This window comes from Poecilia reticulata, chromosome 14 (assembly GCF_904066995.2).
Source record: "Poecilia reticulata chromosome 14, P_reticulata-male-v2, whole genome shotgun sequence".
NCBI lineage: Eukaryota > Metazoa > Chordata > Actinopteri > Cyprinodontiformes > Poeciliidae > Poecilia > Poecilia reticulata.
The window spans coordinates 2,996,311-3,140,489 of record NC_088843.1 but is presented as its reverse complement, the minus strand read 5'-3'; the positions used below and the strand labels follow the sequence as shown (position 1 = coordinate 3,140,489).

Genomic DNA, 144,179 nt, shown 5'->3' with positions numbered 1-144,179 from the left:
GTGTTTTATTGATCCCTGCTGGGAAGTCGAACCTTTTTTCGTTGACTTCAGGAAGTTCACGGGTCAGGGTCGGCAACAGATCAGCATTTTTTCAGCTGACATGATTTAGAGTGTCAATCAGCAAAGGAAATGTTTGTCAATATGAGCACCAAGTCTCACATTTCTGTTTTTAAAATCTCTAAGCAGAATTAAAAATATTAAAATTTGGAACCCTTATCATTGGAGTCAAAAGAAAAATAAAGACAATGTAGATTGCAAAAATGTTTTTTTCATTTGAACCAACCATTCATGGTTTATATGATGAAAACTAGAATAAATTCAAGGCTTATGGAAAAATTTCTCATGTTAGTTAAAATGTGATTTAAAGAGCGCGAAATTAATCTCATTAAATGATAACTATAATATCAAGATCTCATTAAATAAACAAAGATTAAGATGTACAGCTAAAAACAAACATTTGCACTTCGGTTTCTTTTCTGAAGTTAAAGTCAGACCAAACTTCGATCAGCTAAATTAAAAAAACATATTTCTGTTTGTTAAATGACACAACAATGAGAAAGACAGATTGTATGTAAGAGATTTATTTATGAATGTCTTCAAAATCTGAAACTTACATACATTTCTGTAGCTAGCATTGCCTTTGACCTGTCAAACCTTTTGGGTTTCTTTCAATTAGCTTCTCACAATGGTTTGCTGGAGTTCTGGCTCATTCCTCCTGACAGAACTGGCACAAGTGAGTCGAGTTTGTAGGCCTTCTCCCTGACACACACCTTTTTGTTTTTGCCTACAAATTATCCACAGGATTTAGATCAGGACTTTGTGATGACACTATATAAGGAAACGTGAAGAAAATGTGGGTTAATCGCAACTGATATCATCATGATATTATGTAACAATAACATTCCACAGCTGTATTTATTTTAACAGCTGAAATGGACAGATCGCTCAGGTTATCACTGCAGAATCAGAGCTATGAAAACCCATTTCCTTTACTTTCCTTTGACATAGAAAATAATGGTTATGCAAAGCTATTAAACCCACCCAATCAGATCTAAGGATCTAATTAAAAATACTTCTAAAACCAGATTTTCTTTTACTTAACCTGCCTCTGAAGAAACTAGAAACTCTATTATAACAGCTGTTGGAGAGGTTAAATCTTTTCCTTTTGAAATTACTGACTTTTCCAAAATGTTCTGCCAAAAATATGTGGTTCTCACTAAGATATAATCACATATGTGGTGTTTTTTTTTTTTAAATCTAAATGGATTAGGAGGTAAACTGAACTGAAAAAATAACTTAGTATGGTGCTAATAACTTCCCAAGGAAAAAATGAAAGTAAGAGTTCAGATAAAGGAGATTACAGAAATCTTTTAAAACTATGAATGTCCATAAGACATTTTTCTTTTTTTTAGGAATGCAAAAAATTTGTATGTGCGACGCTGTAAACAAACAACCTGTTGTTGTAAAACTCCTCTGGGAAGTTTCATTTTATCTTTATCTTGTGACTTTTTTTCACAGGATTCTTTTTTCACTAAGTCAATTAGATCTAATGTATCCCATTATGGTGCAATAAGGGCAGGCCTAAGCTATCAAAACTCTTTATTTTGATGGATGTGGACACACAGACTCACACAGTCACACAGACGCCCCCCTTCCTCCTCCTCTCACCACACATTTCTTCTGGCTCCAAAGCACAAACACAGCGCCTGGTCAGGCAGGCAGCGAGGAAGGAAGTCTGTATTTGTAGAGTGGAGCTACCTGGCATCACTGTCAAGTTCTGCTTCTCACTATAGTCTTTTTTATGTGTAATTTTATTTGTTCATTTTGTTATCACTGGTTGTGACGTTGATAATGGATGCTGCTGATTTAGTTTTTATTATAACATATCCACTCAGCTGCATCAAAAGTGGGTCAAATACTATTTTTCCCCAATATAATGCTTTTATTAATTCATGTTATTGATTTTTTATGACTTTTGTAACTATACATCATAACGTTCAATACATCCATTATTTCAACTGACATCATGCAACTTACGTCTAACTTTTTTTTTTATTATTTCTCAAAATTTTTCCTCACATTAATTTTTGCACATCCTTCTGATCATTGCCTATATTCACACACACTCTCATTTAGCTACCACTCAGTTCAATGAACACACACCTGCTTGTTATGAATAAAATCTTCACCTTCCACTTCCTTCAGAAAACAGAAAACATCTGACAGACTCCTCACACCCTTCTTTCCGGTCACAGATGTTAAAAGATGTTAAAACCAGGCTCTTGAACAGTTTTAAAACAAGGTAAATATCACTCAAACAATGACATTTATTCAATTTAGGTTTATCTTTGTTTACAAATCTGCTGGCACTTTAACCTGATAGTGATTCTATTTTATGCTTCATTTATTTTTATGTTTACAGAATATTTTCTTTAGTCTAATTTGGAGGTAACATTAATTTTGTTTAGTTATCTTTTTGTTCACACAATATCTTGGCACGTTAAAATATATTGTCTCTTTGTAATGGAATTGTATGTGTACACGTGTCAGATTTATTTTAGATTATTTTCTTTATTTACAGCTCTGTTTTAAGGGATGTTTTTAAGCTAGTTCAATAAAAATCATAATGTATATCTGCACAATCACAATGAAAAAGAATCTTGAATTTTGCTCTACTGTACATTCTGTGTTGTTTTTCTGCCTCATAGCTTTACAGTAATGTAGGTTTGATGTTACAGCTGTGACTTGGCTTTTTCTTGAGATTTTATTTTCTCAGTAAGACAGAAAGCACACAGACACACAGACCTGCTGTGAGATGCATTTTAAAAGCTCTAAATTAAAAAGAAAAACAAGATGTGGCACTGCAAGTGTCCTACACACATGTTAATTGGTGAGAAATGTGTATTGTGAAGCATCAAGGGAGGAGGATAAATGATGGGCTTACCTGCAAAAGGAAGCTTTTGATAAGCTGTCACTGTCATTTACATTTTCACCCTGTGCTCACACATGAATAAACACACAGACTGAGCCGTTATCAGCCTTTCTCGGGTTTTTAGATGTTTGAAACAATCAAAAGAACAAAAGATGGACAAGCCCAGACACCAAAACTACTATCTAGTATCGAGTTGTTTAGAAATAGTGTGAGACATTTGTAGAATAAGCATTTTCTAAAAATCCAAGAAGAAAGAGTTCCCCTCAAAAAATATTTTTTTATATGAAAGCTTTTCTAAAGTAATTTTGTCACATTTACTTTGACGAGAGAAATGCAATTCATTGGTCAATCTGTTTCGGAGCCAGATGGGGCTGTCCATTACAATCGGAGCCTCACAGCAGTAGCCAGCAGATGTGGCTGTGGGTGAGGCTGGGAGGGAGGACTCCAGAGAGAGGGAGAGAGAGCTGGACCTTCCCTTCTGTGCGTGTCTACCCAGATGATCACACCGCTGAGAAATCTACAATCCAACCAGCACTTCATTTTGGCCGTGCCTGAGAGCCACACAGCTGCAGAAGAAAATCTGAACGTATCCACAGTACATCTTTGTGCATCTCTGCACATCTGTGTGTCAGGAAACAGAAAGAAAAATGGAGGCAGAAATGCAAAAGGATGATAGATGGGGGGCTGAAAGGGGTTGTACTATACGGCAGTTTGTTTTTATACAGTGCATCTTCTAAATATTTTTTGTTGTTGGTTGTTGAACATTTTTCTTTTAGCAGTTCAGTCTCAGATCCAGCTGTTTTCGTTTTAGTAGGCTTTCTATGGTTCACGATATCACCACAGATTATAAGCCACATTTTCATAAAGCATAAAGAAAACATGCAGAATGGCTTTTTATTTTTCCACGGTGTAATTTTTTTATGTGTGTGCTGGGAACTAGTATTACAAAGTCACATTTTATTTAACTTTTATACCGCAGCAGTACACAACAGAAAACACACAATCTAAAGGGAAGGACAACAACTTTTCCAGATGAAGTCATAAAGTTCAGAAACAAAACCCTGCAGAAGGTACAGTATTTCACACTTCTATGACAAAGTTAGATTTACAGCGTGACAACACATGACGCACAGCAAGAAACATTATTATATAATTAGGTGGTTAATAATAATCTAAATTAGAGCTATATCCTCTGCAATGCCTCAACTTGCATTCATCACAAAATGATCTCGAAGAAAAAAAGTTACCACTATCAACCTATGGTAAATACCCCACATTTTTTAAGCACAACTCATGAAAGTCTGAAACTGCTACTTTTATAGCTTCCTGTTTCAGCAAGATATGTTGGAGTGACATCAATAGGTTATGTATAAAAAGGAGCAAAAACTGACAGTCAAAATTTAGCTGTTAATTTCTATACTCCTCAAAAAGAGAGGTAGTAGTAAAATAAAAGACATTGGTCTTTTCCGCAGAAGCATCCAATTTTTTATTAACTTCTTTTACCTTTGCTTCCTGTTTGGTTTTATTTTCTTGAATTGTTTTTGAAGCTATGCAGTCATTTGTTGTGTTTTGCATCTCTAATTACATATTTTCAGTTAACTGATTCATACAAATAATTTCCTTTGGGCACATGTAACAACATTTGAAGCTGTACTAACACTATACAGTATCACAAAAAAATGTTGATAAAGATAATGATGGCTTGCACACCCAGCCACTGACAATTCATTTGAATAACCATGACATGTTATTCAAAATATTAGTCACTCCAATAACTGTAACAAAGAAAAGAAGAAACAACAGCAGGTTGTGCAGCTCATATTTACACCCTTGGAATGCGTTAGAATTACAAATGTTTTATTTAGATTTCATGAACATACCGTTCACACTATGAAACATGGCAGTGGCAGCATTGTGCTTTAAGGGTGTTTTTCTTTTCCAGGGTGGAAGAAAACCTGTTAGAGGCCAAAAGGCTTTGAGTCTTGGGTGGAGGTGTCAGTGAGCATACAGTCAGTAAGTGTGCAAAGTGAGTATAGGGACATAACACTGCAGTGAAACATTTCTACAAACTACTAGATCAGGAATAGTTTGTTTGAATGCAGCTCTTTTCAGATTTTTCTCCTGCTACTTCACATTAGTTTACAGAGGAAACTATATATATATATATATATATATATATATATATATATATATATATATATATATATATATATATATATATATATAGTCTTATGGAGTTGTGTGGAGGAGGGCTGCTCTGTCGTGTTGAAGGGGAGCTTCCACTTCACCCTCCACTTTAAAATTTACTTTCAGTTGCCATTCCATCCAGTCTGAAACTAGAATAATTTTCATTCCTTCCTTTTTTTTCTTCCCTTATCTTCACTCCGGCTTTGTTCAAAAACAATAATCCCAATTTGGCGGTGTGGTGGCTGCCATGACGATGCGTGCAAACGGATAATGGGGCAACTGTTAACCTTTGACTGGTTAAAAGCCCCAAGCTGAGTGGGAGAGGGGGGGGGGGGTTGAGAAAGGGGCTAGGGGGAAACACACACACACACAAACACACGCACACGCACACACACACAGACACACATTATGTCACAGAGAGAAAGGAAATTCACACTCATTTCCTCCGTGTGGTTTCGGTACAAATCAACAACATCCTGTCCTTTTGTGAATCCTGCCTGCCCTCATGCTGGTTTGCGTTTCACACACACAAAGACGCACACACGCACGCACACTCTCCTCACCACCGCCTGTTTTTTTTACACTACAGTGGAAGCTGTATAGTCATACCTCACATTGTTGCAGAGGAAGGAAGGACACGTCCTTGCTCGCAATAAATGGCTTTAGATAGAACAGGAACCCATGAGGGGAGCGGCTATTATTCGGGCTAATCCAGTTTAGCCATGCGGCCTCTGGCATCTTAACATCCTTGTCAATAAAATGTGTCTTAAAATTGAACAACCACCTTCAGGTGTCCTCTGTTTTTCACTTAAGAACTGACTTCCATCGATTCAGATAAATACTCGGAAAAACATATTTTTGTCCTCTCAATTTACGTCTACTTAAAATTACAATTACTCGCTGGAAGTAAATATTATTGAATTCGTCTCTATTTGACGTTTTTAAAAGCGTGATGATTAATTTGAAAGTCAAACCTATATGTAAATCAGGAATGACATTGTCCTTGTGACCAAAAAAAGCCCCCACCCCTCTTTTTTCCCCCACGCACAAACACACACGCCTCATTCGCTATTTCGTCCCATTCATAAAAATCCGGGCTTCGCGCGTGCGCAGTGCAATTCGGTGTCCTCCCCATTCATAAAAATGTAACCTCCGCATTTCAAGCCCTCCCCGACTCGTTCTTCCCTCCCATTCAGAAAAAATAAATGAAAAAACGGAGGCATCTGCACAGCGCCGTCCCCCTTTTTCCTCTCCTCTACCCTCCCATTCATAAAAACTCACTTCCCTCCCCCTCGGTGGTTGCAACATCATATCCACAGCTCTGCGTCCTCGATCGCAGTCGCCTTTTTAATGCACCAAGCCAGCGGAGAGAAAAGCGCTGAAAGAGCCGCTCGCCTTTCCTTTTGGAGTTAACGTCTTTGGAAATACTTAACGCACCACCCGCCACCGATCTCCGCTTGGACTATCGAGAGACCTGCGCGCAGACGTCGAGCGTAACGAAGAGATGAGAATTGCGTCCTGATACCCACGGTAAGTGATGTTTTCTCTGTGTTACATATTTAGAAGTCGTGATCCAGCGACAGCACAGCCTGGCTTGTTTCAGATCCATTGCTCTAACTCAGCCACCTCAGTCCGTCGGATCCTGTATAAGATACAGGAGCGACATGGCTCTCCTGAGTAACGTCCTTTTTTCCTTTTTAAGAAACTGACTCAGAGCCTGTGTTTGCATGTTTAAGTCAATATTTAACCACCGGTTTTAGGAGCAAACGCGAGATTAAGGCGAAGGAGAGAGAGGGAAGCGAATAAGGTGCAGATGTGCACTTCTGCATCTATCACGATTATGACGTCTTTTAAATCTGCTCAAATTTTCGCTCCCTGTGTTTAAAAATGAGGCTTCGTGTTCAGTCGCGTCTGTCCTTCTGGCTCTGCAGAGAGCACCACGTCGCTTAAGTCCTTTTTCAATCACCCTTTTCACCTTCGTTTCACGCTACGCGTCTGATCATACATTTGTTATTATTGGGTATTATTACATTACTTTATTAAGAATTTTGAATTGCATCGTCCGCATTTATTTGCTAGGGATATGTGCGATTGTGGAACATAGTGATCAGCTTTCTTTAAAACCTTTGTCATTTTTAAATTATTTGCAAACTAAGATTGAAAACGCCGAGTACTTATAAGCAATAAGCACGCTATTTGAGTACACGGAACGGCCGCCTCCGGTTTTATGACTCAGTCCATTCACATTTCCAAGGGAGCAACGCGCGCGCACACACACATTCACAAACACGTACGCACTTGCACACGCATAGTTCCGGCTTGGAGCTCATAATGGTCTAGATTTTTGACGATCACAAGCGCTTGCGCCTTTGCCAGCAATGTCGCAACAGGTTTCACAACAAGCCAGGCTTTTTTTTTATTTATTTTTTTCAGACCCTTTAGAGGGAGGCGAATAACATGATCTGGGGATTCAGCTACAGGAGCATAATAGTGTGAAGTAATGACACAGTTTCGGACAAAAACACCACATCAGTGTGCCAACTATATGGCTGACATAATAGCAGGCAGCAGAGATGTAGGTTAGTGCAAATCGTGCTTGCTCTTGCTCTATTTCTACTTCCATCAGTGGGGGTCTACCTGACGTAGAGCACTCATGGAGGAAATGGATGCAGCTGATTTCACTGAGCATAAATGGAGCGCACTGATTCATCGCTCTTACTGCCTGCAGCACAGCAGGTCCCATTCATAAAAACACCTGCTGGTTCATAAAATCAGCCCCATTCACAAATTCCGAGACTGATCATTTTCTCTGATTCGGATTTGTGGTTGTAAAGTGTGCTAAGGAATTACATCACCAGCTACATTATGAAAGCTGAAGCAGTTATTGATCAGCGGGTCTACACGACCTAAATTCTTGCTTTCAGTTCTGCTTCTCTGGCAAGTTTCTAATTTCTTCTCCTCCCTGCCTTGTTTTGCATCTTTGAGTCTTTTGCATGCAAGTCCTGCTCTGTGGTGCTCTCTGCTTTTTTGTAAGGGAGAGGACGAGAGTCCAACTTCTATTGTGCTAATGTCAAAGTTAGAAGACATGGGGTTCAGACTAATGGTCCTTTCTAAAAATCACCATAGGTTGCAAGCTTAACAACCAGAAAATGTTATATAACAAAACCTTAAGAATATTTCTAGCTGCAGTTGTTCTGTTTTAAGTAAACAAATTGAAACATGTATGACAAATGTCTTGTATACATGAAACCTATGGGGGGAATTAGAAGCTACTGATTCACTTTGACATAGCATCCTGATCAGACACTAACACTGAGTGTAAAGAAGTTGCACAAAGGGAAAAAAAAGAACTTGACTTCAGTACTTTAATAATTTTTTTCTACATAAAGCAATGACATATTTAATTTTCAGTACGCCTATGGGAGGTTACATTGAAGAGCATAACAGTCCAACTTTTGTCAACTGTTATCTTTGTAGATTTGAGACATTACATCACCTCTTGTATGAAATACTTAGAACCTATTCCTTATAAGTTTCAGTGTGAATAAATAGTATCATGGAAGCCCTTGTTGCTTGTTTTAACGGAATCTCTTGTATCATTTTTTGCAGTAACACTAAATGCTGCTTTAATGTGAAGACGTGCAAGGCACCAGCCGACACATGGAGTCCAGGGTTCCCCACCACATTCCCGGAGTGTCTTCTTCTCTTATCTCTCAGCCTTTGCTGGATAGTAGAGTGCCCTATGGTCGTCTTCAGCATCCTCTCACCATTTATCCCATTGACCAGATAAAGTCATCACATGTGGAGAATGACTACATTGACAGTCCAGCTGTTGTGGCTCAGCAGCCTGTGAGCCAGAAGTCTGCAAACCGAAGAATCACCTGGCTTGGTCAAAATCAGGAGGCCTTCCTTGGGGCCAACCATAATCATCACCACAATCATCAGCTCCATCAGCAGGGCCGGTGTGAGTCTCACCCTCACCCAGACACCACCACCCACCCCTGGATCTCCTTCAGTGGCAGGCCCAGTTCTATTAGCAGCAGCAGCAGTACCTCTTCCGATCAGCGGCTGTTGGACCATGCAGCACCGACGCCGACGGTGGATCACCACCCAAACTCAAACCATCACCAGGGCCCCCTCAACACCGTCACAACCCGAACTCCTGGTTGTTTCTCTTCCACTGAAACTAAAGTCCTGACCTCCTCTTCCTCTGCTTCCTCCTGCTCCTCTTCCTCAAAATCACTTGACCTCAAGTCTGCAAAGGTTCCTGCTGGAGGCGTGTGCTCCACTGGGGTTCAACAAGGACTGGCGCTTATCCCTTCCTCTCCAACCGAAAAGAAGCACCTGTTTGTCTGCGAGCATTGTGGGAAGTGTCGATGCACTGAGTGCACGCTCCCCCGAGCCTTACCCTCCTGTTGGGTCTGCAACCAGGAGTGCCTGTGCTCGGCTCAGAGCCTGGTAGACACAGCCACCTGCATGTGCCTAGTCAAAGGGATCTTCTACCACTGCACCGAGGACGAGGACGACGAGGGCTCCTGTGCCGACAAGCCCTGCTCATGTTCACAAGCCAACTGCTGTGCACGCTGGTCTTTTATGGCCGCCCTCTCTGTCGTCCTGCCATGCCTAATCTGCTACCTTCCAGCTACGGGACTGGCCAAGCTGGGACAGAAGTGTTATGACAATGTTAGCAGGCCTGGCTGTCGCTGCAAGAACTCGCAGGCTGGCATGAGCATCCCTGTCAGTAAAAATGGAGGGGTGGAAGCAAACGTTGGGACAGAAAAGCAGCAGCAGGGTTCATGATAGTGGACTCAACTAGCTGGCTGTGGCCTTGCAAGAAAATGGACAGGACCCCACTTGTTTGGTTAACACGGACTGGACAAGGCAACACCACCCCATTAAACCACCATATTTATCTGCTGGAACATGACTATTAAAACAATGGTACTTAAATGGTTTCTTGACCTATGTTTGATAGCATGAATGATTAAAATGGGCCATTTAAAAGTGGAACAGCTAACAGGTTTGGTGAGAGATTTGTTTTCATGTTCTATAAGGGTGACGACAAGAAGAGACCAGATTGTGTGGCCTTGTGTTTGGGTTTTAAAGAAAATGGCTGAAGGCACAAAGTCGTACCTCTCTGCTGCTCAATACTTTCCAGCTATTTTTTGTAATGCCAAGTAAACAGAAACTGGTTGCTGATCCTCAGATTTCAAAAGGTATTCAACCCCAGCCATCTAGAAAAGCACAGCCCAGTGTCAGTCAGGAAAGCAAGTGGTTAACTGTTGAATACTGTGGCTTTTATGATGGGCCATTACAAGAGACAACTTCCTCTCAAAAGTGATTTTTTCACCATCTTTTAATTTTGCAGTTATGCTAAACGAGGCGAGCTTGGTAACATTTATCTCTAGATTGTTCTTTGAACAGGGGGATCTGTGAAAGCAATCCTTTTTAGACCTAATATAACAGTAATTTTCCACATTTCTTTCATCTTTTTGTGTGCTACAAGTGAGAAATAATCAATTTACAGTTGTTTTTTTATTCTTTTTATGGCTGGTAAAGCTTAGACCTTCTGAAATATTTTGAATGCTGTTCACTGCTCCACCTCAGATGTAATGCATGTGACGATCTGCATGCTCTAGTCTAATGGTTAACCACCGTGCTAGAAGTGGATTTGTGGTAGAGAAACATGTAAAAAAAAAAATAAAAAAAAAAAAAAAAGATTCAAAAGAAAAAAAAAACAACCAACCTTCTCAGGGATTGTTATACAATAATCTCCTCTTGAACTTGGCCTACTGCATGTTGAATTTTAAAACTGCCTACAAGAGCCTGGTCTGCTTCCTCTTTGCACAAAAACGGCAAAGAAAACATTTAAGAGGCGAAAGAGGCAATAGTGAATAATTTAAAACACGCAAGCTAAGTGAGAGGCAAATGGGCCATAGAACTTTGTTTTTTTTTCCAAAGGAGAGAGGGATGCAGGTGAAGAGGGTCAAGCTGAAGGTAAAGGTGAAGAGGAAAAGATTAGAAAAAGTTATTGTGTTTGTATCCAGTCAGCCTTTGTCAATATCAAACCTGCCACTTGCACAACCTTGTTTTTAGGACCCCTCTTAAAGGATGTACTAAAGCACAGTATTAACCACCTACTCAATCTTGTATTACTTTGGCCTTCACTACATTTACTCCACTCACACATATACACCCATCCACCTCGACGCACATCTGTGTCTTCATGAAAGTCAAATCAGTATGCTGCATAGCTGATTGTGTGAAATAGTCTCTCTTTTACTCTTAAAGTCTATTTTTGTGAATTGCATGATGTTCTTAGGAATTTGCCAAAGGATGCTATTATACAGTAGCATGTTTTCACAGTCTAAGTGACCACAGTTGTTATGATGACATTTTGCCAAATAGATAACAGTGGCAGGTTGTTAAAGGTGAATTGCCCTTTAATACAGGTGGCTGTTTCCATTTGGCATCATGGCATATTTGCTTTGAGGCTCCATAACCCACAAGTTGGACCCTTATCTTCCACTAGGGTACCTAACTTTGCTCATACTTGTATTTGGCTTTTTGCAGAAAGCTAATATCATTCAGAAAAATAGGAGAGCAGGAAAATCCACATGTGGTCCTTGGTATTGAATGTACGAGGCAATATTTCAAAAAACCTAGCAATTCAGTCTGAGATAGGTGCCAAAACTGAGAGCGAATGTGTGCCTGGGGGAAGGTGGGGCAGCAAAAATCACAAATGTTTTGACTATATATTTAGTAATAGAGCTATGAAGGTGAAATGTTATTTGCTGTAAATAGTTTCACAACATTTGTGTTCTTTAGAAGAGACTTTTAAATGTCCTCGGAAGATTGCATGGTACATTATAACCACAATTCAGTACAAACTATATAGAGACTATATTAGATATATATTTTGAGGGTAAGAATAAGATGTTTTTGAGGAAAATGAGTGCAGTAGAAGGAGGGTTCGAGAAACAAAATTACTTTATACCACTTGCACTTGATTTAGAAAAGTGTGCCCGGCAATAATAAAGAAGTAGAAAAAAATCTCCTGCTGATTATGCTATCCATGGCTCATTAGCAGTCGAGAAGCTAAGCTAATTCCCTCTCTGAGTCCTAAAGACATTGGATTCATTGAATCCACACTGCGAACACAGTCTACCCTGATCAACCCGTTCTCTGCTCCTTTTTTCATTCATGCATTTCTTCCTTCCTTCCTTTCTTCCGTGGGAAATAGTCCAACAAACACCCCTGGCCTGCCTTGATTGACAAACACAGCTGCTGTTCATGAACTTGTCATACCACAGAGACAGAAGAGACACACACGTCTGATACTCTCTCCCCTTTTGCTTTCTTGACGTTTTTTACCCTCTTCTCACCTTTGTTTTTACCTGGAGTTGTGTTGATCTTTATCACCGGTTGGACCTCTTTCTTTTCAACAACTGCTGCCTTTCTTTGTAGATCTTTTTACTATTATGTGCTCAATGGCCTGTTCATGGTGTGAAAAAAACATCGCCAACAACTATATTGAAATTAAATCTGTTGTTTATTTTCAGTTCTACATACCAATGTCACCTGGTTTATATTTTTCACATAAAAGGAAAACTATCATACAGTTGCTACTCCATTCCTTTGTACCTTTCCAATGACATTGTTGGGGATTGAGAAATGAGATTTGTGCTTTTTTGTTGGTTTGTTTGTTTAGATATTACAAAAAGAAAAAAATTCTCATATAAAAGGTTCCCTTTATAGATATATTTATTTTGAAGTTCTATTTTATATAGTATTTATTTAGATGCCAACTTTTTGTTTGTGAAGAAAGCTTATGTTGAAATGGAATGTACATTGACAATGGAAATATATATTGTTAAATATACTTGGCTGTTGTGTTGGTTTTTTTGTACTACACAAATAAAGAATAAGTAGAAAGGTAGTACAGGATTTTCTTTAACAAAGTTTTGTTTAAAGTTTATTAGAAATTCGTACTTACTCTGCATAACATTTTTGGCATATTCATTTGTTATAAATCCAACTAATCCTAGAAGCTAAAGAAAGTTACTAAGACCAAACCTGACGTCTGCAGCTTAAACAAAATGAACTTTCGAGTACATCAAGGCAGTTTGTAGACATCCTATTTTGTGGACCTTTAAACCACTATGTCTATATTGAGTGCTCATTACAGAGAAGCAGGTCATTTTTTATGGTACCTGCAGGGAGGAGGTTTTGTTTAAAACACATATTGAGACCAGAACAGAGAAAGTGATTGCAGTCAAAAGTAAAGCAACTGTAAAGAGCAAAGAATGTTACAGTAGAAGATATTTTTTGATTTATACATTACCTTACTTTCTGGCAGTCACGCTGACCAGAAATGTTTTATATGTTTCATTTTCACCACTTGCATTCTATGCAACATCTTCTCCATATCCTTTCAAATTTTCAGCAATTTCCACTGTGACATTTGCACAATTTCCCCAGTGCAAATGTCAAATGTTAAAGGTTAATAAAATACTTATATTATTAGCTAGTTGTTAGCTTTTACTACAAGCCATAAGTATCTGAAACTAGCATTTAGCTTCTGAAAATATCCACTAGAAGATCAGACTAGCTATAAGCTACTCTGACAAACCAACGTCTTCTTGGACCAGCCATTAGTTTTGCGAATAAGCCATTAGATTGTTGAACTCGCCTACAGCTTCACAGACTACCCAGCAACTTTCCAGGGTAGCCAGAAGATTAAACAGAAGGTCTGACACAGATTCAAAATCTCTAACACACTGGAGATCCAAGGTAATAACCATGCAAATACACAATAAACAGAAACACAAATGAAATAAAAAAATTGATTAACTCAATAATGACTAGGTGTTAGTTTTAATCTAACAACCTTTCATAGATCATTCCATGAACGTGATAAGGAAATGCTGTTTTTGCAGAATGAAATGAAGAGGTGAAGAGTATCATCTATACTGAAGATATTTGCTGCTTATAAACCTTTAACATAACCTCAATCAAAAAATCCTAAGCCATCTCTTTCATTAAATCTTGTACCACCGTTTAATTTGAGAATAGGAACAGACAAAACTTTTGCCAATAAGGCTTTTCTTTCCATTAATCATTTTGCTGTAAAACCTTAAAGGACTTAAGTTCCTTTGCATTATCACACTGCCTTCCTGAGCTTGCCCTTCCTGTTGCTCAATAAGCCACCCACCATAAAACACTCACAGGGCCCTAAAGGCCAAAATAAACTGAGCGACCTTAAACAGAAAGAAAACATTACATAAGAAACAGGAGATAATCCACAGACTTCCTCCGGACTATGTAACCTGAGACTTGAGCTGCTCACCTGGCCACTTCATATCAGAGTTTAAACTCCACAGCTGCTGTTCCTGTGTGTGTGTGTGTGTGTGTGTGTGCGTGGGGGTGTGTGTGTTTGCCTTGCAGGTTAGAATAACTTCCTCAAAGTTTATAGGGGTGGTCTGTTCTAATTGGGATGTGTAACATTCCTCTCCCCCCAAAGCACCACCTTATGAAGCCAGCACACACTCAAAAACCTTCCTGTCACACACAAACACACACACTGCCGTCACCTCCTACCCCCCGCCCTTCTCAAGCCCACCTGCACTGCTGCTACCTTGGGGGCGTTTCTCCTCCTGCTCTCATCCACTCTTTCTTCCAACTCCCAATTGTTTGATTCTGTACTTTGTGTATTTTCTGGGTGTTTACCCGAATGAGCCTTGGAGAGGAGAATGGAACAAATGAACAAGAAGAAAAGAGAATAGAAGGTTGCCTTTCAGAATCGTATAAAGAACATGTTTCCGCTGCGAAAGCCCTGCAGGCGCTGCTGTGTCTGCTCCAACAGGTGAGATCAGAGACCAACCTGCCTGTTTACCTGCCGGTCTGTCAGCACCCACCTGGGCTGACACGCACACACACAACACACACACACACAACCACAAACACCTGCATTTGACTTCCTCCACACCTACATTGTCATCTCCACCCTACCAAGCATCATACATATCATCAACACAGGAAGTTTCAGCACAGGCAGGTGGAGCAGAAACCATTTATTATCAGCTGCCATTGTGGCAGACTGGATTTACAGAGGAACCAGTCCTGCCTCAGTAGGAAAGTGTGGATGCACATAATCATTTGCACTCTACTTTGGAAATCACAGAGGACAGCACAAGAACACTGAAAGCTTTAAAGTTTTTTCTTACATGTTGCTCATATTTGCTACATTTGCTGTAGCTTCTGTCACACAAACATGTTTCTGTGTAACAGAATGTGCAACGTCCAAACATTAACTTTTGACAAAACAAAGGCTGTTACACTGATTTACTTACATTTGACATCAAAATAATCATCTGCTGTTAGAAAAAAGTTTTATAATTAACAAGCCGGAGCTGAACTGTAGCTAAATGTTCTTACCAGTTTATTATCTAGTCTACTTTCATATGTACTTGCTTGCTTGATTCTTTAAATAATTACCTTTGCATGTCTATTTGTTTGCCTATTTTCTTAGTTTCTTGCTTATGATGCTTCTATTTGTTCTTTTAGTTATTTTCTTAGCTATTGTTTGATTGGCTTCTTTACCTATTTACTTACCTACTTGTTTCTTTACCTGGTTATCCATTTTTTTACCTATTCCTTTTTTTACAATGTTTTTGTCCCACTGAAAACAAAAACTGTCTTGCTATAATGCAGGACAAAGCAACATCCAGGTGAAACAATCAGACTCAACCCATCCCACAGTTGTCTACTTATCCGCTGTGTTTTACAACAGGCAGAACTTGTAAGATTAAATTTCCCCAGAACTGTGTGTGTGTCACCTGATATGGCAACTCAACTCGAATTTGCATAAAAGTAGCAAACAATAATCTACTACTGGGAGGATGTGAGGCAAGTGCTCTGCTGTAATTGATGGTTCGTCTGAGCCGGTTTCTGAACCTGTTTGAGACGATGTTTGATGTTTTGAAATGCAAACTGTAGTTTTTAACTCTCTTCCATTTACATGCTCAACTAAATCCCCTGCAGTTTGCTCCTTATAAGCTACCAGTTCACAAAAATGGCATTTTCACATCTGGTGTAGCACTTAAGCCCAACCCCTTGCACCCCTGACAAGCCCCAGATACAGATTGAAGACACACATTTTGCTGCCTCTCTTCCTGTGCTCAGTAGTTCTGTGGTCTGCAAAATATAGTCAATAAATTCCAGGCTGAAAGAGTCTGTAGCAATATTGTTTAGATTTAAGTAAATCAACAACAACCATGTAAAAATGTCACTTTTTTTACTTTAATTTTGTCCAACTTAACTGAAATGATTAGGGGTTACAGCTACAGTTAGGCTTCCTATTGTAAGCCAGTGTTTTATGTTTCCACTAAACATTAATATGTTTTATGGTTGATCCATGGAAATGTTCACATATAAAACCTTGTACCAGTCTGCAGGGATGCATGCTCACATGGCACACAAATAGCAAGTGCATTGCTGTCTGAAAATGGACCCACTGACATTTAGACTCCATAATGAGGTCGCTTCCTATCACGCACACATGAGCGCATACACATGCACACACACCCCATACAAACACCCAGTTTTCTCCTCCCGGTCCGCTGAGGAATTCAAAAGTAAAGTGAAGCAAAGTATGACAAGATGGCTTCAACACACATTTCAACACTTGAAAAGTTTCCGGTGTAGTGAGTTCATGGGACAGGATGAAACGGATGAGTCTGTCCAGGACCTTGAGAGGATCTGTCCTGAAATGCACAGAGCAAATGCTTTTCTTCATACAACTGGACATGCAGTTGGATCCAGTTAACATACAATATATAGAAAGATACATGGCCCTTTTTAATCAAAACTGAAAGTTAAATTTGATTAAACTTTCACTGTCTTATGCTTAAGATCAAAATTGTATTTCTCTTTCATAAATGCCAGAGCAATAAAGGAGGATTTTTAAAAAATTACTTTCTTCAACTTCAGATTTTAACATAAGTTATCTTAATATTTTGTAGAGTTGCAGGTTAAAATGTAAAATGCTTGGGTTTATTATTCCTAACAAGCTTCTCAAAATAGCTTGCTGGAATATTGGCCCATTCCTCTGGACTGGGCTGCTGTAAATGAGTTAGGTTTGTAAGCTGTCTTGCTTGCACACGCTCATTAAGCCCTCTTTCTGAGAGATTAAGATCAAGGTTGGCAAAAGTCACTCCAAAATATTAACTTTGTTGTCTGTAAGTCACTAATTTGATGGCATAGTCAGGGTATCTGTCAATTTGGAAGTCCCATTTATGGCCAAGCTTAAACTCCACTCAGGCAGCAAAACAACCCCCTAAAATAAAGTATTACCACGCTCATAGTTCACTATTTGGATGGTAACTATGGCCATCATTACCAAAAACTATGTGTGCGATTGGAAACTGTAAATTGGCTTTTAATCTTGCTTTTAAAGTGCTGCCTTCTGCCTGGGCCTGTTCCATTTTGGATATTGACATTCTTTCCAGCGTTAAACTTTTTGTCTTTTCCATTTCTTCTGCTTTTGATTTATCACAAAAACATGTTTATCACTGAAACCCAGTTTTCTTCCATAACATAAGTGTAGCTAGAGGTTAACATGGTGCATATGCTTCATATAGCCATTTTGAACAAATTATTTTTGTTCCTCTGCCATCTAGAAAATGTATCCAAGGATGAACTAGACCTCTGAGGGTCCAGAATTTTCTTTATGATATTTCAGACAATATTTTCTATAATTTCTTTCAATTAGAAGCATGCCTTAAACACATCACCATGTATCCCTCCATCCATCCATCCATCCATCCATTTTCTTCCGCTTATCCGGGGTCGGGTCGTGGGGGCAGCAGCTTCAGAAGGGAGGTCCAGTCTTCCCTCTCCCCAGCCACTTCTTCCAGCTCCTCCGGGGGAATCCCAAGGCGTTCCCAGGCCAGCCGAGAGACGTAATCCCTCCAGCGTGTCCTGGGTCTTCCCCGAGGCCTCCTCCTGGTGGGACGTGCCCGGAACACCTCACCAGGGAGGCGTCCAGGAGGCATCCTGACCAGATGCCCGAGCCTCAACTGGCTCCTCTCGACGTGGAGGAGCAGCGGCTCTACTCTGAGTCCCTCCCGGATGACCGAGCTTCTCACCCTACCTCTAAGGGAGAGCCCAGCCACCCTGCGGAGGAAGCCCATTCCGGCCACTTGTACCGGTGATCTCGTTCTTTCGGTCATGACCCAAAGCTCATGACCATAGATGAGGGTGGGAACGTAGATCGACCGGTAAATCGAGAGCTTCGCTTTTTGGCTCAGCTCTCTCTTCACCACGACGGACCGGTACAGCGCCCGCTTCACAGTAGACGCTGCCCCAATCCGCCTGTCGATCTCCCGCTCCCTTCTTCCCTCATTCGTGAACAAGATCCCCAGATACTTAAACTCCTCCACTTGAGGCAGGACGACCCCCCTGACCCGGAGAAGGCACTCTACATGTATCCCTCCATGTATGTAAAATAGTTTGAATAACCTTCTTTCCCAAATTGCATAAAAGATTTGTAAACTAAAGGATGTAATGAAAAGATTCAATTTCTTCTAGGTACTGTATTTAAATAACTGGTGTCAACTGTAATTTGTCTTGAATTTGACAAGTAAAGCATGGCCCAACACACTTCCCATGGACTTTGAAGACCAAGGAAGCAAAAGAAGAAGAAAGGACAGATTAGTCAGAAGTTTTAGGACCACAGTTGTTTGCCTTCCAGCAAGTCAACCAGGCAGTCAGCCTGTCCACCATGAAACCACTCAGCCAGCCAGCAAACAAGCCAACTGCTTCATTTCATTCAGTGGGGCCACTGGCACGGGACCAAGTAATGCCACCAAACAAAGAGCTACTGTCTTGCATCACTTCCCCTCGGAGAGGCCAACCAGGCCACAGCCTCTTATCACCAGGCGCTGCCAGTCTGAAACACACCAAGGCCTCCGCCACAGTGGCCTCTTTGCTGCATCCTGTTACAAGCCTTCTCCCATTATACCACAGTGATATAAACCCCATACCCACAGGGAGGGTCTTATTTCAGTTTCAAGAGTGTCAACAGAAAGGGCAGCGCAGAAATAGGAAAACAAATTTAACTCATCTGACAACATTTTCAAGTGAATTTTAGACAAACTCCAACAATAAAGCAGATTCCCATATGGTTTTAAATTCACTGAAGTATATATTTTGAAAAAAAGTTATATGTGTAAACTGAGTATTGCATTTTGGACAAAAGTGTAAAATCACAAGCTTGTTATCCATTTTTTTGTCAGTCAGTATTCATTAGCCTGGCTATTACAATGACTTTCCACTCAACTCAGCTCAATTCCCCGAGTAGAACTGAAGATTTAATGAAAAAATATGAACTAAGACAAAAGCCATGGGAGCACAGGGAGCCAGGGGAGAACAAAAACATCAGAAACCAATAAAAGCACAATGAGGATGATCAGGGAACAGGATTTAACAGGATTAAACAGGAGGAACCAGCATAGAGGAATGACATGTAAGTGAATAAATACTGGGAGTGTGAATGCTGGAACAATCAACCAGGCTAATTGACTAACAGGTAGCAGGTGTGAGGGGAGAGCAGAAAGCAGGCTGAGGAGGCGCATTTATGCTGAACTTAAATTACATCTGTAAGAATTTTGCTTAATCTTTAAATGACGCCTGAAGGCCCTAAATGTACTTTTGGTGGTTTCAGCTTAACATTGTATCCCAATAGGTTTGGGTGAGTTTATGGTTGTAAAGTCACCAAACTGTGAAAATGTTCCAGAAGTCTAAATACAATAAAGTCGGACATTTGAGGTCTGCACAGACATATTTAAATTATTTTATTCTTCTCAAGACAACTTTATTCTGCTGCATGGAATTATTTTCTTATAGCTGAAGCTAAGGAGGAAAAGTTTGGAATCTTAATGGGCAGCTTTGCCCGTCTGTCTTGATAAGTATTCAGCCAGTGTAGTTTGATACTTCCTTCCATGCCACAACCTCAGTGTGTGTGTGCGTGTGTATGTGTGTGTTTTCAACAGGCCTGGTGGCTGCCTAAAGGGGTGGGTGGAGGGGTGGACATGTGTAAAGACACTATTGCATTCCTTTCAGATCCTCCTCTAAAAGAAAAAAACACACACACACACACACTCGCATCTACAGAAATGAGCTAAGAATAACACACATATGCACTCCTTTTCTCTCCTCTTTCTGAAAAACAGCAGTAAGAGGGTCCCCCCACCCCAACACCCTCCAGCCCCCTTGAAGGCACTGGATGGGCCAAAACTGGGTTGACCAAACTTGGCTTCCGACCCCGGAGCAATGACACGCCCCCTTGGCGGTGGGCTGCATTGCATTCCTGGTGAGAGCATTGTCAAAGCCAAGCACTTCCTCTGGAGCACGGCCAGCTGCACAGCAATAACATTTCGTACATTTATCTATTGGCTTTAGCCCGTGACATTTAACCCCTCACACTGACAGAAAACAGTCACAAAAATGCACATGCACAAGGCAGAAAGTGCGTGCTGCGCATGCACGTCTGCACGTTCCCCCAGGAGAGTATTGCAAAACATTGTTTTGGTTCACATCTGTTCTCGTATCTCTGGCCTTCCTCCTTCCAGTCAAAATGTTTGTGTTCAATATTTTTATTTTTTTGTTGTTGTTTAACTGACCTCCACATGTATTGGGGCACTGCAGGTAATATGTCATCTTTACTGCTATACATACACTGACTCTGAAAAAGCCAGTAAACACAGTGAAAACTCCTACTGCTTCTTACTTAGTAAATAAATATAATTCATGGTCTGCATTTGTGACAAAATAATTTAACTTTGCCTTATTACTTGGAGCAAAAATGAAGTGACACACTAATTTCAGTATGAATACATAAATAAAAATTGTTCTCCAACACAGTTTCTTCCTTCTTGGATGAATTGTTCTTCATCTAGGAAGAAGCATCTTCCTGGACGAAAACACTGACAAAGCTGTTGCTGCCATTAACTTTGCTTAATGTATTTTTCATTCTTTTCCATAAAAAGCACAACTTTCTTGAGTACTTTTGTGTTTAGTTGAGTTTATTCCGTGGATGTTGGGTTTGACAAACAAAAGGAGAAAATAAAAACATATAAAGGATGATTGAAGAAAATATAAATTAGTATTTTTTGTCACCATGGAAAGTTAGATTCGGAGGCATAATGTTGTCAGTGACATTTTTCTTTAGAAGATTTATATGCCACTAAATATTTCTCAAAAGACAAATACACAAGCTGTAATTGCATGGTTAAAAAAATTATTATAAAAAAAGTAAATGGGATAAGTGAGTATTTCAGTCTGATTCGACTAGTTGGAATTTGTCCAATTGGCTGGACAAATTCCAACTAATTGGACATAAATAAATTAACATACTTCTACTCTTCTCCAGGTCTCAATACCCAAAAAAGGCTCGTTTTCCTTCACACAGCTTCAACTGATGCACTAACACATTAAATCTGATTCTTTTTTTTTTTGTTTGCCTGTGTTCCAGATTCTCTTTTGTCAAGATAAACAAAAACGGAGCCAAACACACAGAAAGAGGCTCTTGCATAACAGGTAGGACTTCACAGGAAGTAAGGGCTGCTGTGCTTGTTTGTTTTGTCGTTTGATGTGTGAAGATGTGTGCGCAGCAAATTATATTCAGCATTATAAAGTTCTTGAAAAACATTTTATGATTTAAACTTAATGTGCATTCTTGTGTGAGAGAGTTCAAGTCTTGCAGTTTGCATTAAGGCATTGTTGTTGTACTCAGCAGGACAGGACACATGAGGACAAATCGATCTCCAGGTTGACTTTTGGATTTCAGCTCCCTGTGTGAGCTGATGCAACTTTCCAGCATGTGTCCCACACATAAAGCTCAAAATAAAATGTTCTGCAAGATCTTCAGGGGAGATCATTCTCACTTTCATTTTTAAATGGCCTGGGCATTGTGTAATCTCACATGCTTACTTTTATGTTTTACATTAGTTTGAGTTATGACCAGTTGTTGTAATGCATACAAAAGCATTTCAGAAAATATCAATGGTCCATTTCCTAAATTTGCTAAATGCAAATAATAGGTTGCCAGATAAGAAATTAATAGTCCAAAGGCCAAATTAATTTGATCTCTTTGCTGGGAAAATATTTTTTTAGTTTAAGCTTCACAATAAAATTTTATCTCTGACAGAAAAAAAGAAAAAAGTGTTGTGATGTGGTGGTTTTTCAGTCATAACAAAATATATATATTTTGCAGACCTGTAATGGAAACACTTATTGCATCACACTAGTCATGTGATCAACTACTGGTGAAAACCACAAAGAAGAAAACAGGAAATAGTCTTCATCATTTGTAGTTTGTTTTTGTGTTTAATTGGACAATTTTCAGCTGCCTCCACCAGAGTTCTCTCAGCATCGCATAGTTCATAAAAAATTGTGTCATAGCGCTTCTGTAAAATCACCAACTACAATTTCCCCAAAACCTGCATGAGTAGCCACTCCCAAGTAGGCGGGCCTGTCACTCCACCAGCTGAATAAAACGCCGACATCTCCTCTGGGCTGAATTATGATCTTATGTTGCTATTTTCATAAGTAGCTGCTATGATTTTTAATGATTTATCACATGAACAAACTTATTCACGCATAATTTTACTAAAAAAAAAAAGTAACTTATAAACACAATTGCGAGATTATGTTTTTTGACATCAACAGAATAAAGACAAAGATTTGCGTATATTTGTAATATAAACACACCAAGTATTTCTGAACTACAGTATAGCAACCAATACAGTTTCCCCATATTAAAGTCCTCTTCCACAGCCAGCTGTTATAAATGCTTTACTCTCTAATGCTGCTTCTCCTCCCTGTTAACTTACATTTGATTACTTTACATCGAGAACAACTTCCAAAATCACCATGGCGACCTGAAACCACCCGCCAACGACTTAACATTTCTCACACTGCCGTATACACATAAGGAAGAAGATCAGGTCAGCAGATATGTGAGAGCTGTGTGCATCTGAGCCTTGTTATGTGCATGTCTAAGTGAGTGTGTGCATATAAAGGATCTCGCGGTGCGCCGTCTTGGCATGTCTCACTACAGTTCAATGTTTCCTTTTAGCTCAGTTGGTGCTCTTGTGTTCCTGTTGGCTGACCTTTTCTCTTCCTGTGAAGTTCCTGTCATGCATGCTCTGCCAAAGGTCACAGGTCTGCGAGATGAAAACTGACTCTTCAGTTCAAAACCCTTCAGGAAAAAAAATGTATCTTGAAAATACTGAACCACACAAATGCAGTAAATTGTAACAATATAAGATGTTTCTCACTACAAGCAACCATTTGTTTAACCATCATGAAATAAAGATGCCTTGACTAACAAACACAATAAATAAAATGTCAGTAGTGGGTTTTATATGCAGAATGTAATTTAAATTTCCAGTTTTTGATACAACATATACATTTAGTGTCATGCTGAGGGAAACCAAATACAGAGAGGCTGAGATGGCAAATTGATTTAAATATTTAATTAAAAAAATAAGAACAAAAACTTACAAAACAAAACCATTTGAGAACAAATGAGAAGCAAAAACTACAAAAATTCAGGAGATAAAGAACAACAGGGAAATTACAGGGAAGTAAAGAACAGCCTTAGACAGGAGGAACCAGCAAGAAGTGTGAGCAGGAGCCTGGTTTAAATACTGTGATGGTGAATGCTGGAGCAAAAGACCTGGACTGATGAGTTAACAGGCTGCAGGTGTGAGAACAGACAGCAGGCTGAGGAGAGAGAGAAAACATGGCACACGGGGCGAGGGAGAGAGCACACAAAGGACCAGGAAATGAATCTAACACTAAAGAATAACTAGACCAAAGAAACCAAGTTAAACTAGAGAAACGAGGAATAACTAGAGACAAGAAATAAACGTAACTAGACACACTAAGAAAGACTGAATTAAAGTTAAACAGAAACAAGACTGATCTAATCACAGAGGAACTCAGAAAAAATAAAAACTCAAAGGCAAATCAAAGCAACCCAGGGTATAACATTTAGTAAATGTTAGAAACACAAACTTGAATTTGGAGATTTCAGCTCATGTGAATTAAACAGTTAAGACCGTCATTATTTATTCTCCTGTCATGTTTAGATTTGAAGAAGTTTCTTTAGTTTTTCCAACACATTTCTTCTAACTTTTACATATTCATGTTTGACTTGAATCTGTGGGTGGAGCTAAGGGGAAACCTGCAAAATGTTGCCCAGCTACTATACAAAGAGTTTGATTCTTGGTGTTTCCTATAGATTATTGAGAGGTGCATACAAATTTGGCATGTCATGTTTCCCCAAGACTGATGCTGCATATATTTTTTTTTATTAGCTATTGAAGGAAGTTTCTCCCATTTCCTATCAGAAATAAACTTCTTTGCTAAGTGGTAATTTTAAATCCAAATCTCCAGGCATAAGAAGTTTCAGTAAGAGACCCAGAAAAGATAAAGCAGAGGCTGTTTTTAACAATAATTATCAGAATGCTTGGGTAGTGAGGTAGAAAGTACGGTGGTAATTATTCTGTTTTTGGAGAGACATGGAGTAGAGGGAGGTAAAATCAGCCCCCTGTACATGAGGTTGGGGGCGATTTTAAAACCTAACCTTGACTTCTCCAGACTTTCTTCCTGTTTGGATGACCTACTTGTTCAGTCGCTGACCTTGAAGCCTTTCTCCAGTTAGTATTTGACTCGTCTACCTGGGCAGTTGCAGTTTTCAGTCCATTTTAATGGGATCCATTTTGGAGCAGGAGCTTCTCTCTTGCTCAGCACCTCTCAGTTTGCAGTAACTGTAGACAATGTTGTCCCAGCAACGTCCAGCTTATAACAAAATGGAGCCTTTTAATCTTGTCCACCAAAGCTCTGAATTCAGATACCAGTCAATGTATCTTGCTGGAAAGAACTTCTAACAACATGGAGGAGAGGCACAGAATTATAATCAGTCAGGATTAGCTTCCTGACAGACGTTGTAAAAACTGATGTCTTGAATTGTTTCCAAAAGAAGGAATCTTTTGGAGCTACAAGAAGGGCTTCAGCTGACCCACATATTTACATATGTGCACGCTGCCATGCACAGACACACAAATGTAGTTAGAGATTAACCAAATTAGAAGAAATTGTGTGGTAGTAGTGTCCATGAGAAGTGATCTGGCTCTGAAGGCTGTCACTGTGGCTGCATGTGGAAGGGGGGTGAGGAGCTACGCCAAGGAAGTGGTCGGTCTTACTGAAATGCTTGAAAGCCAGATAATTCAGAAACCCTATTACTCTATCCTGCATGTGGGTGTATTACTGTGTGAATTAGAGGGAACTTGGAAAAATATGGATAAAGAGGCTATTTTACAGCTGATATATGTAAATTCTGCAAAGTTTGCAATTAATTTTTCTGATTTTCAAGTTATGTAAATAAACCCTACCTTTGCTTTCCTTCCTTTTCTAATTTTTTTATCATAATCTTGTGTGTTTACCACTCAGGTCAAACTTATAATTCACCTAAATTGGAATCCAAAGCGATACAATTCCAGCACTTTTCAAAGATTCAGCATTGAGCAAACAAACTGAATTATAATGAAACAATAAGAAATTTGAGAGCTGTTTACACATTCTTGAGCGTTTACCAGAAGTAAACACCAGCCTGAGGTTTTTAATGGGGAGTAAAGCTAAACACTGTCCATCAAAAGGAGTTTTTTAACAACAAACAAGGCTTAGCATTAACACCAAAATCCTGTTTGCTACAATTGACAGTCACCTTAAGTCAAATGCACTTATTTGTTCTCTTAAATAAATGTGTCTCAATGTTTTTTACACAAAAATAAGTTTGTGTTTTCCAATGTTAAACTTGTAGTTGTCCTGATTTTAAGCTTGTCAGCACAGATTTAAATCATGTCTTAAAACCAATAGTTTTAAGTTAAAAGACCTAACATTTATTGCAGATTTAGGTTTAAACTCATTTTTTAAATTTTAACATGCTTTTTTCTGACTGGAAGACATGCAATTTTAGGGTAGCCTCGTCATCTGAATCTGACAAAATATAGCTAGCTAGCTTTTATTGTGTAATACTGATGGAAAAATTAGATGAAAGGGAGTGAAAGAAAGAGTAGAGGAGGTAAAGGAAGGGGAAAAGAGAGACAGCGAGGGAACAGAGACAGCGCACCTGCTCTGTGACCTCGGCCCAGACAAAGACACCTCTGTCCCGCGGCACAATGACATCCGGGACACTGTAACTTCCTGTGTCTGGTGGGACAAGCAGACAGCACAGCAAGCCTGCTGTTTGTGCAGCCTGCCTCTATTGACACACATATGCGCGCACACACTTTTTCTCACACACATACATGCACACATGCACAAAGCAGTTGGCTGTAATCAAACTCAAAAGCTTTATTCAGTGGTCACTCTCACCACAGATGGGCTTGTTACCGCGTGAGTCCGGTGGATTTAAAAAGTGATCAAAACTAAATAATATCGACCACAAAATTTCATCTATTTTTCCAAATTGCTTCTGAAAAGAGTAATACATCATTCTCATCTGACTGAAGTAGAAACACATGTGCGTTAGCTGTGGTCAAATGGGATTATTATAGTAATCAGCCTGGAGTGTTTTCTTTTCTTGGAATCATATTATCTAATTTTATCACAAATGTTTTGAATTTTTGTTTTATCTGATAAGACACATAAATGTGTAAAGTGGAAAGCACTGTTCCTTTTAAGGGAGGAAATAACCATTTATTAGCCATAGTTTTTGTAAATTATGTTGTTACTAATATGAAGTAAAAATAAAACATGAAAAAGTTTTTTGGAAACTGCGATGTTGCATTAAAGCTTTCACAAATGGACCTTTTTTATTTCATTCATTTTCTCTTGACTTAGAAACCCGCCCGCAATGATTGGATGATATGTTGTCTTATATAAGAGTTTGTTTGGAATTGTATCTTTTAAACCAACAAAAAGTAGTGAATGACTGGGAAATAAATGAAAAACAATACCCCCCAAAGAAATGTGATTTATAATCAAGGACTTTGTGGATGAAAATTAAATCTGCAGAGCTGAACACACCTTCCACAAAGTAAATATTAATAGCAAAAAAAGCTCTTAGAGGCTGCAAAAGACTTGACAGTAGAATTAAGGTTAGTTTTTATTTAGAAGTTCAGCCAGAGTTACAATTAAATTATTAAGATCAAAGCAATTCATTTGTTAGGATGGCCCAGTCAAAGTTCAGACCTAAATCAAATTGAGAATCTGTGCCAAGACTTGGAAATATGATGATAGATGCTTTCTAGGAAATAGGAGCAGGTTTAAAGTATTTGGAAAATAAAAAATAATAATAAAACACTCTAAATGTGCAAAGGTGTTTTAAACATCCATCCATTTTCTTGCACCCTTGTCCCTCAGTGGGGTCGGGAGGGTTGCTGGTGCCCATCTCCAGCTGATGTTCCGTGCGAGAGGCGGGGTCACCCTGGACAGGTCGCCAGTCTGTCGCAGGGCAACACAGAGACACACAACCATGCACACACACCTAGGGGCAATTTGGAGAGGCCAATTAACCTGACAGTCATGTTTTTGGACTGTGGGAGGAAACCGGAGTACCTGGAGAAAACCCACGCATGCACAGGGAGAACATGCAAACTCCATGCAGAAAGACCGGGGCTGGGAATTGAACCCAGAGCCTTCGTGCTGCAAGGCAACCGCTCTACCAACTGCGCCACTGTGCAGCCCTGTTTTAAACATACCCAAAAAAAATATTTCAGATGGAAAGTTTATTTAGTTCTATCCCAATAAAATATATCAAAGTTTGTTGTTGTAATGTGACAAAAAATTTGATAATGTTTAGAAATGATGAATACTTTGGAAAGACTCTGTAGATCATTACCAAAATAATGTATGAGTTCATCTAATAAATCTAAAAAAAACAGTTATTCCTTCAAAATGATTAAGGTTTCTTACTTTACACTAAGTTTTTATTAAAAATAGGTACATTGTCTAAAAACAGGTTAGACTGTGCATTTCTATTTTCCAATAAAATGTCAGTCTAAACACAAACTTGATAATGATATTAAAAAAATTCCTTTAAAAAGAAACAGATGTTTGACATGTCAGGCTTTCGCTAAATCACAGTACTCATGTCTTGTGCGGATTGTGTTTTTTTTGTGTGTTTTTTTATTGCAAAGGCTGTAAACTTATTACATACATTCCACGTCAACCACACCCTGTAGTAGCAGTTCTGTGTCATGGTCATTATGGCAGGAGATATATGGGAAAAGAACAGGCTACAGAACCTCAGCGATAGTTCAGTGTGATTGAAGTTTGATCCCAGTCACCAATTATGTGGTTGTGATGTTTCCTCTGTTGCAGCCATGGTATCTTCCTTTCACACGCTCCAAAGGCTGACGATGATGGGAGAGGAATGCATGTCATAAACACTTGCAGTGAAACACTTTATATATATATTATTGATGGGGATGGAACAGAGTTTATGCAATAGTTCATGAATGGCAGGATTTTTTTTTTCTGCTCAGAGATTTTATTATGCAGATGGTGGAGATTATGATTCCAATTTAATTTAACTTTTTTTGTTTTTCATTTTTGGTTGAAATCCAGTTTCAACATTCAGTTTCTTCTCCTTGTATCATTCAATAAAGACCAATGGAGCCGAAATTATATATACATTTTTAAATTTCATTTGTCAATCGTGCTACCAAATGGCACTAGCTCCCCTACTAGCTGCAAATTTCTCAATTCACAACAAATAGATAAGATATAAATATTTTCCCCTAGTGCTCGGGTGCCCCGTCCCTTTCTAATGCCGCCCTGGGCAACTGCACTTTCAGCAAAGAAGGGCCACTGGTTGATTAATTATATTTACTGTTTGTTTGTTTGTTTGTTTGTTTGTTTGTTTGTTTGTTTGTTTGTTTGTTTGTTTGTTTGTTTGTTTGTTTGTTTGTTTGTTTGTTTGTTTGTTTGTTTGTTTGTTTGTTTGTTTCCTTCTAAAGCTGCAATTATGCAAAGATTTGGATTTTATCTATAGCTGCACATGATATCACAGAGAAAAAAATTGAAGAAGGTACATCTGAACTGATCAAAAGCCAAATCGTGGAATCGGGGAAGAATGAAATCTGGTTAGCATTTCAGGGTATTTAGGGAAGCAAAACGGTTGGTGAACAGACCTGTACATGTTGGCATTTGGTTTGAAAGTCCTTCACTTGTAGAATATTTGGCATCTTTGAACAGCTGACTTCAAATTATTTTGAGGCTTTAAACCTCCATATCTCCAGTTGTGTTTGTTTGTTTGTTTGTTTGTTTGTTTGTTTGTTCAATTGCTTTGACGAATTTCTCTGATCAAAAATAACCTTTACATAAGTGTTTGCTAAATCTGAAGAAATCTGCAAGGAGGCGACAAAACCACAAAAAATCACAACTGATTTTTATTTTTACTTATTTATTTTCATTTACAGATTTAGGTCACCGTACTGATATCACAAACCAAGTAGAAAATATTGATAATGGAAAGCAAAGTTTGTAATTTTTGGATTCAGAGATGAGAAGGCCCGGAGCATCCTCATCCTCATCCTCATCCTCATCCTCATCCTCATCCTCATCCTCATTTTCTATGGCTTCAACTCCAGAAAAACTTTGTGGATTTGCTGGTTTTCTTTCCCAGTGTCTGTCTTCCAGTTACAGAAGACGTTTACAACCTCAGCCATCGAAAATCTTGGGCCAGCAACTCTAACTTCCAATTTATGTCAGTGTCAGATTATAATACAGCTATATCAATGCTTTCCTATTTCCACTCCCATAGTGTGTGTCTGTCTGCAAATGCCACAGGGCCGGTATAGGTATATTTGTAACATGGAGTTTTGTCAACATATGTCAAGGTAAATGAATGTGTTTGTGTTCATCTGATCGCTGTGTGACGGTTACAGGAAGATTTGGAGGATTGTGAGAAGAGGAAGGGGGGGAGGAAGAGTGTGACTGTGACTGCTCAGAGTGAAGTCTCAGTGGAGCCAGAAAACCAACACATGAAAACACACAAAGCATTGCAGACAGTGACACATGTGAAACCCAGAGCGATTATTTATCTCAGCAGAGTGAGCCAGTGATTTACCGCTTTCATATGTCAGCTATTTGAATGATTTTTTTTATTTTTTTAAAACAAACTTATCACACTGGCTTGTCTCCAAGAACTTTAATTTGGTTTTCAAATCACTTGGCAGATTGAACATAGTGCGTCAGTCCCAGTTTTCTCTTTTCTTCCAGCCTTCCAAGGAGTTTCTCTGGGCTCCATGTTAGGACCCCTTCTCTTCCCTCCATTTAGATAACTTACTGTTAACTGGCTGAGGTCAAGAACAATAATATCTCAACATGAGACCAAACAACATAAATACTGTGTCAGTGAACTATTCTCTAAACAACTAAATCTTTATTCTGATTCCCTGTCAGAGGAGGAAAGCCATGTTCGGAAGTTGTGCAACTCCGGCAATTTGATTTTCTCCTATCTGTCAATGAAAATTAAATTCATTGTTGCTTTTTGGCACTGTGGCTTTTTTATTGCATAGTACAGCAAAGTATTATTTTCTTCCTCTCTTCCTGAGATATGCACACAACCAACAGATGTGTATTTAAGAAGCCTTCAGAATGACAATCCCGTTTCCACAAAATTGAACCGCTCCACGAAGCCAACACAGCTGCACAAAGAGGAAACTTCAGAACTCAGTTTTAAATGTGATTTAAAACAAAATGCAACTATTATCAAATCACATGAATGTATATTTTAAATGAAAAAAGCATCAAATTGTTAAACTCTTGATTTTTAAGAGCTGTGATGATTTTGAATCAAATGTTGGAGTGTGAAAATTCAGTTCCTGTTGCTATGACTATCTGTAAAACAATTTCTTCATAAATATTTGTTTTGCTCACTTGAAAATAATTTCTTTTTCACAGTAAGTGGTTGAAAAAGGACCTGAGGAAGGCCGCCGGTTAGGCTGACAGCTGAAAAAGTCAACAGTGAGGCTGTCACAGCGTGTTTACTTCAGCGACAAGTACCGGAATGTCTTTTTAACAAAATTTCATGTGGTATCTGAAAGGTCGGGCGCTTTCCACGCCCTTTACACCAGACATCTCCCTCTGACTTTGATATGATGGGAAAACATCATACCACAGCTTTCCTTGGCAAATTTTACCGCCAAACCAAATCTGGCCATTTCTTCCAACACAGAACATACAAGCTAAATCAGTAATGTAGTGAACTGCTACCAATTAGCTGAGGAGTTATTTGGAATGTATTTTCTTTACTGTGTAATCCTATCATTATAATATTTAGACAAAACTTTGATTGCAGTTTTAGAATAGGCTTGTCAGTGCCCTACCTAAATATACTCTATAATATTACATTTTCTGTAATCAACATTGACCTTACCTTATTACCTTATTAGAATTAATGAGACTTTTTTTGTGCTCTCAGCAAAAAATATTTATCATCGAAAACAACTGCCTGAACAGCCAGCACACAAAAACCACACATAGTATTTAGTTTTAATAAAACGTTTTGTTAGCTGTCTCTTAAAAATACCTGTATGCCATATGCAGTTTTTATACAGCTTTTTATGGCTTTTTTGTAGAATAATACTCTAAAAGCACAAATACAGACTGTGAGTTAGTCTAGCATTTCCTAAAGAAATTTAAAGTGGCATATTTGAGACAACCTTAAATGAAGCTTTTATCAGTTTATCACTGTCCTGCTCTGTACCCAAACTAATAAGGCAGAGTTGAAAAAAATACAGCTATGTAACAACAGAAGAGAGATATTTAAAAGCTTTGTATGTTATTTTTCTTTTTGTGTTTTATGACAAATAAGAGCTCGAATGCAAATGATCAGTTTTTTTTGTTTCAGCAGAAAATTGTTGGAGTTTTTTACAGCAGCACAGATCATTTCTAACACCTGGAATATTGAAAAAAACCAGAAGCTCAGGTTTGTTAAAGACTAAGGAACATAAAAACAGACATAAAGCAAAATAGAGAAATGTGAGCATTCACCCTGTTATTCTGAAAGAAGAAAAAACACACAGCTTTTTTGTCTTATATGAATGAGTCCATTTTTCTATAATGGCTTTAAAATGTAGCATTTTTTGTTATATATCACATTAGGAAATTTTAGCAACAGATAAAAACACATATCTCCATATTATAATTATTTACTTTTTTGCTCATTTCTTTTTGTAAATAAAACTTAATTCCTGTAACTAAAATGTCTTCTGGTGTTTTAAAAACTAATGAATTAAGGTCAGGAACAAATTTAACAGATGCATCGAAAATACAGTTTTTACAGAGTAAACTTAAACAGCTAAAACAATATATACTTAATATGTAAAATAAAGTTGAATGTAATTTGTGTTTGAGTCTGTTTAAACCTCTTTCAGGCAGGTTATGAATTGTCAAAATCATAAACTTCATTTCAGATAGAACATTTCTTTACTCTTTTGCATCTTTAAGTAAATCCCTTCTTGTTCTGTTTTGGCCTTCTGAGGTTTTGCTGCAGTTTCCTTAAGTAATTTGACAGTTTGACCACATCCAGTTTGGTTTCTGGCTGGTGTCTTGGCCAGGAGCGCAGCGTAGCTTTTTCTGGATACTTCTTCTTCTTCTAGCCCCCTGCTACACCTCAGATGTGCGCGGTTTAATTTCTGAGGGCCTCCTAAGCACATGGCTGTGATCCCAGAGGGAAAAAAGGAACCAAAACACAAGTTAAAGAGGGGAAGGAGTGAAACAAAGAGGACAAAGAGTCACCAGAAGTATGAGGACAGAATGAAAACATTCAAAAACAGAGAAAAAAATGACCACAGGACACACATGCTGGAAAAAGGAAAAGCCATAATTCTTCCCCTGCAGGTCATCTTCTGTCTTTCTCTTCTTGAGACAAGGACATAAACATCAGACAGGCACAGAGCCTGACCCAAAGACGAAGAAACGTTTCATTTAGTAATTTGTCCCTGTGTTCCCTGACGTCCAGAAACCCAACCTAACCCTTTATAGTGAGAGCTGGAACACAGACACACACAGCTCTTTAAAGCTGTACTAAACTGAAACGACGCTTTGTTAGCAACAGGATTTTATTGTTTGAATGTAAACAAAACAAACTGAGATATGCTCTTTGTAACTCATCAAAAGCTCTAAATTAGACTAAGCTTTCATTTACAGAACCATTCAATGCTCTGTGTTGAAACTTAAATGGAAAATGAAATGAAAAAATAAGAATTTTTTAATTATCTTTTTTTTAAATCGGTTTGAATCAGTCATTACCAATATTTCTATGATGAAAACGTAAAGCAGCAGTATAAATATATGTGTTTTACATATTTGTTAAAACTGTCACTGTGTCATGACAGAATAACATGAAACTGATAATCTGTGAAAAAATCTAATTCCCAAGGAAGCATGTTGTGAATCCTCAGATTAGTTGGCATGGCAACTGTTAATAAATGAGTTGTTTCTCCAACATTAGCACATTAAACTTTAACATGGCTCTACTTTGGCAGTCCAGCATACTTTCTGATTGATTCTGCAAATGACTATAGGCCACTTGGTACCGACTGATTATTAAAATAACAGGGTCCTAAGATGGTCAACAACTGATGCTTAAATATTGGGGGGGGAGGAAAACAAGCAAAACATCAGACAAAAAGTACATTATTTAGGCAAAAACAATGTACTTCTTTCTGTTGAATACTACACCCTTCACACATGCATTATAAAAAATTGGGACGCATGTTTCATAAATGTTTCAGGATTTGATGTTTCATAAGGTGTACTTAGTTTTCCAGCAGGCACTCATTTAATATCATACCAGCTTACATGGTAAGATGGGAAACATTGCAACAGCAGCAGCTTAACAGTGTGTTTGGTCTGAGTTTTGTTTATGCCAGCACAATAAACAGTTTTGGGCTTTTCCCCCTATTTGTCAAGTTCAGATTATTATTTTTTTAATTTAGGGGTTTAAGATGATTTCCAGAAATCAAATGAAATTGTGTATTTTTTTTACCACAACTGTAGCTGAGAAACAAAAACAGTGCTTACGTGTGCTTCAGCTAGCTACAGTCTGGATTGCAACAGGTCATTAAGTGAATCTGAAGCCTAAACAACTCAAGAACAAACACAAATTATTTATGTAAATTGTTTTAAGGAATTTTTCTGATTTCCAGAGGTAAAATTTATTGACATCTTCTTTAAATACACTCACTTTCTTTGTATAGAGGGGTTTTTTTTATTATTTCTTCCATCGCTTACTGAAGACTTAGCTTTTCCTTCCACTGACACAAAACATTTGAAACCACATTTAACAAACCCACATCAATGCTGCGTGTTTGTTCCATAAAAAGTAATTACATTAGCCCCTTTTTTCTCCCATAGCTTATAACCTTGAACCATGTTTCAACATTTAAATCGAGCTGTTCCTCCCAGTCAGTCGGGGTTTGCGTTGGGTTCTGTATTTTACAAAGGAAGATGGGAGGAACGAGCAGTGGGAGCATTAATAAACAAAGGACTAAATATTGTTTACTGGAAGTCAGACATTACAGAGGGTTTATGGCATGATGTGTACTAGAATTTGCATGATGACTTCCTGGGGTAAGTTTCACACCCCCATCTTCCTCTCTCATTTGTATCTTCCTCTTTCTTTCTCGGTTCTGGCTCACTCATCACAGCAGCAGGACAATTTTTAGCATTTTCTTCAACAGCATTTCTATAGGAGAATTGATAAAGACAAAAAAAAGGCAACAGAATGTTAAATAAAACTGAAAAATGTGTTAACTAATAAAACAGAGGAGCATTGCAGTGATTTCACAATCTCAGAAACGTTTCTGTATAAATATTTATGTTCTAATAAAGCTTCCTTAAGCTGCAATTATGTAAAGATTTGGATTTTATCTTTAGCTGCACATGATATCACAGAGAAAAAAATTGTGAAGAAGGTACATCTGAACTTATCAAAATCGTGGAATCGGGGAAGAGTGAAATCTGGTTAGCATTTCAGGGGATTTAGGGAAGCAAAACGGTTGGTGAACAGACCTGTACATGTTGGCATTTGGTTTGAAAGTCCTTCACTTGTAGAATATTTGGCATCTTTGAACGGCTGACTTCAAATTATTTTGAGGCTTTAAACCTCCATATCTCCAGTTGTGCTGTTGCATACGTCCACATTACGGCATTAACTTATTTTTGGAACAACTCTATCAAACACTGATGAATGAAAGTGACCTGGTTTACATGGAGAGAATGAAAACTTATTTCAGAAAGGAGGTAAAATATGAACACAAACTGAGACAGTAGCGGTCAGCAAGAAGCTTGATGGAGCTTTTAAGGTGCTAATAATTCCCATCAACATGTTAAACTGAACACAGCTAAACTGAGCAATTTTACCAAAATCTTCTTCTCCATCTCTACTTCATAGCCTGTTGGGTACCTCAGTGAAAACTTCACGTCTAAAAGAATCCAGCAGCTTGTTTTCAACTGTCAGGGAGGCAGGATTCCTCAATGGCATGTTGTATCCCATCTGAACTGTAACATCCTCCCTATTGGGTAAATAAAACCTCAAGGTTAGTGTGTGCCTGTGTGTGTTTGTGCATGTGTGTGTGTGTGTGTGCGCATGCGTGTGCGTGTGTGTATGTTTGGGATCAGAAAGAGATATATGATCTCTCCTCCTCAAAAGAAAGAGCCTCTGGTGATTAACATGTGCAGCACCCACAAAAAAATCAAATGAAAAGAAAACTTCATGAGCACGATCGCAAATGCAAGTGAGGGCATTTACTTACACATGTAGGCATGTGTGTGTGTGTAGGTGTGTTTGTGTGTGCGTAGGTGTGTGTGTTAGTGCATGTGTGCATGCACAGCAGATAGCCTCTGTTTATTTAGTTTGAGGTGACAGCAGGAAGGAAGGCAGGTTAACGAGCTGCCGGCTCCAGGCACCCAGGCACATGGTGATTACGCAACCCCACTCAACTCCTTTTTTCTTTACTCACACACACACAGACCCGTGCACACACACGCACACACACGCACACATGCAGATAATGCATCCACCTGGGTGAGGAAACAGACAAACTCAAGAGTTTGCAGACCCTTTCAAGGGCTCTTAAATCGGCTCAGAGGGATTTCATCTCTGCATGGTTCTTACGTAATAAAACTAAACTGATAAATGTTTATTGTGTCTGACATAAGTAGACAATTTAAAGCTTCCTTTTGCATGAATAAGATCAATGTCTTGTGGCACATGAGCTGCTGTAGAATGAGTCCCCATTTACAAAGGCTGCTGGTATTTGGTCTTACATCTGGGGTTTAATTTCCCACCTTTGGAATCTTTTCAGCAATTCCCCCGTCTTTCCTGTTTCTGTCTAATCATTGTAAAAAATAAAAAAAGCCAAAATAGTCAAATAAAATCTTAAAAATCAAGGTACATGTTGATGTGTTCAGGTGTCTTGCTGCAAAGGTTGAAGGTCATTCTGATTCTGTTTTATTCACTTTATGCAAAGTTTTAGAAATCATAAAAAAGCAGATTTTTTTTTGTTTCTGATACAAATGCAAACATTGATCTAAAATAACTTAAAATCATTACCAATTTTGAAAACAGTTCCTGTTTTAATTTAAACATTTCCACAAATCTTCTAAAGTCAGGACTTTGACTGGGCCAACTTAAATGTTAATAATATCACTTGTAGTGAAGATAAATATGTTGGTAAATTAGAAGACTGTTTTAAATGTAAATCTGCTAGGGGCTTGAATAATTTTGGGACTAACAAAAATGTTCAATATCAAGGTGCAATATATAGACACTGAGTTTCTGCAAGTTAGCTTGTTAATGAAATGTCATGTGGATGGGCTTTACTGATTTATATGGAGTTCTGAGTGCATCCCCCCCACCCACAGATACACACACAGACACATTTGTTACTGTGAGCTCTCAGTCAGCAAATATTTTTCATTCAAAACAGAAAAAAAAAACAGAAAAAAAATATTTTTTCTTTATAACAATAAAGAGAATCCCAAATATCATGAAGAGCCTTCAAAATAACAAGAAAACGCTGTTTATAAAGAGGAGTTTATCCTAAATTTTACCTGAAAAGCTTCGTTTTATACAACCAAATTTCTGACGTTACTTTACTGACTGAGTCTCCGGTGACTGAGGGAAAAAGAAACTAAAAATGTAGAGAAGAAATACATATATATATATATATATATATATATATATATATATATATATATATATATATATATATATATATATATATATATATATATATATATATATATGTATTAACTTGACTTATTTTCACAAAGTATATCAAAACAGGACAAATACGCAATAACCCTGGAGTCAGTACTTTGCAGGTGGATATTCTTCATGTATTTCTTCGAATAATATTTTTATTGGCCTTCCTGATCCATCAGACATTAGCTGAATGTGTGTTTAATGAATTTTACATTCTGTAAAAGTGAAAACTCCGACCGAATTAATTATAGAAGCCAAAGTCAATTCTGTGGCTTCACAAGTACATATTTCATTTTTGTTGCCATTTTATTAAGAACAGCCCAACATTAAAAATTAGGGATATATTTGTTAATTTTTGACTTCCTGTAGGGGATGAATGTAGCATTTAGACTGTTTTCCCCTCATATATACACACACTGAAACACACTCTAGAGATGTAAAAATAAAAAAAAGAAATGTTTTTTTTTCATGTGTGTGTATGTGTGTGTGTGTCATTCAAGCAGAAAAGACCCCTCATGTCATCTATTAACACACTCTCACCTTTGACCCCAAACCCAGCTGAATGGCTCTCTAATGGAGGTCAGACTTCCAGAGTGCGCTCATGTTTGTGTACGCTTTCACATGTGCTCAGGCTCAGTCGTGTCCATTTGTACGAGCATCAGCGTGGCAGACAGTGAGGGACAGCTTGGGAGCGAAAAAGGACCCCAGAAAGTGGAGGAAGTTTATTCAGCCGAGTTTCCAGAGCTCCGGGAGCTGCTCTATTTATAAAGACAGCAAACCATCGCTAGATATGTTTGTGTACTCCAGAATATGTTTTCATGTGCTGTTTGTGAGAGCACTTTTCAGCCGCTGTGTGTTGCCACACAGTGCATGTGTGCGTTAAAATTAATAAATATGTACAATTAAAGGCTTCCTGTTATTTAGTGGTGAGGCCAGAGGAAGTTATTTTGTGGTACACTGATAATTTTGGTCAGAACACTGGGCTATAAATACTGTCAGCGCTCTGCACTCCAGCCTGCCTTCCTCTCTTCCCTCCATTCCTCCATCCCTCCCCGAAATGAAAAAAAAAGCTTGTGTGCTGCAGGAAAACAAGAGCAAAATAAGTATGCAGGGAGTTGTTTTTAAACCCTTTACAACATCCGTCCTTCCCGTCTACCCTGGTGTCAGCTTCGTTCTGATGAACAAGCCTTTGTTTGGCGAGGCACGCACCATAAAAAAGCCTAATTGAAATACACACAAACATTGCCTCATACAATATAAGCCATTTTGGTCATTTGTGGCTTATTTTCTAGAAATAGAAATCTTGAAAGTATGAGACAAAAAGTTAAAGAGACTGAATGTTTTTTTTCAAGCAGAAAAGTCCATCTAAAATACAAAAGCAGAAGGATATGCTTATATATATATATATATGTATATAGAGAGAGATAATAGCATAGCATATGTAACTGTACTGTCTGGATCTTCTCCAATGTCTGTGGTTATAAACATGCCTTGACTAAAATACACATTTTTAATAGGTGTATGTCACTGTAGCTATTGGTTGTCAATCTATAAACATATTTTTCCCCAAAAAATCTGAAAATGTTGGTTTGGTTTGAGGATGTTTTAATAAATAAAACATCCTCTGTTTGTCGAGCAGGGTTATGAGACAATATGAAACTTTGCTGCAAGAAAAGGAACCTTCCAGAGCTCCGTGGTGTGAACACATCAAAGTTTCTGCAATAACTTTGGGAGATACATAGAGCAGTCAGCAGCCAGACCACTGAAACAACCACAGGTGTTGATTGTGGAAACCCCTTGTTTGTTTTACCCCAGGTTTACTTTTAATGCGTCCTCTTTCAGTACAAGACATCCGCTGATGTCTGCAGATTGTGTTTCCTCAACTACTGCTGTCTGTAAACGGTTCTCTGCACGTTAACTCACAATAACTAGATGCAGCTGCAACTTTTTTTTTTAACTCAGCATCTGGGTTGAATGAATGACAGAACATTTACCAGTTAATTTACCTCCACTTCTAAACTACAACAGATTTTTAGTGTCAGATGATATGTTGTGGTACACTTGCTGTACGTGAAACTCATTTTCAATGTGGACCATACTGACACCATGAAGGGTCGGTTGTGGCAAAATGTTAAACAATATTGAATGTTTTTCACATTGATGTAATTTGGAAGTGTACACATAAAAACAGATTTGATTTGATTTGATTGATAGAGGAATATTTAAGCACAATTTTCACCTTGAAAGTAACTTTGTAATCACTAGTTCCTCTTGGGTTGCCATTTTGTGATACATTAATACTTTAGCTGTATAGTAGCAGTACAGTACTGCTCTACTGCTCTACTGCTGACTCTGTGGTCTATGTTGGCTGCAGTCTTGGCTGATTCTGATCATTTTTTCCTTCTAGGCTCTTTTATGCTTTTCTCAATTTTGCGCATGAAAGAAAAAGCATCTATGTAGCCACAGCTTGGGATCGTTATTGAAAACTCCATCCTGATCCATGTAGTTAACTGGATCATGGGTCATATGGTCAAAGCAGGCTCTGTGATTTATTTTAAGTCAATCTCCAATCTTTGTGATGACATGTGAGTCACTAGTGCATAAAACACGGATTGATTTGCACCTCCAAATAGTCGCCGTCATATAGAGAGTGATGCTTAGCTGTGTCAGTGTAGCATTTGCTAAAAGAACATTTGTTGGACCCCATCAGCTGTGTGATTAGTAATCAGGTTTTCAAGAGATGTCAGCATTTTTGAAGCATCTTAAGATATGACAACAAATATACTCAGTCATAAAACCTTAATCTAGACCTAATAACAGATAAAATAGATGACTTTAGCTCCCAACCTCTAATATGTTGTGAATTTGAGAGACGAGTCACTTTTGAAAACCTATTTACAAAATTGAAAATGTCTTGATAGGTTCAAACTGGACTGTGTTTAGGTCGTTCTGTATCCTCATCTACTAGCACATTATCAGACCAAAGTATCAACTCATGTGGACAGTTGCACTAATACTCATAAATGCATGTGGTCACTTCATGGGGCATGCCAGGAAATTCTTGCAGGGGTATGTTAATATTCCAGATGCTTTTGGACATAAACAAGCTTCCAAATCGGAGAACGGAAATTCAATTTGAACACAGCTCTGCATGGCGATACAGAGATGTTTATCTCTCTCTGCCTGTCTCTGGAGCTGGACGGCTGAGTGGCCGCTGAATGTTTACCTACGATAAGGGCTTTCTGTTTGACCACCAGTTAAGTTGCACTGAAGTGAACTGAGAGGCCATAAAGGGGAAACTTTATAAATAAGGCTAAGTGTTCAGGATGTTACCTCAAAACTCAAGACTAGATCAAAAGGAAGGGAGATTAACTTTTTTGTGCAAGGTAAGTTCAGGGTTTGCACATTACTGAAAGAAGTTCAACTATTTACAGTTTCTGTAAGTAAAAATATGCAATGGTTATCAAAAACATGATTATATAAAATGTATGTCAATTTTAGAATTGGGATGATGTGCAGCCTTCTGGATCAGCTGCAGCTAATTGATTTTTTGGGCAGATCTGTGAAGACACCATTGCAGTAATTAGTGTGACTAAAGATAAACACATTGATGAGTTTGTTTTATCTTGCTGAGACATTAATCCTCTAATCCTGGAAATGTTCTTCAGGTGATAGAAGGCCAACTTTGTAACTGTCTTCATGTGTCTCTGAAGGTTCAGGTCCCAGTTCTTCTTTAGGTCCAACGGTATTGTTTCCATTCAGCTAGAGAAAGTTATGGCACATACATGCATGGATTTATTCTACATCTGCTCTGTACTGGACGCTTCATAGTCCCCTGATGAAATTGTAATGTAAATCTATCCATCATCTGTGTATTTGTGACAACCAGAAGGAACAGATATTAAACAGATGGGGGCTCAGGATGCAACCCTGGGGTTCTCCGCATATGATGCTCTGATACAAAGTCAGTTACTGAGTCAGAGAAGTGCCATAAAAAAGCAAAGCAAAGGATCGTCAGGACAATTAAAAATAAGCAACACTGCATTTAAATGAATATATGTTGAATATTTTGATTTGATAAATATTAATATATTTAGGTGTCTTCCACAAGTAATCTGGCCTAAACTCAAAATTCAGTTTTCACATGGCGCAAATTCACAACAAATATGAAAATAATTCAATTCAATCACACATACATTAATATTGATCCCAGTTATCAAACAGTGCAGCACACTTAGTTAATTATTCCAAGTAGTTTAAAAAGTTTCTATCGAAGGAAAACCAACAGATTGCATCGAGTCATTTACTTGCAAACAGGAAGAGCTTTGAGTTTACAACATGTCCAATCCAATTTGGAAACTCTTTGCTTGTGCAAAAGTTTGCCCAGATTCAACAAGAGCAAAATCACAAAAAAAGATCCATTGCATGTTTATATTTACTTTTCCTGTTTCTGCACGTCCTCACAGTCCTGGTTGGCAAAGCCAGAACAGAGCACAAAAATGTCAAAAGAAACTTAACAAATATAGAAAGCGCTGCTTTAAAAATTTTGTAAGCATAAAATTAATACTTCAATTAAACACATTTCTAAAATTAAACAAAAAGTATTATTGCAGCAAACTCTCTGATTTTATAGAAGTCGCAGAGTTTGCTTCAGTACAGCAGTGAAACTCTGTTGGTAACCAATTACTGTCTTTATATCACAAGGAGTTTAAAATGTAATATTCTGAAGTTTTACTACACAATAATGTCAAACACCAAGACCAAGAAATGAAAAATACCTACATACTCTACGTCTAATTTGTATTTACTCATTTTACACACAAAAAAAATGCCTTCTGTACTCCACAAACAATAAAGTCAGTAGATGCAGTTCTGCTCTGAACTAATTCTAGTTTGTCCCAGGACTTTATCCTCCGGCAACATCGGAACTCTGTGTTTACTCATCTCATAATAAGGCTCATTCAGCTGAGGACATCTTGATTAGGTCTGCCGAACGTCTGGTTTTCATTTAGCTTGGAGGATGGGACCAAAGGAAGGCAAGAGCAGAGGAGAGCAGAAAGAATGCTGCGTGGAAAAGAAGATCTAAAATTTATTTTAAAAATTTCACGCATCGTTCTTTCAGTTTTTGAAATGTGCACAGAATTCTGATTTGTGTTGTTGCTGGCATTTTCTTTACCCCATTTAACATGTTTTGCAATAATGTGGCAAACCTACTTACCTGAGAAGAGTTGACACATTAGTTACAGCAAACATGCAATAAATTGTAGTTTATTTGGTCCTCTAAAAGGACATTGTGAAATTTTCTTCTTATCATAAGCAAATGCAAACAAGCAAGTGAACAACCTGTCGAGTGTTTTTACACATCAGTTATATAGTAAGAATCGTTGTACTTAAAAGGCATTACTTCTTCTAAGAAATACTGTTTTCTCCAATGTCATAGGCAAACGACTTGCCAGTGCCACTTAATTTTCATCTCTCTCACTTCTGTGCATCACGTTCTGCAGAAACTGGATGTTTCAAATCCAAAATATTTGTCGCTTGGGTAAAGTAAAATGAACTTTTTATTAGCAGTTTGCTATTTACCATTTATTTGAAGCAGTTTTCACCAAAAGATTTGACAATTTAAAGTAAAAATGTTCTTGTTCAAAGGACTTCTTCTGAAAAATAGTGTTTTCTACAAAATAGCTGTAGGCCTAATGTCTTCACTGTGTTCCCGAGCTAATAAATAATAAGATTTTATATTCTGTTTCAAAATGAAACACTTTTTATTAAAACAAATGATACGATGATTCAAGATAATCTTGTTTAATAAACTTCCACTCAAACAGCATGATATGTCTTTATCAAAACAAAGTGTCTCCATTTGTCATCATCTGACAGTAACCAATGGCTAGCAGGTGTCATTTCATAATTCAGTGTAAAACTTTTTATCACAAAATACTTTAATAATTCAAGGTGAAGATAACCATCACTTGCTTATTGCACTCCCACTGAAGAAGCATTAATATCTTTTAAGCTATTTCATTTAGCATTACCTGTTATTAGCAAATTGTTAAACTTTTTTTTACAAAACATTGAAGAGAAAATGATGAGCTACTGTCGTCTCATGGGGTCCTTAGCAGACTGAAACAGTATCACATCATGGGGTTAATTAATAATGGATATCACAACCACTTGACTTCTTACCTCACACTGGTGGCAAAACACACTAAGACCATTTCCACCATTTCCATCTTGATAACACAGATAGCACTCAAAGCCAGTCTAACACATTGCTATAAAATTTTGGGATAGGTGTGAAAGCTAACAACAGCCACTGAAGCACAACACACACACATACACGCACACACACACACACACACACACACACACGCAGGGAACATGTTTATATGCAAGTGTAGAGTTCATGTAACAGATAAAGGGATGGTAAAGTCAACATTACTGCAGATAGCCTGCTGATAGAGTGTTCCCTTGCTTCCGCTGCCCTTTGTTTACCTAATGATCAAGTGGATTTTTCTGTGTGTGTGTGAGAGGGGGGGGTATTTGCGTGCGTGTGCGTGCATGTGTGTGTGTGTGTGCGTGTGTGTGTGTGCATGATCAGTTGTGGTTATGTGAGTGGCTTCCAAATCTTGTTGTGACGCAAATATGCTGAATTTTTTTGTTGATTTTATACAAAATTAGTCTGCTCCTTGGTATTTGCTGTGGGGAAAACAAGTAATGCGTCAATGTTTTTACAGTTAGTTAATGGATCCCTTAATGTAAGATTCACACCAGATGTCAGCAACGATCCAAATAATTCACACGTACAAAGACATCTAGGCAAATTAATCTACAAATGATGTTAAAAAAGTGGAATGACACAGGGTATAGTATTCAAGTATTAAACAAACTTAAGTAGACCTCCTAAATAGTTTGTGGAAAGCCTTTTTGATAGTGGCAAATAGAGAACTTATTGTTTTCATAGAAAAATATGTACCTTTAATTTCCTGGTCTTTATAAAGCTAAAATCAAGTGATCATCATCCACGTGTTAGCTTTTTGACACCTTTTCTGATTATTAATTTGAGTCCTCTATCAGAAAAATTATGAGGTGAAACAGCTTTTTGTGGTCGGGTAAAAGAAAAGACAGACTAGAAACCCTTTTAAAGGCCATTAGTTAATATTAAGCCACCTTATATTGACTTGGACTTAGCAGCAATAATGCTTTGTAAATACTGACAGATTTTAGCTGATTCCTTGGCTTTCTGTGTTTTTGGCACACCCTTCATTTTTTTAATACTTGTGCATCATGCCATTTCAGTTTTTTACCATCGCTGTTACCAACATCTGGTGTGTTTTGTTTTGTTTTTTGTCAAATGCTCCACTGGAGACATATAAAGCGGATATGAGAACAACTTTGGTTTGCTGAACAGTTGTTTCACCTGCTGTATTTTGCAGTAGTTTGTTTTTCTTGAACATGTTCCAGTACTGACCATACTATATGCAACATTTTTTTCCAAATATAAATATTTAAAAAAAACCTATGCAAATCAGTGTAAGAGGCACTTTATTCTTTTCCTGATTTAAATGTGCGTGAAATAAATGACACTCTTTGAGTCTGAAAAAGGAGGTGATAGAAAACAGGACAGCAAACTAAAAACAGACAAAATGTTGAGTGAACTCTACCAACAAGAGGAAGCGCAAACCACAAGGAGTCAGAAAGTCGGTCAAGCAGGAAGTTGTCATTATTTACCCTCTTCAGTCTTTGCTTAAACTCAAGGCAGAGGAGTTATGCATCAGCGGAGGAAATTGTGAATGTGAAACATGTCAGATTAGAGAGGAATTCTGGGAGCCTGCAGATCAGCCCGATGAACTCGACCATGGGAAAACCATGCACACAAGCACTCACCCATAGACAAAAACCTCAATGTGCAAGTACTCACACAGCAGCGAAAGCCATTCAGAGCCTGAACCACCTGCTACATTCCTCAGCCAATAAGTCAGCTACTTAAGCAGCCAGCTTTTTAATCGCCCAGTCAGTCAAAGGACCAAGCAATAAAGAAACCATCCATCTCATCAGTTAATAGGCAAGTCTGTGTTCAACACTTCCTAAAGTTGGACAAACAAGTTGTGTGAATTCTTGCGAAGTCTTTGTCTTTTACCATTCCTTAAAGACTTACATTCCACTCTTTCAAGCACAAAATACAGATCAGACAGAAACAAAATAGAAAATGACTGAAAAAGCAGGAAATAAGAAACATTTTAAGGGGGCTCCAGACAGGATGAATATATACGAGATAGGAAACCAAAGCACATTATAGAACATATTTGTTTATAACAGTAAAATATGCATACAAGGTTACATAAAACATTCAGTTTTTTAGGGTTATAGTAATGCTGCAGATGTGAGTTGAGCTGTGGTCAGTCTGTCAGGTGGCCAGCCAGCCAGCCACCCACGCATCCATCCAGCCAGCCAGCCAGGCAGGACAAGAGCATAGGAAGCAGTCATTACAGAGGAAGCTGGGGCGTCTTAACGGCATTATGTGCCCCTCAGAGAGAGAGGCGGTCAGAGGCAATACGGCTGACTGGAGCGCTTCAAAGCAGGAAGGAGCGCAGCCACCACCACCTCAACCTGCGTGCGTGTTCAAGGGGAAGCTAAGAGTTTAATGGGTTGGGGTGGGGATGTTGGGGCAGGATGAGCAACTTTTAAAATTTTATCTTCTAGCATTTTATCAGCACAGATGTAGTTTAAGCACATGAATGTCCGGCTGAGGTTTTGGGATTTCTGCCCTTGCTGGATGTTTTAATGAGGCGTAAACTTGTGGGCAAAAGTTAAAACACTGAGATTTATTTTGTTACTTCTCTAAACCAAAATCAGTGTTTTCTCAGTGAAGCCACACCAACTAAAACGGAGCAACTTGCTATTTTCCTGCTGGCACGGCCAGTACGGTTGTGTTCAGTGCCAGTCAGACTCGGGATCAGCAGGAAAATCCAGCTGTTTTGGATCTTTTAATAATGCATTTGAAAGGCTGTTTTTCTCAGGGAAAAATGCTAACACAACACAGAAGTTTAATAAATTTTAAAAAGAGGAATTGGGTAGAATATATTGTGAATTTTCTCCTATATACTGGGTTACAATCATGCATACAGACTCAAAAATAGATATGCAAGCTGACTATTGCATTCACTCTTTGTAGAGACACCATAAACATTTGGTACCATGGTACCGTCACCATGGTTCTGATTTATTTCTGGCTGATATTTGACAAATGTTCCTGGCAGAAATGGCAGAGCTCATTTAAACTGGTTGGTCTTCTTGCATCAACTTGACCTTTAGGAATGATCCACAAATTTTGAACAGCATAAGGTCTGAGCTTTGGTTAAGGTCATTCCAGAAAAATGATGTTAGTCTCCTCTGTCCAGCCTCAAATAATGTCCACGTGTGCTTAGTGATGCTAGTTGATGCTAGGTGTTTAGTATGACTTAACTCTGAATCTGTTGCTTCAGTGAAAGCAACAATATAAGGTTGTTATTTTTTTTATTTTCCACATAAATTCTTCACTTTTATATTTTAGTTTTTCTGCTGAATCTGACGAGATATTTATCACATTCAAGTTGAAAAAAATTATCTTTTCATTATCTAACTAAATAAATTATAAGAACTAATGTTTGCAGGAATCATCCAAGGTGTTCCCCTTCCTCTAATCCCACAGCAGAAATTTTCCCAACTCACTGATCCTCTGGACCTATTAACCTGCATGTCCTGCATGGTTCTCTGCTCCCACACACCTTCCTCAGATAATTGAATTATCTCATCAGACTGTCATCAAGTTCAGGAGAAGCTGAGTACTGACTCTTCAGTTTAAATGTGATGAAGCAGGAAAGAGCTTTCCAGGAACAGAACTGGAGAGAACTGCTCTAGCAATGTCAGCATACCTGTTTAAATTTAAAGCCTATTTTTTTCTACAGGAGATGTGTATGGCTCCATTCAGAGAGTCGGTGCTTTCAGCAAACGTCAAGGGTTAAGCAAAGTTCAGGGTTTTGGTGAATGTGTGATTCAGTTTTTAACACAGCAATTAAAACATTTAGTCAAATTTATTATGTTTTTTAAAGTCATTTCATTCTTTACAGAAGATCTTTGTATTTTTTCATGTTGAATTTCTCTGCTTTAAACTCTCACGGTTGCACCTTTTCTATCACATTTATTCACCGGATTTTTGAGAGGCATTTTATTGGAGAACAAGAGGTAAGAAGTAAGAATTATGCAACAAAGCCTGGCATTAAAGTGTGGACAGCTGAACTTCCTTTCTCCTTATCCAAATAACATCATGATGATATTATTGACAGGTTTCTTTGTTCATTTTTTGTTTGCTGTCTTTCTTCTTTGCTTCTTCTGCCTTCTCAGTGTCTGTTTTTCAGTGCATTTCCCTCTTTATTGCTCCCTTCCTTTTTTACCAGCCACCCTCATCTCCTCCTCCTCATCATCTATCCAGCACCTGTGGCCCTGCAGAGGGGAAGTTCCAGGGGAGAGAAAACCCCCAGGGCAACCAGGCACTTCACAGATGGTTAGCAAATTACGCCTTCATTACTTCTTCTTTCCTCCTCTTTGCTTCCTCTGGTCATTGCTTCAAAATGACTCTGTGTTCCTGTGACACTTCACATCTGTCAGCAGCTGGCTCAGCTGCTCATAAGAGCAGCAACCAGTCTGGATAAAGTAGGAAAACTTTATTTAAAGTGCTCTTATCTAACAGTTCTAATTATCTTTTTGGATCTATGACATAACATAGGAAATATACAAAGATTTAGCACATAATTGCAACATGCAAACAGATTTAGAGACAATTATTTGGGGGAATTTTTTGGTGTTCTGAATTAGTGCAAAAATGACAGGCAAGATAAGTAAGTAAGCATGAACACATGATGCCTTCAGGGTGAAATACAACCACTAAGAGACGTACCCAAGACACTGCATCTCTAAAACCATGTAATATCTATGTAATGTAATATCGTGAACTGCCTCTAAACATTTTGGAGCGTTTGATGCAATTTCCCCTCAAAGGACTTTATTATCCATAAAAAGATATGCACTTATCAAATCCAGAAATACCTATTAGCATGATCTAAACTTTAAACTGCATCTGTATATAGTTTCCTTTGCAGCTACACGTGCTTTTAAAAACATTTTTCATTCAAATTCTTGCCCTAATCAGTTTATTAATATTGCTTTAATGGCCTTTACATATATTTTCATCCCTTTTCATTTAGTTCCTTTGTTTATTGTGGTTTGTTCTTTGTACTTTGGATTTTGTTCTCTTTCATCAGTTTGTTCTTTTCCCCTTTGTTTTGTAACTTCTTTCAGTCCTAGATTAGCCTTTCTGTTTATTACTATTCACCTTATTTTAGCCTTTCCACAGCAGTTCTCAATCACCTGATTCCCCCTCTGTAATCATCGTCATTCATTACTCCCTCCTGAGTATTTAAGTACATGTATTGTCATTATTTGTCACTGTACTCTTCCACTGTACCGCCTGCATACATCGACCTGCTAACCTTTGATTTTATTAAATGCTTCCATCTCTACCACAGTTTGGGTCCATTGTCAAACATGATAATCAAGTCAAATTGTGCCTACAAGTAATTGTTGCCGTGTGAACAGATTATCCAACCTTAACAATAATTTGAGGCTCATCCAGAGTTACCGAGAAACTCTTGGCTGCTTCTCTGATTATTGTTCTTGTCGTCTGCCAGTTTAGGTGGACGGCCATGTTTTAGTAGGATTGTGTGCCAGGCTCATTTCATTTGTGGAACATTGATTGAACAATGATTTGTGAGATTTTTATGGCTTAAATACTTTTTTATCATCCAACAATGTGATGTACATTTATGTCTGTAATTTAACACATATAAAGCTGTTTATTAAAACTCCTGTCAGATCTTAGCCAGTCCCATGTACTGTACAATTTCATGTCCATTTAGTAAATGAGGAGAAATAAATCAATTTGTTTTGCAAATCCAGTTGGTTTCCTGACCTGCACCTGCAACGTCTGAATCAGAGTCCAGATTAAGAGGCAAATTGAATGCAAAATAAATAAAGATATTTTTACATGTAGGGTTGAACTGTTGCTGACCTACTGCTAAAGAGTAAAACCCACCCCACATGCACACTAACAAAATATATTACTAACAGACAAGCATTTTTAAATGTCCATTTAAAGAAAAAAATCACACCTAAAGTTTTCTAACTAATAATCAATGATTATGATTCTTAAAAATGACAGCTTTCTGTGCTCATAAAAGGGACTTCATGATGTGGCTCCACGCGGTCTGCAGTTTTAACGGCCGGTGACTGATGCACACATTCTGTATCTTGTTTCCATGCCTCCTCCAGTCCACCATGAAGGCTCAGGGCCCAGTGCACCCATTAGTCAAGCTGAGGAAGGCATGGAATAATAATGAGAAGCCCCTCTACCACCACTTCCACCATTCATGTGTTTTCAGGAGGTATTTCCATCATGCAAAATCTACCTTTAACTTCAATAGATGATTCTATGGTTGACCTTTTTTCTTATACAGAAAAATTATTAGTTTTTACGTTAGCTGTTTTCTTGCTTTGTTTTATTCGAAACAAACCAATTTGTTGTTGAAAACATGATTTATTCTTGGTGATGAGTTTCAAGTCCTTGACTTTGGAAGGCCTGCTTGCCATCACCCTAATCTTTAGCTGTCTCCACGGATTTAAGCAGAGACTCTTTCCACAATGGGAGCTTTGAGCATTGTGAGTTACATGCCAACCCCACCCACTACACCCAGCATCACAGTTTTTCTTTAAATTCTTGACATTGATAATCTGTTCATAAAAATCTGCAATTAAGCCCCAAATCTGTTTCCCACGTCTACTTTTTTACATTCAGGTGAGAACGTGCTGGAAACGTTTCAGATAATCAGAGGATTACATCCTGCATCCATCCTGAGAACGACAAGCGTCTGATAGGAATTTCAAAATCAATAGTGAACCTGACAGGCATGTGCAGAGAGAATCTAGCAGGAACCTCAGGCTCCCAGATAAAATGGGGTCAGATAAAAATGGGGTCAACAAACACATGTCAGTAGAGTCTGAAATCACAGACATTTTTAATAAAATGGGTTAAATATGCAGTGTTTCAGAAGCTATTGAGCACTGCATCTGCTGTCCAGTGGCAGAATATGAGATTTATATCATTTGAATTCCATGCTAGAAAACGCAGTCATGAAATTCTGACAGTTTGTTGTTGATGACTCAACTTTAATAATCACATTTGACTTTTTCATTTTTGTTCATGGCTTTTCTGATGAAGAGAAAGTTTAAAACAAAACTTAGACCAAGACAATGAGCTGGGAATGTACAATATGAGTTCAAACTGCAAGACCAACCGCTTTGGGTCGGGGGGATCAGGAAGCTGAAGGCTTCTTTCTACCTGCCACCCTGAGATGTGACCTAAGCAAAAGTCTTAAATCTAAACCTTATTTTAAAAAGCTGGACAGGAAGGAGGATGGTGTTAAAGGAAAGAGTAGACCAGACGTCCTCCAATGCTGCTGCAGTAAAGTGACAATGAGAGAGGAGAGAGTATGACTCATACACAAACCCCTCCCTCCATCTCTCCCCCGGCCCCCCATCTCTCCTCCTCCCCCCCGGCCAGGCCGTGGTTACGTCGATCCTGACTCATTCATTCACAGCCAAGTCTCAAGACTGCTTTTGTTATATCGATGAAATTGTTCTACTGAAGAGACCATTTCAGCTCTCATTATAGTTCAGTGACATACTTCATCATGCTGTCTAGCCAGAGCCCCATTCATAAAAATCCTCCAGCCTCTGAGCAGAGTTCATACATGCAGCTTCATTTTAGGGGAAGAAAAACTGGGAACTGGAGAAAAACAACAACAAAGCTTTCTCACTACATGAGCGTGTTGAACAGTTAGACATTTTGGATAAATCCATGTCAGTAATTCACATTTCTTATTTTTATCATATAGATCCTCTGCTGCAGCTGCTTCATCTCTGTCTGGTCATTTCCGCCCCCCCTTCCCTACATTCTACTTCCTCTATCCTCCTCTTCCTCCTCGCTGAGTGAAGAAGCATCTACCTACATGTGGTTAGCTCATCTCCTTTTCTTCCTCTCCTTCTCTCCTCTCTCTGGTTAGCTCATCTCCAGGCAGTCAGCTTTGCAGGCAGCTAATTATAGGCCTCGCTGTGAAGCACAGGGTCGGATGTGACAGCATGCTGTTCTGTATGTATATGTGTGTGTGTGTGTGTGTGTGTGTGTGTGTGTGTGTGTGTGTGTGTGTGTGTGCGTGCGTGCGTGCGTGCGTGTGTGTGTGCGTGTGTGTGTGCGTGTGTGTGTGTGTGTGTGTGTGTGTGTGTGTGTGTGTGTGTGTGTGTGTGTGTGTGTGTGCGCGCTGTATGTAAGTCTGCTTATCTGTGTTAAGTGGAGACATATCTGTTAATGTTTGTCTCCATTATGGTTATTTCGTTGCTCATTTAGATCACATTTTGTTCAAGCAATGAAAACCCTGTTTCTCTATTTTTTAGACAAGATCAGGTTGAGGTTTGATGAGATTTGGGCTCCATCACAAAGGGCCGTCACATGTATGAAGATGTAAAAGTGTGCGTGCGTGCGTGCGTGCGTGTGTGTGTGTGCGTGTGTGCCTGCGTGCGTGTGCGTGCGTGTGTGTGTGTGGGATATCCAATCCCAGCCCCTCCTACACTGTGCTGCAGCTCTGACTCATACAAGGTGGAGGCAGAGACGACCAGGGTCTGATGACTGAAAGCGAACACACACACACATTAGCACATATATGTGTGTTCATGATCATACTAATGCATACATATAGGGCAGAGTGAATAATGTGAGATAATGTGCACGTATAGCCCTTTAATTCATAGATATGATTAGGTTTTGTGTGAATTTACAAGTAAAGAAAAACTGGTTTAGTAAAATAATGGACATTCATTTAAATCACTGCTGGTTTAATAAAAAAAAAAAAAAAGCAAAATGACAATTTTTGTTTGTTTAAGCTGAAAAAAATTAAGAAACGCAACAATAAGAAACATGCTTGTAATTCAATACATAGAAATATCAGGAAAATATTCAGATTACCAGGCCAGCTGAAAAAACAACATTATTCAGCATGATTCTAACATTTTAATCCATTATCATTCTAAATTTATATTCCAGGTTGGCATCAAATAAAAAAGGTTGCATTGTCGGAGCATATATTATAAGAAAAATTACTATTTGCATTCTCAAAAAGTATGTCATTTTCCCAAATCGTACCAAATAGTAACAGTTTTATTATATTTTCTGCAGATGAGTGCAACTTTCTGTAACTTTTCAGAATCAGAAGACTAATTCTTCCTGCAGTCAATTTTTTTGGGGATGTTTTTTCACTCATTTTCCATGTAGTTACTGTTTGCCTTCAGGTTTTCACAAGAGTGGAGATTTTGAATCTCTAAACACTGACCTATGAATCAGTTTTAATAGATTGCAGACAAGCTGGTTCTAAATTGGATCATTAGTCACTTTTCTACCAGTAGCTTGTTACAGAGACACAGTTTGTTCCTCTTTCATCATTTATGAGAAGAATCTAAGATGCATAGCTTGACAAAAATAAAAACATGTTTTGTGTCAAAGACGTGTTTTGCTAATGGCAAAACCCAAAAAGGTGAGAAAAAGTCAATGAATCAGCTCAAGGATAGCACATTTATGTAAAAATTGAGAAATATTTTCATGAAATGCATTTTAAATGACTCATGTAAGCAACATGTCAAACAACATAAACACAATGATCAATTATGGGTCTTTTCCACTGTCATCTTATTGTTAGATGCTCTGTTAAATACGGAAAAGGTCATATTTAAAAGAAGCATTTACAACAAACTCTTTACTCACTGCTAATACGTTTCATTTAATTAGCTGTAATAATGCTGTAATTTCATGAGAACGTGGACGATCAGGTTTGGTGTGAGAGAAATTGGGATGTTTTAGAGCAGAGACTTACTCAACATCAGTGACTGACCACACAAATGATACTAAAACATTTCAGACTAAACATTGAACATTACTCAGGTTCACAGACAAGAAAATACTTCCAAAAATGTAGTGTAATCACTTCATCTCCCTTGCTTTGGGAAAACATCATATTTTATCTTAAGAGCAATAAAATGACTCATCACCAAAAACCTGCAGATCGCAAATGCTGCGTGCCAGCTGGAAGAATCTGACCTTATTTCCTTCTTTGCAAACTGCAGGTCATTGTCAAAGACTGGAAATGTGTCAGTGGACTTCTCAATTAATTGAATCGCATCCATTCATAAGATATGCATGAGTATGTGCACCTACACAGATGAATGCTTTGGTCTGCACGCCATGGCAACAGCTTTCTGTGTAAAGGATGGGATCTGAGCAGTCAGTGTGTATCTGTTGAGATGCTATGGGAACTCTCTCTCCTCCTCCTTCTCTTTTTTCTTTATCGCTCATTCTTTCCCCCTCTCCTCTGCCCCACAGCTTCCTGTGTAATCCCTCCTCCCCCCGCTGCAATAAAAGGAGAGAGAGGCCCGTTCATTCATGCATTCAGGCAGTCAGCTGAGCGAAGAAAGACGGAGGGAGGAGGGAGGAGAGGCAGAATGAGATGGAGGAAGAGAAGGCTTCCTCCCTCTGCTGAATAGGTCACCTGTACTACATCACTGCTGGGGGGATGGAGTACTGGAAAAAGAAAAAAAAAGTGGAAGGTAGGACAAAAAAAGACCACCATCCCCCTCTTCTCCACATCCTCTTCATCTCCGTCTCCTCCTCCCTCTGCCCTTCTCTCCTGTTAGCCCCTCCCCGTCCTGCCGGTATGAGTCACACACAGACCAGTTCCCTTGATGCACTGCGGAAACGTAATGTGACGTACAGCCTCCACCTCTCCTCGCTTCGCCACATGCATCCCTCTCTTCTCTCCCATTCATTTATTCGTCTATTCCCTCCCATTCATCCATCCTCCCGTCACAGCACAGCAAGCCCTCCATTCACAAAAAAAAAAAAAAAATCACACAGAGCCCCACGAGCCGGGGAGAGGCGGCAGGTGGATTCACAGCACTGGAACAAACACAAACCGTCACACAGAACAGAAAAATGAGTGCAGATCAAAAACATCACAAGGTGGGCTTATTTTATGAAACCTACATGCATAAATCTACCCAGAACACATCTGGGTGTAATGCTGTGCAAGATTCAGCATTCCCATGGTTACGGCGTGTGCTGTCAAACATGAAGACTTGCCGGGAGCACTAATTTGTTATAGTAATTACTCTGCTGACAGAAGGGGTGTTTGAGGTGTTTAAAAAGTAACAATTACAATCAAAACCTGTGTATCACAGGAAAAACAGGAAACATAAGCCCTCTCTACCTTAAACAGCCCAATCGGTGCAGAAAAAGAACCCTGTTCATTGGCAAGGAGAGATATATATTACAACAACCAGCAAATCTCTATGTCTAACCTCAATAATCTGCTGCCTTTTTCTGTATTTATTTCTGTTTTTAGGCAGCATCTAGAGCTGATTAACAGAATGAAGGCGAAGAAAAGAGGTGACTTAACACTGCTTTTTTTTTTCTCTGACGTCACTCCATCTCTACCCATATCTGGGTCTGATACAGCATCATGGTATTAACCCATTGCATTCACACAATGAATTTGCTTACGATGAAAGTTACAGGATACCTGCAGAGAATATAAAGTCAGCAGTCCATGGAGGTGAGCGGTAAAGTAAGAAACACGGGTCATGTTCTACCTTATATAAAATAGTGCTAAACAGCAAGTAATCATGGAGATAGACGGGATAGAATTACATACACTGAATAGGCAGTAAATTAAAAATGTATGCAAAAGCAATAAATGTAGATATGATACATTTTGACCAAACTGTTGTGGTAGGTGGGGGGTTTAATGGAAGCGTAGGATATAAAGCATTTCAAAATACCTCAAACTCTATCGGTTTGTTGGAGAGAATCTGTGAATTCACCCGTCTTGTCTTTTGCACCCTCTAACAGGTTTTATTTATACCAATTTTGCTGATCATTCAAGTGAAAAAGTTTAAGCTAGATGCATTTAAGGATCTTGTAACCTAGAAAGAACTACAGCTTGTTCTAAAAAAAAAACCCCTCAGAGATAAAAACGCTCCGGTGACGAGCGGGGCCTTCAGGTTTACGCTGCTGCTTGGTCTGAGGAGAGGAGCAGAAAAAAATCCCAACGTACAGTGTGATTCACCACAACAAAGTGTTAGGGGAGGGGGATGATGATGTCATTGGTGGGGGGCTCGGAGGGAAAGGGGGGAGTCATCGCTGATTCAGAGAGGAAAAAGGAGGAGATGGAGGTGGAGGAGGAGGACATGGAAGAGAGGTGGAGTACCTGCTGAGTGTGACCCATGGTAACAAGGCGATGCTGGCCTGTGGATGACTCACCACGGCTTTACCAGCCTCACACGTATGCACACACCGTACTCTGGGATGCTCACGCCATTCTCCACTGCGCACACACAAGCATCACGCGTGTACAAACACATGATGTGCAGCTCATTAAAACCACGTATGACACGTAGACACACTTACATGTGAGGTGGTGGGAAAGAGGGAGAGGAGGGTCAGGATGACTCACACTTCAGTGATAACACTCCTCCCCTCTGCCCCAATCAAACACCGAACACGGAGAAGGATATATCATTTGGATGCAACCCACATCCTCCCCACATCCTGGGAACCTCCCATCTGAAACTCAGTCTGACAGCATGAGGCTCCAGCTGACGGCTGTTTGTCTCAAGGTGATGGGAGCGCTCTGGCAGGAAGTGCAGTCTTAAAAAAATCTGAGCACATAGTCTGAAACTTTTTCTCAAACAGGAAGTCATAAAGGTGGCGGATTTGTTTATTAGTGATGGGAATCAATTGTAATTCTAAAGATCACAGTTCTGAGTGAACTATCATGATTATCTTTGACCATAAATCTGCTACAACAGAATCTGACATAAATATTTTCTCTTTATTTTGCGCTATGGATCACCTATCAGTTCTGTACCATCACCAAGTCTCCATGATGTTGTCTTAGTCTTTTCTATTGTTAATTGTACATAATTTATTCTAACTTTTTTTTATCCAATGAAAGAATGCAATAAAAAAAAGGAAAAAAAGCTCCTCCCCATGTTTATCAGACAGTTGCATCACTGTTTTTTACAACAACTCTCGGTATGTGTTTGACAAAGCAGTCGAAACAGTTTGAAAGCAAAAATGTTTTGCCATTCTTGCTCAACACTTGATTTCAGCTGATCAACAGTGCAATGAACATAATGTTCTTGGTGGGTGATGTTATGATGGCCTGCAGGAAGTGAAGCAGCAAATAGCCGTTTAGCTTGAAGCAATGCTGTTTGTTTCAATGTAAACATAATTTATTAACTATCTAATCATTATTTGTTCTTTTTGAATTGGTGCTTACACGGCATTTGAAGTGCTGGCCCCTTTGTCTCTTTAAAGGCCTCATCTTATCACTACGCATCTCTTTTTGACAATTGTTCAACACTGAGTTGACGGGTTTTAATAAAAATATGACAAAAAATACCACACAAAGAGAGAAATAGCAAATCACTTGCCTCTGATGACAAAGAAGAGGCAGCATAACCAGTCTACAACCTACAGGTACAAGCAGTTGCATAAAGACTTCTGAAAAGGAGGAGAATTCAATAATACAGTGGTCAGGATATATGAACGGATGCAACTGAACATCTATGAGCCCCAACAATGGAAACAAAACCTGCTTGCTGACAGCTGATCCAAACAGAGTGATTCTGAGCAATGATGGCACTGACAGAATGCTCCTAAACGCTGCATTTTATGTCTACAAATGAGACAGGAAAAGGCTGAGAGTGATTATTGTCCTTAGTCATTTATAAGCAGAGTAATAAAACTGAATGAAGTGGCTTTAAACAAGCTAATGGATAACACAGCTACTAGCCAGGACAGATTAGAGCACAGAACATATTGCCATGTTTCCAAAAAACCAAACAAGTGAGTAAGGTGGTAATTTTTGAAATCCAAACCAGAGAGTGTGGAGAAGGAGAGAGAGAGAGAGAGAGAGAGAGAGAGAGAGAGAGAGAGAGAGAGAGAGAGAGAAAGAGAGAGAGAGAGAGAGAGAAAGAAGTAAGATTTGTTTGGAAAGTGTTGCTAACACTGTTGCCACACTGTGATTTAAATAAAAACTGAGCAAGACATATGCACGTCCTTAAAACATTGTTTTATGTCTACATTAAAATAAATTAACAGAGTGATATTCCCTAATACCAGGCCAGGTTGGAGATTTCTAGCCTTCATGCAAAGCTTATCAGCTTTTTACAGTTACTGGCATTTCAATATTAAACACAAAAACCTCATATCAAATCAGAAAGACATTAGGCTAACGTTCTTTCAAATTCCCAGTCTTCCCACTGTCTCGGACGCCAGACTTTTCTTATTATGAACAAAATCTGCATTTTGCACACGCACACACACGCTCACTCACAAAATCTTTTAAACGAAAGCCAGAAAAGTATAGCACTCCCATACTCTCTGTAAATCATAAAGACTCTTCTTATCTTCTGATAGCTAAAACATGCAGACATCGCAGGCACTTGGCGAGCATCATACTCATCAATTACTCCGAGAAATAACTTCCGTCTGTGGAAATTAATGGCGGCTGACAAGACACAGACAGGTCTTGGCACAATGTAGTTATTTTACGAATGACATCTGGACAACAAGATCACCTGTACCAAGTGACCCTGCTGGAAACGATGAAGAACGGCGGTCCGCAGCGGATGCAAGGCAAGCAGAGCGGGAATTTAGTTTTTTTGTTTTTTTGTTTTTTTGCGTGCACTGCAGAGGTCGGCCTGCAGCTCTGTCAACAGTTAGACCTTCTGCACCTGGCAAAGTGAAGCTTGTTTATTCGGGGTCATCTGGTGACGTGGTGATTCATTGGACTGGTGTTGAAGGTCTTTCTGGTGACCTTTGTCTTTTTCCTCTACCCTGCAGGCCATTTGGCCCGTGATAAACTAATGAAAACATTAAACCTCCTTCAGCCAGACTTGACTTTGCTGCTGAAGAGAAATTTTAAAAAGGAAATGCAGGAAAGTTAAATATTTCATAAGACCAATAAAAAGAGTTTTTTTAATTTGGAAATATCAGCGTTTTAAGAGGCATGCATAAATATGGCTGGACGATATGGATGAAAAACGTATCATTATAAAACCATTTCAAATCAGTCAAAATGGATCATTAGGTTTTGTTTTAAATATCTGAAAACTGCCAAACTGGTGGCATGACCTTTCCTGTTTTATTCAGTTTTCACTTCACTCCGTTGTTTATTTTTAAACACACATGTAACTTACCCAGCAGGCCGTTGCTAGGTAACCAAAGAGCAAGTGAGTTGCTAGGTAACTAAAGAGTGAGTGAGTTAGTTGATGCCACCAACCTTGCTTAGCTCACAGTTGAGCAGCTAAAGCCTTTCCTCTGCCTACATCTCCCAGAATGCAGTGGGATTCTGGATCTGAGTTAAGTAACTATACTGAGTATTGAATATTCTATAAAATGTATTATCTATTGATCATGTGTCTATATTATATATATATATATATATATACAGTTAATACTTGATCTGGTTTCTTCTTGCATTAATAATTCAATAATCAATAATAATCGATGTGGCATGGAGGTGATCAGCTTACTGAGGTGTTTAGGTTGTTTTAGCAGCTGCTTTCATCTGCATTCTTAGCTCTGGTGACTCTTATCTTCCCCTTTACAAAACTTTTGTTTTTTATGTCAGTTTACTGACCAACCAAGCACAGTGGTACCACGGCCATCAAAGCAGGTATTTGGTGTTTTTAGAATTGTGGGAAGTTTCCAAGTCCTGCTGGAAAACAACTTCAGCACCGTCATGTAGCTTGTCAGCAGAGGGAAGTGTTAAATGCACTAAAATTTCATGGTACACAGCTGCTCTGACTTTGGACTTAATGAAACGCAGCAGACCAACCACCCGCAGACAACATGGCTCCTCAAATCCTGACTGATTGTAGGTATTTCAAACTTTACTTCACACCTCTCTATTTTACCATCAGACTCAGTGACTTTCTCAAATAAAACACAAAATTTACTTCTATCTGAAAAAAGGACTTGGACTCAGGAGCAACAGTTCAGTTCTTAGCCTGGATGGGGAAGTTTTTCATTATGGTTCAAGGTGACTTAACATGCGAGGATTGAAACCCACGTCCTGGAAACATCAGTGTTGAAAATCTCCTCTAAACTCCTCAATCTTAAATCGACAATCATCTGCAACTATGTTGACTGTGCAGTTTTTCCTTTCACTCAACTTTTCATTAACATTCTTGAATACAGCACTTACTAAGAACAGGTGACTTATTCAGCGGTCTTTGTTACAATTGATGGTCATAACACTGCAGAATTTTACAAACCTTCACTTTTCCCAAATTGTTCTGTTAAAACACTTGTTCCAAAATAAATTATAAAAGCATTTTGTCTCTCTTAACTCCACACACAACACCGTATAATGACTTGAGAGATTAGTGAATTTTCCACAGGGGGACTCTAATGAAGCTGTACAAAGGTCTCAATGATGATCAGTAGAAACAGGATGCACCAGAGCTGAACTTTGACCTTCATGGCAAAGGCTGTTGGAATTTATGTACATGTAATTTTTTATGGGGTGTTTTTTTATTGATATATCAGCAAAAATCTTTTCATTATGGGTGTTCGGTGTTAGTTTTGAGGGGATTTTTGTTTTATTTGATACGGCTGTAACATAAAACGTGAACTAAGTGAAGCGATGTTAATGATTCCTGAACGCAGAGAATTTACATTTTCAGAAGCAATATTCAATATGAACAAAAAAGCTTTTTAAAATACATTAGTGTGTCTAAAATCTATAAAATGTGTTTTGCCTTTTGAACTGAATTACATAAATGGACTTTGACGTCTTTCTAATTTATTGATGCACATGCAAGGCTTTTTAACAAAGGATTGACTTTTGTAATGTGCCTCCCCATTTGTTCTATATAACACAATCAGCCACTTTTACACATTTTATGTCTCGTATTCGTTTCATACTTTACACGTCAGTTTCCATCTGGGGGAAATCAGAGATGATGTGGCATGAGAAAGTGACACGAAAAGCTTCCATTTATACCAAACAATTGTTTCAACTGGTGCAACATTTCTTCCAGGTGGGGCGACCTTTGCTTCCTGTTCCATCTGCACAGAAAAACCCAGCTGACATGTGTAATTAGCAGCCACCGGCGGTAAATCATCTCCACTCTGGCAACCACATGTCTCCTGTGTTAAATTTAGCTCAAGTACATCTCACAAGAAACAGTTGGATTTAAACCTTTTCTTAAAAGTCTGATTAAGTCAAATATATTAGATAATTTTTGTGAAGAAATTTCACACTTTTCTAGAGTCTTCTTCCTAAAGTTTCTAGTCCTTTATATATAAAACACAAAAAATTCACAATCATTTTATGGCAGATATTTCTACAGTTGTCTGGTTTTATGAAAGGAAGGCAGGAAGGAAGGAAGGATTGTTCTAAGGTTAGTTGAAAGAGGACAAAAAGAGAAAGGTCAAGAGCAAAAGAAAGGATGAATACATAAAAACAAAATCCCAGATAAAAAAAAATGACAAAAGAAAGGTTGAAAGAACACAAGGATAAAGACGTGACTGAAGATGGATAAAATGGCATCAGATAGGATTAAGGATGATGAAAAGATGTAAGAAAGGGAGGATGACATGAAGGATAAAGGCTGGACAGAAGGAAGGAACATATTGTAGGAGAAATAAAGGGCATGAGGGAGGAAAAAATGACAGGTATGAAAAGCATAACACATGCACAATATAATACAGAAAATGAAAAAAAAGAACAGGAAAATACTGAAACTGAAAATACGAATCCTGTAAAGTCATCCGTGGTGATTCTGATAAAAACCCAAACAGGCCTTTGTACTATTTTTAAAAATGGTCTACCAGTAATAGACTCGACTGCTAAGATCTGAACTTTTGAATTAAGCTGTAAGAAAAAAATCACCAAAGAAAATCAAGAAAAAATGAGGTAGTTATTTCTGCCTTTAATTACTAGCAGAACTGCAGCTCCTTTAGGCAACTATATTCATCACTTTCTTTTTATAAACTTACTCAGAGAAATCTCATTGGTTGGAGTAATTTATTAGTTTGAAATGTCACATTGCACATTTAAATCCAGAGAACAGTTATACTGGTATCCAAAAAACTTTCTTTGTGATCAATATTTCAGCAGGTAATAAAAAAAAGAACACAAATACACAGACAATTTGTGAATGCATGAAAAAGACATCTTTATGGTAAAATGTGACAGCCGGCCCTCTTTGGTCCTCTTAGCAGCTGAACCAAAAAAATAATAATAATATTCCCTTTATATCTACTGCATTAGCAACAAACAGCGCTGATTGGAGAATTTAAAAGCATATTAAGCTGAAGTAAATCTTCTCTTGTTGCATAAATCAATCCGTAGCCTGCGAATCACAATCAGGGCCCTGGGTTGTTGATCAGTCGCTTCTGCACTAAAAGGGCAATAATTTGAGGGAAAATAACACATACAACAGTGCCCCCTGGTGGCAAAACAGATAACGTCTGCAACAAAACTGAGTAAGGCATTCATTTGGAAATTTCATAATTATAGAGAGCACTTCACAGTTCACCATCAAAAGCTGAAGTGCCATAGAGAGTTCTCTGTATTTACCGTTTAACGCCAAAAAAAGAAGGGGAGGGGGTGACTACAGTCAATCTGTTCAATTTGTTTCAATGAGAGAAAATACACTCCTCCTTACCCTGACTGGAAAATGTCTGACGGTTTGTGTCATGGTAGAAACAAACATGAAACATAACAAATACTGATTCTTTGCGGGCTTAGTAGATGAATAGGACTCGGGTGCGGGGCAGAGTGGAGAAAGTGTCGGCCATCTTGCGGATTCTGGCATAATTGATGAATCCGCGGAAGAAGAGCAAGAAGCCTGAAGAGAACATAAAGAAGGAACCATGAAATTAAAGAACCATCTTTCTTAAAATAATGATAGAACTCCATGACTGAAAAATGGAAACGCTTTCTAAATGTTGTTAGAATTACTATCCGGTTCCTGGCTTCACCAGTAAAGCTGTATGCAAATTTTTATTCAGCTTAACCGGCAGACATTTTGCTCAACTCTTTGAAATACCCACACATTTTATATCAAAATTCGGAGGACTCAAAGTTGTCTTTTAAAAAAGATTATGATCCAAACAAGCTGCCAAACGCAGAGACCTGTCGCTCTTTAGAGTCTTTGGTTGTTTGGCCAAAAATGATAAGAGTTAAGAAATGGTTTCAAATATAAATATAATATAAATTCCAATATTTTTGTGTTTTTTCATGCTATATCTACATCACATTTGCACAAGACATTGGCAGAACTGACACAAGGAATAATCAGTCATTTAGTTTTGTTGTTTCATTTTGTCATCAGCTGCAAACTACATATTCTTTTTTGTATTTTAAATACATTTATATAAATTGGTTTGATTGTCTTGTAAAAGTTTGGCACCTTTGTTCTAAAATAAGACATTTTTATTTCTTTAATTTAATAATGAGAACAAATACTTTACACAGTATATCAAATATAAAACTTAAGAAGATTTCATTCATTTATTCATCAAAGTGTTGTATGCAGTCCATGATTCATAGAAGTGAATCAAAACTTAATACTACAGAAATGTCAAGATTATTCATATGTTTTTAAATAACCTTGAGATTTTCAAAGTGCATAAACGACACTTTTCCCAGAATTCAGTGCCATTTACACAATATGTGACTTCAACTCTGTGATAAACCTCAGAAGGGCCAAAATGCGTCACAATCAGGAGTAAATGAATGATTCATCTAAGTGCAGAGGCTTGCTACTTACCCAACACCAGAAACACCCACCACAGCCAGTACTGTCCATCAAAGTAACCCGGGAAGTATGTGGAGAACTAAAAACCCAAGAAACAGTCACAAATAACCGGTTAGAACAAATATGGCCTGCGATGGTTTCACTCAAATTAGTTACGATCTTTAAAAGGCGAACAAAGAAAGGAGTACGGTCTTCAAGAGATCTTTGAGGAAATAGTTCAGTGCAAACAAGCTAACCACTACAGAGAAAGTATTTTAAATACCACTATGGTGTTTTGAGGTTTTTTTGATTTCTTTGTGTGTAAATAAAGCCACAGTTTATTGCATTGTGTGTGCGCAGCGAGTTGTTGGGTTTTGTTTTCCGTACCCTGACGATGAGAATCCATTTGATGAGGGAGAGTCCGAAGCCAGAGATGGCCCCGTAGCGTCCGGCCGCCGAAGTGGTCAGACAGAAAGACAAGAAGAACCCGATCCAGTTGAACAGGAAGGCCACTGAAAAGGGACAGATGGGAGATCAAAGTGGACAGATATAAGCTTGTACTCACAAATACAAATACTACTTTTAGATTATTCTGAGCAAAGCAATGAGTAACTAACTGAAGAACGTGAGCATGAAGATGCCATCATTTCCTATTCTCAGTTGATCAGCATCATCAAAATCATCTCTGGTGACAAAGTCTTCCTCCTGCAACACAATAGATCACAAAAAACTTCAAAAGCTGAAAATACGTCGCAGCAAAGCTGGACCTCAGCAGAGCTTCCCTACAGAGCCTCAAAGTGTTCACATCTCCTGAACCATTCGACATTTTGTCATCTATAAAGATGATTTTTGTGAGTTTTAATTACATTTTATGACACAGACTGACAAAGGAGTTGATAAATGTGAAGTGAAAGGAGATTTTAAAAAAAAAAACATTTTACTTTTGGATCTTTGTGCAAAATGCTGAGGAGGAAAATCAACAGTATAAATCACTAAAGCAGAGATCTGCAACCTTTATAACTAAAGAGTCATTTTACTCTCAGTACAGCCAAATAAAACTTGTCTAGAGCTGCAAATGTCACATGAATTTATATATTTTTTAAAATAAAAACACATTTTAGGCAAATGTGATTTTAAAGAACCAGCGTTTTATTAGCAATTTAAAGTAAAGATAAACATAAAAGAGGACGAATCTTTTTATAAACATAGAATCCAACTGAATTTTGCACTGAAAAGACAGCAGACCTAAAAACATATTTCTGGCACTTTTGTGGAAATTCAATGTAAATATTACATGAAAATTTTGAAAAACGATCAAAAACTTACATTTGTTACTGGATCCGTTTTTAAAATCATGAACTGGTTCTTTTTCATTTTTAGCCAAAGTTATGATATGTGGCAATAAATATGAGGTAATCCTGGAAGAAAACCTGTTGGAGGCAATGAGTAACTAAATCATTAGCAAAACATTTGAGATCAAATGTCAAAATGTTTAGAAGGTATGAATACTTTTAAAAGCTACTGCACTTTGAGTAAATTGTTTAAGTCCAGCTGAATTTGAAACATCTTCTACCTGCATGTTGTGAAAACATGGAGTAATCTAAGAAACTATTGGGAGACAAACGGAGACATCACAACACTAAACCTAAATCAACATGGTCACTATGACTACAACCTTTAACTCCACAGATCCTGTGGGTCTTCTATGAAAATAGGAATAACTAACACTTTACAAAACACACGGGAAGGAGGGTGTACTGAAAACATAACACGATGTTGGGACATTTCTGTTTTCACAACACAAACTAGGACTAAGTAAGCTTCCTTTCATCACACACTACTCCAGGTTACCTCCAGTGAACTGTGAATAATATCGTCAAAAGTCTCCAGGCGTTCTCTGTGATGAGGTTGCTGCTGAGCGAAAGGCAATGTGTGGCAGAGAAACACAATGACAACAACCAATCAAAGAAAATTACAAGTTAAAACAGGCTGGCTTAATACAATAAAACCTCTCTGGATCAAACCATCATGTTAGTTTTTGAGAATGACTCATTAGTGTACAAAACAAATCTTCAAACTCTACTGGGAATTTGACTGGAATTGTGTTTTTTAGTCAGATATGACTAAAGACTAAGATGTTTTAGATAAAAATGTGATGGACACCAAAAAACAAACTGGTCCTCCATTGGGATTTTCAGTAGGATGACGGTCCAAAACATATCACCAAATTAATACAGAAATGGTTTTGTAGAGCATGTAGCTAAACCCAAATGAGCAAAAGACCACCAGAACTTTGAAAGATCTCAAAATATTGTGCAAAGAGGAATAGTACAACTTTCTCCTCTGAATACTCCAAACTTTTGAAATTTTCCAGATAAAAACTAAGAGCTGTTTTAGGATTTTTCAAAATACAGAGGGCAGAGGTAACAACAATTAAATTCTGGAGGCTGAGTCCTTTCTGGTTTGATTTTTTCCCCTGCAAAATAAATTTATAGACTCAATTTAAAATGTTCAAGAGGCTTCTGTAATAAAAAATGACAGGTTACTTTTATTTTATTCATCTTTACACAGAGTGACAACAATCAGCCTGATCAGGTTTTCAGGTCAGTTAGTTGGTTCTTTTAAATGTTTTGAGGTTGGAACAATTTGAAGACTGTTTTGTTCGGTATAAGAAAGTTTTGTGTTGGCATTTTGCTGCTGCACCATTAGGCAAATAAAGTATTTTTTGAGCTGAAAATACATAGTTATGATTATATTTTAGTTAGTTATATTTGACAAATGATGCTTCTTATCCCATCATCACTTTACATATAACACTGTTTTATAAACTTCTACTTGTGGAGAAATAACGCTTACATATTAGTTCTGAGCACTAAAGCATGCATTAGTTAAACTCCTTTTTCCAAAGCCATCACTGCATTTCCTTTCACTTGAGTGTAGAGCAGTTTTTAGTCTAATGAAACTGTTTTGTTCAAACCACAGATGTAATCAGAAAAGGAACATAAAAAGTATCTCAATCTAGAGCACTGTGTACTTCCTGCCTTGCAAGCAACTCCGGAAGTCTCTGAGAAAAAGTTCTAAGTGTATGTTAGAGTGAGACAATGTTAACAGGTGACATGATGACGGAGAAAAGAAAACGTGAGCCACTCACTCTTCCAGTCACCAGGGGAGCAGAGGTCTCTGCTTTAGTTCTTTCTGCTTCGTCATATGAGGGGAGCGTCGTTGCTACGTTGTAGGATGGAGGCTTAGGGAAAACCCCGTCTTCCTTGTAGTCAAAGTAGGCTGTAGATAAAAAAAAGAACCGTTTCATACACTGAAGAGCAGCACATTTAAAGGCAACTTTTCACATGTAACATGCATAGTAACCACTGAGGAGCTTGAAGATACTTCTATATCTCACCATAATTACACTAAAAGAGTAGATATTTATGTCCTTATCATATGATAAAAGATTTTGTTTTGTTTTAGGTAACATGATGCGGAGGTTGTCACTCGTGTTTCTCCGGTAAAGTTGATCTAATAGAAGCTTGTTTCCTTAAGCTGCTCCTATGCAGACCATAGTTAATATAATTCCCCAGAATATTTCAGATATAAAAACACCTCAGCATCAGAAAATCCACCCAAAATGAGTCAGTTTTACCAGCACTGTCCGCTGCGATGCTGCTGTATGGAGGAGGAGCTTCAGCTGCAACCTGGGGGCTCTCCTCGCTGTCCTCCTCGTTGGGCAGCTGGAGGACGAAGAAGCAAAATCTAAGTTTGCACCCTGGATGATCCCTTCTCTTTAGAAGGACATTTTTAAACATATTAAAAGGATGTCAAATCTGGTAGTAAATTATCATTGTTACATGAAGTCAAGTGGTGAAGTGGAACTTAAAATTATGAGTCAACAATAAGCTTTTAAAAAGGAAGAAAGTCTCAGAAAAATAAGCATGAATGCATGTCTCATTTCTCTTTTTCGTGTTATTTTCTTCATTAAAAGCAGAAAAAACATTACAATTATAACAAAACCACTTAATCAGCTTTTATCTTGTCATTCAGGGCTTAGTGAAACCTATTTCTCACACGTCAGCAAAAGCAACAGCACAAAAACAAGCAGATATGATCACCCGACATTACTTTCAGGCTTTTTTTTATAGAGCAAAAGAGACAGAAAAAACATTCTATCAAATTTTATCAATGCTGCAGATGAGCAATGAAAAATTAACCCAGTTACAACAGCAGGAAGGGAGAGTCACACAGAAAGTTCAGGTTTGTTTTAGTGAAACCATTTTTAATGTTTCACCATAAATAACCACGATAGCAAGTCACTCCATGCAGGTTGTATAGACATGAACTCAGGCTGGAAGTTTAAACCCATAATAATGATGAGGACAAATAAATGAAACGCATCGTTATTGAGAATCAGTCCCACTGCATCTCCTGTTCATCTACATCAGAATCAGAATGCTTTTATTGTTGTTGTACCAAAGCACAGCAAAATTCATTCCAGTGCAGCCCATCCAAAGAAGACAATAAACAGACAAGAACAAGGAAGACGGGGTGCCTGAGACTGACGCCATTGTAGGCGTTGCCCTTTATTTTTAGAGAAAGACGAAATGACAACATCAGGAAGGACGAGGGGAAAAAAAGTCACATCAGAAAAACCTCTACACACTTAGCAACATTCAGACACAGGACATGTAGCAACATTATGCGTGCCAGTGAAGGTAAAAAGTGGGTAGGGAGGGAGCTTTCGCTGAGAGCTAGAGAAGGAAATTTACATAATGTACATGGTTCTCTGGTTGTTTGAAGCACAGAAAAAATTAACAATTAACAAATTAACCTGCACAGTTTTCTTAGAAATTACCACCACACCTTGTCCTTGATGACTAAAACAACAATCTGGAGGTTTAACAATATTTACAATGACCAAAAAAAAAAAATCACAATAGACAATCATGACTCAGAAACTACAGAAAGGCCACCTGTCACTCTCATAAGTAATGTGGGTAAACTACTAGCAAAACATCTGCAGGCTAAGTGACCAAGGAATCAGCTAAATATCAATTATATCTAAAGGTGTAATTGAAAAAGTAAAACTGCATATTTGCAGGATAATGTCTGCAATTTATGATTATGTATGTATAAAAAAGTAAGAAACATATAAAAGTAACAAACATTACATTGCAAATAATTTGTAAATCAATATGCTTTATGCTTTCACAGCACTATTATTATTTTAAACAGTTTTTCTGTCTAAAATAATAAGATTCCTAATTATGTCTTATATTTTAGTATTTTATTGTTGCTTAAATAGCTTGTTGTCTTAAAACCAGGCAATGTTTACTCAAGTTTATCATTCCTGGAGGATTCCATGCCAATCTATATGCCTCTTGCAAATGAATGAATTATTAATAAATAAAAACTTCCTCCCAATAGGAACGTTCCAGTCCACATGGGACCAGTCTAAGTGTTGCAGTTTTAAAGCTCAACCCTAATAAAATGTGCTTTTTTATGTTAATGGACGTTTCACAGATGATAAATTACGTTTCAAAGTACCCACAGTCTTTGTAGAAAAATCTAGTCCAGGTTTTACTTGTTTAAAAACAGAACTTTGAAAATTATGTAAGTTAATGTTGACGCCAATTTTGAATTAAATCGTATTGTTCTTTCTAATGCAAAGATTTCAGGTCATATGAATGTGTTATTTTTATTTTTATTTTTTAGGTTAGAATAGTTTAGATCACTTTAAGACAGAGGAACAGCTCTTTACTTCTTCGCCGAATCTGATGTTTGGGTGGGCGTCTTAGCTTGTGTGCTTACATTAGCTTCGTTTTAACTGGTTTCTATAATCTCCAATTATATATTTCACAACAAAATCTAATAAGATCTTTTACTCTGATTGTTATTAATTTTCCTAATACAAAACACGGCCGTGTTAAAGACAACGATATAATACAAACACCCCTACTTGGGTGGCTAACAGCGAGCAGCTAACGCAAATTTGAGACGAAGCCGTGTTTTCACCTACCTGCTGATACCTGGCGCTCGACTCCGCCATTCCGCTCCAAACGGTAGTTAGCCCAACAGATAATACACCACCAATACACCCAATCGAAACAAAATTATATAACTGTGTAAACTAAAACATACGACAGTCAAAATGGAAAACTGCTTCTCTTCTATCAAGAGAAACTGATAATGTTGTAAAGGTAAAACACAGCAGAACACGCATTACTTCCGGTTAATTTTGACGACTAATGAGTAGTGCTACCTAAAATATGTCTGTTTGTATATTTTTTACATATTTTTTGGCTTAGTTAAATTCCATATTCTCTTCTTAACATACATTTCGTTCCATTTTCGACTTCCAATAAATGTTTATGTGTTTCAACTTTGAAAGTAATCACGTCAGTTTCCGTTTCTTTCCTAACTTAACAAACCGTCGTCAAATCATTGACGTCATCCGCCAAAACAAACTCTCTACCGCCATCTTTTGGTGTAAAATGGAGAACATATTTTCAGCTGCTACAATTTTGAAAGTTTTTGTAGGATTATACTGGCACTGACCATAGAAAGTAGAAAGGAAAGAAAAAAAACAAAAACAAAAAAATAATAAATGAAAAATAAATAAAATAAATAAATAAATAAAAAAAAATAAAAAATAAAAATAATAATAATAATAATAATTATAATAAATAGGCAAAGGAAGTTTATTTGTATACCAAATTTAAGCAACAAAAAAATTTAACCTGTCAATTTAGGTGGATTTTTAAACTTATTTAACCATTATTTTGTAGAAAGTCCCTTGAGAAAAAAATCTCCTTTTTGAGGGGGACCTGGATGTGAACCAGGTCTTTATAGATTAGCAATTTTGCAGTCCTTTTACAATTATCAGATTTTTTTTATTGCCTTATTTTCATTTAACTTATCAATCATAAAATAAAAAAATACACTAATATTTATGGTTATAGCTTAATAATATATAAAAAGAGAAGTTGAACTAATATGCATACTTTTACAGGCCTGTAAACATAGGAACAGAAAGAAAATAAAGCAAATGTGGATGGGTCTTGAAACATTTTATTGTATCTTTGTGTAAAAGAAAAAGACAGCAACAGTACCTGTGACACTTTGTAAGCTCGTGTGTTGGAGTGGGTATATCTCGGACTGCTTTCCAGTCAAGTCTTATTGAGGATTCCTGTACCTAAGTAGCACAGGGAAGGTGGTGCCTATGTGCTTTTGGTTGTAATGGTGACAGACAATCTCTACGTCATAGAAACTGAACTGCACTTTGACGCGCTCATTTGGTGAGATGAGGAAACTGAGAGTGTAGAGGGCAAACTCAAACTCAGGACTGACGCCGATGAAGATGCTGCCCTTGGGCTTTATGCCGTTCTTCCAGCTGAACTGTAATGCCAGGATGTGTTTGTTCTCGTCAGGCTATGTTGAAGATTAAAAAAGGGGAACAGATGGGATTGAGCAATTTATGTGTACAAATCTAAATGGACATAATCAATTCTTAAGTGGATGTTATACCTGAGGAGAATTTGCTGTGACACTGTAGCCTTTGTAATCAATGTGACCCAGCTTTTCTTGTATGTACAGCTGGATCCAGTTGTGAAAACCAATGACAGTCCGCCCTCCTCTTGTCTCCCCAACAAACACATGTTCAAATCCTGAAGAGTCTGGCCTGTGGGCAGAAACAGGAACATAAGATCAGTAACATGTTTGCCTTCATGTTACTATAAAGATTCCTTTTTCTGTTAAACAGCAAAGAAAAAAGTCTAAACAAAATATGGAATCACCTAAACTATTTTTAAGCTGCAGCTAGCACGCCTGTGGATCCACTGCTTATGAACATGATGGGCTTTAATTGTATTTTATGGCAGCTTCGACGTTTCTGAGACGTATTCTCTGTGTGAGGTGGTAGCCATCATGCTGTTAGATTCCTTATATTGAGTTATATTTACATGCTGTGTCAGTTACCACCCACCTGCTGGATCCTTTTCTCGCATAGAGTTCAAACCAAATTCTGTAGAGCTGCTCCTTGAATTCTGTGTCATCTTGAGGAGAGAGCTGCTTCTCCACCAGGTGTTTATGAGCAATCTAAAACCAGTAAGCACAAGTTTGTTTTCAGTGTTCTGTCATATTTCATTCACATTGAACCATACTGATTGGTGACAATTACACTAATTTATTTGAAGAACTTATCAAGCAAAAACTTGATTAAACAATAATTGCTCTGACTGTTTACATTTAAAGCTGCAGTACGTAACTTCTATAAAAATTTTTAAAAAATCAAGCCCCTCTGCCTTCTCCCAGTGGAGAAGGCCAATTGCAGTTATATGCCAATCAGTCAGAAACAACCAATCAGAGCCAGGAGGAGGGTCTTAGCGCTGTCAATCACTCTCATTCTCACCTCCCACTTTCTCTCAGCTATGCTGAGAACTGGTTCACCACCAAATAGCCAGCCGTGACTGCTAAGGCTTGTAAGCATGTCACTGATAACAGTGGATAAAGGGTTTTCCTGGAACAGTACGTTGTTTCTCCAACATTAGCACATTGAGCAGCATTGATCGACAGTGCTAAGACCCTCCTCCTGTCTCTGATTGGTTGTTTTTGGTCAAAAGTAGTGCATTTTTTCATATGGCAATAGAAGTTCAGAGGAGATCAACCTTTTTACAGATTATCTGTCTCATACTATACTGTCACGACATAATAATAATTTTAATAAATATGTAAAAAGCCTATTTTTTATCAAAGTTACATACTTCAGCCGTAATAGGTCCATTTCCAGTACCTTCATAGTGCGAGTCTGAATGACGGCATCCAGGAACCTGTGGTTCTCGGCCACTTCCTCAGCAGTTACAATCTCTGGCTCACCGGTGTCACTTTCATAGTTATCCAAAAGGGAGATAAAGGCTGCAGAATCAAATCAAGTTTATTTTTCCCATTATGTTTAGGTCCACATGTGCTACAGCAAATTATGTAATGTTTAAAGCTGTCCAATCCCAGAAACACGAAGATTACACAGAGACAAGTCAGCCAAGCAGAAATCCTCTGAGCAATCCGTTGAGTGCTGAATAATTTCAGAAAATAAAATAAGAAAGAAAAATAAATTGGCCTTTTTCTGACTCCATTTTGCTCTAGAAATACCTTTCTTTTCTGAAATAAAAATCTTATCAGATGTGAAAGAAGATATTCATTTTTCTTCAGACCTATGCATGCTGTGTGATTATGCAATAACTGTGGTGTAGTTTCCCTTTAAGAGGAGGTGATTTTTGTGCATGACATGATTGCAGCAATTCAGATGTTTGTTAATTAGACTGTTGCATAAGTGGTGGAAATGTTTCCACTAATGTTTTTTTTACAACCTCAAAGGTTCATGTATTTTACCAGGATTTTTTTGTGAAAGACCAGCAGATTACAACATATTTGTGAAGATGAATTATGCATAGTTTTTATGACTATCTGGAAAGTTTAGAGTATTTAACCTACTTTATTCTGATACCCATAGATAAAACCCAGTGAAACTTTAAAAACACACCTAATTAAAAAGGGTCCACCTGTGTGTGTTTACAAGGCATGTGTGAAAGAGCTGCCATACTTTTTGATAACAGAAAGCTTGTAGCAGTAAAAATTTGAGCACTGACCTAAAAATGTCTCCTTTTTGAAAATATTCTCATCAACAAATGTAAATAAAGGAAGTCCTGCCCTGTCGTTGCTCTCATTGTCACCCATGCTGTCTCCAGCTTTGCCCTGCAGCAGAGAGAAATCATCAAATGATCACACTTTATGTTTCACTTCAAAAACCCACAAAGATCCTTAACTACTGCTTTTAACCAATGTTGATTATTAAGGTACATTTTAAACTGAGAGTATTTCAGATTAGAAAATGCAAATATATGCACTTGAGAATGGTACAAGTGCAAATATAACATATTTATCTTAATCTGGATTTCCATGAGTGTGGTGTACCTGCAGAGAAATCCTGTAGTCTTTTCCAGGTTTGAGTCGGTTGACGTCATTGTCCCAAATCTCCTGAACTATAGCCGACAGCTCTCTGTCACTCTCAATCATCATACAGCGACTCCTTGTGCTCCTTCAGTCTCCGTTTCCTTCTGTTCGCAGTGCTACAGCGTTTAATGTCTCAGCCAAACTCCAGAGGTATGCAAAATCTAGATATTCTGAATTAGTAAAATAAAAAATGCATTAGTTTCAAACAGATCATGTATAATTAAAACAAGATGTTTACACACACTGAATACAAAGGCAAAAACTTTTTTATCTCACTGTCAGATATCAAATCTGACTTCCCTTTTTTGTTTAGGTCAGTTAGAATTACCAAAATTATTTATACTTTATATTTATACTAGAACAATAGGAGAGATATATTTTTTTGAGAATTTTCAATTACTTTCTCTTTAAGAGCTTACATACTCAAAAATCACCTACATGATTTTATGCAAGCATTTTTCTGCAAACCTATGTTTGCTCTGTGATGCATTGGTTTGCACTTTTCCTTTTCTTTAAGTGCCTGAAATCCTAATTTGAGGCAGAATTGTATTGACTTAATTGCTGCTGGAGGGATGGGTACGCTTTACTAGATAAAGAAGGACCATTATAAAGAAATATTACCCCCCACCCCCCACTCACCAGCTATATATTAGGAAGTTAAAGTTTGAGCACCAATCTCCCAAGTGAACAATGATCCAAGCCAGCTTTGGTGTAAAGCCGGGTAGGAAAAACAAAAACAATGTTTTGGACGGACCATCAGAAAGGCTGAATTTTAACTCTGAAATTATGAATTCAAAATTCAAACAATCTATTGTAAAAAGCTTGTGGATGGATACACAAAAGGTTTGAGCCAATAAGTCATAGATTTGAAAAGGTAAGTCATTATTTTTGGTAATCCTAATTACATAAAAAAAGAAATTGTCTTAATTTAATGTTTTACAAGGAAAAAAAAAAAGTTATGTCTCATTTTTCCAATTTTTCCTATTTTAACTAGTTTGCCACAATTAAAACTTCAGTTTTGATGTATGGAAATCTAATCCAACATTCAAAAAGAATTTCATGTATTTTACAGGTAAAGAACGCCCAAATCATGGCCGAACGTCGAGCTCTAAGAGTTCAGCATAAGGCGGCAGCTCTGTAAGCATCAAAACTCACTGACCTGCTTCTTTCAGTCCCGATCTGCTTCTCTGAACCAACAAGGAACAACTGGTGACTGATGTGTGGAAGTTTCTGTGTAGGCCTGGTGCTCCCAGTACTGGTTCTTTGAGTTTCTGACTGCAGGAGTCTTTCATGGTAAAGGCCCAGCCAGTCAATCAGTCATTCATTGACTATGTAAAAGGACAGGAGGGGGGACGAGTCAGGGGATGGGGGCAGGACAGGAGAGAGGGGCCGTTAAAAAAGCATTTTCTACAGTCAGCAACTCTGGCCAAAGAGATTACACAATGATGTCTCTTTTCAGGTTCAGCTAAAACGGAGGCTCTTTGTTCTTTTGATGTTTCATTGTTTCCCTCTCTGCCACAGCATCACCTCTGGATTACAGGGTAAATACGGGTCATGTTTCAGGTAACAAGGTGCTGCTGGGAACTTGGGGTTAATCTAATCATCCAAAGAGGGACAAAATGCCAACTATGCTACCAGAAAATGCAAACACAAAGGCAAAAATTCCCTGTTCTGCTTTGCTACTATTTCTGATAGTCATGTTTATTTATATAGCACATGAAGCATCACAGTGGTTCAAGGTGCTTTAAACAGAATGTTACAAAGTTATAAAGAAAACACAGTAAACAATTGAACAAACATTACATTTTGATGAGGGCCATCACCAAAATCATACACATCAAACATGTTGGTCAGTGTTTCATTAATTATGGTTAAAAAACAATTCAAAACAGGCGGGTTTTAGTTTCTACTTATGGAACTCAATATTTCATTTGTTTTGCAGTTTTCTGGAAGTTTGTTATATTGTCCAAATTTCAAACAGTCAGATAATATATTTTATTATAAAATTTGGTTAAATTTAAAGAAAATAATACACCCCCATTAATGAACTATATTTTGTTCTTGTGGAGAATGATATGCAAATATGTGTCATGCCATGTGGAATCAAGAAATCAGCTATTTTCTTTAAAACTGTATCTGTAGCAAATGATTGTTGGACAGATGGTGTCTAGAAAAAGACATGCTGGTTTTAAATTCAGCACTTTGTTCAGTTTGATAGCCAGCTGCTTGTAATACATGTTTTTTCTTTACTACTTTGCTTTAAATTAATGAAAAAGTTGTGCTGAATTACTTTAACTTGAAATCTTAATGCAATCTAACTTGTTTGGGTATCTATCAACCAGTTCAGAACATTTTCTGGGAAAATTGTGCGTTTTAAGATGAATGCAATATCTTAAGAAGCTTAGGTAAATTAGAAACAAAATAAATCTGATGAAAATGTAAAATATCAGCCTGAATGTTAGAAGCTGACGTGGTAGGCAAAGTGGTGACACCTGACATGTTGGGCTTAGAAAGCAAATGGTAGAAGATTTCAATTTCTGTGTATGTGTGGAGGTGAACTCAAAGGTCGTTGCAATGTTTTCAGAGCAAATAAGAAGAGTAACGGTGTTATGCAGAAAAGAAAAAGGTCACAAACTGTTTATTGGAATATTTATTTTTTTAGTGCATTGAACGTCATTCTGTGTTCTTACAAGAGAAATGAACAGAGTGTTGATGTGAACTTGGGACAAAATTCCATCATATGCTTTTTAAGGCTAAGCATCCAGATTTGTTTCTTCTAATCTGAACCAGCTTCAAACCATCACACAAGATGCTAAAACTGTTGCGTTGGGTTCCTTTATAACAGAAATGTAAAGTAAACATTTGGTATCTTTTTAAATTTTTGCCTCTTTTTTCTCTGTAATTATTTGGCATTATTAAATTAAAAAAAAGAAACATAGTAAATCTAATGTAGCCAACCACAAACTCCTGTTTTTTCATGCCCACTATAGCTCAAGCTGCAAACTGAAGAAGCCAATGCACTGAACTTTACTACACGCTCAAACTGTTCATAATTTCATTGTGCTATGACTTTGTCATTATAGAGAGAGAAATTTCTGTTTTGGACACGTAGCTCATATGACAGAAATATTATTAAAATCGATGTTGAATTTGGAAAAAAAAAAGTTGCTGTGTTTTACTTTTGACATGTGGAGACAGGCTATAAGGCTAGGCTCCTTCAATTTTTTAATTAAAACATTCAGTAGATTCTCCATATTTAGCTGGTTGCTATAAGGCCTATGACATAAAGAAATGATTTGCTACGAGACAAGACAGGACATAGTCTATTTGATTAATCGTCTATATGACGGTACAAATTATTCCTTACTTTGCAAATCTTTCACTGACTTCAGATTTAATGTTTAAAATAGTTTCATAATCAGAACCCTTGTTAGACCATTAACCAATGTAGCTTATTAGTGAAAGGTAAAGGCAAACAGAAAAGATGCTAAACTTTTCTAAAATCCCTGCAGTTGTTTGCCATCTGTTCAGGAGACCTATGTTGTTTATTTAATTTATATTATGAGACCTGTATAATTTAAATACAATGGCTGTGACTTTACATAGCTGATTGTCTTCCTGTCCTCTCTATGGCATGACAATGTTCAAAACACTGTGTTTAAAGTATGTGGCTGTGGTGGCGTTTCAGTTCCAGCGTAGATGAATCCATGGCCATGTGATGAAGGATAAAGTGCATTTAGATGTACAGCTGAGAGGCGGCGCTGGTGTCAGTCCTCCTCATCGCTCCAGAATTCATCATCATCCACATCGACACCATGGAAGAGTCTGCAGGGCAAAACAGCCAGACAGCTTAACTACTGCATAAACACACTGGCCATCGATCTCGACACACTCTAGACTTCCTCATATGCAAGTCTAGAGGTACAATGAGCTTCATAAGGGTTATTTATGACAGGTTTTAGGCAGCTCCTCTGGTCAGACATGGTTGAACTTCATTTTCACAAGAACTGGACATGGATAACATTCAATAATGTTGCCATTGCAATTTTCTAAAAATCTGCTTGAGAAACTGGTTTAGTATTTAAAAAGGGGCTAGATTTTTTAAAAAAGTTGAAAATTGAGGAATATAAATATAAAATATAATTAAATGAAATATAGAACCTAGTGTATAAAAGTAGTATATGGTATATGTAAGGCTTAAATGTAGTTTTTTTTTTCGTTTCCTTTAAACATTTTAGAACAATTTAAGTTTGTCTTGTTTTCAAACATCGCATAGGATTTAAGGAAAAAAAAAAAAGGACTGCAGCATAATTACACTAAAATTGAGTTATTCCTCAGGAAACAAGATGAATATGTGAAAATGTACTTTTTGCTCAATGTTAAGGATTATAAACCAATTATGATGATTGATAGAGATTTTTGGTAATCATTTTGTTGTTACTTCAGGTTAAAGTGTTCTCTTGTTTAAACTGTATGTGGAACTGACCTGAAGTCACAGCTGCCTGTTATCTTCATGTGAAACAGTTTGACCGAGATTTGAACCGGGCTCAGATCGTAGGCCAGATGTTAAATTGTTTTACGACCTTTGCTGTTTTTCCTCTGCTGTCTATCTTGCCTATCCTCCCTCTTTGAAGTTTGAGAATAAAAGACAAGCTGTATCCAAAGAGAAGCAGAACGCTCTGTGAACAGCTCTGAGAAGCAGTTGACAGAGTCTTCTCCTTTTGCTTGCAGAAGTTTAGTCATAAATTCATATACGTTGTCTGTGGTTCTTTTATGTAGGTTCTAGGAAAATACCTATCATTTTGGTGCCGAAACCCGGGATCTCTCATACCGACCGCTGTCAGGCAGAGGAAGACGCGCTGAATCCATGCATGGCCAGAAGTCATTTGGACCTGGAAAGAAAGACCCAGGAAGTAGAATTCTTCGCTGGGCCAGCGCCGTAGGTCCGACTTTGTCTGCCAACGGCGGAGTGACGAGATCCGACTGGACAACCCGAAAACTACAGAAACGTAGGTGAATTTTAAAATGGCTATTTTAGTGGTTTGAGTTCCCTTGTATGATGTCGCTCTGCTAAAACTCTGTGGTTTGAGAATCCTTGTATGATGTCGCTCTGCTAAAACTCTGTGGTTTGAGAATCCTTGTATGATGTCGCTCTGCTAAAACTCTGTGGTTTGAGAATCCTTGTATGATGTCGCTCTGCTAAAACTCTGAGGTCTGAGAATCCTTGTATGATGTCGCTCTGCTAAAACTCTGTTCGAGGAGACCCCATAAGGGCACGTCCTCAGGCGGATAGGAAGCTTGTCATTGCTGTGTGGTTTTGATTTTTTGATGGGTAAAATGACTGGTGCTGAGTTTCTGACAAGGCAAAAACAGATAATGTTGCGCTAAATCATAGAGTCATTACTGTGCTTATATTGCTGGTTTGCTACTGCTGCTTTGTGTGTGTGAGAGTGATTGGAGGTTTAAATACCGCTCTGTATTTTACCTCATATAAAACAGTGGATTTAAGCAGCAAACCTCTTGTGGATGCAATAGGCAAGATTCTCCCACTCGAAAGAGTCGAAGCGGGGAATACCACAACAAGGTATTTTAATTGCTGGCCCACTGAAAAGAGCTCCAGTTCATAGGACTCCCTAGGAGTCAACGAACCTGGACCAAATTTAAATAATTCAAATAAATAATATTTTTAAGCTGAAATTGCAAGTGTTTTAAATATGGGAAATAAACATTCTTGTAATTCATCACTCGGTAAGGGCGCCGATGGAGATGAAAAGTACATGCTGTCCAGGTTTCCTGGTAGCACTGTACACAAAAAATGGAGAAAGAAATACAAAATAGATGGAAAGCTAAAAATTGATCAATGGCAAACAATTGTGGGAATTTTGGAGAGTAGTGTAGAAAGAAAAATGGGAATAAAAAAAAAAAATCTAAAAAGGAGAATGAGCTGAGGTGTGCTAAATTATGGTTAAATGAATCTAAAAACTTAATTATAGAGAAGGAAGAAAATAAAGTAATTCCAAGCACACGGAATGCTGCAGCGGTGCAGGGAGAGCAAGCTCCTGCAGCCACCTCTCCCCTGGCTGCTTCAGCAGCTCCGTCTGCCCCAGTATCAGCCGCTGCTGTTCCAGCAACACGACTGTATCCTTCCCTAAAGGAAGGGACACAAAACTTATATATCTTTAGACCCTGTACCTTAGAAGAGGTCAGGAAAGCTGTGAAAGGATCAGATGTTTTTCACCTGGAGAAATTTGGAGGTTATATACCTCTGCCTTTTCCAACGACCGGACAAAAGGCCGTGGAAGAGACAGAGGCAGAGGAGGTCACGATAGGCGAGACCCCAAAATAACACCCCACAAAATCTACGGTATTCAAAAGGCTGCTGGATTTGTGGCAATATTGGTCACTGGGCAAGAAACTGCCCTTCAAAGAATGTTGCACGGGGCGACAAGAGGGGTGGTGGAGTGAGGAGACCACAAATAGGAGAAATCTCAGCATAATCAGACTTACCACACACCAAAAACACAAACCCCCAGTCCAAATTGATGAAATGCTAGAGACATGTGCATGCAGTTTAAGACGTTAAGTAAAACCATAAAAGAAATTGAATTCCTGCAAGAAATCATGTATGCAAAATAATTTTTAATACTACAAAATTTGGTTTAAACCTCACAAGTGAGAAATAATTTGTTTTAAGAAATACTGGTGTTTGTTTTGTTTTTCTTTTTTTGAGCATTCCTACACCTTTGAAGAAAAACCAGTAAAGAGAGGTCTCACTGAAATAAAGCATGGGAACAACTTCTTTGTATGCTAAAAGTGGAATCATGAAGGAGGAGAAGCAGGAAAAATAAAACTAAATAATAAAATTGTCCTCAGAGAACAATGTTTAATGTATTGTGTCGGAATAATATTATAACACCAACTTGGTGAAATGATTCTTAGCTGTCTATCTGGAGGGGTCAGCGGTCAGAGTAAGGTACCGACCTGGACATTGTCCAGCCTCGTAACTCTTAGGCCTTGAGAGGAGGGCTGCCCGCTGACTTCACAGTCTGCAGCACTGAGATCAACAAATTTAGAGAAATCCATTGTTCTCTGGTGAGACGTGTCTTAGATGAAGTTAACTTAAACTTACATTCTACATTTTACAAGTTAATGGTGAACATGATGAAAGAGACTACAGCTTTTAACATGTTTCATGTTTATATGTGTTTGAATAAGGAAATGGTTTATGACTTCTTAAAAAGTTGGATAATAAGTGGCTAAAAGCTATACGATGAAAAGAAAAGAAAGTTATAATTGACTCTTATTTGCTTCTTTCCTTTTCCTCTGTCTGAGCCTCGCTGCGCTGCGTCTGACCTCTGACCTCAGCTCAGATCTGTCTTGCCAATCAGATGACGTCCCTCCTTTATCACCAGCCAGTTGATAAAGAAGCGAAAAAGGACAGGACGATTTTTACCAACTGGACACTGAAGGCAATAAAGTGTCCACTGGTCCTAATTCCTTGACATCTGGGAACTGCCATGCAGCAAAACTACTGTATGGAGTCCTGCTAGACGTTTGGAAAAAGAAAGCAAACTGAACTGTTTGCCGCTTGTTTCATTGGTGGACTAAGGGACGGTCTGGACAACTTATAAATAATCCAACACCAGAGCCAGTTGGACTGACAGGGAGATGGAGGAGGGGCAGAGGGAGGACCAGCTGCAGTGACGCTAGCAGCAGGAGGAGAAATGCGAGATAAGTTATACACACACACTGCTGTGATACACACACTGCTACTGTAATGAGGACTTGCTTGTTTACTTACTAGCAGGAAAGAATTATCTAGCTAGAAAAGGACATATTGAAGGTTTTTAGGTACAATGTTAAACAAAATCATCCATTTTGTACCCATTAACTCAGTCCTTAACAGAAGGACCAGTGATCCTCTTAGGGCCCACGAGCCATAGATTGGGAAACTGTGAAGGAAAAAACTGTAATGGTTACAAGTTAAGAAAGGAAAAAAAACTGAGTGTGATACGGCTAAATTACACCAACTAAAATTATTAGATTCAAAACTAATAATGATTTGCAAATGTTTTATTTTCTTTGAAATAAATATACAAGTTTGGAACTAAATTAAACATATCTAAGTGTTGAAATTAATTGATATTGCAGTGTTGAAATACTATGGAGTATTTCTTTGCATTTAACTGAAACGCTTAACTTAGAGTTTAATTATATAAAGAATCTATAAATTGATTGGGATTGTGTTTGTGTGTTTTATATTGGGATGAATGACAATTGTTTTGAGAAGAGAGAAATTTTACTGCTAAATTGAGTAACGGATAAAATTATTGACCATTTAATTTAAAATATAAAAAACCATTGTTAACTGGTCTGAAATGCGAGGTTAAGAGAAAGTCTGAGACTTTAAGCAACCTTGTAAACGGCTACTAAAACCTGATGATTGTGATTAAAAGCAACATTTTCTAGACTTCAGTCTAGAACATTTTAATCCAGATTTGATTGATAGTCAATAAATTTAAAAAGAAATGGAAAATTAGAGGATTTGAGGTTTTGGTTTAATTTCAGGATGGTCATTTTTATTTAGGAAGAGTTATGCTTTGATGAATTTGATAACATCTACAGGGAAACCAGTCACCCATGCATCCTTGCTTAAGAATCTTTTGCAGGCCATATATTTACCAGCTGAACTAGCAGTTTGTAAGTGTGCAGTGCACACCACGGAACAGAATGAGGTTTCAAATGGCAATAGATTAGCTGATAAAGTAGCAAAGGAAGCTGCAACTGGGAAGCATGGGGGAGACAATTTCTCAATACAGATAGAAGATCCTCAAGTAATAGACAAAGCTGTGTTAAAAGACATGCAAGATAATGCTCCAAACGCAGAAAAACAAAGTGGATAACTAAAAGGGCGACACTGAATGATGATAACATTTTTTCAGTAAATAGAAGTCGGTCCTTCCAAACTCTCTATTTAGAGCGGCAGCGATTTTGACACATGGACATTGTCATGTGTCAACAGGGGGATGATCTCTATGCTACAACAGCATTTTACCACATATGGATTAAATTCTTACTTAAAAATTTTTGTACTGCATGTCCAGTTTGTGTCAGAAACAATCCTCAAGGAAACATTAGACCAAGAAGAGGAAGTTTCCCAAAACCCTCATCCATTTCAAACAACGCATATGGACTTTATTGAACTCACACAAAGTGGACCACATAAATATTGTTTGGTGATGATTGATGCTTTTTCTAAAAGAGTTGAAGTAGTTCCAGCAAAGCCTGCTTTTGACATAATTTATGGGAGAGCCTACATATTGCCTCTGTTTGCTCCAGACTTACAGAAAGCTGATGAAGAACAAACATTGGTAGATTATATGATCAGGATCCTGAAACAGAAAGAGGTGTTAAATGCAAATTTACTGCCGTCTGACTGTTCTCCTCTACAGGAAATAAATAAAACCACCCCCATCCAGCCAGGAAACTGGGTCTACATAAAGGTCATAAAAGAACCCTTCCAGGTGCTGATGACCACACCAACAGTCGTAAAGACCCAGCTGGATACATCTAAGTCACTGCAAGCTGCAGAGAGTGTTTGAACCCCTAAGTAGGCGGAGGGAGGAAGGCCGGACTTCAAAGGGGGGCTATTTTTTAGGGTAGCTCGTCTCAAACCCGGTGAAGAAACGCTTAAGATTCCCCCGTCTTTAGTATGGGGGTTCTGACATCTCTGTGCGCCGAGCAGCAATGGGGACTCCATATGCCAGATGGATCTTCTACTGCGCTGTGACTGCAGCATCAACCTGTGGTGGAAACTAATGAATAGAACCGCGTACGAGGGACATGCTGTGAACTGCTATGTGTGTGCGCAGCTGCCAATCGCCACACACAACTCAGGTCTGCGTGTAGGACACATCACGGATGACAAACAGATGTGTCTCTATGGCCTGAGCACACAACCACGACTCAGCGTCCCCATGCCAAAGGGATGCAAACGGTGAAAAATGACTATTCTGTTCTATTTCAGATAGGAGATGCCGTGAAGGAACTTTTTGGATCTATGAACTGTTCCTTTAATGCTGACGTATTTCCATTTCCACTAACCGCATGGAAAATACCAGAGACCATTTCTTTAGCAGAAGCTAAACCCGGGTCTCTGAGGAGCTGCGTGTTCAACAACGGACACGTTTCTCTTGGGATGTTACCTTGAAACTTGTGTAACAAGGTTTACACCCACTGTGAACCGACACAGGATTTCATCGACTGCACAGCCTGCAGGGGTCAAAGGATGACTCCACACTGCAAAGTCTGGAAGGACAACCCAGACTGTGACAACATGCTTCAGGAGAGGAGTTTCAACATCACAGATCGGACATTGGACGACAGGAGACAACGCTGTGCAGTACCATAGTGCCAGGAGACTATGGTTCACGGGTGATTGCAGACTGGTACTTCCTGTACCTGATTGTACTCATCAGGAAAGGACGACACATTCTGGCTGTCTGCTCCAAGCGTGATGCCTGAGGTCAAACGCTGGGGAGGCCTCACAACAGACACTGGAGTTCCATGGGAAATCAGGATTTGGACCGGAGGTGAAAAGTTCATGCAGAGCATGTTCCCAGGAGTTGGATTAGGAGAAGTTCAGGACCACGTTGAAATCAACAGATATGGATTACTGCAACTCATCAACAGCACACACCGGCTGGCAAACGGCTCCATGAGAGGGCTGACTGAACTGAGAAACATGGTTTTGCAAAATCGTATTGTGCTGGACCTGCTCACAGCCTCTCAGGGAGGTGTTTGTAAAATCATTGGCCCAGCGTGTTCCTGACGAAACAGGAACTGGTGGAACTATTTCTGATGCTCTACATGGCCTGGAGGAACTTAAACATTGTGTAGACGGTGCTACGCGAGGATCACATTTTTCCTTTTTGATTTGTTTTCATGGTTCATGTCTGGTCCATGGTGGACTTTACTGTTAAAGCTCGTGACACCTATTCTGATTGTTTCGGTTCTGTTCTGTCCTTTTAAGGTTTGCATTATTCCATACCTACGAAGTATGATGTTTAAGACAAGTAACACAACTGTTGTCAGTTATCAGCTAGCAAAGGCATCCTATGAGACGAATGAAGATGACTTGTTTTGAGATTCTGACGATTTTCTGTGCAATGATGATGTTCTGTAATCACTGAACGGATTAATTCATTTGCTGAATGATTCCTACACCAAAAATGTGAAAACAAGTGGTGTTAGGGATGAGGAAACTGCGTTTGATTTTTTGCTGTTTCTTTCTTTTGTTTTTGTTTATTTCATTTATTCATTATGATCATTGTGTAATTTTTATGTTTAGACTAGGACAAAAGATGTATATATTTTGCATTTCTTGGTTCTATTTTATTTCTTTTCTTTTCTATGCTTGGCTTTTGAATAAGGTTTACACACATGGTGAAATGATAAAAAGGGGGGAATGATAGAGATTTTTTGGTATTATCATTTTGTTGTTACTTTCAGGTTAAAGTGTTCTCTTGTTTAAACTGTATGTGTGAACTGACCTGGAAGTCACAGCTGCCTGTTATCTTCATGTGAAACAGTTTGACCGAGATTTGAACCGGGCTCAGATCAGGGGCCAGATGTTAAATTGTTTTACGACCTTTGCTGTTTTTCCTCTGCTGTCTATCTTGCCTATCCTCCCTCTTTGAAGTTTGAGAATAAAAGACAAGCTGTATCCAAAGAGAAGCAGAACGCTCTGTGAACAGCTCTGAGAAGCAGTTGACAGAGTCTTCTCCTTTTGCTTGCAGAAGTTTAGTCATAAATTCATATACGTTGTCTGTGGTTCTTTTATGTAGGTTCTAGGAAAATACCTATCAATGATGTGGGTGTTTTTTTCTTTAAAATACTCTAAGAACCTTGGTAGAGAGCAAGGTATTATGTTACTACAACAAAAACAGCATTTATTAGAACCTTTTCACCCATCCATACTGAAAGTGTCTATAAATGTGGATAAACCTGACAAGAGTGTCTTACTGGTTAAAGCAGGGTGAGTGTGGGTTGTTAAAATGGCTGTATGGGTTGACTTTGCTGAGGGCACCGAGGCACAGCCAGCAGAAGTACTGCTTACAAGACGTGCACGTCATCTTGTTACAGCCATCCACTTTCTGAAAGATACAAAGTGCCACAACATTATGTGAACAGACATAACTTGGATGGATCCATTTTTAAAGGTTCTGATGTCTTAAAGCATTGTAACCACCAGGGGGAGGTAAAGGCCACCTGTATGTTGGTTCCACAGCGGGGGCAGCATTTGCAGTTCTCCTTGAGCCAGTCTCTGCTGAAGGATTCCTCCACCGCTTTCTGGACCACCCTCTTCCCGAAGCGTTGCTCCATGAACTTCTTGCCCTCAGGCGTGGCTGACAGGTACTCATCTCTCAGACTACGCAGATCATCTGAGGAACAAACCAGAAGCTGAGACAGTTAGAAATTACATTTTCTGATTTCCAGTGGGGGTTTATTTGCATCTGTGTACATTTTACTTCAGCTCTGGCACATCTTTTCATTACAACTCATTTCAATCTTTCCACAGCCCCAACCCAATTGCCTCTTATTTGTAATATGCTACTTTTTCTTTTCTAATAAAGTTTCACTCCTGCAAACTATTTTCAACAGGAGTTAACTGTGTGGTTACCTGCTGTTATTTTACAATGAGAGACGCCATGGTATCCCAGCTTGCACAGCGTGCAGAAAGCGTACTGACAAGCCGAGCAAATGCCCATGGTTGTATCTGGCTCCACCATAACAGCCGTCCCACAGGAGTGACGGGGACAGTAGACGACGTCAGCCATGAGGTCCAAGCTTGACTGAAGGAGCAAACGGTCATACCGGGCAAACGACTCCTCGTCCACAAGCTGTTTCACCTGAATGAAAAAGCCGTGATGTGAGAGAACTGCTGATGTGAACTGAAAACGTAGAGAAAACTCAGTTAATCTGCCACTCTTACCTGTGACGGAGTGGCTAGTGAGGTACATTCGGGTTCAGGGCAGTTAAGGCACTGGACGTTGCCGTCCCGTATTTGAATCTGAAAGTACTCCGTCATGCACACCTTACAGTAAACATGTTGGCATCCCTTGAAGCAGAGACAGCTGGCACCCAGCTTGTCTGAAAAACAGATGCCGCAGCAGAACACCTTTCCGTCGAATGCCCTCTGCCGCTGCGCCTCGTCAAAGTCCAGGAGCTGAGGTAGGGGGTCCGAGTGTGGGTCCATCAGAACCACGGTGCGCGGGTCCGACTGAGAGGACGGTGAAAAGTGCTGGTCAGAGTTCTCTTTCTTCACGTCTGCTTTCTTCTCCTCTCGTTTTTCAGACTGGCTCATGCACTGTGTCCCAACTGGACAAAGAAAAAAAATATGTTTTTCCAAATGCCATTAATTTTTCTTATTCTTTAGCATAAAAGTACAGAAGGCTGAGCAAGAATTTTCTAATTCGTGGAAGATAAAAACATGTTAACATCTGATACACAGCCAAGTCACCAGTCAATCAAAGATTTATCTACCCCAAACCAGTTTGATATGAGTTTACTGTTGGAAAACTGACTGTGTCCGAGCTTCAACCATCTGACCCAAACTGGGAGCTTCAGGTTGCTGTTAAAATTATTTAGTCCTTTATCATTTTTACTCAAAGTTATATTGCAGACATGCAGACTCCCGGGTGAATTTAACAACACAGGAAAACATAAATACCTTTTGCTTCAGGGTCTGTTTTCCTCCGTTCACCGCCGCCCTTACTGCTGCTCCTGTTCAGTTCAAGAGGAGACTGGATGCTCAGAAAGCTCAGAGTCTCCTCTTTCAGGAACTGGATCCACATGAAAAGGACCTCAAAGCCCTGGTTTTCTTCCCACAACTCATCCAAGCGCTTGCACAGAGAACTCAGCTGAAATGATCAAATATCAAATATTACACAACATAACCTGTATTTGTAGATTTGAATAAAACTACCAGTCATGTTTCAGGAATATGGGAGAAAGCCGAAGTACCCAGAGAGAACTTGTTTTTGTCATATAAAGAACTATAAGAGTTGGCATGATGAGTCCAACCTGAGCTTTGGTCATCCATTTGGAGCTGAGTGAAAAAACCGGTGGAGATGTAGAAGGATAGTCTGCAGGAAGCTCGAAATTGAGCACCAAGGGAGGTAAAAAGCAGACATTATATTCAGCTGTCTTCTCTCCTGCAACAGAGAAGGGGGGTAATTAGCATTTCTTGTTGTGATATGAATAAACTGCACACCCACACCTTTACTGACGGATGTACCTTTCACCAGCAGCTTGAAATCGGGAGGGAGCTCCAGACACAGTTGTATCTCTCCGCCCTGAGCAGACTCTGCGCGGCGGAACTCCTCTTCATCATAGATACTTGCTAAAGCAAGCAGTTCATTCTCCTGGGCTTCCTTATCCTCAGACATTTACATACCTACAACAACAACAGTACAGGATCAATACGAGACGTAGTGGCCGTAGCAGCGCCTGTGATAACATAAACACTGTCAAAGTGAACTGCACCTAATCACCTCATGAATCTGACAATAAACTGTTAATTTACCAACTGGCTTAAACGGTTAAACATTGTGTCTTAAACTGCAAACCAGAAAGATAGTGAACACTATAAAAAATTAATAAATTACTACAGGCAACCCGCCTTTTGATGCAACTTAGCTTTAGCAAAGCTACGTTGTTATACAAAAGTTGGAGGACGCATTTACAACCCCTTAATATGTGTGCTAATAATGCAACACCGGCAAACATATTGTGTTTTAGAAGGTTGAACTCTGGCAACATTATTCAAACTGTCGATTAGTTTCCGACTTAGCTAACAAAACTTGAGATAGTCACTGCATGAGGCTAGCAAGCTCTGTTAGTTAACTGCGGCTTTGTTACTGCAGCTAAGTAGCAAAGCTAGGCCCTGTGTCATAACCACTGTTATGCAGATCAAAAATATTACAAATTATTTCACTGAAAAGTACACTGGAATTAAAATGAAGACGTTAACTACCTTATATGTCCCAAGTGCAAGTGACTTCTGTCCCCTTTGACTAGTTCTCGTCATGACGAGTCACTGTAGGTTCTTACAGCGCCACCTGCAGGAGTATGGAGCTCTCTGCTAGCGCAATAATGGCTGGACCTGTTCCTTATCAGTCCGCCGGCAAGCAATCCGGCTGACCGGCCAGGATGATGAGCGGCGAAGAACGATTTCACCGTACTCCTTTTTTTCATAATGTATGTACCTCTCAGGGGAGGATCAACATAATATAATAAATTTAACTTAGTAAAAAATATATCTACTTAAATTTACTTTGTGCATTTATAATTTTGATTAACTGTTATGACCTACGATCAACCATAAAGCTTTTCCAATAGACAAATATTCAAATATACTTCCTTTTTTACTGGGTGCACGGTTTTAAAAATATATATTTTTATACAATGTGTATAGCTTTTAATTTCTTCATATTTTAGATTGTTTTTTATTGGGAGCTTGCCATTTGCAATTTTGTTCTTCCTTGTTTGCTGGTTAAGTTAGACAAGTTGACATATTTGTTACAACTGTCACTATGTTGTGACAACATGGCATGACAGAAAATCTGTGAAAAGACCGAGCTCCTCTGCTAATGACAGAAATAAACAGTGCAGTCAGAAACAACCAATCACAACCAGGAGGCAGGTCTTAGCGCTGTCAGTTATGATCATGTAAGTGCTGCCCACAGCCTCCAGCTTGTTCTCTACTACTGTACAGCCTCTCCCAGTCACCAGAACATGTTTTGAATACTCAAGTTAGTTAATATGGCCTCCAATCACAGCAGATAAATGGATTCCCAAGAATGGAATGTAAAAATTGTTTTTTTATACAAGTTAGTATTTTGTTTATAATCTTTAATCCCTGTCATTGCAATGTCTAGCACTATGTTGTGCTTTTCTAGTACATTATCATGTTTACCTGGAGACTGGCTACGACACAAGACGGGACAAATTGTTAGCGATATTTCATCCCATCTTCTTGTGTAGGACTGGAAAGGGGCTTCATTTACCAGTTTTCTTGAACAGTAATTATTATATCTCAGCTCAGTTTTTGTTCTAAGGTTTATTTTTGCATTTTTCCAGTGATGTGGCAACAACAGCAGCACCCAAAAAGGAGATTTGTTGCACCAGCAATCTCACTGTCCAGTAGAAAATAAAATAAAACAACAAGGCTACCAGAGAACAAACGGATCATTTGCTTTTGAATGAGAAAAGCAGAACAGTGAAATACTGCATGACAGTAACTCTTAGTATCTAAATCCAACATACAATACAAGAGAAGAAAATTTCTTTGAACTAAATACATCATAACCAAGGAGTTACAAGTGTTTGTGGTGAAAAAACCCCAAAACAAAACAAAACCCCGCCCCACAAGATGACACAACTTTAAACTATTGACGCCCCCTTCACCAACGCATTTGATGCCTTATTTAAACAATATTTTACAATTTCAACTTTGCTGACATTCTTAGCTTAAAGTTCTTGAGGAAAAGCTAAACAATCATCAAAGCAGCACGAAATAAGCTAGCAACCCACACTCACAACTTCCCCGCCCTCAGGAAGTCATTTCAATATTATTATTATTATTATTATTATGCAATATTTCTGCATTCAAAGACTATAAGAAAGCACATGCCGTGAAGGCAGTCTGATGAATAGCACTGATAAAGGACGATGTTGTCTGCGTCTCCCAAAGAGGCTACCATGTCATTAAGAATCAACTCAGAAGAAAAGGGCTGAACAAGGTGAGAAGCGATACAAACGGATGGGAAACTCAAAAGTTGGCAGCAGCAAAAGTTTAGTCAATGTCCATTTCAGGGAGCTTGTTTTCTGCCGTTTCCTGCTGTGTGGCTGTTGGTTTTGTTTTATCTGGGTTTCCAGGCTTGCTTTCAGGTTCAGCCTGTCCATTGACTGGACCGTTCTCAGTTTTCTCCTCCTTAGGAGGCTCCACCTTGGGCTTGGGTTTAGTTACCACTGGATTGCAGGATGCGTAAAGCTCCTAAGGGATGAAAAGATCAAAGTAAACAAGTGGATCTTAAGGCTAGCTTTCTATGAAAACATGTCAAAAAAGATTTGTGTAGCTGTCTCCAAGTACCTTTGTCTTGGCCTTGATTTCTCCTACTTTGACCACTGGGTCCACTGTGAGGTTCTGGCTGTTCTGCTGGTTCATTTTGGTATTCATCCAGGCCATGGCCTCTTTGACCTGCTGATCCACCCGAGTCACCTCCAGCTCATCCAGGTGGTCATACTGCTCATCCTGTAAAATACAGAAACATTTAACAGCTGTTTACACTATTTCAGCAAAACTTCCAGATACATTTGCTTATTACATTTGTTAATAGCAATTCTATTTTTCAAGTACAAATATTATTACCTTTGCTTTGTAAGATTCAACAATCTTCATGTACATCTGTATCTGTCTGCCAAGCTCCTCAAATGCTTTTGGTCTCTCTTCAGCTTCCAGGTATCTATCGCGAATGGGCTGACCGATTTTCTGCAGAAAAAAAAAGGCAGATCAAAAAATATTCCCCCTCTCCAATTCAATTTTGTACTTTTCTAAGTTTTCATTCTTAGAAAAGAATCAAAACTTTGATTCTTTTCAGGTGAAGTCAAACACGCAGGTGAAAAATTTTGTGCACCCTTTGGGATCCAATGCATTCATTTTATGCAATTTATTTATATGATGCAAAATTGCTCCAAATGTCATCTCAACATATTTTATGAACAGGTCTGATTGATAATAATAATAATCAATTTAATTTATAACACACTTTTCATTAATAAAAATCTCAAAGTGCTACACAGTGCAGCTAAAAAATAAAAACAACAATCACAAAAAGACAGTCATTTAAAAGTGGAGTAGGCTCATCTAAAAAAAGGTTTTCAGGCTTTCAAGTTTACATGCTGTAATGTAGAATAAACTTCATTTCTCATAACTTTAATGCAAATAAGCATTAAACATTCAGAAGTACATCCACAAGTAATTCTGGTAGCAAAGAAAGTTTTATTGTTAGCATAAACTGCAGAATGTCAGACAAACAGTGTTTCATCTAAATCAGCTAGTGAGGAAAAGTGTTTCAGTCACTAGTACCCGTTACCCAGAGGACAGGCTTCGTTCTGTATGTGATTAACCCATTCAGTACCTTTTAAAATGTGAACTTTTTAAGCTTTTCAAAAGACTCACCTTCAGTTCTGCTAGTTTGTCAATGTAAACTTGTTTCTTTTGGTCCTCTCCATCTTCATACAACCAAGTTTCAGTGTCCTCCAGTTTTAATGAGAAAGCATCCCGATCCTAAAATTTCCAAACAAAACAAACCAGAAAAACATGAACGTAAGACAGAATATTACATTTATACCTACATGTCAAAAATAAACATACATCTGAGAGGCTAATTGAGTCCAATGATGAATCTCGTTTGTACTTACAGCCTCATTCACAAACTTCTCCAGTGACCCGTGGAGTTTGTCCCTCATTTCATACACGTATTCTTCAACGTTGTTTTTTGCATCGTTTCTCTCCTTCTCAAGCTTGTCCTGCATGATCATCTTCCCCTACATGAGGCACAGCGAAGGTCAGATCACTTTACTTAACAACTAAACAACAGTAAACGGTTAAGCACCACATCAGATAATATAGAGCTCTACTGTAATCCATAGCCATCAAGTGATCATGGGTTTTAAATCTCAATCAAATACAGTAACAGAAAACACATCCGAGACTCTTTTTATTTGTGTGCATGAAGAACATTCCTGGTGATTTTTAGGACATTACCTCATTCTCCACAAATGTATCAAGTTCTTCAACAGGCAGCTGCCACTGCAGTTTGCCCTGTATGGGCAGATCCACAGTCTTTGTTTTTACTTTGGCTTTCTTGGCTTGAGGAGGCTGGTCGTTCTTCTTCTCTTCCTTGACATCCTCTGGTGTCGTCTGGAAAAATAAAAACTGTTAAATATATTTAGAAAATCTAATTTGTAATGTTTAAACAATCACATAAAAACTGAAGCGAGTCTCCTCATCATTATTAATATTATGTGGAAACTTAAAAGCTTGTTTCAGCAAACTTTCCACATCGCTCAGTAAAAGGTCAAAGTGTAACGAGCAGTTTAAACGATACCCAAACCTTCAGAACGTCAAATTTTTGTTGCTTTAACTGGATTTTTGTTATTTTCCAAGTGAATGCATCAATTTTATGTAGAAATTAGAAACTTATCAATTCACCATTATTTTAGAGCTTATAAAACTAACTAAACGTAAAAAACATCTTTGCGAGGAACAACTTGAGTCATACAATTAGAAGAAACGGTTTTCAGAACAAATGGATCAGCTGTCATTTTAGGAAACAATGTGATACTTGAACATTGTAACTGTAAAGAAGCAATGAAAATATTAAAAGTAAAGTAGCAAAGGGAACACATTTCAATATTGCAAGTCCTAAATATGCAGCTTTAATTTTTTAAGCATTTCCATAAACCCCATGCTGACCATCAAGTACAAAATTGTAGCTAGAAAATTAGAAAAGAATAAATAAATAAAGCTGATGCGGCTCCTCCACTAGGTACCTAGTGCTGGGCGATATGGATGGAAAGTTTCAAACAAACAAAGAGGTTTAGATTTTGTGTCATTTAGGATTAGGCTCTGGAAGTTCGATGAAATAAAAACAATAGGACATTTCATTAGCTTCTTGTAATATCGTGATTGTGTTCCCACTTGCTTTGCGTACCAGTGTCATTTTGAACACTGTAATATTCTATTTACAATAAAGGTGTGTGTGTGACTTAATTCATACAGCTATTAACTCCCGCCTAGCAATATTTTCATGTGGAGTCGAGGTTTATCTGAGCCTGTCACTGACTAACAGAACTGAAGCAGCCAATATAGTTTCTCTTTTAATTTACATGTCATCATAAAGGATAAAAACACTTAGACTGCGACCCAGATTCATTTAAGCAACAACATAATGTGCATAAGATGTAATTACATTTAGCAAACATTGATCATGAACACTGGTGCTGCAGTGGACATAAAATCACAGACTTTACCCCAGCAACAGGGATCGAGAGTTTAGTTTAGATATTGGCTCTGATGCAGATTACTTAGAAGTGCCTTGAATGGGTCCTGACATTTATGATCAGATCATTTTATTTTTGTTTACTACGAGTTTCTATATTTTTTAAAACCTAGAACTGATGTGTTTCATATACTCTAGCAACATAGGACATTTGTTTTAGTACTGTACCCGTGTGTTTTTAGTTTATTGTTGACATCTTGACAAAGAGATATTTTTCCTTTATATAAAAGGATTTGATCTAAGGCACACTTGAATTTGTCCATCTTTTCTTGTCTTTACTAATTTGTATTAATTACAAAGACATCAGGAGCAGCTAAACTTACAGAGGACCAATCTGTAAGTGTCTCTGCTTCATACACAACAGAGCAGCATAAATACTGTCCTATCGCCCAGCACAAGGTTACCTCCATTTCTTCCGCCTCTGATTTCTTGTCTTCTTTGTCTCCAGCCTGGGGTTTCTGATCTTCATGGTCCACTTGCATTTTGCTCTATTGCATGGTAGCAAAAGAAAGCATATATGGAAAATTTATTAAGACAACACCTTGTTTTTTTTTCAGAACATCTCGACAAATTAATTTCAGTTTTACTCATTTAGACCAGTTCATGAAGGTTTTCACTTCTTTTCAAGTTTGAAATTTGTCAGCAAAGGTTGCTTTTCCAAAGATACAAAACAGAAATATTCTAAAATCACCTTTCTGTTTAATTCACAACAGTTTTTAGAGGGAGTAAGAACTGAAGTGGAAATGAAAGAATACAAACACATTTTAGTAAAAAATTGAGAAAACATCTCAAAATTGTTTTATTTATAACCTTAGTTTTGTCCATCTCTTATCAAAAAAAGCAAGAAGCTTCTCTTTCTGCCTTACTCACCTCTGCCTGACTGCTAGGTTTTGTTTCTTGCATCCAAAGCAGATACATACCTCCTCTTCCTTCACCGCTTGGTCCGTCTCCATCGGCTCCTCTCCTTCCACGTCTTTTATGACTTCTACCAGAGCCGCGCTCGAGACACTGAACACACCGTGAACGTTGACGCGCACCTTCACTTTCACCTTGGAGCTCTCGCCTGATGCCCGAGGAACCACATTCTGGATCAGAAACTCACCTGAGAGACAGACGGATGATGTCACAATGATCAAGTAGGGTAAAAAAACATGAAAAAAAGACTCAAAATAAAAACTGCATGGGCCTAATGTGCATCCTGTAGTACCTATTGTTGCTTTAGGGTAGTTTAGCTCCTTCATATTATTGTAATAGGCTTCCAGCATGAAGGGCTCTTTCCGGTAAAAAGTCAGCACTTTGGAGAAGGGAGCTGCATGGTTCTTTGGGAAAACCTCACAGTCACTAGAAAAAAAGGTAGAGAGATACAAGTATTCGCTTAGCAATTATGAGGTGTATTCACCTTCATCCAAACTTAAGCTTAACTATTAGCAGAAGCTTAGCTCAGAACACTGTATTATCTTATGATCATGAATGTATTCTTACCTCAGTCCGTCCTCTGCAGCTGAATTCCACTTTAGGGAAATGGAGTATGGGACAACATCCGTGATGGAGAACTCTCTGACTTTGAAAGCAGGCGACAAAATGGCACACTGGAAAAAAACAATAAGAAATCAATAGTCACTAAATAATGTCAATAACTCTGAATTCATTTCTTTATTTGTTTGTTTGTATCTTCTTCTTTTGTGCTTATCACCTTCAGTTAACTTCTGGTTTATGTATAATGCTTTTATTTTGAAGTGACCACTTCCAGTTTGTATGTTAGCAAACTGCAACTTAACAACAAAAGTTACAAGACAGTTGTTTATACAATGTATCTTGTCACTAAGTAACCCCCTCAATAGAGGCATCAGGTATGTTTATTTTGTAAATATGTCTGTTTTCAATACTAAGTAACTGAATCTGTGCATATGTTTTATTGTATACTAAATCTGGAGTTGTCTTTAGATCACAGGCATATTTTAAGCTGTAAACATTATTTTTTAAGATGTGAATGTTAACTATTGTAAGAGTGTGGTCTTTGAGCTGACACCGTTTTTTCTGTGGATATATTTCCAGCTCTTACAGTAAAACTCTAGGTGTGTTCCTACTAAACCTGAATGTTCATCAGTAAAGCCTCAACCTTCAACTGAGAGGGTATTCTACAACTAAAGTAGGATTTAGTGCATAAGATACTCATTGTAAATAGCAAACTGAAAACGATAAGACTTTATTCACACCAAATCCTTTTATTTCTGGCTCTTAAAAAATAATAAAGCATCATATTCCCCAGAACCAACTGCCAGTTAATATGCTGTGTGTGAAAGTAACTAAACTGTGGAGAACTTCAATGTGTGAGCCGTACCTGCAGAGCACAGCCCCGGGCCACCGCCTCATCTGCATTGATGGTGGTGCTCAGCTCTTTGCCGAAGAATTTGTAGATCCGCTCCTTGATAGCTGGAATTCTGGTGGCTCCGCCCACAATCTCCACGGCGTAGATGTCTTCCTTTTTCAGCTCTGGAAGCAGAGCGAGACGATCAATTAGTCCCCACTTGTTAGGGTTACAAAGTCACAACTTCACTATCAAATGCTGTCGGATTTAAAACAGCCACAAGTGTCGCGCTTCACGTTGTGTAAACTGTTCATGATTCAGTCAGGTGAGGTAGGAGTCATAAGATATTAATGGATAAGAGGAAATTAATAGAAGAATCCCTTGCCTCAAATTACTTTATTACTTTATACTGACTTTATGTGTTTACACATGGTGGTGATGATAGACCAGTAGTTATTAAAGTCATATATACTCACTGGTCTGTTCCATGACGCTGCGCAGGGGACCCTCAACTTTGGCCAGCAGCCCAGCACACATTTCTTCAAACTGACCTCTGTGAACATGTCATAAATAATTAATAGATACAGCTTAGCAACACAAACATATGCACTCTAAAAAAAAAAAAAAAGAAAAAAGGCACAGCACTGGCAGACTGATGCAAGTCTTTAAAATATATTTTGTAATGTTAGACCTGTAGACTTCATTGTATTTCATTTGAAGGGCATAAAAAATACCTGAACAATAACAATAAGCTGACTTTTTTTAGGTTTACTAGTCTAATAGGTCCTGAATATAAATGCCGTAAAAATTTTGCCGATTTTTATTCCCAGAAAATGTTAAAAACCGTGAATCCTTTTCTGGGTTAATTTATCACAAAAAAAAGAAAATGAATCAAATAAAACGCATCAAAATTCATTGACAAATCTTTGATCAGGTTTTATTAATTATGTATAAACATAAATATCACCTGTTCAGTTTGCTGGAAACATCAATGTCGTTCATGAAGCATTCAATGTTGAGAGGCAGGTCAGAGGAGTTGGCACTCATCAGCTTCTTCAGCTTCTCACACTCCTGGTAAAGACGCACTAAAGCTCGAGGTTTGGACCTGACGTCCAGTTTGTATTTCTTCGCAAACTCTTCGCAGAAGTGGTTCACCAGAATGTCGTCAAAGTCCTTCCCACCGAGGTCGGAATCAAAAGCTGCAGCCAGAATCTTACAGAAAGACAAATAAATAAATATCGAAAGTAATCAACAGTAAAATTACTAGTAGGACTTTATTTTCTTCTAATCTGCTTAATTTGTCTGTCTTATCAAGGTGTGAAGTTATTGAGTTAGTGGTACAAAAGCTGAAGCAGCAGCACATGGTAGCACAACTACTAACGTTAGCATTTATACAAAACCACTCAAAAGTTCTTAACTTACCTTGAGCTTTCCTTTGTTGAAGGCACAAACGGATACCTGGTAACCAGAGTGGCCCAGATCCACAAACACCACTATCCTGGGCTTCTCCTCCGGCGCTGGAAGATCCTGCTTATAGATTCCATAGGCCAGAGACACTGGAACAGAACAAACAAATGGAATAAATATACAGAAAAAGAAACAACACTGGGATTTTATGAGGTTCTTAAATACATTTTTATGAGCAGGAAAAAGTCAAATAAGTTTGACTGACACTCTGCCCCTGCTGAAAAAAATTGTCTTGCATCAAATTTCACAGATATTGTCTCATGCTGCAGTATAAGCAGCTAAAATGGAGTATCAAACGGTTTCAGATGCCATGTGTACCTGCTGTGGTCTCATTCATTAATCGCAGACAGTTGAGGCCTGCAATCTGAGCTGCATCCATGACCGACCTCCTCTCCGCGTCAGTGTAATAGCTTGGTACCTGAGATGAGGAACAGAACATATTTAGTTTACACATATATTCACATAAAGAAATGTGAAAAATGATGCATGGACGTTTATAAATTAAAAACCAAAAAAATACTTTTATTCATCTTTTGATACTGGGATCAAAAGATGATCCCAGTATCATCTGGGATCAGCTCAGATAGAGACTACTTTTCTCAAAAAGCTGTCCGGATATTGACACAATTTTAGCAAGTTGGGACGCCAAAACAAAACGTTTTGGCGTCCCAACTTGCCAAAACGTTGGGACGTTTTGGCAACATCCCAATGTTGGGAAAGGTTGGGTCGTTCAACATTGGGAAAGGTTCAATGTTGAAACTTTCCCAATGTTGGGAAAGGTTCAAAAGCTAAATTTAGAGACAGGCCACAGCACGAGTAACATGTTCTCCATCAACAGGGCATGATGTCACCTATAAATTTAGCTTTGGTACAAGTCGCAGCCCCTCTGTGCTAGATCTATAACATTACATAACGGCTGCTATTTGTGCTCTTTCATGCTGAGCTCAACACACACTTCCCACTCTTTACCGGCTGGGTGCAAGAGAGGAAATGCAGCTTTCAGACACAGACATCTGATGAGGAGGCTAACACTGTAATGTCACATGAACAGGTGACAACCCACTTATACACCAGACACTTTTTATATATATGTACAATAGAGATGTGCCGATCAGGTTTTTTCCTGCCGATACCGATCACCCATGAGGGCCGATCACCGATATCGATCACATAATTATTATTATTATTTTTTTATCATAAACACTACCGGTTACATTATGTGGAAAAAGGAACCATGAATTCACCTTAATTTAGACAAAAACTTGCTTTTAATAACTTTTTCCAAGAAGAAAACTAAACAAAACAGGCATTGTGTAAATTGTACTGCTATCAATAATATTATCTTTAACAGACTGATAACATATGGAGGCTCTGAAGAGGCTAAATAATGCAAAGAGCCAAAATAAAACCTCTCAACATTGCCAAAAGATTCAAGTATAAAACTTAACATTCTAAGGCAAAAACAGGTTCCATTACAATAAGCAATCCAGAGTTACTGAATGAAAACTTCCTGATAGCATGGCGGCTAGCTGATTACTGCTAGTTCTGAGTGGCTGTTTCTGACTGAGCGCAGTAATTATGCAGAGCAGGGAGGAGAGCGATTATTTTTTCAGAGATTATCTGTCTCATGTTAAGTTTGAATACTTATGTAAAATGTATTTTTTTAAGTTAGATGCTGCAGCTTTAAGCAGAGGTTCGGTGTGAGAGTCACTACCAGGTGGAGCAGAAGCGGTGCTCCGTCTGTGAAATATTACTACCTGTAGCGTAGCAGCAGTTCAACAGCGAGAGCAGAACCAGCGTCTTATATCGCAGCTCAAAGACTTAAATAATTTTGCGGGTTATTTGTTTAGCTTTCTGACCGTCATGCTAATCCGTGTGTTTGTAGCTATGCGCGGCTTTACCTGCTATCTGATCCTCCATATGTCTTTTTTACTGCAGTGAGCCTCGATGTAGCCAAACTCTGTCAAGTATGGCATTGTTTTTATGCCATATTAGATTCGTTGTGATGCTAGCTGGAGATGGGCACCAGCACCTCCTGACCCCACTAAAGGACAAGGGTGTAAGAAAATGGATGGATGGATGGATGGATAGATTCGTTGTGTTGATGCATTTTGACGTGCTTCACCCCTCGTGCTTCAATTTTCCGCCGCAACACGCAAACTTCCCCATTCACTCAGTGCGTTATAGTTCCACATTGCTTAGGATTTGTTGCTGCGCGTTTGCGCAGTGTGAAGGAAAGAGGAGACCAGCTGCACAGGCAGGCTGAGAAATGAGATGCAGGTGATCGGTTTGTGTGATCGGCATCAAGAGACCGTGATCTGCAATCACCGATCATACACTTTTTCACGGAAATCGGCTGATTATGATCGGTGGCCGATCGATCGGCACACCTCTAATGTACACATGTACATATATATAAATGAACCCAAACCACATGTCAATGCAAGAGACATGATGGCAACAAGCATAAATGATGAGTTCAGGTTTAATAAGCAATTTAAAGTGCTGAAGATAAAAAAAAAAAAAGACGTCACGTTAGAACTCATTAACAAATCATAAAAAAGACTGTAATAGAGAGTCCTAAAATCTCCTAAAATTCAGAGATGTTGATACCGAGATGACGCAGTCAACAACTGGCTTCTTCAGGGCACTTTCAGCCGTCTCCTTCAGCTTGGTCAGCAGCATCCCGGTTATCTGCTCTACGCTGAATACTCTCTCTTCCTCCATGTACAGTACCTGAAACAGGATATTTTCAATTAATTACCCTTTTCTAAACAGAAAAGTCAGCAAACTTACACATGAAGTGTAAAATGTGTTCAGATTTTTATATTATATATATATATATATATATATATATATATATATATAAACATGCGATTTTTTTAGGAGTGATGTCCTGCTGGACTAACTGGCATCATCATTTATGAACTCAGAGGAACTTGTGTAATTCAACAATAATTAAAGCTGTTAAGTAAAACAGAATCCGAACAAATATTTTACCTAATAAGATGTCAGTTTATTTTACAAAAAAACCATCATGCTTTGAATAAATTCATAATAGGAACAGATTATATGTAAAACATATCTAACAGACAACTGTTAAGCCTGCATTTTTATAAATCCAACATTGACCAATGACAAAAAAGGACACTTTACAAAAAAAGATCCCAGAGGAAAAAAAAAAACAAATCAGTTTTCTGGGTTGTTAAATATTGGCATATACCACAAATAAAATCCAACATCACTTGACCTTTAACCCTGACTATTAGAACAACAAAATAGGGGCTAACCTCACCTTTATGCCGGTGGCTCCTGAAGGCATCTGTGCCAAGTCGTACACCAGGTTGGACTTGGCTGCCTGAACAATTGGGTCTGAGAACGCCCTGCCATGGAAACGCTTGAAGCCTTGCACTGTGTTCTTACAGTTGGTCACCACCTGGACATGACGATTGAGCAGGAAAAAAAAAAAAAGTTTGAAAACATTCACCTTTTAAAATACAGCTTTGGATTTTTAGGCAAAAAATTAAAAATCTAATGCATGTAATTTGGAAGAATCGATATGTACCTGGCTTTTTGCAGCTGCTCCGATTGATCGATTTCTTGGACCAAATGATACAAATGACCTGGGGGAAAATTAATAAAATGTGAATTTGATTATTATAATCAAGCAATTGGAGTTAATCCAAGTAGACTTTCAGTTTGTAACTACAAGTAAAACAAAGGTAAAGTTATTTGCCAGAGGTTACTACACAATATCCTGACATGCCTACACAGAAACTCATGAGCCAAGGCTCAACCCACACACAAACACAACTACAACAATCATTTTCAAAGTGTTAAAACACCAAACTTTCCTTTAGTTTAAACCTACTTTCTTTCTTTTTAGGGTACATTGAGAGCCATTTTTTATATCTAGTACTGCCGGCCAAATTTTAAAAGGTGGCACTAAGAAATGACATAGCATACAAATAGATTTTGGGATAAACATGTTTATATTCACAATATGTAATCAAAAGAGAGAACATTTTTGGCTTTAGGCACATGTGTTTCACAAAGACACTAAATGGTGTATCAAGGTTTTAAACCATAAGTCTCAAACTTAAATGTTACATCATACCAATCATACAATTTAAGGTTTCTTCTTAATTGTACTGAGGGGGAAGTAAAGCAGCGATGCCTTAACCCTACCTTCTCTGCTCACAGCCATTCAACTCAATGAAAGGAGGCTGCTACTGCCATGTTTACCAGGTGTGGCTTATTTGGAACCATTTACAGGCCCAAAAAGAATCACTTAGCTGTGGAGCAGAAAACTGAAAGACTCCTCACTCTTATTCAGGTACTGCATTTTAAAGACTATGTTTGGCAAGACTAATTAATCAACTAATATCATATTTGTATATTTGTGTTACTCAATAAAGACAAAATCAGAAAAATTTATATTTTGAACAAGATGCAATATAAATTCCCAAATAATAGAAAATAAGAGCTTTATTATAACTGTAATAATGTCATTTAATTTTAATGTAACTACGAACCATTAATTAATCAAGATTATATATTGTTTCTCCTATTTCAAATAAATGCATTGAATTGTATCAAATACATGTTAGTATTGTTTTTTGTTTACAAGTAATAAAATATTTTAAGAAAATACTTAAGAAAAGTTAATCACTACATTTTCGGAGGACATAATAATTGCTAGAATATTCCACCAAAAGCTCGACTGTTGTCGTCATCGAACGAAACCCTTCACGCAAGACGCACGTTTTGTCACACGGGACACACCGGAGTTTAGGCCTTCAGAGCATGTAAGACAATTACAACTACAGAAGGAAGCACCGCCTGCGCGGGGTCATCAGGCAACTAAAACACGTTTTCCAACAGTCGGTACCGTTAATAAAACTGATGTGTTTAGCCGTCTAGCTTACAATTGTAGCTCCGGTGGTAAATGTTTTAATACGTTGAATATAAAATCAAAACACCCCTTTGGTTGCAGTTAAGACTCAAGCGCACAAACAAATATATCTTACAGTGAAATTAAGTTTGAATGATCACACACGGACGTGTATGAAAGTTCGGCAAATGGGTTGAAAATCCGGCTTCATTGTGAAGACAACACACAGAAAATGACAAGACATCCAATAAGGCTACTATTTCAGAATTTTAACGTATAAAATGTGCTGTTTAATACTTACGGCGTACATCTGTCGCTGTATTCGTTAGCAACTGTCTCAATTCCTCCAGCTCGGGCTACAGCTACATAGCAGCTCTGAAAACCCAAGTCAAATCCCACCACTGACATCTTCTACAATATGCCCGTCTCTTGGCTGTAAGGTTGTCTGCAGCGGAACTTAAAGTAAGGTTAATGTTTATTTAAACCTTAAAGAGTACAAAAATCTTAGTAGAGTTGTTGTATTGTTCTCTGTTAAAAAGAGATAGTACTCTTCTTAATCCACACCGCTGTTACCGGTGTCCCTGATCTGCACTGGCAACCCTTAGCAGCAAGGTGGTTTAACAGCCTTCTCGCGCTCTCGCCGGTAATTCTCGCGAGATGTGCATTATCCTGAAGTCTCTGGATTTTTCTATAACCATGTGAGACGTTTCTCCAACTCTCTAGCTTTTTTTAGATGGATCCTGAGGCTTTTGCGCAGTTTTTACATAATTTCTAAATGTAGTATATGGCTTAAATTACAATACAATTTCGAGATGTGAAAAATATTAATTATTATTTTACATTTAGTGTAAATTAAGTGTTTTATACAATCAAATATCTCCAGGCAATTCCTAAAACAAACAGGCATAATTCTTAATTTAATTCTTGTTAGAATTTGAACTCAAAATTGTAATCAGAACTCAACTGATTTCATTCCACAACAATTCAAGCATAAGACCACTTACATCATTCGGAAACAGTAAGGTTGTTTTCATTCTTGTTAGAATATAAAGTGTTAGTCTATGTGGGCCCATGATCTAAAAAGTTGAAATTATTGAAATTAGCTTTATTATTAGCAGTACAATGGATAGAAGAAATAAGACCTTAAAAACTACAAAAAGGTTAAAAAAATAATTTGTTCAGAGTCCAGTTCAGCACTAGCCAGTTTAAAATATAGTAATTCAAATAATGAACTAGAATTTTTATTAGAAATACAATAATTATTATTTAGTTGTTGTACCAGTAACTCGCAGAGATTCTAACTTTTGCATATTGTTCATGGTACAGATCTTGCAGTTAATAATCCTTATTTAGGATACACATGTTGCGATATTTATTGAAGTTCCGACACATATTTGAATTAAGGCAAACAAAACAGCAGATAGGGAAGCAAAAAGGCAACAACAGGAATAACAGTTCATTATTCGAAATGCAGCAACATAATACAGGAAAATGTCAACTTTGTGGAGGAAATTAGACAATGTAGCATAATATTTGAGTTTGTAGAAGATAGATATGAGATAAGAAGGATATTAATATTGAACACATTTATAAAAAATAAAGAAATATTTCATTTATTAAGTATATTACAGAGAAATTCAGACACACAAAACACTTGTGTTTTTTTTAAAATAAAGTTGATTACTGCAATATAAATAAAGACATTTTGAGCCATATTCCATATCATTAGGTGGCAGCAATACAACCTTTAGCATTTTTTGGCAACTGCCAATGAAAAAAAAAAACAAGACGGAGGTGTCATGATGATGTTGCGACTCCAGTAGGCGCTGTTGCTGTTGTAGACTTTAGGGGTAGAAACGAAGAAGAAGCTAAACCTGGCAACATGGCGACTCCCATGCACAGAATAATTGCGAGGAGACAAGCGTAAGTATATCCTGTATATTTGGAAGTAACAGTGAAATTGTTGTACAGTTTGTGAGCTGAGCTTTCTGTTTTTTAACACCAACAAAATTTAGGTCGTTAGACGCCATCTTACACGCAGAAAGTCAGTACTGACTACAGTAGAGAAAACGGGGAGCGCAGATCCTTCGCTGCTTCTGTTTACAAGATCTTTTTTTATTTTCTGTTGGCATATTTGTACTGAGGCGTTTACTTAGTCTTATAGGTCAGATGTGGAAGTTGTATCGGGAGTAGCATGTAGTAACTGTGGCAAATAAATATTTTTCATGGAATTTTATTTTATAGCTATACCAAACCAGTATATTAATGTGAAAAAAATTGTATTTCAAACGAAGATCTACAGACTTCATTCCTCTTTCCAATATCAGTCAGTCAATCAGGCAAAAAAAAAACAACTCTAGTCATGTTTTACAAAAGAACAATTCAATTAAAAGGGTGCAGTTTAGTCAGTGTGTGGTATAGAAGTTAAAAAGACCAGAATAAAATTATAAATGATACAGATTATACAAAAAGGCCACTGATACAAATAAGATGATGCACACAGGAAAAGGATGCAAGATATATATTTTTTAATTTAGCCATGATTGCTCTTGGATAAAAAACTGTTTCTAAAACATAAATAAATTTTTCTATGAAAATAAAAAATATATTAAAAAATGTCATAAAAATTACTAAGTTAAATAAAAATAATGCACATGTTCTACTCACCTACTTTAAATAATATTTGTCTTTTTTTTTCTGTCTACAGGGAGGCAAACAAACAACATGTGCGATGCCAGAAGTGCTTGGAGATGGGACACTGGACATATGAGTGCACCGGGAAACGAAAATATTTGCACAGGCCATCAAGAACAGTTGAGATGAAGAAGAAGCTGAAGGAAAATGAAAACAAACCTCTCAGCATCACAGGGTAAGGGCTTCATCCCTTTATGCTACGAGATATTCTTCCTTTGTGCATCCACTTGTGCACTAAAATCCTGAATCCGAGCTGTAGAACTTTGCAGTAATCATTCTATGTGATAATTCAATAAAAGTATATACTATCCAGCAAATGTCAGAGTTTATTTTAGATCAGTGTAAGCTTTTAATATTTGGATTTGGTTGCCATTTATTGATCTGTTTCAATTCCAATTCAAATGTTTTATAAAATGATACAGACGCACACAAATATATCTGTAATGCATTCATTGTCACTGGCATTTTTCCTGTTAGCAGACCAGGAGGAGAAAGCTCCATTGAAAAGAAAATCAAAAAGAAGTAAGTTTATTTTTTTCTTTATTTTAACTTAATTAAATTTAAGCCTATTAGGTGTTTGAAAAAGCATATGTACTCATTTTTATTTATTTCCTTAAATAATTTATCTTACATACAAATATATGGTAGATGCAGACACCTCAATTTGCATGTAAAAGAAATACTTCAGGTCCAAATGGTCAGATCTAAACAAGAGGGAGGAGTAAATTTGTAATTGTTTTTTTTTGTTTGTTTTTTTTTAATGGTGAAATATTTTAGTGGCACTTGTGTCATTTATGTATATTAATCATACAGGAAACAAGTAGAGAAAGAAGGGGGAAGACATGTATCAAAGGTTTAAAGGTCAGGGATTGAACCCCAGGACTGCTGTGTAGAGCAATAAAGCCTTTGAATATTGAGAAACACCCTGCACCTCTACATCAGTGATGTCTCATTTGTAATTAATGCTTCATCTTTCTGTGATAAAAACTGTGAATTCTCATGTTCATCAGCTGACAGGATAATTTGAGCAAGTAATGTACAAATCTTAAATCAAATTTAAAATGTACACTTGCTTTATTCTATTGAAACATATACTCTTGCTTCTAACCTTAAATTGAAATCAAATCAACTGTTTAAAAAATTATGACTCAACAGCGAACTCTAGTGGAGAATTGTAATAATGGCAATACTTTAAAGTTTAGGTCTGTTAGAATCTAGATCGTTTCTGCTTTCTGCTGTTCCTGCTTTCAGGAATACCAATAGAAGAAGTCATTCATGCTCTGTTTGTTTAAAGCAAACCATTTTTAAGAGATTACATTAATTCTATGTTCTGTTTTTTTTTCTTTAGCTCATTTAATTGCGAATTAGTTGAAAATTGTTATGCTATTATTGCTTATTTAGAAGCAGAACAACTAAACTGGGCTAGTTAAATTAAACAGGCTGTAATTTCCTCTCCAACATTTGTGTGCTCTGTGTTTTAAACATGTTATGCTTCATGAAGACCTACAGCCCAAGACAACTGCTTAAAAAGATCTACTCAACATTTGCAGAATATCACACTGTTCAACACTTTTAAATGCAGAGCACATACCGCTTTCTTCACTTTATTGATTGGCTTTGAAAGTTTTACCTCAGTGATCTATTTTGTTTTTTCTTTGCTCTTGCTGTTCATTGTGTCTCCAAACACAAGAGTCATAACATATAGTTTGAGAAAGCTGTAAAATAATTTTCTTATATGGTTGCTGGAAAGAAGTAACACATTTCTATGTAGAACGGTTGGTCCAGCTTTTATTTCTCTGACATAGACTGCTGTTGGCAGTCTGTTCATTATCAAAACACACATCTGACCATCAAAATGGCTGAAATAAGTCATAGTTGCATATTAGATTATTTACTAAAGACAAAACATATATAACTGTTTTTGTTTTATATTTTTAAAGTGATCGTAGAGTACGTTTTGTCAACTACAAATTTGTAAGAACAACTGTAACATTTAGAAAGGTTAAACTTTTTCACCGCTGTCCAGCTCTTTTTAATTTAATACGAGAGTGATAAGAGCCCATGGAACATTCCGGTGAATGTAACGGGTACAGTTACGTTTCCTTCTCACTCTGCGCTCTACTTCTTGCTCTCAGGGCAAAAGACTTGAGCAACGACAGCAGCAACGACTCAGACGACTCGTCCAGTGACTCATCAGACAGCAGCGACTCCTCCAGCTCCTCTTCAGACAGCGACAGCTCTTCCTCCTCTTCTTCCTCCTCCTCCTCATCCCCTTCATCAGAGAGCTCAGACTCGGAAAGCAGCAGCGATTCAGATGAGGGACCTCCAAAAAAGAAGAAAAAGAAGAAATAAACATATTGGGAATTAAGGAGAAATTTCTTGACAATACCCAATGTTTCAAATAAATGTTCTTTTTCTAAAAGCAAACCGCAGCTGGTTGAAAATGACAGCAGTGTGCTAAGGAGGGTGGGCTAGTCTTGAGCTTTGTTTCCCCTTGAGTTTTAAACGCTTTTCTGCTGTTACTTCTGCAGCTGAGACATTTTCTAATGTTTATATTTCTAGCAAGAAAATAAACTTTAAAACCTGTCAAGAGGAACACACAATTATTCAAGTTCATTTTTTTTAGTTTTGTACTTAGTGTTTCCAGATGAGCAGGTTCTGTACACCCTGTCAACCTGTTTGAATAAACTTTAAGATTATAGTGTACGCTGAACAAAATAAATATTCTTACTGTAAAAATATTTTTTTCTTACTAATAATTAAACTTGGCCTATTATTGTTTGTGCTTACAAATAGTGTCTTGCAAAAGTATTCCTACCCCTTTAGCCTTCTCAATTTTTTTTCACATTATAACCACAAATGTGAACATATTGTATCAGGTTTCTCTATCAAAATGCAGTCTGTAACTGTGAACGGGAGGGAAAACAACATGATTTATTATAAATAAGAACCGGAAAATAGAAAATGGCTTATACTTGTATGGCCCCTTATCAAGTCCAAATACTCCAGAGATCTAAAGCAAGATTTTTAATTAAGAAAAAACGATAGCAATGACGATAATCATGCTCTACTTTGTATTATTCTATCTTAGAAAATTTCTACCAAATCAATGGAAGGTTGTGATTATGACCAGGCAAATTGTGAAAAGGTTCAAAGAATGAACTAGCTCTTTTTTATGTTAAAACATTTTCTTCCAACTGAAGCAAAAAGCCCTTTGGGTATGTAAATGAAGCATAGAAATATATTCCCTTTTTGTCTTGATTTGGTCTGGTCACAAGCTATGTCTCATGTTGCAGGCAAATCTTTAAAGTGTGTTTGGTGTGGAGGAGGTCAGCCTTTGAGGCTATAGAATCATTTTGGGGCCAAGAGGTCGACGGCAGTGAATGACCTCCAGTGAACTGGTCCTCTATTCAGAGCTGAGATACGCCTTAGCAAAGTACAATACCTTTTGGTTGCTCACCACCCTGGGGGAATGTTCACTGATTAAAAGATAAAACTCCCATGTGAATGGTTATTTTTATATTAACTCAAATCTGATTTGAATAAAAACAAAAACTACTGATTTGAGTGTATTTTTTTTCTTGTCATCAAAATGTATTTCCTACGTAATCAGAGGAAGTGATATTAACAGGTTTGTGAAAAGTATTCATAGGTATTGCTTTGCTGCTTTCAAAGACTTCAGAATTACCCACAAAGCTAACATAGACTCACCAGGTTCTTGCAAAATCAATCAACATCCATATTGCATAACTATATGCATAACGGAATGATGCATATAGAAGCGCATTTGTATTTATTTATTTATCCTTTCATTTATTTTACAAAAGTGCGTAACAATCGGAATAGATCATTAATTTTTATGGTTAAATAACGAGCTCTCAAATGACCAGCAGGGAACAATGAGACGACGTGCGTGATTCCCTTCTGTACGTCAAAACATGGGCAACCTTTACGTCACTAAAATGCTGCGTTCAAGTACAAGTGGAATTATCCCAAGTTGCTGGCCTCGAACTCAGTGTAAACAAAACAGGTTTATCTGATTCTCTCAATTAGATAAGGTGATTTTTACTCAATGTAGCCATTGAATACAGTATTTTACATAAAAACAGGGGAAACCTGCAACGATTTATTCAAATGCGCAGAAATAATTGTAAATTAAAGGAAACAAATTACAAGAAAATATCTATTGCATAATCCTTAGACATTAAAACGGTTATTTGGAAATACTTTTAAAAATTAATTTAACAGCCTTTTCACATGTACGATTTTATAGCTTATATGTCATATTTTGACAATTTCTCTTATTTCTTGATTTCATCCCTTTTAAATACTTTTTGTATGCTGAAGATTGGGTTTATTTATTTTTTTTATATTCTTATTTTGCCCTTCAGGGGCCTGTTTTTCTCATTCTTTTATTTAAATAACAACGGTGTTTAAGCTGTTCAATATTTTTTCAAAGGATGGTTGTGTTTGACATATTTCTGACGGATAGTGAATGCAACACTGGCTGCTGCCATCCACTCCTGTCTGTTGTACCTGCTTGGCTGCTTAACTTAGCTATCAGTCACTTTTATTTAGATATAAGAACATGAACGACAGAAAAAATGATCCCGTTTTGCTTCCCATTTGGCGTGCAGTTGCGGTTTGAGAAAACCATGGGAACCGTCCATTCGGTTTCAGTAATTTAGCTGTTTAGCTGAGTCCATTTTGCGTCTAACTGGAAGTGGAAAAAGACAAAGAGAAAAGAGCTTTCCAACAGCTAGAATGGTTTGGGCCTAAAAAGAAGACAAGAGGTAAGGATAGTCACTGTCGGGAAAGGTATCGTTTCTCAAATAACCCTGCTATGTAATTTTGTTACGTTTGAAGTGACTGTTAACTTCAATTTCCGTAAAAAATAAAATGTTTTAAACAGGCTAGCCGCTAGCTTAGCAGCTAAACACCGCTAGCTAGCAAACGTTCTGCTTAAAGACGCAGGTAGTCCTGCGGGTTCACCTCTTTTTAAACCTAAATTAGATCAGAAATTGGGTCTTTTTTGACTTCTGTTCGTGGGAAACTTTCTTTATTTTACAGCTAAAGTGTAGAGTACTTTTGTACGTGTTTTGGGGATTTCGTTGTGGCAAACTGAGTCAAACATTAAGGTGGAAGCTATGTTGTTTTTGTTTCTATAATGTAAGTCTAAAAGCCTCACATTTATGTTTTCTGCATTAACAATGCCTTTTATTACTTGGGCAAATAAATATACACTATGTGTATAATCCGCTGTTGATGTATGTATAATGTCCAAGATTATATAAGAGCCGCACTCTGGATACTCCCAAAGTCGGTAAGAGGAATTTGCAAGTTGTTTATTTTACATAAATTTGTTTTGTTTCACCAGTTGTTCTATGTGCAACCAATTAAAATTAATACTGATGCAAAAGTAGAATTTGTTTTTGGAAGGAAAGCTGACTTCAGTTTCTAGGAAGCCTTTTTAAGCGATGCGCTGGGGGAAGGGCCAGAGCATGCACTACAAGTCTAAAGTTCCCTTTTGCCAGTCAAATACATAAGTCAGTAACTTGATGCAGTCATCAGTTTCCTTAGACAAAGCAACCTCTGTCATTTGGCTACAGTTGCCTTAATCAATCACCCAAAGCTTAAAATCAGCCAATTTTTTTAAATGTTTGAATGGATTTTGTCAATTCCACTGCAAATCTGTATTCACTGAGAAAAGCGTCTCCAGATTTGAGATTATGTTATCAGCTGAGTTTCACTGTAATATAATATAATTCTAGTTGAATTAGACTTCGTGTCTCTAAATAACTAGATTACATTGGCATAAATTTGATTTGTGTAATTATACATTTCTGAATAATTGGATACAAATTTGACTTGTAAAATACTTAAAGATGTAAAGTTTTGAAATAACATGTTAATAGAAAAGGTGATGATGTAGATGTTTAAAACAAGCATAATTGATTTCAATACATAACCACTTATAGGTCGGTATTAAAAAGAACAGGTGTGCCACATGAGCAAAAGTTCCTTACCTGTTGATTTTGGTTGACACTTCCCTGTTTGGGTCATTTTAAGGTCAGGGACTGTTATGGCAGGTAGATTTGAACCTTCACAGATTTAATCAAGACAGAGCTTAGACATAAGCCGTTTGGATGATAAACAGTCCCGTGTCGAAGTCTGGTGCCTTATTAAGTGGATTAAACATTACCCTGTTCAGAAATTTGACTGGTTAAAATAAGAATAATCAATCGGAGATTAAAATTGGCCATTTTTTTCATTTGATCTAATCTGTAATTTTGGGTCAAGAACTTAAAAAATAATAATCTGAACTTTAAAAAGAAGTTTTTTAAGGACTCGGGCTTGAAAGGGAATGTTTTTTTTCACTTTTAGATTTAAAACTACTACCTCTAGCAAAAAATATTGAGCACATTATTTACTATTTTACACATTAAAATTCTCAAAATCAGCAGGTGAGCTCTTTGGTGGAGTGAAATTAAATCTGTATGATCAATTTTTCTCTAAATCCATTTTATACTGCTTGAAATCATATATCCAGTTTATGATGGTAGAAATGTTCATTGTTGTCAATGTTCAAACTTCCTATTATTACATGTTTGTACGAAGGCAAAAATTAGCAAGAGTTCTCCTTTCACTTTTATGTTTTTCAACACCATGATTTGGCAAAGAAAGTTATCCACCTGTAGGGTCAATGGCATTTTATCACTCTTATTGAGCAGCAACATGTTCTTGCCAAACTTTGAAGGTTTGCTTTGTTTTCTACTACTGGAAAACAAAATCGAAGCTCTTTGACTGATTAATTGAGCCATGTTAAAATATTTGTAAATGAGATCTTTGACAAATTTGTGAAAAATATTTAACATATACTTTAAAGTCGGATAATCTGTTGATTAAAAATAGCCAATTGTGTAACAGAGGTTCGTTTTCCATGCAGTTCTATGAAGCCTGGCTGTAACAGTTTGTATTTGCTTGCACTGAAGACAAATGATGCAAAAGCAAAGTAAGATTAATGCCAGATGTTAACTTCGCCAGATGATTTGAATGATACTAACAAAAACAAGCAGCTAAAGCAAACAACACATTAGTAATGTGTAACTGTGCTCCCTGTCACACGGCTCGCACTGAATTCGCATCCTGTTTAAATTTTGCCTGGGGGCTTCTGTCAAGCTGTTTCCCTTGTTGCCACGGCAAAGGGCACATGCTCTGTGAAGATGTTTCAGTGATTTGTTCGTCCAGTCCAGACGGCGCACAGAGTGTGTGTTTTCTTTGGCTTTGAAACAGCTAGTGTACACTATAATCCAGTTTTCCTGACTGAAGGTTTTGGAAATGAGAGATGCTCGGTTCAGGCCAGATTTTAAAAGACAGGATAGATTACCTTTTTGTTAAAAGTTGGATTCAGTTTAGAGGTTAAAATCATATTGTTTTCATAATGCAAAGACAGCTGATACTTTTGAGCATCGGCTGTCAGAATTTAATTAAATGTTGGTAAGGTTATGTATTTAGGTCTATAATCAAATAATATTTCTTTAGCTTGACAAGGGTAAGTTGCTTGAGTTGCTCTTGCAGAGTCTGCCAACTCAATTAGTCCAAATCTTATCAGCATCAGTAGCTGTATTTTTTTTTCAGTCTCTCAGAGCTCTTGCTCACACAGCAAAAAAATCTGCAGCTCTCTGTGTCCTGACCTCGTGCATCTGTTCTTCTGCTTTTGTTCTGTAGGATGAGAGTTAAGCTCTCATGTGGCTACGCAGTGCTGTGAAGGTGAAACTCATTAAGGCCGTTCTGCTTTCTGTGATCTGGCGCAGACATGGACTGTGAAATACTTTGTTCTTGCCTCAAAAATATTACAATACCAGCCTTTGTGTTGCGTCGGGGGAGTCAGATGTCTCATAAACACTAATGGAATTCATTGAGCACAATGTCCTTTGTAAGCAGGTTAAGTGCTTTGCGGGAAATATAAAAAAAAAAAAAAGATGGATCAGTGTAACAAACTGTAAAAGTGTCAGAGTAGGATGTTCTACAAAGAGTCGTTTGCCTGAAATGATCAAATGCACGGATACAGTTTATGTGCGCTATGTTGCTATTTTGCAAAGTTATATATTTAAATTTTGGGGTTTAATTTTCATCATGTCATGCTGATTAGGCATAGACGAGTGCCCTGTTGTTACTGAGAAAAAGAAAGTGTCGTATTCTCAGTAGCAAAGTTCTCCTGTGATAATGAAGTCCATTTAACACGGTCAGAATGTCTTAATAAGCAATTAAGTAAACGCACAATAGTTATCTAAAGGCTACTTTATGCTGCTCCTAAACAGGTGTTACCTTAAAAACAAAATAAAAACAAAATTGTGTAAGTAGAAAATACAATTTCTCAACAACCCAAAAAAAAAATTTTTTTAAAGACCTGTATTGCTAAAATGGGACAAACAAAATGATAATAAAGTTGCTTTGCTGTCAAATGTAACATTGGTTTTTGCAGACCTCATTGGGTTGAGATTAAGATTCCTCTTTTTGCTGTTTTAAACAGTGTTTTCACTGTTGGTTACAAAATATTATCAACAAATGCCGTGTTCACATGTTAAAATATGGCAGTGCTGTTCCTGTTTTGATATTGCAGCTTCTCTATTAACATTGTGTTTGTATTTTGGCAGATTTCTAGTTAGACGGATCGTGATGAACTTTTTAACAGTCTTTCTCAACTTTTTAATAAAGACAACAAAATATTGTGACTTAGAATTATACGTCCATTGCCTTCAATGCTTATATTGTTTCCATACGTAGTTAATAAAGTCTCCATATATTAGAAATCTGAAGTTGTAGCAGTAATGTTTGGTTTTTGTAGTTAGGAGTACTAACTGTAGATAGTGACTCTTGTTTTCACGTGTAATCCCTGTAAATTGTTGATTTAACTGAGATTTTGCTTTCTAACCCAGCACTCTGACAGGCATGAAGCTGAGCTCAGATCAGCCGTCTTCTTATTTGCTCTGATTTTTTTTCTTTCACAGTCTGAATGAAGTGCAGACATGTAGCAACACGTGGAAAATACAGATTTATTTTAATTTGCTTGTCAAATCTTCTGACTTCAGTTTAAAATGCATTTCAGATACTGAAAATTACTAACTTTGAGTCCTCTGTAGTCCTTTCTCAGCATGTTTTGTGGTCAGCATGACAATATACCGTATTTTCCGCACTATAAGGCGCATCGGATTACAAGGCGCACCTTCAATGAATGGCCTATTTTAAAACTTTTTCCATATATAAGGAGCACCGCATTATAAGGCGCAGAGAATAGACGCTGCAGTTTCAGTTGCCGATTTGTTCCGTACTCTATTATTACACATCCACATTTGTAAAGAAGTGGTCCCCATTTGTAAAGAAGTGGTCCCCGAGTACTTTAGGCTGCCCCAGTCGTTGTTTCACTCACGGTGTTGGGATATTGTGCCCAACTGCTTTCTGGGTAACACAGACCAACCGACACGCTGCCGCCGCGGTCTCTGTCTCTCTTCCCCCGTTCCCTCCGGCTTTAAATGTATAGGGGCTGGTCCCTTGGTAGCCCTAGTCGAAACACCCCGGATGAATATCTAAAGCCACTTTGTTGACATAAAGAATGTCAACAAAACAGTCCGACTCGGGTCGGCGAGGAGAGCCTTCTGCGACTGGACCGGGGCGTGGGCGGACGATGGTGACCCTTCTCCGTTCGTGCACAGCATGTTCTTGGAGAACGTGGTGCTAAATGACCTGCAGACGACCCGATTATCAGGTCGGTAGGTAGATAGGTCAGTCAAACTTTATTAACAAACCAGCATTCTGACAACTATCCCAGCATGCACTGCGCACTTCTTCTTCTACGGGGGAAAATGAAGTCGTCGGCTGCTTACCGTAGCTGCTAGACCTGTTGTGGCTCAATATTGGTCCATATATACGGTGCACTGGGTTATAAGGCGCACTGTCGGCTTTTGAGGAAATTGAAGGTTTTCAGGTGCGCCTTATAGTGCGGAAAATACGGTAATAGTATAATTTCCTTAACTGCTGTTTTCACACCTGTTCAATCCAAACATGGTGTTTTGAATTCCTATTTTCTTGGAGCAAGGTGAATCTTGGAATTTCTTTTAAAACTGACCAAACTTAATCAAGGGTTCGAACAAATGTTGAAAAGTTTCTGAAAAGTAGATTGGTTTGAATGACGCATTCTTTCAGCAAGGTAACAGGAAGACGTGTGTCATGTTCCAGTTGTAGTTTGGTAGAAAGTACCCAGAACAGTGTTATCTGTGTTGGCGCTCAGAGTTGGAACATTGGCTGATTGAGATGGGCTACAAGCAAACATAATCCAGGGTAATATCAAAGTTTGCTTTCCGCTATAATCAATTCATTATCTAACTAAAATAAAACATTAGGAGGCTGCTGGAAATGTACTATTTATTAATTCAGTTTCAGTCCTAGTTTTCACTTTTTGCACTTGGGATAACCCTCTTACCTAATCAAACTAAAAAAGCTCAAAAGACTCTATAAAAGAATAATTTGTGCGTAAATTTTTTTAAGACTTGGGTCTGCTGAAGGCATTTGACGGCTCAGGGAAGACATTGTAGGTGGAGAATGTTTTACAAAGCTTTTTTTTTTTAAGAAGAAAGAAAAAGACTCACAGTTCGGAGATTCTGAGTCTTAAAAAGAATTTAATTCGATTTGATCATTGTATTGTACAAGTATAAAAAAAAAAAACTTAGTGTGAGAAAAAGGTCACCTTTTGATTTTGCTCCATTAACTGATACAAATTTTAATTTATGAAAAAATATAGTGCTAGATCTTTGCATGCTTATCGCATCTGTAGCTTTATTTTTCCAATTAGTTGATCATATAGGTTCTAGACTTTCTAGCAGCAAAGACGAGTCAGTCAAAACACATTTCTTTTTTCTTCCTTATGCCTTTAAATCCTTTTACCTGCAGGTTTTAAACCAGACCAAAGATTCTTGAGCTATGTTCAGTTCAAATGCCAAACCAAGCATTGAAATTATTGCTAGGAATTTTGCAAACCCTGGCTATTATTGATCACAAACTATGAGTTAAAGGCAGCTGTAGTGTATCTGGAAACGAACAGACTTAAATTTGCAACTGAGATTGTCACATCGTGAAAACCATTATTTCAGGACAGTTTCTAATTTTTTTGCACTTTGATTATAACAGCAGCCCTCAGGATTCCTCCCTAAGCAGCTGCTTACAGAGGAAAGGTTCAGCTGAATTGATGCTCTCTCTGGAATTCCTGCCGTCAGCAGGTTCACTTCAAAAGCACCGGGGTGGGGGGCGGCTCTCACCCCCGTCTGCACCCATTACTTCCCCTTACTTTCCAACTGAGGTGCATTGGATGTTCCTTTGATAGCTATATCAACATAGCTGTGAAAACATTTATTTTTCCTTTTTTTTTTACCACTTGTAAAACTTTGATACAGTTCAGCCTTGTAAACATTTATTATGCTTTTAATATTCATGTGCACTCTGTTTCAAAGATACTTGTAACTTGTGCAATACATCATTCAATGTGTTACGCCACAGTATTTCTAGAGTCAGCTTTTTTCATTCTGTAAAACATACCACAGGTAGATTGGATCTGCAGAGGATAAAATGCTTTCTTTAAGTATGATAAGCATTGTTTTCTGAGGAAATCTTACTTTCAAGAGTGGAATATTGTGCAACCTGAGCAATTGTTGCTTGTTGTAATAGGATCTTCTTAGCTGGGCTTCAGTTGCTTTTAGTGATTTGCATATTGCTGGGATCAGTGAGGACAGATGATTTGATTTGGTACCTTCAACAATAAGTAGAAAGTTGGATGTGCTTTACTTGACGGGATTATTTGTTTTGAGTAGATGCGTGTTGATAAATTGATGCCGATGTCCTTAATTTTGGGTAAAGGGCAATCAGCTTTGAAACCAGTCTTATCCAGTGATTTTATCAGCTGCTGTCCCCTTTTGCTCTGACTTGTCGGAGGGCTGACCGATGGATCCCCCACCAGGTCATGTCTGCATGTGTGCGGTTAACAATGGTCACCTCTCTGTTGCCAATCCATCATCTTTTGTCTCTATATTTAGCAACTTTTGAGACAAAGCAAATGGTCATCTTCCAAAATTGGAATCAGCAGATCAAGCTCTTTATAAGTCTGTGACTGGTCAAAACTCTCCAATCAGTGCACCCCTAGTTTTGAAGAAGACTTGTAGTAGGATTGTTACAACTTTTGTGAATCCTGTGTTTATTGGCCTGTCATGATTCATTATTTCTCCTAGTCTTATTGAGCAATACTAATGAGTGATGGGGCTTTCCAATGCATTGGCAGAAATGATGCCATTCAGATATCACCAGAGAGGAAAACCTGAGGACTCAGCAATTTCGTCCAAACCTCCAATGCAGCAGTGATATTCCTTCATCTGGTCTTTCTTCTAAACTGTGGGATTTCTTTTAGGTTTCAAGGTTTTACTTACTGCAGGTGATGGTTTTTAAATGAGACTACTCCAATTCTGACTCACCATGTTGAAACGGGTTATAACAACCCATTGATGTTTGCCATCTTTTAATCAGTCAGCCACCAGCTGATATTTTCAGAAATTGTGGTTGATGCCCTAACAGACTCCAAACATGGTTGTTCTCTCCATGTTGCAGGAGTATTACTGAGGATTAGCTTTTGATTGATTAATAATAACAAGAATGTTTCTCATTGATCTGCAAATCAAGTACTGAAAAATCTTTTTCCCCCATTCCATAAGTAAAAGCTCTGATCATTTTAAATTTTTACTGCTAGTACTTTGATGGGCTCAATTTGAGTTTCTCCTACATTTTCTACTGGATTTAAAAGTATTAACTTCATCAATTAACTTTTTGTGCTGTGGTCTTTAGAGAAAAATATTAATCGTAATTGCAAGGTCATAACCCAAAGAAAAAAATGGTAATCATTATAGGCTGGGAAAAGCTGATCAGTTCACCTACATTACACCCTTAAAACACGAATAACTTGTTACTCTTACTGTCTTACTTAAAGGCTTCAGAGAATCACAAAATGCCCCTCACAGAGGATTTATCTTAAAATCAGCTTGTATGTAGATAACTCAAGATTAAGTAGTTTTATATTTTCACAACATGTACTCGATGGAAACTCTTGCAACATGCGGTGATGCCACATGTGCCCGCTTGTTTCGTCAGCGTGCGTAGCTGATGAAAATGTGTCATGTTTGTTAGTGAGTAGCAGCAGAGTAGAAACCTGTGCACTGTCTCTTTAACAGACTCCATGGGTGCTTTGCCTTGTGCCTGAGGCAGAGTGGGGAGGAGGGAGGGAGTTTGTAGACTGAAAGATGGATTCTGATTGGCTGTTCAGTGACATCACGCAGGCAGAGGGCCTGTGGTGTAAAATAACATCTCCTTTTATGGGAGGAGGTGGACAGTGCCACTCTCTGAGAGAGGTGAGATTTATTTATCTCTTATTGATCCCCTTTTGCTCTTTTTGAAATATTATTTATTGTCAGACTTGTATTGTTATGTTTTCATACTTTGATTTACTCTTCTTAATTTTTATTTTGTAATATGTATTTCACTCCAGCATATTTTCAACATTTTCTTTAATAACTTAATCGCATTCAGTTAAAAACAGACTGATGTTTAACATTTAATAACAGTTCACCCAGCATCCCTGATGTTGCATATTCCTAATTATCTGAATCTGCCCCCCCAATACAGTTAGTCATTTCCACTGTTTGTTTTTATGTACTTTTTTTTTAAATAAAGCTTTAACTTCCTACTAAGTTTATATATGTACAATTAAAATGCCTGGACAAAGTGACACTAACGTCAAATTCCTTGTTTGTGTGCACAAACTTTGCCAATAAAGCTGATTCTGATTATTCCAAACAGCCTTCCACATACATTTGCACCCCCAGGCTATTCAGCTCTCCAGGTCTCCATTCATGCTTTAACAACAGAACGGAAACAAAAGCAGCCTCAGCCTCTAGACTTTACCTCGCATGTGACTCCCCCGCTGTTTGCAGACTTGGTATCTACCCAGAGCAGGCAGTCCCCTCCCCTCTCTGAGTCAGATTTGTCTCCACTCCAAGGAAATGCACTGTACCTTCGAGTCTAGTAAAGAAACTGGAGTTGCAGTCTTACAGCTGGACGCTAAAAGATAACATTTACTGGAAAAGGGGCTTCAGAGGAGGCGGTCTGTGCTCAGGTCAAGGTTGAGAAGTTATGACGAGAGAACTTCTGAATCCCTAGGAGATCCTTTGAACCCTTCTTCTTCCAATGTTTCAGTGGTTGAGGCCATGGCCTCTCAGTCAGGGTAAGACGCACAAGTTCTTGCTTAGTTGCTCGTTTTTTTCTTTTTCTTTTTTTTAATCTCGTGTCCATCGAGAATAAAATCCTCCAATGTTTTATGCCCAACTTGGATTTCTTTTCTCTGTTTGCTTGAGCTTGCATAATGGCTGTGTGACATAGGCCCTGTCCTGTATTCATGGTGATCAGATAACCATCGGCTCTCCCTTTTTCTTGAATATAACACAAGGCCTGGCTGTTATGTTGTGAGTTGCAGAGAGACAGATGAGCTGATTAATTTAGTTACAACTTGACTGGAGTTCCCAACTCTGGAGACGTTGACCTTTTAAGTTTGGCAGACTATTGATTTCACTACTGTTACACATGGATAATAATAGTATTTAAACTTTACTGAGAGTTAGACAGCAACAAGAGCATTTTAATAAACTTTGCAGCAGACTAGAAACGCTAACTTTTTTTGTTGGATTAGTGTAGAAGGGCTTGGACTTCAGATGTGGGCTTGGCCAAATATGCAAGTCAAAGTTGACCTGACTGTAAATTTAAGCAATTATACGACATCAGAATTACCATCTGTTTGATATTGATGTTTCCAAAACAAGCTAGACCTTATAAAGATATTTTTAGGGGGAACTTTGTGGAATTGAGATAAATGGTGTCTAACCTGTGATTCAAGTCACAGATTGTACATTTTGGAGGTTTATGACAAAATGGTAAGCTTGTATAGATTAACCCAACTGACAGGAACAGTTTTAATCTGTCGATTACTGTGAACAGGTAAATTAAGAACGTGCCCAGGCTATTCTGAGGAATTATGAGTAAGACAGAAAACACACCTTCTACATTCTTGTAGTGTTGACTAGCACATTAAACAGGTGTGCATTTTATTAATAAGCTTATTTTTTGTATAGTGTGTAGATTGTTCAACTTACCACTTTGGTTACCTTTGTACATAGTTGCTTTTGTATATTGTGGTCCGTTGGGTACAGTAGTTTTAATTTTAGTAGGTTGAAAGTTGTAAAAAAATTGTGTAGTTTAAACAAACACATCAGAAATTACCTTTCACTTACAAGAATTGTTTTTCTCCAGGTCAGTTCAAAATGCCCCCTCTAACCTTTTATGTTTAGCAACAACATCCTCCAATCCTCAAAGTGGTTGAGAGTTTTATTTTAATGTTGAGGTTTCATCATGTCAAAATTACAGGCTTTTTCTCTGTAGGGCTCCAGGCTAATTCACCAATTCATGCTGTTTTGAAGCCACAAGTAGCACTTGGGTCCTGACCACTTAACCGCTTTAGTCTTGGGATACATTTTCAAATATTGCTTGTTTCATAGCCAGCCTTATCAAAGCCGCTAACTGGTGCTGTTTTCGCAGCATTTCATACCTACCTTTCATACATTAGTTTTTACTTGGCAGGAAGACGTTTTATATTTGCTTTGATAATCAATGTTTTAATCAGTGATTTCATTATGTATTTTCTAGGCACATAGTGCCATTTTATAGCACAATCAAGTAGCTGCTACTTTGTGTTGTTATAAAAATGCTGTATATATAAAAAAACAACCTAAAAGAAATTTGACTTTGCAATTGTGTCTGTCTCTTTAAGAAGCGCGTACTCTTTCTGACACTCCCCCTTCAGCACATAATGGCAACAGTGCTCCTCCGTGATACCATTTACAACTGTTCTGAGGAGAAATGAGAAACATTTTGTATGATCTACTCAGCAGACACGCAATTGATGCTGCCACTAGTCTGGTGGAGTTGAGTGGAGGAGGGGTAAGCTGGAGACTGAAGACCTGTAGGTAAATAGGTGGCATTTTGTGAGCAAACGTGTAGACACCCTGAATGATTGCCGTCAGAGAGTTTTTCAAACGTCCATTAAAGAATCAAAGCAACCCTCCAGGTGTATTTTTGACAAGGGAATGACATTAGAACATGATATAAAGAGCTCCAAAAAGTTGATTTTATATAATGTCCCCTTTTAAAATTTAGCTAGTTAGCATAGTAGAGTATGTTCACTACAATTTTTTTATATTGTCATAAACAAATACTTGTTTACGATGGAAAATAATCTGAAACGCTATCATTTAGGTACCATGGTATCATTGCTTTTTTGTAGATTGAAATGACTGTCTTCCCATCCACCATCAGCTTATTTCCATGTTGAATGGCAATTAAAGTGCTTAAATTTCACATTTCTGTTTTAATTATATAGTTTCTGAAAACTTAATATCACACCCTTTATCTGGTTATTTGAGTTCTGATCCCCATTTGGGCCAGTTGACTTTTATTCATTTGACAACTGATCAATCCAGAATAAGTCTGGACTGCAGGAGTGCTTATAGATCATTTTCATTTAAGCCATAAAACCACGATACACCAAAAAGTTTTTTTTTCTTTTATCATCTGTTGAATTTGCCAGAGGGAACGGACTCCAGTTTTTATGAGTTGAGGCTTAGTCTGTACAAAATGTCCCGAGACAAATGACTCCATCTTGTACCCCAAAAAGTCCGACATGAGGCGGCCAAAACTACAAAGTTTCAAAGTGGTGAAAGGTTGGAATGCTCTGCTTGCTTTGTCCTCAGCGCAAATGCTTGACTTAAGCTTGAATCTATCCAAAATGTACATTTTGCTGCTCATTGTTGTTCAGCCCAAGTTTCATTAAAACTTATTTTTCTCCACTGATGACTTCCCTTTTTCCACTATTTTTGTTTTCTGGTTTTGGAAAGGGCTCAAAACTAAAACCGACTGCTGCTTCATGCGTTTCTCCACGTCTCTGCTTCAGCTTGCTAAAACCAGTAACAGAGTCAGTTGAGCCTTGCGTGTGACGATTTCCTGTAGAGGTCTACCACAGTGTGACAGTCTCTCACCCCTGCTCACAAACATCAACAGGTCAGGTCAGTTTGTGGTCTGAATGGACGCAAGCTTTGTTTACAAAAGATCCGGTTGTCGGGGGCCTTTGATTAACATTGTGGTAATGGCGGATCATTCACACATGCAAACCCGCTCCCTGCTAACAACAACAAGCTCGTTTGCATTTTCAATCCCTATCACTTTGGTACAGGAAAGACACCGTAGCTCGGTATCAGTTTCTGTCTGAGCAGACAAAAAGTGTGGAGCATTATTTCTCCAATGCTTTTTCTGAAACCACAGGCAACATTTATAGCTTGAAAGACCCTCAAATGAAGGCTTGTTCCTGTGAGTTGTGAGGTAAAGGAGACTAAATAACTATCATTAAGCACAGTTTACTCAAATGTGGCTTTAGTAAATCATCCGCACAGTGAGCTGTTGTAGACACTCGATGTCTGAAGGTGGTAATCAGTGGTCGGGCCAGTTGTAGTAAGTTTGTCATCATGAAAACTATTTTGTTACTTTTTTGGTGCTGTCCTAATTCATCTCTGTGCTGTAAATCAAATAAAGTCCAGAGATGATGCATGTTGTACATGTTTACTTATTAAAACCAGGTTGAATTTAATAGTTATGATTTCAGTCACTGTGACAGACTGGCGACCTGTTCAGGGTGACCCCCGCCTCTCGCCCGGAACGTTAGCTGGAGATGGGCATCAGCACCTCCTGACCCCATTAGGGACAGGGGTGTAAAGAAAATGGATGGATGGATGGATTTCAGTCACTTTACTTTCTATGAATGTTTCTCATCTATGAGGGAATCTAATATGAATGTGTATTTGGGAGTGGCTGATGACGTGAAACACGTTTGTTTTAGAAATGTAGAACCTCCAAACAAGTGGTCTCCTTTAAACATTATTCTGATTTGGTTTTAGTCGCTGGTTCTGATGACACATTTCATCCACGACTCTTTTCCTACAGGAAGCTCGTGATTTCACATGGACACTTCCCCCAGTCTTGTATTTTAATGCTGGATTAGGCATCATGCTTTGTAATAGCACCTGTATGAAGTGTGTTTAGTAATCTAGGAGGAGGCTGGGCGGTGGCTGTACAGTCACACTTCGTCAGCAGGCGCAAAGTTATTGTTTTCACTGACGGATTTAGAGGCTGTTTGTTTAAAGTGGCAGGTAACAAGCTGAACTGAAATGAGCTTGTTCCCATTTTTTTTAAAATTCTGCGGCTGCTTTCAGGTAAACATTGAGCACAGAAGGGAAAATACTCATTGGTCCTATGTCAGATTGGAATTAAGGAATGCTTATGTTTTGTCTGAAAACATGTTTTAATCAAATTGATTATAATGTAAGATGAAAGGTTTTCATGATCCCTCGCTATATATAACGCGGTTCACCTTTCACGGTCTCGCTGCTTCGCGGATTTTTCTTTTTGTGCAGTTTTTTTTTCACAGTGCATTGTGTTCTGCGTCCTGATTGGCTAAACAGTGTCTGCGGTTCTTCTCTACCTGTGTGCCAATAACGTTACGGTATTTAAATATAAGTAATACAGATTGGCCGTTCAGGAAATGAAAACTGAAACTTTGAATGCCTGCTGGAAAAAACTGGCCAGAATCAGCGCAAAACCCGACCGGAGGCTCGCTTGACGAGATCCATCGCTCTGCCGTAGATCCAGCTGTGAATCTCGCAAAGCAGCTTGGAGGAGACGCTGTAATGACGTGACTCCAGATGACATTAAGGCCCGATTGATGCACATCCGCTGACCTGAAAATAAGTTTTGTTCTTTGGTTTCAATGTATTTAATTATGCTGTGTAATAATTGTAAAAACTAAAGATAACTACTTCGCAGATTTCACTTATCGCGGGTTATTTTCAGAACGCAACCCCCGTGAAAAACGAGGGATCACTGTATGTAAATATAAACTGTTGTTTGCACTGTTTTCCTGTAAAACCGGTTTGAATGTGGTGCATTATGTGTGTGTGTTCACTGAAAACATAAAAGCTCCAGTAAAAGGAAACTGTTTAATGACACTTTGGTGGTTTTATATTTTGATTTTTTTTTTATGTTGCTTGAGTATAAAAGTACAAACAGCAAATAAGGTTATTATTAGACTGCATGGTTCCTGAGGGTTGGAATGTTCAAGTTTTTAGAAAAAAAGAACTAAATTATGGAACAAGAATGCGACTAAATTTGGTTAGATGGCATTCCCAGATCCAGGGTCCAATTTCAGACATGGATGAACGTGGTCTAAGTAGTGACCTTCACTTGTTCTGATACAGCATTCTGTTTTAAAATGTCACTGGTGGAGCCAAAATCCATTTGGTTTGAACAACACACCTTTCTGCCTCTTGATTCTTTGTAGATCACTTTGTTTATGTTTACTTTGCAAATAGTTTTGTCAAAATCCTCTCTGAGTACCACCAAAGGCAGCTGAAGTATGACATTTGGTATTTGTACCACGCCTTGAAAACCTGAGTTTGTTTTTTTTTTTTGCTTCTTAGTTGGATCAGCATTGATGTCCAAATAGAAAACAAGGAGCAGAGAAGTATTTTTAAACTAGTTTTAGTGAAAACTGATCTTTGGTTGCACTTTTTTGTTTGTTTTTGTCAGTTTTGTTAATCATGTCAATAGTTTTAATACTTCTTGTGCCAGAAGGATAGAAAAAACGTTAAGACAAATATTGTGAAAATAATCTTTGCCTATGTTTTGTGAGAAGATTAAACATTGTTCTTACATTATTACATCAGTGCTGTTGGTTGTTGCGTGAAATGACACTGACCATCTGCTCAAGAGGATTATTTACAGTAGAAGTCGGAAACTGAATTGTGTGACGAGCCTAAGCTTATTAGAGGTTACTTTCTCCGCCGGTCATCTCTGTTATTGTCTCAGTGTATTCTCTTGATATTTTATAAGATGGCAGCCTGAAAAATGTGGTAATGTTTTATGAAATGTTGTGGGGGGGGGGAAACAACCAGGGAGCTTTCTGCATACTTCGGTTTCCTGTGCGACCTAAAATTGTTCATTTAAGATCATGTGAGCTGGCGTAGCATGTTTTTATGTTGATTCGATGCTCTGTTTTTTGTTGACAGCAACATGAACCGTGAGGACCGGAATGTGCTCCGAATGAAAGAAAGAGAAAGGAGAAATCAAGAAATCCAACAGGGAGGAGGAGGAGAGGCCTTTCCAGCAAATTCCCCCCTCTTCCCTGAACCCTACAAAGTGGTAAGTTTCTCTTTTGTCTTTTTTTTTTTTTCCCTTCTCACAGCTGGTATATATCTGATCAGCTAACAGGTATTTGCAACATAGGCAGGAAGTGAAAACTTTTATCAAGAGCTTTCACGGCGGTGCAGTTGTCATTGTTGCGTCATCTGCTCAATGCAACAGGAAAAAAAAAAACAAGATACGTTGTTGTGTTCCGACATGTCTGAAAAGTCTCATAGTGATGCTTCACCTTGTTTAATCCAGATAATCTCAGAGATTAAAGTGTGTTATCATAATGATTTGTTTCAAAGAATATTAGGTGATTAATGTAGCCAACTTTCCAATCAGAAAACAGTCTGCTGACAACTCAAGTCTGTCAGCTGTTAAAAGTAAACAAAGCAGCACACTACGTCGGTGTTGCACTTCCTCCCATGTCTTCCGCATTATACCTGCATGTGCAAATGTAGGCCAGCCAGCTCCTGTCTGCCAGTTTAATTGTAAAGAGGATTTTAAGTTCTCTGAACCAGTTCTAATCTTTGCCACTAACCAGATTTGAACACATGTAAGTGGCTCCTCTCTCTTAGCTGGAGCGAGCCATCAAACAAGCAGGAAGGAATGTGTACTGACAGGTTGTTCAGATGAGAAAGCCACCAGAGGTGAGTGAGTGTTGGGGTGTGTGTGTGTGTGTGTGTGTGTGTGTGTGTTTTGGACCACAACAAAGTGAAAGATGAAAGCTGACATTAAAGACGGAAGACTCCTTGACCTTTATCAATAAAATACAGTTTTTACTGTGCAGATTTTCTCACGTTTTCTTAGAAAGTTGCCTTTTAAAATGAAGTTGACTTCAATGATAAAGTTGTGCAGCCTAAGAATGACGAAAGAAACTATTAAAGTTTCCATTTTTTCATACTTTGCGTATCTTGCCAACTGCTTGTGCGACCCTTATATAAGCTTTAGTTTGACTTTCTGACTGTCATGCTTCACTAAGTGGAAGTTTACAGCGTTATGCTTAAAAGGCCGTGTGCACACACAGCTGCAGCTGCGGCCTCCCGGATCTAGACCAGTGCAGCAGGAACCTTTTTATGGGGCAGAGTTTATATGCTTGCTCATTCGCGCAGAGTGAGGAGTATTTAACTTTCTATAAACGCTGTTGCATGTAGCGCATTTTATTCTAATTTGAAACAGACGACCTATAAGCAACACCACTCAAATCAGTCTCTTTACCAAATTGTGCCTCAATTTGATGAGACCTGAAGAGGACAAAAAGCATGTCGAGTGTTCTCGTTTCTGTTTACACTGCATCTACTCTAAAAAAGTTCCATACAGGTAAGCAGAAGTAGACATTAGGCTAAAAAATATTTGAATTTACTTTGTCCTTTGTGTGATACTTGGTATCTGAGACTAAACAATTTATTTTATGGGGTCAGTTTAAAGCGGAGTTCATTTTTAAGTTGTTTTTTTTTTCTTGCAGTTTGGAAAAAACTCTGCTTTGTTTCAGTAAGTTTTGACTCTGCTATGACCCCTGAACGGTTATGGCTTGTTACAAAAGTGCAATACAATCAGTTTTGCACAATGGACTCATTGTTTAATATGCTCACACAATATTTATATGGCTGCACAGTTCTAGTACTCTGCAAACGCAGTGAGAAGTGGTGCAATCAAGCATCTTTACAAACTAAGACAATGATGAAGCTGTAATGTTTACAGTTTTAAACTATAATCTCTTCTCAAATTTACCCAACATTTTACTTAACGGTCATAGTTTAATTAGACTTTTTTCATTGCTGTTCGCAACATCGACTGAAACCAGCAAACTAGAAGCCAAAGAGGTGCTACTACTCTTCCTCCAGCTGTGCTAATGAGACCCAGGCCCCATGCTAGCAGGCGTGCACGTTATGACCAAGCCGCTAACATTTCCTGCTGCAGATAACGGCTTGTGTTTCCTCACCCTTGGTGTGAATCTGTCAAACAAAATGGAGGTGTGGGACTGCATGTGAAACTGGAGACTTTGCACAGTCTGCAAACAAATCAACTGGAACCCGTGGCCCTCAGAGTGATTGATTAACCTCCGTGCCGACTCTGACCCTTATCTCAGTTCAGAAGGGCTGCTCAGAGCTCAGAATAAACAAACGGGATTGGTGAGGCTCTTGGGCTACTTATGGTTTGGAAATGTTTTTTAATCCATCAGTAGTGGTATAACTCTTGATTTCTTTCGTTCAATGAAGGTGTGAAACTTTGTCATTGTTTAGGGTAAATGTGAAGACTCATCCAGTATCATTTTGTAGCTGATTTTATGGTTTAAAAGCTGTGATCTGCTCATAACAACCTTACCAGATTCTGATTAACTCGAAGGAAAGTCATTGCACATTTAAAACAAGCATTGAAAATATTTCTTTCTAGTGCCTCTGGTGTGGAAGCAGTGGTGACGTCACACGGTGTGAGTCAGAGAGACGTTTCGGTAAATGGGGGATTTCACCGTGACTGTAAAATAATGACAAAAGTATGGAACAGGTGTTTTAAAGCATCTTATTAATGATTTGTATAGTTAGAATTAGTCAGTGTACATATTTGAATTTATAAAAAAATTCTGAGGATTTTTTAAAAGGGCTGTTAGAATTTTCAAGTCTGGCATATTCAACAAAAATGAAAACGCGTCATAGTAATATTTGAATGTGCTTCACGCAGTAAACACACCATGCTTGGAAATGGTGCAAAACTGATTAGATTTTTACATATCAGACCAGTTAATGGTCAGGGCTGATCAGGCTTAAAACCTTCTGATTATGTTTCAGTGCAGCAAAAACTGCACAAATACATTTTTTTATTTTCCCTTTCTCGTTCATTGTTACCTCAACTTCCTGTTTTTACTTATTTCTGATATCTGCATCACTCATTCTTTGCTCGTTATTAATCATCACTCCATCATCTGCTTCTTTTCTCAGGCCAGCAAGGCAGATTTACTGTCCAACCGTATCCAGAGCATGTTGGGCAATTACGACGAGATGAAAGAGCCGATTGGTGACACTCTTCCAAAGCTTCCGGGTAAACCTTCGAACAGCTCGTCTTCCTCCGAGGAGAAGTCCGGCCCGCCTTTGTTTGGCGGAGACCAGCGAGGTGTGGGTAGTGGAGGTGGTAGCCAGAGCAGTAAGTGGACTCCTGTAGGCCCACCACCGGGTGGATCTTCCTCTCAGTCACAGAAGCGTTCCGGACTCTCAGGCGGACACAGCAGCCAGAGGAACAGCGGCAGCAGTAGCGGCGGCAGCAGCAGTAGCCAAAGAGGGGAAGTGCGGGAAAAGAAATCTAGTAAGCACAGCGGAGGCTCGGAGCACTCGAAGTCTCACACTTCAAGTCCGGCGAAGGGTTCGTTGAGTTCTTCCAGCAGCCACTCGCGGAGCTCCTTGTCTGCTGAACAGCATCACCCCAAGTACCGCAACAAGTCACCCAGAGACAGAGAAGCTAACTGGGATTCCCCCTCACGGGTTCACACGTCTTTCCCCAGCGGGCAGCACTCGAGTCAAACCTTCCCCCCGTCGCTCGTCTCCAAGCCCAGCTCCATGCTGCAAAAGCCCACAGCTTACGTGCGGCCTATGGATGGCCAGGAAACGGCCGAACCCAAGAGCTCACAGGCCGAAAGCTACGGCGGCCAGTCACACAGCAGCACCATGGGAGAGGTGAAGACCATGGGCAAAGCTTCGCTTACAAAACTCAAGATCCCGTCACAACCTGTTGAGGTAAGACATCGTCTATAAAACTTATCAAGCTAGAAAAGACTATTAAGAGAATAAACAGAACATATTTCTGCTTTCGTAACACCATTCTAACTTGTGATGTATAAAAACAAAATGTCTGAAGGATGACTCATGGTGCTGAGTGGAAGCCTCCTCACCTGTCTATTGAAATCATGCTTATAAAAACATCAGCCAATCATTAAAGTAATGATTTTTTTTTCCAACAGGGATCCGGTGATGCCAACTGTGTCGATGAAATCCTAAAGGTAAAAACGGGTCTTTTTCTTTTAAATAGTTCATCAATCATCAGAATACAGAGGGAAACGATATCGACTGAAATAATTCAGCGTTACCCTGGTCCTAATCTCAGTTTTTTTTACTCCTTGTGTTTATATGCCGCTGTGTGTGTGTGTGCGCGCTTGTGTGTGTGTTTTTTCTGAATTCTTTTTTTTCTTTCAGGAAATGACTCAGTCATGGCCTCCTCCACTTACAGCCATCCACACTCCCTGTAAAACAGAACCCTCCAAGTTTCCATTCCCCACCAAGGTCAGCATTGTGCCAGCAGTTTAACTCATTTAAGTGATTCTCTGATTGTTCCAAAAGGGCAGTCAGGCCTTCTCTTTGCTTTTATGAGGAGGAAACAGCCAAACCGTATTTTGTAAAACGATGATGATGATGATGATTATTATTATTTTAAATTGTGGATTTAAATACGCCAATCAGACAAACTTCAAAGCAAAAGAAAAAAACACATTTTTGTTTTTTCTTGTTAACCTTAGGATGCACACTCTTTTCCAAGCGGACATAGTAAGTTTTGCAATTCAAATTTATATTTGCACTTTTTTGTTTTTTTTTGTTTGTGTTGACAATTAATTGTGTACCTACTATGTATTTCTGTAAAGCTTCACTTTAATTTTCCTTGTCTTAGAGCGTGGTAGTTCATCAAAGAGCTCCAGCAGCCACCAGCCTAAAGATAGCACGTAAGTGTGTGGCTTGTCAGAAGTGCATGTTTTTTTCCTTCTTCATTGATTCACATTAAAATTTAAATAACTACATTTGTTATCTTGGACTTAATAAAAACTAGACAAAGCTCAAGCCCTGGAAGCAGCAGTTGTAGCACTTAAAGCTTTCATCATCTCGAAATTTTGTTTGCTCAGCATGCTGAAGGAAGATCTGATAGTAAGCAGCAGCGAGGACAGCGATGGAGAACAAGAATCCAAGAATGCCTCAAGGAACACATCAGCAAGGTGAGGTTGGCAGCATGAAGAAGTCAGTATTGTTTGAATCCACCAGGTTGTGACTTAAATGGCGTTTTGCATTTTATTAAAAGCGGATTATTTCAGTATGCATACTTTGGGATACTGCGTTTTCTAAAACTGGCCCTGTAGTGTTATTGTCTATGTTATTGTTTTTTTTATAAAATGCCTACTTGGAGCCAGCATCATATCTGCTTAGCAGTATGAATCCAGCCGTTAAACTTATTTCACTTTCTGGCACTACGAAGTTCGTCTTTTAATTAAGCTAGTCAGAAAATATTACAACCAAACCTTTCACTATTAATAAATTACTTTTGTTTGAAACAGAAAAGATAAGTTGTAGAGCCATTTTCTTAATATTTTAATGTTGACATAAATCTCAGCAATAATCTTATAGAGTGAATCAATACCTGCTACGTTTAGCATTATAATGCTAACTTACTTAGCATTGTGAAAAAATACAATGCTAAATTTAACAAAGATAAAGATGGTACATGTTAAAAAATATTAAAAATTTTGTTTTAAATCTTAAAAAAAAAAACCATAAATATTACCTCAAGCCATATGTGAATGTAAATGTTTTATATCCTCATGGAGAGTGAGAGAATTACATTTACCTGTTGCTGTTTGTAAGATTTAAGCACTTCCTGTTTTTGTCCATTGACAGCAATAACAGTGAAGCTGCCGAGCCGTCCAGGGATGACTCGAGCAGCCACAGCGGCTCCGAGAGCAGCTCTGGTTCCGACAGCGAGAGTGAGAGCAGCACGACGGACAGCGAGGCCAACGAGCGCCCACGGACCGCCTCTCCGGAAGTAATCACTCATTCAACATCGTACTAAACTGTGGGGCTGCAAAAAAACCATTTAGACTAGTTAGGTGTGTCTCAATAAGTTACAAGAGCAACAAAATGAAACCCATATATAGATTTACACACAGTCAAATATTTGAAGTTTTGTTTTTCTTTTACTTGGATAATTATGGCTAAGAAAAACAAAACAAAAAAAAAAGTCTGTTCACCATTATGGACCAAACATTTGGTTAATAAATTTTGGAAACTGGATTTTACTTAAAATAAGGCGGAACAATAGTTCAGTAACAATATATATCGTGGTAGATACGATCAATATCAATAGATATCTCATAGAATATTCAATATGTCAAATATTCATTGAACTGTTATCTACAAACGCACAGCATTCTGGGAGAATTAGGCAGAGGAAAAACTTTGCTGTTCAACCTCTCACCGCCAGCTTAGTAAGGCTGGTGGCTTCAGCTAACTCGTTCACTCTTTGGTTACCTAGCAACTCACTCACTCTTTGGTTACCTAGCAACAACCTATTGAGTAACTTGCGCAGTAGTAGTTTTAGGTTTTGCCTCAAAATTGTTTAAAAATAAAAAAACAGCAACGTGGAGATAAAACGGTGGATGAAACAGAGGTCACGCCACTAGTTGGCAATATTTTAGATGTAAAAAAAATTAAACTGATCAATAATTATTTATATCAACTGTTATGAAGCGCTTATATTGTGTTAAGTTTCTCAGCTGTACTGTCCAGCCCAAAGATTTTTTTTTCTTTCAGCCTGTTAAACTGACATAAGATTGTTTTGTTTTATTTTTATTTTGGCCATTTTGGCTGTTAATCTATTGCTGAATTAAAACTTAGACATTGTAAAATGGGTTTTAAATGGCAAGCAAAAAACGATATCGTTTCCCATTCCCACCTGAAAGAATTTGAATAAGTAACAAAAGCCTCACAGGATGCTTTATCTAATCACACTGGGAAAGTTAAGTGAAAGGGAAACGTGGCATAAAAATCTCTGTAAGCGAACAAGCGTATCAATGATATTTTAAGTTCCTGAGATGCATCAAAAATATGTGGAGTAGTGTTTGGTCTTTCTTGTGTCCAGAGTAATTTTGAACATTGTATTTGACTTTGAGTACCTCCCTTAATTCTGCATTCTGCTGTTTCCACTTCAGCCTGAACAGCCTGTGACCAACAAGTGGCAGCTGGACAACTGGTTGATGCCACCCAAATGTAAAAAAGAAGGTCGAGACTACAGCTCCAAAGACTCGGCCCCCCCACCACCCAGCAGGGACAAGGGTACCGAGGGCGGCCGGGGGCGACAGAAGTCCCCCGCCCAGAGCGAAGGTGGAACAAATCCCAGAATACGAGTCGGTAAAAAGCAGCCCAAGAAGTCTGAGAAGCCCCCAGTGGTGGAGGAACCCAAGGGAGGTCTGAAAGTGGAGACTGAACCGGCTCCAGAGATTCCTCCTCTCCGGCCCATTGCTGCCACAAAAGGCTCACGCAAACCAAGCATCAAGAAAGAACCCAAGTCTTCTCCACGGCCGTCGGCAGCTTCTGTCACCACAACCACAGACAAGCGGAAGACCAAGGTGCCAAACAAGTCTCGTGAAATTATTTCTACAGACTCTTCTTCGTCTGATTCCGAGGGAAATGACAGCATTCCGTCCTCGTCGCAGACTCCCAAGTATACGGAGAGCATCCGGACTCCCGTGTGCGTTTTCTCTCCCATGTTATCTCCGCTCAGCGACCCAGAGGAGCGCTACCCCACAAGACAACCTCAGCAGCAAGTTTTACTCGTCAAGATTGGTTAGTCAAAACTTCCAGTACGCCTTACACTAACATGGAAAAAATTTCCTCTGTTTGGCGTGATGTATGTTTTGTTTTTTTTTGACCGAGGCGTTCCTTCTATTTTGGACGAAATGAACCCATTCCCTTCCCTTTCCTTCCTATTTCCCATAGATCTCAGCTTGCTGTCGAGGATCCCAGGGCGGCCCTACAAGGAGCCTGCAGAGATTAAAGTGGAGAGGGAAGATTCTCAAGATCGAGAAAGCAGTAAGCAGAGCAAGTCCAAGAGGAAACACAAGGTAGGGTTTTTTATTACGGAGGCTTTTAATGTCAACTCTGGAAATAAATATATGTAAAGACATTTTTAACATCTTAAAATGTTTAAAAAGAGAAGATGGAAGCGTTTCTTTAAAAATATCTTTCCTCTTCTCTCTTCGCTAATCACAGTCATCAGTTGTTTTCCACTTTTTTCCATTTCATATTTTATCTGAGCTTAACCGTTTTGTTTCTGTTGTTTCATCATAATTTATTTGTACATATATGGACCATAAATATATTTTCACATTTGTAATTAAACACATATACTAATACGTAAGACTATTTACATACACATACAGGTGCATCTCAATAAGCCAGAATATTATCAGAAAGTTCATTTCAGTTATTTTTTTCAGTGAAGCTCATTATTTACATTTACTACACACAGAGTGATGTCAAATATTTTAATTTTGTTACTTACAACTACTAACTCAAATTTCATTTTGTCATTACACTAGAATATTACACACACGCAATAAAAAAGACTATTCAGAGTCCAGTATCCAAGCATATGGATTTAGAAAGTTAAGTGCAAGGAAAAAGTCTGCTAGAAAAGGAGGTAAAAACAATAATCAAGGTTATCCAACCAAACTGAGCAAGTCAGATAATTTAAAGGTCATTTAACAAATGAATTGTTTTTATTTAATATTACAAATTTCTGGAAAAAAATAAACAGTTTTTTGTTTCTGTTGCGGTCAGCTAGAGCTCCACAATGTGTTCTGATTATACGGTCAACAGCAACAGAGTACACAGCATTAAAATCACTCCAAGTTAGCTAATATATTCCAGGTGTTCAAGTGTTTTTCTAATATCATTCAATGCAATAGGAATAATTTCTGGATTTTATGGCCATGTGGATACGCCACAAATTGAATTTTTACCAAAACAAGTGTCTCCCAAGGCTTTGAATGTAGATCAGAGGGGGGAAAAGAAGCAGAAAAAATGTCCACAGAGCTTTAAAAATGCCACAAAAATAAAAGAAATTCAAATAAAAAAAGAGAGATTTATCTTTCACTATTGCAAAAAACAGGAATACGTAACGCATAGTACAAGTTTATAGGTTGTTAAATAAAAAAGAACGACACAAACCACTTATAAATCAAAGTTTTCTTGAGATTTTTTGATGGGGTTTTTTTTCAGACCGATGAGGAAAGCACGAAGCCAGAGAGTAAGCGATTCAAGCCAGATGATAAAACTCAGTCTCCTCATAAAACCAGCAGTAAAGAGTGAGTATTCTGTCTCTTTGCCCTTATAATGATTCACTCCACTCTGGCCCACTTGGTGCACCAGCACTGCCTCATTTTGTAAGGAGAAGCAAATGTATCCACAAGCTTGTTCACTTCTCTTACAATTCAGAAAATAAACCCATTATCATTGAGTGTAAATCAGAAATTCACATGATATGTGCTTGTTGATTACATCTTGGTCATGAAGTACCTGTAATGTTAACATGTCATCTTCCCCCGTTTTCACTCTAAGAAATTTATAGCTGCAAATTACGTCTGTTATTACAGCTTTATCAGAGCAATGCTTTGTATTCCACCAGGTCAAAGAGACCTTTGGAGAAGAAAGAGGAGCCGGTACCTTCTCCCTCCATATCAGGTCCTCAGCGGACACCCAAGTCGGACCATCCAAGTCGAAAGGGGACGGTAAACCAATCATCCACGTTGCTATCGAGCGGCAGCACGAGTAAAAAAGCGGGTGGCCATGGCAGCAAGGGTAGCTCCACTTCCAAACACAAAAAAGGAGAGGACAAGGGACGTAGCACGCGCGACGGCAAAGTTGATGTGAGGAAGAAGTTTTCTGTTTTCATATGTCCAAATATACAGAATCACAATGTTTTTTTCTGTCCATTACTCTGTTTTTCTAATGTAACAACTTGTTTTTCTGCAGGATAAAATATCTACTAACCAGCTGGCCGTGCCTCCTCTTTCCACGGACGGCTCTAGGTCTCAGAGATCCAAGATGGTGTTTGAGGACAGGTAGGAGGATCCGTTTCCTCTGTGGGACAGAGAGATTGCTGTGGGTCTTTTGCATTGCCTTTGTGTGAAGCTGCTGGAGATCAGGGAGGTCGATTATAGATCTGCCTGGATGACTGAAAAAATCTGGATAAATCCATAATGAAAGACCAGCTGATAGAACTCTGTGTTATTTTTAGCCTGTTTAGGGAAGAGATGTAGGTTTAATTAATTTATTTGTTTGTTTATTTTAGTTTTTTCTGGTTTTTAGTCAATTATACATATTGGTAAATTTGTTTGACCTGCTTATAGTTAGTTAGTTTATAAATCACTGAACGGTTTAGCACCACAATACATTAAAGATCTGTTATTACTGTACCAACCGTCTAGACCCCTCAGATCTTCTGGTTCTGGTCTGCTCTGCATCCCCAGAACCAGAACCAGACGAGGAGAAGCAGCATTCAGTTTCTATGCACCACAGATTTGGAACAAACTTCCAGAAAACTGTAAAACAGCTGAAACACTGGGTGCTTTTAAATCTCAACTTAAAACCCACCTGTTTAGAGTTGCTTATGGCTAAATTAGGGTTAGAGTGGGTTTTGATGTCTTCCATGTTTTTATGTCTTTAAAGTTTTTAATTTATTTTTCTTTCTTTTCGACGTTTTAATGATGTAATGTTTTTTTGTTGTTTTTTTTATCTCTTTCTCTTTCTCTCTGTTTATTTCTGTTTTTATTTTAATTATGTAAAGCACTTTGAAAAGCCTTGCTGCTGAAATGTGCTATACAAATAAAATTTGATTGATTGATTGATTGATTGATTGATTATAATTTTGTTTCAGGGTTCATTCAGCTGATCACTACTTGCAAGAGGCTAAGACACTCAAGCACAATGCAGATGCACTGGTAAGAACAAAGTTTACTGCTAGAATCTGTGGTGTTTTTATGCAAGTTGCTGTGCAGTTGAGAGGACTTTAGTTTCACAAACAAATATTCATAAAATGGAAGTGCACTGACCCCATTAAGAGACTTTGGTAAACTTTATAAAGTACATAAATTATCTAAAACTCATGTACAGTATTAATTATACTCTAAATAGTTCACAATTCCATGTACACAAGAAGAGGAGAGAGAAATCAATATGGTAGATTAGTGTTTGGTCTAACGATCAAGAATAAACCAATAAAAAATCCCGTCTCTCCTGGTACCGATTAACTAAAATGAGAGAAAAGGAAAACAAAACTTAACCTAAAGACTGCTTTTAAATGCAACTTAACCACAAAAGTAAGTTGACTATGAACCTAAAAGCTATCAAAACACAGTTTCGACTCAGTAATAGTGGTTTTTAAATTCATAAAACAGTACAATAAAAATGTAAACATTTCATTTGGGAAAGCCAGTGTACGTATTTCTAATATGTTTGGTTTCAGCATCTAAACTAATGGTTCATCTTACCTAAATCATAAACTGAAGTGAAGCCAGCTGCATTAGGTAGATGAGCAGTGAATCTGTACTTCAAAGGTCCAAATTAATATTACTTGCACAAAATTAGTCCAATGCAAGATGTTGAATCTCAATCCTTATTGCAGTTTCTCTGTTTGTTACATTTGATTTGCAAAGGACTCTTTGGATGCTCCTATTTGGTTAGATATTGCGTCACGTCATTTATTCACAAGTTTGTCAAATGAATAAAATGTTAACATTTAGTTCTGCATTTAGAGACACAATAAAAGTATTTGCCCCACAATTTATTAGTGTTTTGATCTATCTCTTTCACAGACGAACCGTTTTGAAAAGGCAGTGTACTACCTGGATGCCGTGGTCTCGTTCATCGAATGCGGTAACGCTCTGGAGAAGAGCGCGCAAGAAGCCAAGTCGCCCTTCCCGATGTATGCTGAAACAGTGGAACTCATCAGGTTAGCAAAAACACAGCAAACACACAAAACGTGGCTCTAAGATTTAATGAAGATTGTCAAGTTCTGCTGCTCCTGCAAAATTGAAAATGTTTTTTTATGGTTTACGTAAATCTCCTTCAGTCCTTTTTAACTGTGATGTCTGTGTTATTAACCCACAACTCCATCCGGCCTGTGCACTCAGATACACTATGAAGTTAAAAAGCTACATGGCCCCAGATGCCACTTCAGCAGACAAGAGGCTAGCTGTCCTTTGGTAAGTGCATCTACTGACACCACATGATGATGCTTCATTTCACGTGGTTGAAGTGTCCTGAACCCTCAAAACGTCTTGGGCACGGCTGTTAGTTTATGAAAATGTGTTCGTAAATGGACTCTTTTCAAATAAACGTTCACTCTATTTTTGAGTTCTAAAAGTCTTTGTCCACATTTTTCTCTGCAGTCTCAAATGCCAGTCTCTTCTCTATCTGCGGTTGTTCAAGCTGAGGAAAGACAGCGCTCTAAAATACTCCAAAACTCTCACAGAACATTTGAAGGTATTCCAGCTTTCATAAGCTCCAATCCAGTTTTATTTGTAAAGCTTTCAAATGTCGTAAAATATTCCATGCATGATGTTTTCATCTGTAAATATGCATTTTCTTTGCACATAATGTTCTTTCACTTTTTTTCTCCTGACAGAATTCCCTGAGTAACACCCAGGCTCCCTCTCCTGGAATGGGAAAGTAAGTCATCTGCTTCTGTTTGTTTGGAAACGTAATCTTATTGTGTAGAGAAATGTTTCTTGCAGATTTTGTACAAACATGCCTGATAGATTTTCAGAAAAAACGTGATCCCCTTTATCTTTGCATTTAAATATTTACTTTTCATACCTTGTCATTTCTTATAGAAGTTAACTTTATTATTGCATGACAATTTAGATATTCTGCTACATGCATTTCATATGTAATGCCATGCAAAAGCATTCACAACCGCTTCACGATTTCTCAGAGGTGCCACAACTTCCAAATCTGAATTAATGAGAAGAAGTTTTGTGAGGCAGTGCATGTATATCCTAAAAAACAGCCATTAAACTTGTTATTTTTCTGTTTCTGTCCGCAGTAAGGCAGCAGGAATGCCCTCTCCAGTGTCGCCCAAACTCTCACCAGGCACAGCAGGAAGCTACTCGTCAGTCAGCAGCAACAGCAGTGCCAGCTCATCTGTGACCATACCTCAGCGTATCCACCAGATGGCTGCCAGCTACGTCCAGGTCACCTCCAACTTCCTGTACGCCACAGAGATCTGGGACCAGGCGGAGCAGGTTTCCAAGGAACAGAAAGGTAAAAGGGCAGGTTTTATAGTTTGTTATTCCAAACTTATCTGTTGTAAGATGTACTTAAGTTGGCTCCAGATGTCGTGACTCTTGCATTCACATTTTAATTATTATTTAAAAAAGATAAAATCAGTGCTGAATAAGAAATTCAGACAGAATTTATTAGATAAGGTTTTATAAAAGGCAAAATTTCCAAAGAAATGTCAAAACTCCAAAAGCAAGGGATAGAAAATGGGTTTCTAAGCTTTTAGAAAACAGTTAATAAAATGACCAATTCACATATTGATAAACTGGATTCAGAATCATTTAAATAACTTAATCTATAGTATTAACAAACTTTGAAGTGTTTTAAATAAAATGTTTGATTGACCAAAATAAAGGTAGGAAAGGTGGAAAGAAAAAGAGATAAAGTTTTTAAAATGTTTTCCAAATGAAAACCTGAACAGACTGTGTATATTTATTCAGTCTTCTTTTCAAGTCCTAGAAAATTATTACCAAATTACTTTTCAGAAGTTTCCTAATTAGGAAATAGTCCTCCTGTCTCTGATTTAATCTCAGTACAGATGTTCTGTAAAGATGATGGCAGCATCATGCTGTGGGGATTCATGTCTTCAACAGGGAAGAAATGGAAGAAAACCTGTTGAAGACTGGAAAACACTTGAGACGTATCATATGGAATTTGAGGAGTTGCTGTGTGACTTTTAATGTCACAAACTTCTGGCTTTTACTTGATGCTTAGCTGTTTCCTGGTGTTTAGTTTTTGTTTGTTTTCTCTCGCTTTCCCAGACTTTTTCTCTGAGTTGGACAAAGTGATGGGTCCTCTGATCTTCAACACCAGCAGCATGACAGAACTGGTCCGTTACACTCGGCAGGGTCTCCACTGGCTGCGACTGGACGCTAATCTTAGCCACTAGCGAGGACTTGATCGCTGCAAGCTGCTTCCTCAAACACACACACACACACACTCACACCTCAGCCTTTCATACTTAGCAGCCTGTGCTCAAAGACACAACACGGATACATACTCTGCAAACACAGCCCACCTCTGGTCCTCCATGTATTCTTACATGCTGTTATCCTCTGAGATATATCTCCAACACTGTGTCCATTTTTCTGCACCAGCTTGCCAAAACAACACTGAGCAATTTAGAAAATCTCACACCTTCAGCAGCACCGCATCAAATATCCCTAGAGCTTCTGGCCTCGCTTCACATTTCGACGTTCCTATTAAAATCTTCAAGGTCTTTTTTTTATCTCTTCTGCTAAAAGTGCTGTGGGGATTATTTCTTATGAGTACACTAAACCTGTGATTTCTTTTTTATTTTTGCTTTTTAGGCTACTTTGGCTTTTAACTTTGTTTTTAAACTTTATTTCACCAAAGTACCTCCCAGAAACACCAAAGGTGCTTTAAAATGAAGGTTTCTCTTTATCATTTTTGTGCCTTGTAAATGAGCTACAGGAAAAGTCACCAATAAGATCTGATTTCTTTTTTTATATGTTTTTCCTCACTTGATGGCATTTGTAATCATCTTTTAGTAGCAAATTAGGGCAGGCAGTTATACTTTTTTAAAAAACAGTTTTAAATCTTTTTAAGAGGAGAGTCTGGAGGAAAGTCTAGGGAGGATTCCGACCAAATTTTGAAACTACCAGGATGGGCTTCAGGTGATACAGTCTCATTAAGTCAGAAGTTATTTTTTAAAAAGGTGTAATTTTATTTGTCAGAGACAGTCCGTCAGTAATTTAGATTCTTATCAAACTGCAGGAGATAGTTAGCTTAATAATTTAAACTTATTCTATCAGCAGCTCCTGAGAGACACTTTTATCACTACATTGTTTTAGAAATTTCCTCAAGCAAGGGAAACTCCCACATGGTGTTATTCCCTTGTTTTTGATCCCTTTGTTAACAGTGTATTTTTCTAAGGAACTGCAGGGATTGTCAAAAGTATTGCAGATTGTGTCCACACATACAATGCAAATGCAGTTATTTATTCTGTAGTTTTTAAAACATACCAAGGTTTTTCTGATTCGTCAGGGCTAAGACAAATTAAAAGTAAAGATGAGATTTTTTTTCTTATAAGAGGGACAAATCTTATCATTGACAGAGATTAGCAGTGTTGTATTTATGTGATAAAGATTTTGTATATCTCAGAAAAGAAATATAACGACCACTATAGATTCTATTTATATGCCAAGCAGATCATTTGTCTTCTAGCTAGAGCAAAATGCAAGACTCATTACGGGGGGGAAGTATATGAACATATGTTTGTACTGTTGTTCCTAAGCAATGACATTTTTAAAATTGAAATTGTACTTTTCTAACAAGGAAATTGGAGAAGCATTGAGTAAATGCAGCTGGTTGTTCTCCAGATATGTTAAATTACTGATGCTAATAAAGCTTATAGTTAAAGATGCACCAATCAGGCTTCCTATTTTCTTTTAAATCAGATCCACACGTTACGATTTTGAGCAATTTGGATATGTTTCCCCCCTTTTTAAAGAACATAACATGGAAAACGGGAAATGTGTTCTGTAGGTTCTTAGATAAACCCATGAACCAAGCCATATGTTTCGATCATTCATCTGTTAATCTCGAAAAAGTTCCAATTCAATTGGTTGACACTTTTATATACTGAAAATAGATGACATTTAGTGAACCAGGGGGGAAAATTGAGCATTTTCTCCATTTGAGCTGCAGACTGAGGTGAAAATTGTCCGATTCTGATCTCTGACTGATTGGTGCATCTGTAGTTAAAATGCTTAAGGGTTTTCAGATGCCATTGTCACTACTTGGAGAAACTTTTATTTTTGATTCCTAAGACAACATGCTGGAATTCCCAAGCTTGGGTCAAATAATACTTGTGCTAAAATTATTGGTTGATTTTTCTTGATGAAATGAGAAAGTGCCACAAAGTTTAGGAGATTTATTTAGCTTCTGAATTTAATTCTTATTTTTTCTTTAAAACCCAAATACTGCTTACTGTTTGGCCCAACTTGGACCATTTTTCTTGTTGCTTGTATATTTTAGATTTTTCCACTGGCTCCCTGGACTTCTATCGCTAGAGGGAATACTGTTATTTTCTCTTATACTCCAAGAGGAAAAAGTCAGAGGAGGTATTATTTTTGATCTATGCAGGATTTTTACAAAAACAAACAAAAAAAAAATATTTTAAGGGGATGGAAATCATTTTTATGCTTCGGATTTTTCTTCCTTCTTTTTTCCACCTCAGTGAGAAACCTGTTCAACTCAAGCGGCCAATGCCTTTAGCTTTTGCAATTTTCTGTAATGTTGTGTAATATTTGTGTGTATATAATAATTATTATTTTTTTTATAACCAAACACAAAAGCTGGAGTTGTCTTTTCTTCAGTGGGTTTCGCCGACCCGATCACTGTCTTCATACACTGGTACACTTTGTAAGTTAAGATCTGCGCCTTGTGCTCCTTACACTATCTCGTAGTGAAATCTAAAAACAAAAAATAGCATTAGAATGATCTTTAGCAGTTTTTGCTACTCACGCTTATTTATTTTTTTCGCCCGTTTGTTTTTTTTCTGTTTCACCTTTTTAACAATTATTTTATGAAATAGGAAGATGTAAATGTTTTTGAGCTGTTGATGAGATTTCTTTATAAGTAGTAATTAATCTAACTTGAACGAATCCAGGGTAAGATGAAGTTATTGCTTTTATTTTTATTTTTTTTCTTCTTTTTGGACTTTCGTTAGGAAGATGTTAACACTTGCATGTTTCTATTTAAATACAGTTGTATAAATTGTAAATATAACATGTCCTTAAGGGTAACTTTTTACTCCAGGTTGGCATTTTTTAATTAAATTGAAAGGAAAAAAAATGCTGTAAATATATTGTGAGAGACTTTATGCACATATTTTTTTTCCTTCTCTTCCCCCAAGTTGTTACAGATGAAATCCCAGTGTGTTAACACTGTAAATCAAATTGATTTCTCCATCTTTCTTCTAACGTGCTTGTATACTTTGTCTTCTTCTTCACTGTCTCATAGTATCACGGTCACCACATAATCGGTAACGTCTCTTAAATCCAAATGCGGATATTTTTTGTCTTCTCTGTATTTGATATGGAGCTGTGTATTTCATTACGTGTATATTGTTGAGCTCACGTGTTGGATGGATGACATGTACAGTCTGTTGTCTGCTTCCTCCTGAGAATGAGAGACATGAATTTACCGTGTCCAACATGTCTTTTGAAACTGAGGGATTTCGCCTCACCTCAGAGCAGTTGTAGCAGTTTCTACAGTATGTTGTAGAAGAACTTTTCTAAAAAAGAAAAAAAACAAAAGCCGTCTCCGTAGTGAGACCAGCAGCATACACAATGTACAATAATCTGAATTTGGCTACTTTTAAGAGAACTGATAGAGATGCTATATATGATGGATGCAATATGTTTTAAAGGTACCTGTTGAGTTTGATCTTCAAACTTAGGTTATGTAATTTAAAAGCATTCTTGTGAAGTGAGTATTAATTGTGACTAATGGGAGTCTGTCCTAAATATTCTTTGTATTTTGCCGTATTGAGAATAAAATATATATATATATGGATATGTTTAAGCGAATGTTGATTGCTTTATGTGCAAATGACAAATGCTGTGAATTAACTCAAAAGCAATGAAATCCTGTATCCGTAGACCAGAAAACAGTCTAGGGCTTTGGTACACCTTAAGTCAAATCCTCCCAGGGCTGCAGAAACTTTTTTTCCCTTCCACTTTCAGCTCATAATTAAAGATATACAAATCTCTACCACTGCTGTTTTGCTGATTCAGAAGCTGAAACTTTAGAAGTGTTCAGGTGAGTGGTTCCCAATCACCAAGAAGAGCGGTAGATAAAGATTTTTTGTCTGCACAGGATACAACTCCAGAGCAGCATTTCAGTAGTTGGTCAGCTGAGCAGTGTTGAATTTAAATGGTGGTAATTGATAAAGATGGAGAACGAATGGAAAAGTTTTAGCTGTTTTAATAGATGTTCATGCAGTATCTGCATAAAAATATCAACAAAAAATATATAAAAAATGTACAAGGCGTCTTTTCCTTTTTTTCGTTTAAGTCTTTTTAATTATTGGGTTGAAGATTAGCTTTAAACAATTACAAAGGAAATAAGTGCTCTTATTGTAATAGACTTATTTTTTCTTTGTTATAAAACCCCAACACAAAATCATGGTTTGCATTTTACACAACAAAAAAATTTGTAGAACTTCATAAGTTGTCCTTTTTTCTCATGATCGTAGTTTTTGCCACTTCAAGTAAAATGTATTTACTAGGAGAGATGCCAAAAAATAATAAGGGACATAACTTGCTATTGTTTTTAAATGTAAAGTTTTGTAAGTTTTGCTCTTAAAGCTTTTGTTGCTGACTGAAGTTAATGATTCAGTCTGTGGGATATCTGCAAACTGAAAATCGAATAACTCCACAAATGATGGTGGCCTTGCACAATGAATGAGATTCAAACACACAATAGAAGAGTGGCAATAAAAACGCCACTGTTGAAGAAAATAAAGTTTGTGGGAGACTAGAAATATAAAGTTGTATAAAGTTTCTGAAGAAGTCTCTTCACATTACTAAAAATACATCTCAACTCTCCAAACATTCAAAAATTGTCTAAATGTCTGACGATCCCGGCTTGGACTGCTGCTGTGGAAAGATGGGTTTCAGGAGCAAAATTACTACCATGTTTTCATTTCCTACCTTCCTTCCATTCATTCCTACTTTATGACTACATCCTTGCTTTTATTAGCAGGATTATTAATAGGAGGAGAGTTGAGCAGCATTGCATTGGAATAATCAGCTTGGATTGAAACGGTCCAAGGCACAAATGAATGAAGCGGCTGCTTGGGGCCACCACCCCTGCCGGGGTCCCCCAAGGGCTCCA

At 38.0% G+C, this 144,179-nt stretch overlaps 7 protein-coding genes across 12 annotated transcripts; 3 read left to right on the top strand and 4 right to left on the bottom strand.

Moving 5' to 3' along the window:
• Window positions 1–6,328: 6,328 nt before the first annotated feature.
• Window positions 6,329–13,058, top strand: spry4 (sprouty homolog 4 (Drosophila)). The gene is made up of 2 exons (XM_008426935.3): window positions 6,329–6,649; window positions 8,729–13,058. Exon 2 carries the CDS (start codon window positions 8,780–8,782, stop codon window positions 9,917–9,919), a length of 1,140 nt encoding a protein of 379 aa, XP_008425157.1. The 5' UTR covers window positions 6,329–6,649; window positions 8,729–8,779; the 3' UTR covers window positions 9,920–13,058.
• Window positions 13,059–61,634: 48,576 nt separating this feature from the next.
• ndfip1l (Nedd4 family interacting protein 1, like) lies at window positions 61,635–69,632 on the bottom strand. Of its 2 annotated transcripts, XM_008426933.3 has the most exons (8): window positions 69,376–69,632; window positions 67,006–67,093; window positions 66,517–66,647; window positions 65,217–65,276; window positions 63,983–64,070; window positions 63,753–63,877; window positions 63,399–63,465; window positions 61,635–62,474 (listed from the first exon to the last, which is right to left on the bottom strand). In XM_008426933.3, exons 1-8 carry the CDS (start codon window positions 69,403–69,405, stop codon window positions 62,371–62,373), a joined length of 693 nt encoding a protein of 230 aa, XP_008425155.2. In that variant the 5' UTR covers window positions 69,406–69,632; the 3' UTR covers window positions 61,635–62,370. The 2 variants fall into 2 exon arrangements, with proteins under 2 accessions (XP_008425155.2, XP_008425156.2); XM_008426934.3 differs by lacking the exon at window positions 65,217–65,276 and having other exon boundaries at window positions 69,376–69,625.
• Window positions 69,633–70,407: 775 nt separating this feature from the next.
• On the bottom strand, window positions 70,408–75,062 carry endou2 (endonuclease, polyU-specific 2). Its single transcript, XM_008426932.3, has 7 exons — window positions 74,524–75,062; window positions 73,326–73,534; window positions 73,001–73,106; window positions 72,148–72,269; window positions 71,341–71,453; window positions 70,884–71,037; window positions 70,408–70,787 (listed from the first exon to the last, which is right to left on the bottom strand). The coding sequence occupies exons 2-7, from the start codon at window positions 73,428–73,430 to the stop codon at window positions 70,533–70,535; spliced, it is 855 nt and encodes a 284-aa protein (XP_008425154.2). The 5' UTR covers window positions 73,431–73,534; window positions 74,524–75,062; the 3' UTR covers window positions 70,408–70,532.
• Window positions 75,063–75,999: 937 nt separating this feature from the next.
• On the bottom strand, window positions 76,000–88,519 carry rnf14 (ring finger protein 14). Its single transcript, XM_008426931.3, has 9 exons — window positions 88,402–88,519; window positions 87,664–87,822; window positions 87,450–87,580; window positions 87,097–87,286; window positions 86,359–86,744; window positions 86,047–86,275; window positions 85,635–85,807; window positions 85,389–85,519; window positions 76,000–77,189 (listed from the first exon to the last, which is right to left on the bottom strand). Exons 2-9 carry the CDS (start codon window positions 87,812–87,814, stop codon window positions 77,132–77,134), a joined length of 1,449 nt encoding a protein of 482 aa, XP_008425153.2. The 5' UTR covers window positions 87,815–87,822; window positions 88,402–88,519; the 3' UTR covers window positions 76,000–77,131.
• A 949-nt stretch (window positions 88,520–89,468) lies between these two features.
• hspa4a (heat shock protein 4a) lies at window positions 89,469–102,784 on the bottom strand. The gene is made up of 19 exons (XM_081615653.1): window positions 102,464–102,784; window positions 100,834–100,891; window positions 100,564–100,704; window positions 99,882–100,004; window positions 97,587–97,686; window positions 97,224–97,357; window positions 96,769–97,013; window positions 96,278–96,354; window positions 95,835–95,986; window positions 94,976–95,082; window positions 94,701–94,834; window positions 94,414–94,595; window positions 93,898–93,981; window positions 92,197–92,352; window positions 91,851–91,976; window positions 91,609–91,716; window positions 90,799–90,918; window positions 90,520–90,681; window positions 89,469–90,423 (listed from the first exon to the last, which is right to left on the bottom strand). The coding sequence occupies exons 1-19, from the start codon at window positions 102,568–102,570 to the stop codon at window positions 90,223–90,225; spliced, it is 2,517 nt and encodes an 838-aa protein (XP_081471779.1). The 5' UTR covers window positions 102,571–102,784; the 3' UTR covers window positions 89,469–90,222.
• Window positions 102,785–103,944: 1,160 nt separating this feature from the next.
• On the top strand, window positions 103,945–107,459 carry zcchc10 (zinc finger, CCHC domain containing 10). 3 transcript variants are annotated; one of them, XM_008426930.2, is made up of 4 exons: window positions 103,945–104,085; window positions 104,870–105,031; window positions 105,337–105,378; window positions 106,992–107,459. In XM_008426930.2, exons 1-4 carry the CDS (start codon window positions 104,045–104,047, stop codon window positions 107,206–107,208), a joined length of 462 nt encoding a protein of 153 aa, XP_008425152.1. In that variant the 5' UTR covers window positions 103,945–104,044; the 3' UTR covers window positions 107,209–107,459. The 3 variants fall into 3 exon arrangements, with proteins under 3 accessions (XP_008425152.1, XP_008425151.1, XP_017163957.1); XM_008426929.2 differs by having other exon boundaries at window positions 105,334–105,378; XM_017308468.2 differs by lacking the exon at window positions 105,337–105,378.
• A 1,890-nt stretch (window positions 107,460–109,349) lies between these two features.
• aff4 (AF4/FMR2 family, member 4) lies at window positions 109,350–142,856 on the top strand. 3 transcript variants are annotated; one of them, XM_017308664.2, is made up of 22 exons: window positions 118,939–119,170; window positions 125,109–125,241; window positions 128,163–128,951; window positions 129,176–129,214; window positions 129,408–129,494; window positions 129,728–129,755; window positions 129,877–129,928; window positions 130,106–130,195; window positions 130,872–131,016; window positions 132,182–132,598; window positions 132,686–132,815; window positions 132,969–133,093; window positions 134,253–134,338; window positions 134,659–134,899; window positions 135,006–135,094; window positions 135,910–135,973; window positions 136,847–136,983; window positions 137,165–137,236; window positions 137,423–137,516; window positions 137,659–137,702; window positions 138,079–138,296; window positions 139,076–142,856. In XM_017308664.2, exons 1-22 carry the CDS (start codon window positions 119,154–119,156, stop codon window positions 139,201–139,203), a joined length of 3,225 nt encoding a protein of 1,074 aa, XP_017164153.1. In that variant the 5' UTR covers window positions 118,939–119,153; the 3' UTR covers window positions 139,204–142,856. The 3 variants fall into 3 exon arrangements, with proteins under 3 accessions (XP_017164152.1, XP_017164153.1, XP_008425150.1); XM_017308663.2 differs by lacking the exon at window positions 118,939–119,170 and adding an exon at window positions 109,350–109,649 and having other exon boundaries at window positions 132,182–132,815; XM_008426928.3 differs by having other exon boundaries at window positions 132,182–132,815.
• Window positions 142,857–144,179: the final 1,323 nt, after the last annotated feature.

Excerpts from the sequence above, each read along its gene's own strand:
- hspa4a (XM_081615653.1), bottom strand. The coding sequence starts at position 102,570 with ATGTCAGTGGTGGGATTTGACTTGGGTTTTCAGAGCTGCTATGTAGCT. Across the intron at positions 97,687-99,881 it reads TTGTTGACTGCGTCATCTCG|GTACCAAGCTATTACACTGA; the intron begins GTATCAACATCT and ends TCCTCATCTCAG. Across the intron at positions 92,353-93,897 it reads CAGAGGCGGAAGAAATGGAG|ACGACACCAGAGGATGTCAA; the intron begins GTAACCTTGTGC and ends TTATTTTTCCAG.
- spry4 (XM_008426935.3), top strand. The coding sequence starts at position 8,780 with ATGGAGTCCAGGGTTCCCCACCACATTCCCGGAGTGTCTTCTTCTCTT.
- rnf14 (XM_008426931.3), bottom strand. The coding sequence starts at position 87,814 with ATGTCTGAGGATAAGGAAGCCCAGGAGAATGAACTGCTTGCTTTAGCA. Across the intron at positions 87,287-87,449 it reads AATGGATGACCAAAGCTCAG|CTGAGTTCTCTGTGCAAGCG; the intron begins GTTGGACTCATC and ends TGATCATTTCAG. Across the intron at positions 77,190-85,388 it reads CACTCACCCTGCTTTAACCA|ACTCTTCCATGGTGTCGATG; the intron begins GTAAGACACTCT and ends TTTGCCCTGCAG.
- ndfip1l (XM_008426933.3), bottom strand. The coding sequence starts at position 69,405 with ATGGCGGAGTCGAGCGCCAGGTATCAGCAG. Across the intron at positions 66,648-67,005 it reads CATCGCAGCGGACAGTGCTG|CCTACTTTGACTACAAGGAA; the intron begins GTAAAACTGACT and ends TTTTATCTACAG. Across the intron at positions 63,466-63,752 it reads AATGGATTCTCATCGTCAGG|TTCTCCACATACTTCCCGGG; the intron begins GTACGGAAAACA and ends TTGGGTTTTTAG.
- aff4 (XM_008426928.3), top strand. Across the intron at positions 129,215-129,407 it reads GTGTCGATGAAATCCTAAAG|GAAATGACTCAGTCATGGCC; the intron begins GTAAAAACGGGT and ends TTTTTCTTTCAG. Across the intron at positions 132,816-132,968 it reads AGTTTTACTCGTCAAGATTG|ATCTCAGCTTGCTGTCGAGG; the intron begins GTTAGTCAAAAC and ends TATTTCCCATAG.
- zcchc10 (XM_008426929.2), top strand. The coding sequence starts at position 104,045 with ATGGCGACTCCCATGCACAGAATAATTGCGAGGAGACAAGC. Across the intron at positions 105,032-105,333 it reads AAACCTCTCAGCATCACAGG|CAGACCAGGAGGAGAAAGCT; the intron begins GTAAGGGCTTCA and ends TTTTCCTGTTAG. Across the intron at positions 105,379-106,991 it reads GAAAAGAAAATCAAAAAGAA|GGCAAAAGACTTGAGCAACG; the intron begins GTAAGTTTATTT and ends TCTTGCTCTCAG.
- endou2 (XM_008426932.3), bottom strand. The coding sequence starts at position 73,430 with ATGATGATTGAGAGTGACAGAGAGCTGTCGGCTATAGTTCAGGAGATT. Across the intron at positions 73,107-73,325 it reads ACTACAGGATTTCTCTGCAG|GGCAAAGCTGGAGACAGCAT; the intron begins GTACACCACACT and ends TCTCTGCTGCAG. Across the intron at positions 71,454-72,147 it reads TTCAGACTCGCACTATGAAG|ATTGCTCATAAACACCTGGT; the intron begins GTACTGGAAATG and ends TACTGGTTTTAG.